At 36.3% G+C, this 131,958-nt stretch overlaps 6 protein-coding genes and 1 pseudogene across 11 annotated transcripts; all 7 read right to left on the reverse strand.

Moving 5' to 3' along the window:
- Nucleotides 1-5,120: 5,120 nt before the first annotated feature.
- On the reverse strand, nt 5,121-20,649 carry LOC132276986 (uncharacterized). The gene is made up of 13 exons (XM_059778665.1): nt 20,180-20,649; nt 18,432-18,574; nt 17,595-17,711; nt 16,318-16,432; nt 16,099-16,236; nt 14,612-14,707; nt 14,372-14,485; nt 13,946-14,014; nt 13,662-13,732; nt 13,426-13,519; nt 9,151-9,279; nt 8,919-9,008; nt 5,121-6,251 (listed from the first exon to the last, which is right to left on the reverse strand). Exons 1-13 carry the CDS (start codon nt 20,570-20,572, stop codon nt 6,159-6,161), a joined length of 1,662 nt encoding a protein of 553 aa, XP_059634648.1. The 5' UTR covers nt 20,573-20,649; the 3' UTR covers nt 5,121-6,158.
- A 1,753-nt stretch (nt 20,650-22,402) lies between these two features.
- LOC132276987 (uncharacterized) lies at nt 22,403-42,869 on the reverse strand. Of its 4 annotated transcripts, none has more exons than XM_059778669.1 (11): nt 42,551-42,861; nt 42,139-42,206; nt 41,861-41,957; nt 41,631-41,759; nt 40,667-40,775; nt 40,396-40,540; nt 35,101-35,143; nt 34,098-34,271; nt 23,013-23,133; nt 22,763-22,816; nt 22,403-22,606 (listed from the first exon to the last, which is right to left on the reverse strand). In XM_059778669.1, the coding sequence occupies exons 1-9, from the start codon at nt 42,770-42,772 to the stop codon at nt 23,026-23,028; spliced, it is 1,095 nt and encodes a 364-aa protein (XP_059634652.1). In that variant the 5' UTR covers nt 42,773-42,861; the 3' UTR covers nt 22,403-22,606; nt 22,763-22,816; nt 23,013-23,025. The 4 variants fall into 4 exon arrangements, with proteins under 4 accessions (XP_059634652.1, XP_059634650.1, XP_059634651.1 ...); XM_059778667.1 differs by having other exon boundaries at nt 22,895-23,133; nt 42,551-42,860; XM_059778668.1 differs by lacking the exon at nt 22,763-22,816 and having other exon boundaries at nt 22,895-23,133; nt 42,551-42,860.
- A 963-nt stretch (nt 42,870-43,832) lies between these two features.
- On the reverse strand, nt 43,833-51,023 carry LOC132276988 (ubiquitin-conjugating enzyme 15). Its single transcript, XM_059778671.1, has 6 exons — nt 50,865-51,023; nt 50,653-50,756; nt 50,437-50,539; nt 49,985-50,048; nt 44,308-44,396; nt 43,833-44,178 (listed from the first exon to the last, which is right to left on the reverse strand). Exons 1-6 carry the CDS (start codon nt 50,892-50,894, stop codon nt 44,083-44,085), a joined length of 486 nt encoding a protein of 161 aa, XP_059634654.1. The 5' UTR covers nt 50,895-51,023; the 3' UTR covers nt 43,833-44,082.
- Nucleotides 51,024-81,920: 30,897 nt separating this feature from the next.
- On the reverse strand, nt 81,921-82,872 carry LOC132277829 (probable ubiquitin-conjugating enzyme E2 18; annotated as a pseudogene).
- Nucleotides 82,873-101,077: 18,205 nt separating this feature from the next.
- On the reverse strand, nt 101,078-108,979 carry LOC132279168 (uncharacterized). 3 transcript variants are annotated; one of them, XM_059781102.1, is made up of 11 exons: nt 108,441-108,971; nt 108,039-108,106; nt 107,704-107,800; nt 107,474-107,602; nt 106,563-106,671; nt 106,292-106,436; nt 103,374-103,416; nt 102,398-102,571; nt 101,677-101,797; nt 101,427-101,480; nt 101,078-101,269 (listed from the first exon to the last, which is right to left on the reverse strand). In XM_059781102.1, exons 1-9 carry the CDS (start codon nt 108,660-108,662, stop codon nt 101,690-101,692), a joined length of 1,095 nt encoding a protein of 364 aa, XP_059637085.1. In that variant the 5' UTR covers nt 108,663-108,971; the 3' UTR covers nt 101,078-101,269; nt 101,427-101,480; nt 101,677-101,689. The 3 variants fall into 3 exon arrangements, with proteins under 3 accessions (XP_059637085.1, XP_059637084.1, XP_059637086.1); XM_059781101.1 differs by having other exon boundaries at nt 101,559-101,797; XM_059781103.1 differs by lacking the exons at nt 101,078-101,269; nt 101,427-101,480; nt 101,677-101,797 and having other exon boundaries at nt 102,437-102,589; nt 108,441-108,979.
- Nucleotides 108,980-109,472: 493 nt separating this feature from the next.
- LOC132279169 (ubiquitin-conjugating enzyme 15) lies at nt 109,473-115,968 on the reverse strand. The gene is made up of 6 exons (XM_059781104.1): nt 115,801-115,968; nt 115,585-115,688; nt 115,353-115,455; nt 114,902-114,965; nt 109,993-110,081; nt 109,473-109,860 (listed from the first exon to the last, which is right to left on the reverse strand). The coding sequence occupies exons 1-6, from the start codon at nt 115,828-115,830 to the stop codon at nt 109,765-109,767; spliced, it is 486 nt and encodes a 161-aa protein (XP_059637087.1). The 5' UTR covers nt 115,831-115,968; the 3' UTR covers nt 109,473-109,764.
- A 4,609-nt stretch (nt 115,969-120,577) lies between these two features.
- On the reverse strand, nt 120,578-130,214 carry LOC132279010 (probable ubiquitin-conjugating enzyme E2 18). Its single transcript, XM_059780927.1, has 6 exons — nt 130,185-130,214; nt 129,918-130,021; nt 129,704-129,806; nt 129,254-129,317; nt 120,810-120,898; nt 120,578-120,673 (listed from the first exon to the last, which is right to left on the reverse strand). Exons 1-6 carry the CDS (start codon nt 130,212-130,214, stop codon nt 120,578-120,580), a joined length of 486 nt encoding a protein of 161 aa, XP_059636910.1.
- Between the last annotated feature and the right edge of the window lie 1,744 nt (nt 130,215-131,958).

Raw genomic sequence — 131,958 nt, forward strand, 5'->3', positions numbered from 1 at the left:
CAGAGTTCGGAGCAAATTTGTTTTATTTAGTTTGCATTTTATTTTTATTTTTTATTTTCTATTTTTATCTTTACTTTTTTATATACTTTTATTTTTATTTTATATTTTTATCTTTACTTGTCCATTGTAGACGTCCTCCAATTGTGTTATTTTCGGTCATTTTATAAAATTATTTATTTTTATATATTTTATAAAATGGTTCAGTAAGGGTTATTTAATCAACTTAAGGTTTAAATTTGTTAGAGGAACCTATTTGCACCAAATTGAAACTTTAGGGAAGTTTTTTGCATGTGAGGGGCATCATCCAATAGTGTCATTTTCGGTTATTTTACAAAATTATTTATTTTTATATATTTTATAAAATAGTCTAGTAAAGTAGGGGTAATTTAGTCAACTTAGGATTTAAATTTGTCAGAGGGACCTACTTGCACCAAATTGAAACTTTAGGGGTATTTTTTGCACATAAGGAGTGTGATATGCTCTATAAACATACTTTAGGGGTGTTTTCTGTACTTGACCCCAAGTAAAACCTATTCACCACCCTTCTAATTTATTTTTAATATAAAATTCTACATCCTATTCTGCTGCTCACATGATATATATATATATATATATATATATATATATATATATATATATATATATTCCTCCAATGGTCTTTTCTAATCAATAGACAAATACCTTTTTTATTTTTTATTTTTTATTCCAGGATTTACCAAACACAACGTGATCCGAGGGCTAGCTTTTAGGGGTTAGCGCTATTATGAACAATAAAGAAGGATTTGGATCCCCTAATTTAAAAAATTTCTAAATTATATCACTACCAAATTGACACTGACATTTAAAATCTATTTATTGTTGGTGTTAAACTACCTCAATTAATTTAAAGAAAGTTTAAAAACCACCATTTTGAGATAAAGAAAATTTATCAGAGTTTAAAAATTGTACCCTTTTAAATTAAAAAAAATTCATCATACTCTAATGACGTTTAACGTCATTATCTCTCCCTCAACTTTTTCAAAAAAAATCTTCCATCTCTCTCCTCTTCTTCATTCCAATGGGGGAATATTTCGCGTAAAAAGTGAATGTTCTTTGCCATGGAATAGAATGGACGAAAGTGTGATTGCAAGCATGCAACTTTTATTGGCAACAGTTCTGATTGGAAAAGAGTATGTGTGTGTGTACATATATATATAAAAGCAATGAAGTTACGAAAATACAACCAAAAACCCTATACAAATATGAGAGAAAACATTAGTCAGGTTAAAAGAGAAATAGACACCATCTCGACTTGTTTAAGATATATATAAAGAGGAAAGTGATGATCTTTTGTTGGAAAAGATGTGGGAGAGATAACGAAGTTAAAACGTAGTTAGAGTATGGTGAATTTTTCTTAATTTAAAACGGTGTAAACCACCAGTAATAAATAGATTTTAAATATCACATGTTAATATGTATTAATTCAACTTAAAATAACTAGAGGATCCAATTTCAAGAAAGAAATGACATATTGCGTCATAAAAGGAAAGGGATCCATGGGAACAAAACAAAGGACAACAAATAGTTGTTAATGGATTAAAGGACTTATTGGAATACAATGGCAAAATCAAGAATTTCTCATAGTGGGGACGACATTGGATAATAATTTTAAAGCAAATTTTTTTTTGAGTTAAAATAATGAATACAAGAATATTTAATTAATAATATTTCTATTCATCAAGTTCAATTGTATCGATGAGAGGGTAAAAATAAAATTGTATCGATGAGTCATCATATTTGGGCAGTGATTCATTAATTTGTTAATCAAATATGACTCTTTCATGGTACTTTTTCTTGCGATAAAAACAAAAAGAAAAGATGGAAGAAACACAAGCAATCAGACCAAGGACATTTTTGCAATTTTGTGGGAGCATTTCTACAATCACCAAAGGATAGGCAAACAAAATTAAAAAATAGCCATGCAAAACTAAAATAACAAAAAAAATTCAATGGCAGTTGATGCTACTGCATAGTTTAGGGAGCAATGATATGAAAAATAGATTAATAAGGGTAATATTGAAGTATAGTTAGTAAAAGCTCTAAAGCTCATACACCATGAATTCATTCCATCACTCTTTTATTTTGATTTAATATTGGGATATGTTAATAACTATTTACGTGATTAAGAACAAGTTGGTATTTATGACTACGGTGAAAATTCGGCAAAAGATTTTATTATACGAAAAACAGTAGATTACAAGTTTCAATCCCCAAATCCTAGCTCGTGTCTCACTATCCCACTCTAAATCCTAAAAGTCCTAATACACCTGACTAAAAGAGAGTACTAACAAGAGTTCAGTAATTCACAACCTACAAGGGAAAAAAAAAAAAAAAAAAAAAAAGAAGAAGAAAGATACAATCTTGCTTTTGGGGTCAAATTTGGATCACAATGCGACCCAAGCCTAAACAAAATTCCGATCACAACATCACAGGATATGATTAAAAAAAGAAGTATAGATATGGTATTTTTTACAACTAGGTTTTTTATTTACATTTGTATTATACCCGGATACATGTAGATGTGTAAAACGTTCTTTTCTTTTATGATTTACATTTTTTATTTCAAAAAGCAAATCATACTATACCCGTATGTATCACCTACCTTATTTTCACGTTCCATATTTCACTATGCATTGGAATAGTTGACGATAAAGCACGATTACATTTAGAGGTGGAGCCAGGATTTGGGGGCAATATCAAACTTCCGTATCACAAATAAGATTTAAACCAAAATTTACAAAACTTTCAATTAAACAATTAGACTTTAATTTATAAATAAATACAAATTTGTTGTAATAATAATACAAATTAATAATCAAGCAAAAACTAAAATGCATAATGTCTATTACATATTAAACTATTCATTTCATTATTTTCAATTATTAAATAATAGTATAATTGTATAAAGAGAATAATTCAAAAATGATACATCTAATTCAGAGGTCATTTACACCAATTTTTGCCAAATATGAGTAAGACTCCGTTTGAACCAGTTTACCAGTTTTATACTTCCGGCTACATCAAAATAAGTATGAATTGCAACACTTAAAAACTAAATGTTGAAAATTAAAAAAAAAAAATACATATATTATATGTATAAAAAAATATATGATTATATACTTCATCCGTCCCAAAATAGTTTTCTGTTTGGGAATTGTGATTCACAGTCACAAAGCATACAACTATTTTAAGACAGATGAAGTAATTCTTATTGTATTTGAGAATTTGAACTATTCATTACTCACTTTTTATCTCAACTCAAACGTGTGAGAGAATTTTTTTTTTTTTTTTTTTTTTTTTTTCTTTTTTTCAAATTGGAAGCGAATCTCTGAATCAATTAATAAAGGAAAATAATACTTGCACTGAATAGTTATAGTGAATTGCTAGACCTAATTTTTTAATTGGTCAATTATGTAACAAATAAGAAAATAGAGTCCTCTATTTAGTTGTATTCGATATAAATAACTAATTAGAAATTAACTAATTCACTGCTCACAAGTGACAAGTGTTCGGTGTGAGTACACAAGAGTATCTGAAAGGGGGGTGAAAAACAAAACAGTTAGGCATCAGTTTGAAACAACTAGCCAATCAGACACCTACTTCTGCCAATAATCCGCATATACAATAACTATACAAAACTTGCGTATATTATATATACACAATCTTAGTATATCGCAAATGAATTTGGACCTAAATTTGTTAAAGGCCCGTTAGGAAAAAAATATTTTCAGGGGCAAGTATAGACCATCCCAAAAAGAAATTCAAAATTTTTGGGGAGAGGCCTACACATTCTCCCAACCAACAAATAAAAATTCATAGCATTCAATACTTTCTTTTTTCTTTTTCCTTGACAACTCCCACAATCCATTTTAAAAGGAGAAAAGATACTTCCGAGATTATGTTGGTAATCATTCTTCAATTTACCCACCCAATGTTTAATTTGTTTTTTCCTCTTATGCAAATAAATCGTGATTTGGTAATAAGGTATTTGGAAGTAAAAAAACATAACACAATCAACAATGGTCTCTCTTCAGTATGTCATGCCTTTTGGTCCAGTTAAATGATAAGAACTCAAAACAGCAACTACAGTGTTCCAATTGTCAAATTTTGAAATCAACAAATCACAAAGTACATATTCAAAATGCAGATAATCAAAGAACTTTTCTTGTTTAAGTAATAATTTTAGAGGAAATGATAGCCAAGAAATTAACTAGGAGTAAACAAAACTCAGAAGCAAAACAGAAAATGGACATCCAACAAGTTTTTTCTATGATCACAATTACCTCCCTCTTTCATCTGGAAATGAAGGTTGTCCCAGAGCCTTTTAGAATAATTATCTAAATAAGTAGTAATTAATTCTTAAAATCTTTTTCAGTAAACAGGGGGAAAAAATTGAAAAGCAACTCAAATTATAAATAAGCAATCTTATTATTAACAGATAAATTTTGTATTTAGTTTTTCACTTCTTACTTTTTTAGTATAAATATCTAAATTGGTAATTAATTTTGTTAATAAAATTTCAATCAATTTTTAGATTTTGTTAATAATATCTCAATCAATTTTTTGATTTTGATTGTGTAATTTTATTATTTCCATATTATTTGGTTAATCATTTTTTAATTAATGTATATTCTATATATGATGTGTAAAATCAATAATTTATAGAAAATCTAAGTTTTTTACAAAAAAATTAAGAAATTTACTTAATCATATAATAAATAACCCGCAAGTCGCAACACCTTTTTTTATTAAATTTTACCTATTTAAAATTCACGCACTCACTTTGTTCACCAAAGAAGATATGTATTCTGAATCTTTCACTTTAAAAAAATGTATATATATATCATTACACCATACGATACTCTTAAGTATCTAACCACTTTTTTTTTTTTTTTTTTTAATTCTCCTACTAAAGTTGGTGGGGGTGTATTTGGTTTTGCTTAACCTAGTGATAATATGTGTTTGTTGCATTTATCTGGTAACAAATAATTCCATCGTTATTTACAACATATAATTATATGGTAAAAGTGTATACCTGATTTCAAACAATAATATTATTTTTGTTTTAAAAGTGAAGTACATTTTTTTTTTTTTTTTTTTTTTAATCGAGTGAAGTGCAATTTGAAAAATCGAAATTGCAAACATTACCTCTGCAACCGTATTGAGCTCATGTGATCAAATTAACCACTCTGCCTACCAAATCCTCACAAGAAGACACCAACTATGGATACACAAGACTCTTTAAATCATCATCATATATATATATATATATATAGAGAGAGAGAGAGAGAGAGAGAGAGAGATTGGTTTTTGCTGATTCTTGAGAGTTTTGGTTTCAGTTTCACCTGCTCCAAGAACAAATGCAGAAGAGGGTTTGTCATCCACATGAATGCCTTGGTCAATTATTGACATATATTTGATTAGCACTTTGCTTCCGTAGCCCATATTTTCAGCTGAACACTGCACTTAAATAATATCTCCTGAATTACCAGCCTTAATTAAGCTAAAATTATGATTACTCACAAACTTCATTGCTCCCTCAATGCCAATGATACTCTTTTGACACGAAGCAATGCTGTATGAATCTCAAACTCATGACACCCCATTGCACTGTTTCGAACTCTCATTTCCAACCCCACCCCCCAAATTGCTGAATTCCAGCAATACCTTAATAATGATTTTTTTTCCCCATTATTTTGCTCTTCTAGTGAAAAGAGAAACCTCCACACAGGACTGTGACATCGATGCTATTTTTTATTTTTTATTTTGCAGGGAACCATATCTAAAAGGAAGAGAAATTGAGACGTTAGACATTTATCACAGTTTTTCAATATTACTTGTACCGAATGTACATGCTATGTACACAAGCCTTGGCCAGACTGATAATACAAGAATGCCATGAAATCTCTCTCTCTCATATTCATATGACATGATCAAAAGTTTTGACCTGTCAAATTAAACATTAATGCCGAGAACTGTAAGAAAGGGTTATTACCATACTGTTGTAGTATATTCCAGGCTTTTTTGCAAGAGACAGCTCTGGCTAGCGGCTACAATCATGTCCGGAAGGGTATCCCACACTTGCAACTTTGGATTGTTATCCAACTAAGTTTGGGAGTTCATGATACATACAGCTGCCTCATTGGTGTTAGAAGCCTCGCAAAACGGAGGGGTACATATGCCCTGACCAATGTTCCATTCTCAGTGTATTCCTATGAGGAGAAAAAAGGGGGGAAAACACACGAGAAAACTAGCTTCAGTAATTGTGCTAACCATTTATAAAATGATTACTATATAAGAAAGTTATGGAAAGGCAAAACCAACATTTCAAAGATTGAGCAACATCTGTTTTATTTTTCAACCACATAAGCCTTCTCGAACAGGGTGGTAGCACAATCTTGTTCCAAAATGTCAATTATTTAGAAACACTTAACCAAGTAAATAGCATGACAATTAACTCTCTTCACCGACCTGAACTTATCTTATTGAGTTCCTCTTGAAAGCAAACAGATTAATTAATAGGTTAATCTTTTCAATACAACCACCCCACCCCCACCCCCACCCCCACCAGGGCACGGCCACAAAAACCAGAAGCTGAACTCAATGAAACGAGGGGAAACCTCATGGAAGCACCAACTACAGCATATCTGGTGAACCAGTGAAAAGCATTGAGCATTCGGAAGTGGTCCTTTTTAACCATGTGAAAGCACAAACCAGCCAAACCCGTCAACGCGTTAATGGACTCAAATAACTTTAAGATAAAATTGAAAAAGTTGTTGAAAAATCGATGTAAAGTGCTATAAAGAGACCAATCCCGTCTGTAACAAAATAGAAATCCCTCTCAAGATCTAAATACTCAAGCCTTGCCTCAAGCCTACTGATTCATCAACAATGTCTTATCTCTTTTCCATGAACTCTCTCTCTCTCTCTCACACACACACACATTTGGGTTTATTTAAAATGATAACATAGCTGATTTTCTTTCTTCTCAAATGACAACGTATTTATTTCATTGGTGTTTAACTTCTGATCATTACTCAACTGAGGACAAGCAAGCCCTCCTTGCTTTTCTCTCACAGATCCCTCACGAGAATCGAGTCAATGGAACGCCTCCGACTCGGCTTGCAATTGGGTTGGTGTCGAATCCGACGCCAATTGCTCCTTTGTCTACTCTCTCTGGCTTCCGGGCATTGCCCTTGTGGTTCAGGTTCCGGAAAACATAATTGGAAAACTGACTCAGCTCTGTGTGTAAGTCTCTACTTTAACCATCTCTTCGGTCAGATTCCCTCTGATTTCTCCAATCTAACGCTTCTCTGTAGCCTCTACCTCCTGAACAACCAGTTATCCGGCGAGTTCCCACCCAGCATCACCGAGTTAACTTGGTTGGCCCGTCTAGATCTCTCCACCGACAACCTCACAGGAACAATACCATTTGCCGTCAACAATCTAACCCAGTTAACCGGATTGTTTATAGAGCAATTTCATGTTTCTACAGTTTTAATTTTTAAGTAACATTGTTCATCTATCTTCAAGAGAAGTAAAAAGAGAAGTCGTTTAAATAGGAGCTGGTGTCTCATTTAAGTTGATCACAGTAACTAGCTGAGATTTAAGAATATTAACTTTAAGATTTAAGAATATTAACTTTCTCCGATTTCTTTGGTCGACAAAAGTTGAGATCTGCGGTTTTGATCTACCTGGAGCAAGGATTCTAATAAATGTTTAATTGTTCAAGGTTCACTATAAATAGTGATTTTATTCATTAGTTTTCATGTGCAACACATTAGCCCACGTCTAATTTCTCACAGTTTCATCACCAAGCCTTCTTTTACCTTTATCATTCTCTAGTTTTAAGTAACATCGTTTATCTATCTCCAAGAGAAGTCATTTTAAATAGGAGCTGGTGCCTCCTTTAAGTTGATCACAATAACTAGGTGAGCTTTAAGAATATTAAATTTATTTTGACTTCTTTGGTCGACATACATTGAGATGTGAGGTTTTGATATACCTGGAGCAAGGATTTTAATAAATGTTTAGTTGTTCAAGGTTCACTATAAATAGTGATTTTATTTGTAGTTTTTGTGTGTAACATTTTAGCCCACGTCTAATAACTCATAGTTTCATCACCAAGCCTACTTTTACATTACTTTGATCATTCTCTTTCCAAAATGGGCACTGCTTACTGCAGTAGTAAAATCTATGGTTGCCAAACAATGCCGTTTCAAGTCTGAGAACAACCACCTTATGCAAATAACGCCAAAGAGTATGTCTGCACCCATTCTACATCTCCAATCACTCTTCATAAACGAAGGACCAAAAGTGAGACCAAAGGCGAGAAGTACATTTGAGAATTCATCCCAAGGGTCCCATGCATAATTATTACTCCCTCCGTCCCATTTTAAGTATCCCTTTTGGGAAACTCACTTTTTAAGATGTGGTTTTTAATATTTTTTTATCGTATTGGTAGTGAATGAATTACCAAATATATCCATGGTGGGTCCAAGTGACGTAATGGTTTTGTTTTTTGAAGTTCAATGCAAGAAGGGTAAATTGGGAATGCTGTAAAATATACATTGACTTTTGAATTGGGACAATTATTTTGGGACAGCTAAATATGGAAAGGTGGATACTTATTAAGGGACCGAGGGAGTATATGAATAACATACTATATTTAAAAAACAGTCATTTCAAACACAAAAATGTTTCGGTAACCACATACAAGGATTTCTGAAGACTAAAATTTGGAGGTTAGAAAAAAATATGCACTTCATTGTTATTTATAGAAGAATTATTAATTAGTGATGTAGACAAAAAAAAAAAATGGACAGATGAAAGGGAAAAGGTTATTAAATTAATTCAAGGGGCAAGAGAAAAATACTCACAGTTCTCTCAACCATTCCGACCTGATGTATGTTACTGAGGAGTTCTCCTTTGTCAAATGGAATCAAAGCTTCCACCCAAACCATGGAATCCTGTAAAAAAAAACAATAACTTTTTCAGCACAAAAATACAAGAATTTGGAAAATATAAATTGGAGGACATCTACTATTAAAATCAAGAATATAACAAAATAACTATGCTCTAATTCAGTGAAAATCATCATCAATTCAGGACCTTCAGTTTCTCCTGAACTGCATTGCAGAATTCCTCTAACCCGTCACCATTTAAAGCAGATATGCATACAATATCTTCTTTTTCCTCTGCTTCTAACTTGATTTTATGAGGATTGCTAGCTTTGTCAACCTGTCAAAAGTAATTGTAGAAGTCATGCTGTGATCAGATCAACCTAGAATGCATGTTCCCATTAGTGAAACTCGTATTTAAATCATAGAATGAGTGACAAACTACAGTAAGAAGATTCACATTTGTATTAAGAGAATTAAAAAAGAGAACTTATCATTTATCTTTTCTTTTTTTTTTGACAAGTAACTTATCATTTATCTAATTAACCAGCAGGATAACAACACCAGAACACCCTGCAATTCAGGGCTGGAAGGAAATGTGTAATCTACTCCAACAATGCTCATAAAATGGTTTGAGACCATGACCATTAATTTCATTATTCTTCTAATTAGTGACAAAAATATTTCTGAGCAAAAGATTATCAATTTGATGGCCATCAATATCCAAATAGATTACTAATTTTAAATATTGTTTTACAAATGGTCTGCTGACTCGATATTTCTTTCTTGCCAGAATCTTCAGAGGAAAAAAAAAAAGAAGAAGGGAAGGATAAGATGAACACTACCTAATCAATGGATCTTCTTGTGTCAAGGTCAACAACAAAATCTGACTCTACATAATATTCTGGAAACACAATACTAACAAAAGATCCACTCCTCAACATCCCAACACCCTCTCTAGGATTTTCCAGTATATACTTCGATACCAATTGTTGTGCACATGGATTGCGTTTTAAAAAATACTAAATAAGTTGCAATATGTGAAAGAATTGAAAAGCTAGCTTGTACCCAATATATCTGAATTAATTGGGTTAGACTCCTCTTCCTCAAAGCATATAGTGCTCAAAGTTACATTACGATAATGAAATTACAGACAAAGAATGAGAAACTAAAATCCTAATTTATGATGCAAAATCTAGAAAGTAATTAAATATTGGCCAACATGTTTTGATCCAAAGCCAATTTAACTCTAGAGTCACCATCTAGTTTTAGGACAATAGGAAACCAATAAATCACATTCCCTATTCAAAGCCATGATATTGTTACCAAAACTCAAGGATTAAAAAATTAAGTTATGATGCGAAAGCATCCAAAAGATTGCTTACACCCATATTGCCTGAACTAATTTGATATTTACTCATCACCCTTGGAGCTTGTTAATTTGTCAAAATTACACTAGGATAATCAAAATACAAAAAATAGAAATGAGAAACTATGATCTTAGCTTGCCAAATTACACTAAGACTCGACCCTTCATTCATCTTCTATGCCCATTGAATTAGAATAGAAGCAAGGTTTATAGAAAAATTATGAAAGAAACTGCCCTAAAAAGAAAAAGGGCAAAAAAAAAACACATATGAGTTAGAAGCCGAGGAGGAATTGTTTTAAGATAAATAAACTAAGCTCAAAGGGAGGGAGGGAGGGAGGGGGGTGGGGGTGGGGTGTAAGGGGATCAAGATTCAATAAATAAAAGGTTATGTTACCTTGAGCAAACTCACTGAACAACTCTCCCTTAATCAAAAGCTCAGTCTTAAGAATTTAGTACCTTAAAATCAATTACCTAACCCGCTTTCCTCAAGTTTTCAAGAGGATAACTCGGTCTGGCTCTGAAGCCTTCAGGATCTCCTTTGGATCACTTTTAACCATCAAATTGTGCCCCAAGACCTCTAGGAAGTGGGGCTATTAATAGTTGAGTATTAGGGTAGGTATGGTTTCCTAAAATCAGTGGCTGCAAAATGTTTAATTTATTTCAACAGCCAGAGAAAAAAACTCTTAACACGCTAGTGTTATGCTTGGGGAACAGGCAAGCCACAACCAAGACAAAAGGATCCACAAAAGTCTCCTCCTGATAAAAACACTGCATTTTCTATATTCAAGTCTCCTACACTGGATCAGGTGTACTGAATCACATACTGTGAAAGACATTTCGAGCGTAGATATCCTAAATCGAGTGTAAAGTCCTGATTTGGGTTCAGTGGCTGCCTATGCTTTCTTGAAATGTAACTCAAAACTCCATCATTTTTTGCCTAAAAAACTTTCATTGCCATGGGTATTTCGATACATTTATGAGGCCCGGAAAAAGATGTTCAAGTGTTAAACATAATCCAAAAAAAACCCCTCAAATTGAGGAACTAGGGTGAAGCATTTCATATTACATTACTACTTCTGTATTGTCATTGGATGCTCAAGGTTGCCTAGTGTAAAAATGGGATGCTTATAGACACACTCAAAGAATATCTTGGCCTCGAATGCTAAAATGGATCGAATCTTGTATCTCGTCCATTATGTTCTCTATGCTTGTGAACGGATCTCATGCTGGTTTTTTTGCGAGTTCGCGCGGTTTGAGACAAGGAGATCCCTTATCGTCTTTTTTATTCCTTATTGTTATGAAGGGATTGAGCAGATTAATGAAGAGAGCGGAGGATCTGGGTTATATCAGGGGGTTCACAATCGGTAGAGATGTTGCTTATCAGATTGAGATTTCCCATTTGTTGTTTGCGGACGATACCTTGGTTTTTTGTGATGTAAATGTCTCCCAACTCATATACTTGAGGTGCATTCTTGCTTGTTTCCAAGCGGTGTCCGGACTTAAAATCAATGTTGGAAAGAGTGTGCTCGTCCCAGTGGGGGATGTTCCAAATATTTCCTCCTTAGCTACAGTTCTTGGGTGTGGAGTGGGCGCTTTTCCACTTACTTATCTGGGATTGCCTTTGAGAGTTTCTTCCAGGAGAGTGGGGAGTTGGGATCCGGTGATTAACAGGTATGAAAAAAGATTGGTAGGATGGAAAAAACAGTATCTTTCGAAGGGGGGGAAGGTCACTCTTATTAAGAATACCCTCTCGTCCCTTCCCACCTATTTCTTATCTCTATTTCAAATCCCGTGCTCTGCTGCTGAACGGATCGAAAAAATTCAGAGAGACTTCCTTTGGGGTGGAAGAGGAGAGAAGTTCAAGTATCATCTTGTTAATTGGGAGCAGGTTTGCAAACCTTTGAAATTAGGAGGTTTAGGTATTCGGAAGCTGGTCCCTTTCAATAGAACTTTATTGGGAAAGTGGTTATGGAGGTTCGGTAAAGAGCGTCATCAACAGTGGAGAAGAGTTGTCTCGTGTCGTTTTGGGGAGGAGAGTGGGGGTTGGTCCTCTCATCTTGTTTCTGTCACGGGAGGCGTTGGCGTTTGGAAATTCATTCGGAAGGGTTGGGATGTGTTTTCCACCCATATTAGATTCAAGGTTCGTAATGGTAGGTATGCTCGATTTTGGGAAGACTTATGGTGTGGTGATCAGTTGTTGTCTCTTTCCTTTCCTCGTCTCTTTAGTATTGCCGAGAACAAGCATGCTTACATAGTTGATTGTTATCATCTTGATAACAGTGGGGTTACGTGGATGTGCGTTTCAGGCGTTCTTTTCAGGATTGAGAGATGGCAGAAGTATGCGCTTTTTTGGATTTGTTGTATAGACAGAAGGATGTTGGCAGAGGTTGTGATGATATTCTGTGGGTCCCTTCCACTCGTGGTAAATATGGAGTACGATCCATGTTCTTGTGTTTGTCTAATTTCACTGGCCAAGAATTCCCATGGAAGCCTATTTGGCGGCGCTCTAAAGCTCCTCCTCGAGTCGCATTCTTTGTTTGGACCACCACCTGGGGAAAGATTTTGACATTGGATAATTTGAGAAAGAGAGGTAATGCCATTGTTAACTACTGTTGCCTATGTAAAACAGACGGTGAGTCCATGGATCACATTCTTATGCATTGTCCTGTGGCGTATGATTGTTGGAATCTTATCTTCAGTATTTTTGGCGTTCAGTGGGTGATGCCTAAGCACTCTATTCAATTAATTAGTGCATGAAGAAGATGCCCAGTTAAAAGTCATGCTCGTGATTTTGGAGGATTGTCCCACATTGTGTTTAGTGGTGTATCTGGAGAGAGAGAAATAACAAAAATTTGAAGGGAAGGAATCGACTATAGCAAATTTAAAATCTCTTATTCTTCGTTCTCTTTTCTGTTATGTAAGAGGAACGCTTGCTCCTCGATTGCTGATTTATTTGACCTTTTGGACTCTATTGGTCCTTAGGGTTTTCATTTTTGTGTATTAGGGACGTGTTCTCCTTTTGAACGCTTTTCTAATATATTTTACTTATCAAAAAAAAAAATGTAGAAATGACATGTAACTAGCTTCATAATTGAATGAGCAAAAAAATCCCTGTACCTTGTTCCACACCGTTAACTTTGGAATTGATAACACATTCAATTGTGAAAGAACTTTGTTCACAGCGTCTATCTGTTGCTCTGCCAGTGGATGGCTGAATGTCATATAGATATATAGCAAGACAACGTTAAATATAAAAAGGTAATGTCAAATTATCGGAATTAACTATCGTTCATTGAATAACAAAGCCATACCTAAATTAATTAACTATTATTCATTGAATAGGCAGATTATACCTAATGTCCACCACATGCACCAGGAGTGATGACTCTGAGATTTCCTCTAATGTTGCCCTGAAGGCAGCAACCTACAGCAAGAAGCAATGATAGAAAGGAACAGACAATTATTTCTGGGGCTTCACACCAAAGAAAGGTTTAACATTTACCGGAACCTCTTCTTTGATAACTAGGTACAAAGGAAAAACAAAGAAAAATAATGCAAGTTGTAGAGAGAGAAAACATGAGCAGGTAGACGATGTAACATAATAACATATGCAACTTGAAGTTGCAACATAGCTCACCAGCGTAGTTGGTAGCTTTTGGATGAATCCAACAGTATCTGTAAGAAGAAACTCCTTCCCATTCTTCATCTGGAGACACAATCACCCAAAACAAAAAGAAAAGAAGAAGAGTAACCGCTAAGAAATGGAAGTGAGATTGTGGAAACTTAATCCAGTACAAATACTTTGGGAGTGGCGTAGAGCCAAAATGCTCAGCAAGAATTTAGTTTGACAGATAATTGAATGAACACTTAAAATCATCATGTAGACTTGTTTCCACGCATATGATGCTGTAACATAAAACCATTTAGAAACCCATTCCTACAATCTACCTCATGAAAGACACTAGTATCTTGAGCAACTACTTGTCTTCTTAAATAACAGTACAGAATGATATACCATAGAAAAAATTGTACCACGAGAATTTTAAGAGTATACTCTACTGACCTGCACCCTTCTTGTAGTAGGATCAAGTGTAGCAAATAATCGATCCTCAGCAAGAACATTAGCCCCTGTCAATCGATTTAAAAGTGTACTCTTTCCAGCATTTGTGTACCCAACCTAAAATCATAAAATCTATATCTGTGAGAGAATTTTATATATATACATGTGTGTGTGTGTGTGTAAGAATCTTAGCAACCAATATAAACAAACTTTCTGTGATTGCAAATCCACGTGTTCCCTTACCAAGGATACCACAGGAATAGGTACAGAAGTACGTCTGTTCCGGTACTGCTTTCGATGTTTTCGAACTGATTCTAGCTCTTTTTTAAGACCACCAATCTATGAATGCAAATGAAATTCCAAAGGCAAAGTCAAATTAGAAGATAAGCATAACCAAATCATAAACTTCAGAAGGACACGCATAATATATGCAACCACATGAACAAGGAAAAAGATACTGATCGTACGGATTGTGATTGCACTCAGATGATATTTCAACATCATGAATTTTTGTTGTTTGATATCTTCAATTTAATTTTTCAAGGAGGGGGTCTGTAGTTTTAGCTTCATCTTACATCTTAATCAAACTTAGCAAAAAATTAAGTCATAATTAAGGTGTTAATTTTATCCTCTCTGAGGAGAGGAATGACTCTGACAAAGAAATGAAGAATGAAGAAAGATGGAAGAAACAAACAACTGAATAAGGAGGCTTATTTAAATATATATATATATATGTATGAGAAGGCATACCCCTTATTAAAATGTTTTCTAAAACTTATCCTCACTGTTTATGATGTCCTAGCTGAACACTGGACCAATCAATGGCTGAGGTCGCCTAGTCAAATAGTTGCATGGCAATTAAAGATGTGAAAAGCCTATGTTTATACAAAAATAATAATAATTAAATAAAATAAAATTAACTGTTAACATTGTATACATTCATTATATGTACATATGCATGTCTTTTTATTTATATTTTTAATTCATGTGCATTATACAATTCTTACCATATACAAGTGGCTACGTCTACCTATCTTAACTTGTATCTAGTTCAAAAGTGTAAATATATAAGAGGTTAACATTTGAGTGCCAACTTCTCATGGTTGAGAATTTGGCATGCTGAGGAAACATCATGGATACTGGAGTTCTATAGTTCTCATATTCAATAAATGACTTCTTTAACATTTAATAACTATTCACCATCTGGCTTAGAAGAACATAAGGCTTAACATGGTTTGATTCCTTGTACGAACAATAGCAAATAAACTGGAGAGGCTTTGGAAGAACATTTTAGCAAGCAATAAAGCAAAAGAAAAGCTTCTAGTTTACATATGTTAATCCGAACACGAACGCAAATCTCTTCGCAAGGGACAAAAAAGAAAGAACCATATTGTTAATTACCATCTACTCTAAAAGCTCAAGCTATTAGAGAAGGTGTAACTCTAATACTTAAATCCTTCAACACGCCTCCTTGCGTGTGGCCTTCTTTTGGTCCAACACATGTTTTTCAACTTTTTAATTAGGCTGACAGTGAGGTTTGAACTCGAGACCTTTGGCTCTGATACCATGTTAACTACCATCTACTCTAAAAGCTTAAGCTATTAGAGAGGGTGTAACTTTAATATTTAAATCCTTCAGCACATGCATGAACACAATAACAGTTTTATGACTAGTACACACTGTACAAGAACCTACCCATAAACATAAATTGAACGAGAAAGGCTGCTTACTTGAGTACGTAAAATACGCTTGTCAACTTCAATTTGTTTCTCACCCATTCCCTTAACCTTCCCTCCGGCTTGACGCTCAAGGTGAGTCCACATTTTTGTAAGTCGTGGTAATTGGTATTCCATTTGTGCCAAGGCAACCTAAAATGATTTTTGGTCTTGTCAGTATAAGCATATGAACAAAAATCAGAATATTATTTCAAAGCATAACAGCAAATTTGCCTGCAAAGCTGCTTCATGCGTTGCTGCTCGCTGGTTAAAGATATCCAATATAAGGGCAGTGCGGTCACAAACTCTAACATCTCCGCCAAAAGCCTTTTCCAAATTACGCAATTGTCTGGAAATTTAGCATTGTAATAAAAATGAATAAAAAAATAACAAACATTCATAATTACAATCCTCATGCACCAAAACCAAAATTATGTAAAGATATAGTTGAAGGTAAACCATGAGGTATTCAATTAATCACCCCAGACCAGCAGGATATTTAGTCCTTTTCTTTTAAATGCCAGACAGAGAGCTATCAGTAGTAATGAAATATTAGATATACTTTCTACGTATAACCAGATGAACATGGTAACATAAAAATTATTTACAAAATTAGCTTGGAAAAGATTAATTCAAGCTATAATAGTTGCATAAATAAATCAAAAGCAGCGAAAAGCAACTGTTCAATTTCCTGGGTCAAGCCATGAAAAGCTTCAGTGTTTACAAAATAAACCTGTCAAATGGAATTAGCAATGAACACATGTTACACATCCATAAGAAGCATAAGGTAGCACCTACTAAAGATATATGTTAAATGGACTCTTTAAACATAGGTAAAGCACCCTGGTCAGACACACAATACTCAGACGTGTATGAGAAACGTGTCCGACCTTCTGGTGGGACTGGGGACATGCACCTAAAAACTATATCAAATAATTCAGTTTTATTGTGTAATTGTTTCAAAATGAGTGAAGTGCCTAAATTGAACACTATATTATATAAAGACATAATTTTACCATTGAAAATAAAATAAAAATATCAAATACTACGAATATTTATCAGCGTCCCTGACACGTCTGACATTTATATAAATACCCGCACTGACGCACGTATACAAGTCCATATAACATAGCTAAAGAGATATAAGTGAAAATTGCCTATGGTAATTAGGGCAGATGCAATTAATATTGATGACTGAATCAGTGAGGATGACAGATTTAATCCACATTTCAAACTAAGGAAATCAATAGCAAAGAGGAAGGCTGGAAACTTTGGGTCAAGGCAGTAAATATTGGCCCATTATTTACCACAGGGTATGGAACTCTAAAGCACTGTGACCAATTTTGTGGGCAACCCAAGTTAACAAGAATACAGTCACATGTGAAACTTGGTAGGCATAGTTTAAGTCATAATGCAAAATAGTTGTCCAATATAGCAGTAGCTGTGTATTTAAGAGTGTCATCTTCTGGAAGCAATCTCAACATGGAGCATAATATCATTAGAAAACTAACCCTGCTGAAAGCTCATCATCAAATATTACAGTCTCAACACCAAATGCATGGATTGCACTCTTGATTTCTGCAACCTTGCCAGCTCCAATGTATGTCCTTGAGTTTGGAGAAGCAAGTCTGAACCATAAGAAACGAGCTATCAATCTAAATGAATTAACATGTGTACCACACCACATGGAAAATTTATACAAGCAAATAGCACAATAAAAGTATCGATTTTTGGCACTGGAGTTCAATTCTTGTGCCTATTAAAAGGAATATAATAAATACAGTGTCATGGAGCTAATTAAAATTAGATGCACAATTTTTATTGTAGATATTCAACCATAGGATGCCAAATTGATATTAAATGAAAATTACTTAAGACTTTAGAGCTTTTTGACTTAAAAGCTACACCCACAACACACTATAGCTCCAAAAAGTATGCATTTGCGCTAATTTCTCATCTTCATGTTTTGAAGGTTGAGTCACACAACCTAGTGCCAACAAGAATGCTTGAGGACGTAAGCGGTTAATTTGCCCAACAAACATCTAGAAGACCAACAAGACCTCAATTTTGCTTAGTTGTCCCAATCCCACCGCACCCCATACACGCCCCAAAAAAAAAAAAAAAAAACTTACAACTCACTACACAGAGATCTTTAAAATGACAGTTACAACTAAAATTCCAACATGTTTTTATTACAAAGTCAACTTGAATAACTAGGAAAAATTCAATGCCTTATACATGGTACACAGTATCTTTACCAGAAATGCAAGCAAAATAATGTTCACTATGTTGAGCATCGCATTACCTATTACAAGCAATGAAATGGAATATGTAAGAGTAGCACTCACTTTTGATATGTAGAATCAACAACCATGAGTCCAGCGGTGTCTGCTAGTTGGGCCAATTCCTTGAGTGATTCCTCTATACTAAAGGTATCCTCTCTATCACCTTTGCGCTGAACACCTACGAGGTAAGCTTTCTCCTCAAAAACCTAAAAAAGAAAAAGAGAAGAAATCCAAAATCAATACTGGGAACTCTTTGGCAACAACAAAGTATTTAACGTACTTGGACCGTTATCCATGGTTCTGACGTATTGGAGTGCATGCGGTTGGTTAGACCTAGAGGCGGTGAATAAGTCCCACGTATATCAATTCACAATAAACTTTTTGAATCACTGTTAATCCTTGTTTAAAATTTAATTAATTAGTTTGATTCATGTCTCAATATCAATCACATAAATATTTATCCAAAAAAAAAAAAAAAAAAAAAAGCAATCATATAAATAGATAAAGCAATAGATAAAGGAAGAAACCATGGAACCTAATTCAGATGATCAAAATCCACTATGAGAAAGATCTTACCATACAGGAATCACCTAGTCACCTACTCAAACGTAAGCAAGATCTCAGTTATTGATCCATCAATCTGCCTGATAGTTTCAATTCAGCTCTTTATTTTAATTATCACAATCACATATAATATGGTAATATATGAAGAACCCTGGATTGATTCACAAAACTCTCTCTAAAAATATAAATTCTCTAAATAATATGTAAATAATTAGAAACCATTGTGTGAGATACCATAGACTGACTATAACCCCATATTTATAAGTAATATAGGAGACCCATATAGTATGTTAAATAAAATCTTATTAGAATTTGATTTGATAGTTTTCATAAAAGTTATTCTGCAGGTTCGATCGACCAATAAGTTGATCGAGCACCACACTGTCACTCTTGGATCAATCGAGCCTCCAATTGAAGCCCACTGAACTTTAACAAAAAAAAAGAATCTGCAACATACTGATCGATCGACCGTTTGATAGATGCTCATTGTCTTGGAAAAAAAAACTCAATTTAAAAAATCATTAAGTAAACTTAGGATAAAAACACTTTTTTGAAAATATGTTTAAAAAATACTTTTGAGCCAATATAAAGATCAAACCTAGGTCAGAGATGGTATCTATCGTCTCATTTACCTTTAACCTAGATATGTAATTAAGTCTTGCAAGATTTGTGCAGTGTTCTTCGCTGTTCTTTATCTGTGTCATATTCTGACACTGAGAAACACTATTTTGAGTTGAAAATTGTCTACACGTAACTCACAAATTTTGGATTGCTAAGACTACTCAACCAAGCAATCGGTGGTTCATCAGAGAGGCAGAAGCTAAATTTCATTCTCAAGTAGTAAACATTATAGATCAATGCTGTTACATGAGAAAAGCAGGGTCCATGGGCTCCCTCACTCCATTCACTTTCCATGTAGTTACCGAACTTGAAATGAAATATTTGAATCTTGCAACAGTTTGGTGGTTCAAATTGCAGCTGAAATTTTCTAAGTTTCATTTCACAAGACTAGAACTGAAAATCATATTATAATAAACCCATAAAACTCAAACAAATCCAATGTTTCTTATTTTACTTTTTTCAATAAATAATTGAATAAAAAACTGAAGAAGTTCAGAATGCACCATTGTATGCCAACTTCAATGGCTGAAGCTGTTTTTAATTTTTCAAAAAAATAAATAAATATATATATATATATATATTGAAATAAATATAAAGAAAATAGAAACATGAAAAGGATGACTAACCTCTCTTCCGTTTCGCAGCTTGAACCTATCGTCATAGCTCTCCTTTTCCTCATCTTCTTTCTTCTCAATTCTTTTCGAAGAAGCTTTTGTCGAATTTAGGTTATTCTCATCTACTACTACTTCAGCGTCCACAATTCCTCCATTAACCACTTCATCTTCAGTATCAATAGTCTCTGGCTTTGGCAAAGAAACGGCGTCGTCGGGAGAGAGGACGCTAGTTCCATCTTGAAGAACTCTGATGCATCTCCAAGGTGAATTGTTCTTTGTGTGGTGTCCTCGCAAAGTGAAATGAACTGGTCGATTAGGGTTTTGAATCCATCTGCAATTTGTATCGGGAAGGATGATAAGAGGCGATGATGGTCTTACTATTGACCAAAAGCATGCACTCACCATGGATGGATAAACAATTATACTTCTTTGTCAGCTTCGTTTTCACTGGTTAGTGTGGACCATTCAATTCGTTTACAGGTGAATTTATATATATATATATATATATATATATATATACATATACATACATGACCGTTTTTGTGGATACTAATAGTAATAGGGTGCACGTGGTCCGGTTTGGACTGAATTCGGAGTATTTTGGACCAAACCACTCATAACGGTTTCATTATTTTTAAAATCAGACCGAATCATAATGTTAATGAAACCAAATCAAACCGTAAAAAACCGGTTTAGTTCGGTTCGATTTATTGGTTTTAATTGATTCCCTTTAATTTAGTTTAATTTATAGCAGTAAAGTTAAACAAAAAAAAAAAAAAAAATTTGAGATATATTTTAAAGGAAAAAAATTTGAGATATATTTGAAAAGTGAAATTTAATTTTTTTTAAAAGAAATTTAAATAACAAAAGAAAGAAAGGGGGCACATGAGAACTTTACTTGACTTAGGTTTAGGATATGATATATATATATAAATATATATATGTGTATATATTATATAACATAGTAACGGTTCGATCCGGGTTGGTCCGGTCCAGTATGACCCTAAACCAGGAACGAACCAAAAAATTAAGGTTCCATAATTTTAGGCCCAGAATCGGACCAAACCGCTATACAACCAATCCAAACCACCCAATTCAGTACGATTCGGTCCGATTTTTCTGTTTATCGAATTTTTTGAACACCCCCGGATAGTATCGATTTACAATATGGGCTTTCATATAGGAGCAATATTTGTACGAGTGGTTGAAGAAAAGACAATGGCCCATTCAATCCTTTATGGACGACCCAATTGAATGTTTGAAGTGGGTGTGCAAAGGTTTCAATTAGATTAGTCCACGTGTATTTTGAAGTTAAATTGGTTATAAAAATTTCATAAAAATTTGAAACGAATTGACCATGAGATTAATAGAACGGAGAAATATATATATATTCAATTCGGTTAGGTTCTACAGAAATGAAATATTTTATTATATATTATATTATTTAAAAGGTAAATCTTAAAATTAGATGCGTCCGGCAAACCAGGCTCATCCGACGATTCGGAGAAATCCGATGCACAATGCGCTGGGCACACCCAATACCTTCTCTGTCGAAATATAAATTAAAGTTGACCTTAAAAATGTGAAAATATATACACACACAACTATATAGTTGGAAATTGACCGCTTCTACACAATGACAAGCAAAATCTACCCAATGTGGAACCCAAACAAGATTTACATACATTTATGTTGTTTTACATCTAATATCATTGCTCTCTTGAGATGGATTGTTCGTTAGTAACAAACATTTGTTTTAAAGCATATTATTGTTCTACTACTAGACAAGTTTTTTGTTTATCAAATGTTCAATTTTTAAAATACAGATTATAATTATCAAACAATCTTTTTTCTGTTTATTATTCTCTAAACAAGTCCAACATTTGAACCTTACCAAACAATGTTTCTATTTATTTTTATTTTTCTCTTATTTATTTCTTTTGGAAAGTTGAGCAATGTATATTAGCTTGTAAAACTTTACATTACTCCATGTATACACTTGGGGTTTACAAAACATGGAATGGAAACAAACTAAACTATTTCATCCCGAACGTGTAAGCCCAACCAAATAATATTCATCATAATGAATTCTAGTGGATAATAATGATATATATATATATATATAAATATATATAAATGTTATAGCTTATTAAAAATGCTTAATAATTATATATTTTTTACTAAATTAACAAGATTTGAGCATGAGATGATGAAGTTTATTTGACACATAACACGTGAAAAAAAAATTAAAGTAATTAGAAAATGATATAATAGAAGTCTAATGCGTTATTTTGTTTCTTAATCTGAAAACAGTGAAATTAAAACAACAACAATATATTCTAAAACAAATGTAGTGGGGAAGACGAGGCTGCTGTGACCGCTCTGGATTAGAATGGCATCGTTATAAAAAGTTTGAAATCTCTTCATCCACCGGATAACCTGCCAAAATATAAACTAGATTTAGCTGCAAGTGTCGAATGTTTCAGTGTCACATAAGTGAAATTTCATAAGCGAAAATGTTTCATAAGTGAATCTTTATCCACACAAGTGAAAATGGTTCGGTCATAAGTGACATTTCATTAACAGTTTTATAACCTGTAACAAATGAAGCAGCAAGAATTTTCCTCAAACCATGCTATTCCATTGACACTGAAACATGGTTACATGGATTCGGAGAGAGAATAAAAATAATAGTAATAACAAAAAAGGGGATAATAACTACCGTACCTGTTCAGCAACCCACAAACAGGTCAAGGGTCAGGGCAGAACATGTAAAGATATGAACTATAAAATCGCCAATTTTAACGAAACATCATAAAACCAGCGAGCATACAGAATCATTTACAATATGACGTGCATCAATTTGAATCTTCCTCCGTCTCAACTTGCTTCCCGAATTTCCTAAGTGCAAGTGAATATATTGTTTTCCTTCTCATGGATGTTCCTTCGGCCACCAACTTGACTGCCTACATGCACAGAGTAAGGCCATCATAGTCAACAATTAGAAGACTTCATGATCCTTTTAATAGATAGCAGACAAGATATAATTCCTTAACAAAAACTGAATACAGTCTAGTGGGAAAAAATTACAAATAATTTCACGAACAAAAATTAAACAGAACAATATAGTTTTTTCTATAGTATGTTTACACAGAACCTAAAATCAAAATCTGAAAGTACATTTCTTGATCAACATGGACAGGATACGAGCCAAAAAAATGAAATAAGAAACCAAAGATATTGATAAATGTCTGATGCATCAAATGGAACTCCATAAATATCAACAATCAAATTTCTCAAAATCTGATGAATTTCACCAAAGAATATCTTTCGATGATAAAACAAAAATCTAACAGAACATAAACTTTATAGGCAGCAAGCATAGGTGAGTTTACACATTAACTTGTTTGTTAGTTTATCTAAATGCGTGATTGAAAGTACAAAGAACTTCCCCCAATTGCAAAGAGAAATTTTACACTCCCAATGATTTCCAACCACTTTTCCCTCTCAATTTTCCTTATTTATAGACGGTTACAACCTCCTCTGACCTGGGCCTTACTTCTTCTCTTTTACCTGGACTCAATTTCTCTCATCTTAACACGGGTTTCCACAATGACTTCATGGATCTGGGCCCATCCAGCGTGGACTTGCTCCATCCTAGCTATCCATGCCCGACCCGTTCTTAACAGTATGGATCCTACCAAGCCCAGGTCACTTTGGTGTCCTCATCTGCCCCTAATAATCTCTCCCCTCATTAATGAGGGTGAGATTATTGAAAAGACACGATCTTGGTCTGACGGCTCGGAGCGATGACACGAGAAATCGAACGGCTAGCACAAAAACCCAAACTTCGAGATCTGCAGCGCCACTTTTTGCCTTGACCTTTTGAGTTCCATGTCGCCTTCACCTTTTCTCCTTATAAACCCCGATCTTTCAACTTTTGTCTTTCTTTTTCATACCCCGCTTTTACTCTCCGCTGCCTTCCTGTACATTCCGGCGATCCTTCTTCAACTTCTCCGGCGAGTTTTTCCTTTACAATTTTGGCTACTGTGCTGTGGCTGTGTTCATTACAAACTTCCAAGGTCAGTTTTTTTTTACCTCTCTCTTTGAGAAAGACACCTTTATTGCCTAGGATTCCTCCCCTTCTCTATGGCTCCCCCTAATCTGAACGCCATCCGATCCAAGAACAGCATTCCCAATGACGTTTCTCTCAGGGTCTATCCAATAAACTTAGACGGGAGATCTGGTGAGGGTCTCCTTCCTGAGGAAGTTTTATTCTCCGCCGTTCATTTAAACGTCATTAGGTTCCCTTTGCACCCATTCTTTTGTTATGCTTTCAACAAATTGGGGCTCTGCCCCCTGCAGGTTAACCCCAACTTCCTTAGGGTAATTTCAGTCCTCTTGCTCTTGAATCGTGATAGGGGTCTCAATCTTGACATCATCGACCTTCTCCTCTGCTACCGGATTAATAAAATTACACAAAATGATTTGTACCATCACTTCTTCCTTATTGACAAACAGTCGATCTGCACTAATAAGAACTCATTTGAAAAAGGTTGGAGACAAAACTTAATTGTGGTTAGTGGGAATTGGCGGACTTCGCTCGGCCAATCTTTCTCTATCCCATCTTCCTTTAGAGCATGCTCTGTCTCTGGCTACAAAAAACTGAAAACACATCCTACTGAATGCCATTGTGAAAGTTGCCTTCCCCGTTTTTGCACTTTTCTTTGTAGATGCCTTCAAATTCCCCATGATGAACTGGTTTATAGCGTCTGCAGGGCTAGGCTAGACATCTTGCAAGAGAGTGTGCTGAACAACGTCCCTTCAGCTACTGATTTGCTTACATCTGACAATCTCTCTGATATCTCTCTTTTAGGGTCCACAATGGAAAGCATTCAGATCCCATCTTTCAACAGGAGGAGGCGTTCTGCTCCCACCCCTTCTAACGCTCCTGCTACCACATCATCATCTACACCTGCTGTCTCTGCCCCAGAACAAGTTATGATTGCTCCAACTGTGACTCAAGTCACAAACCGTTCTGCTGTTGAGCCTTCTGAGCTCACTCATGCTGAGAACCCTATTGTGGATCACACTGCTGAGATCCGTCCTGCTGCTCCCATCATTATGCCTTCAAACATCTCGTCTGGTACTTCCTCAGAGAGCACTGAGGATGCTGGAAATTCTCAGGACAATGGAGGACCAGCTAGTGCTGGTCTGTCAAAAAAAAGTTTGGGAAAAAGGCCAATGCCTGAGGGCGGTCATGACCGGAGTGATGTCCCACTAGCCCGGAGGACCAGGATGGCTTCTTTCTGAGTTACTGAACCATTGCCCCCTGCCCGGTTCTTCATTCCAGAGGGCGAATCAGCTAGAACCTCTGGTCCAACTCCATCCGTTCTTCCATGACGACCTTTGCTCAGCCGTGAAGATGGCTCGACCATTGGCCCCACCGACTCTGTGTATAAGGACCCTCTCACCTCCTTTGCTTTCTACAAGGGTTTCTGGACCCCCAAGGACCTTGAGATTCAGAACAAGCTATCTGTTGGCAAGATTTTCCAGCGGTTCCCAGCTGCTGCCATGGAGGTAACTTCTCTTTTTATCGAAATATGTTTCCTTTCTACTATAACTCTCTATTAGCTAGTCTGATCTGAATTTCCCTTCCTTTACGCAGACTCTATTCGGGATGTTCACCTTCCAAAAGACCATTGATACTCTGAACAAAAAACTTAAATCCCTCTCTGTGGGCCTTAAAACGTCTGTTGAAGAAGAGAACCGCCTTGAGGCCAAAGTTGCTGAGCTTGAGTCTAAGTTAAGCGAGTTAGAGAAGGGGGTTGCTGACTTAAAGGCAGAGAAGGACGGTCTGGCAAATGAGAGGGACACCCTCAGAGCCGAACGGGATACCCTGAAGGCCGAACGGGATTCTCTTCAAGATGAGGTTGATGTCTTGAAGACTGAGAAGAGTGTTGCTCTAACAGAAAGGGACTCTCTCAAAGCTGAAAAGGGAGACCTTCAGCGCTCACTCATTGCTGATCGGTTATCTCATGCCAACTCACAGGAGAAGCTCTTAAGCGAACGCTCTTCCTTGCTGAACATAATTGGCAAAGTTGAAGGGGGTATGAAAGCTCTCCTTGCTCGCTTCACCAGAACCAGTGCCATCCGGTATGCTGAAGGGTACAGAGATGGTTTTATTGACCGTTCTCCCCCTAAAGGCGAATCAAGCTCTTGTGCTGGTCCAGATGAATTAGATATCCATCCCCCAAACAATTATCAAAACCCACCCTGCGACCCTGCTGAGAATATCTTCATCGAGTGCATAGAGGTTGCATCCTCAGGAATTGTTCCACCTTTCCATCCCCTGAATATTCCTCCCATTTCTACTATTGTGCCCTCTTCCTCAGTTGTTACTGACAGACTTATGCTAGCTGAGGGGGTGATTCACCTTGACTCCCCCCCTAAGGATGATAGGGCAACTGAGAATGGAGAAGACCTCAATGGTCCAGAGGGTAATGGTGGGGAGAACGACAGGTCACAGCCTAGAGTAGACCATGAGAACTGACATCCTGCAGCAGGTTTTTTTTTTTTTTTTGGTATATATATCTTCATGTATCCTCAGATCCTCAAGCTATACCTCAGGACCTTTTTGTAATGAATGACAATGCTTTTGTTCAGCATGACTTCCATTCTTCAAGTTTTCCATTTTCAACCTTACTGTGTATTTTCACAAGTGTTTGGTATTCGGCCTGGTTACCGTTCTGGCTTATTTTATTTTGAACAAATGTTTGGCGTGTGGCTCGTAGTGCCAGCTACCGCTAACTTTACTGAATGTCTGGCGCTCGGCTTGGACGCCACTTGCCACTTGGCTTTATTTTTATTTTTGAGCAAGTGTTTGGCGATCGGCTCGTAGTACCAGCTGCCACTAGCTTTGCTGAATGCCTGGCGCTCGGCTTGAACGCCACTTGCCACTTGGCTTTATTTTTATTTTTGAGCAAGTGTTTGGCGTTTAGCTCGTAGTGCCAGCTGCCACTAACTTTGCTAAATGTCTAGCGCTCGGCTTGAATGTCACTTGCCACTTGGCTTTATTTTTATTTTTGAGCAAGTGTTTGGCATTCGGCTCAAAGTCCCAGCTGCCACTAACTTTGTTGAATGTCTGGCGCTCGGCTTGAACGCCACTTGCCACTTGGCTTTATTTTTATTTTTGAGCAAGTGTTTGGCGTTCAGCTCGTAGTGCCAGCTGCCACTAACTTTGCTGAATGCCTGGCGCTCGGCTTGAACGCCACTTGCCACTTGGCTTTATTTTTATTTTTGAGCAAGTGTTTGGTGTTCAGCTCATAGTGCCAGCTGCCACTAACTATACTGGATGGGAAGGATGTCAACTGACTTTTTGAGCAAAGTAAACATTTTTTATAAAACTCGGGAATTTCGTACACTTGCAAGTATGCGATTTAAAGCGTGCATATTGTTTTGAAATTAAATTCTACTTCTACTGGTAGTACCTTTTTAGGGACGTAGCATTCTATGGCTTACTGACCACCCTTCCTGCCATAGTTTCCAAGACGTACGCCCCCTTCCCTATGACCTCTGCAATTCTGTATGGACCTTCCCATGGGGAGAACATCTTTTTGACTATCCCCACCTTCCTTTTTAGAACCAGGTCGCCAAGAGCGAAGTCTCTGTGCCTTACCTTCTTGTTATGGCCATTCACGAGCGTCTATTGATAAGAGGCAAGCCTTACTGCAGCCGCATCCCTTTTTTCCTCCAGCAAATCGAGATTAAACCTTAGCATTCTATCATTCTGCTCTTGATCCCACGCCAGGCTTCTTACAATTGGAACCAAGTGCTCGACTGGTATCACTACCTCAGTGCCGTATGCCATAGCGAATGGGCTCTCTCCGGTCGGCCGTCTTGGGGTTGTTCTGTAAGCCCACAAGACGTTTGGAAGCTCATCTAACAAATTTCCTTTTTCACTTTCCAGCTTTTTCTTAATGCAGGCAAATATTGTCCTGTTTGTGATTTCGGCTTGACCATTAGCCTGGGGATGACTGACTGCTGCTAACTTCTGGTTGATTCCATATTCTTCCAGCAGCTCTTTCACTTGCTTGCTATCGAGGTTGGTCCCATTGTCCATCACGATTGACCTTGGCACGCCAAAACGACAGAAAATATTATTCCAGATGAAGCGTCTTACTTGAGTTTGGGTGACACTAGGGTACGGCTCTATTTCTATCCATTTGGTGAAGTAATCAGTTGCTAGCAGAACGTACTTATTTTGCGATCTTGCAGTCGGCAAAGGGCCAACCACATCCATCCCCCATTGCGCGAAAAGCCATAGCGTGGCCATTACGTGTAGGTCTTCAGGTGGTTGGTGTATCAACAACCCGAACCTCTGGCATTTATCGCATCTTCTAGAGAATTCCTCTGCATCCCGTGCCATGTTTGGCCAAAAGTACCCTTGTGTCATTGCTTTGTGTGCCAAAGATCTTCCTCCTGAATGATTTCCGCATACTCCCTCATGAATGGTTCGCATAATCTGTCTAGCCTCTGTTGGGGTAGCACACTTCAAATATGGACCCGAGAAGGACCGCCTATATAACTGGTCACACACAATGGCATACTTTGCGGCGTTGGACCTGATTTTTCTTGCCTCGTCCTTCTGCTCGGGGTAGTACACCATTACGTATGAAAGCCATGATCGGATCAATCCAGCTCGGCTCATATGGTATAACATTAATGTGTTGAGCGCTCGGATCAGGCAGCTCGTCAAAAATGGTAGGCTGGACCAGCACGTCAACCGGGATAACCCTAGCCAAAGTCTCTCCAGAACTGGACGCACTACAGGCCAAGCGGTCGGCATCTTTGTTATACTCTCTCGGCAATTGGATGAACCTGATCTGATCAAAGCCTTTCGCCTCACGCAGAACCGCAGTTCGGTATGCTTCCATGGTCTTATCCTTGGTCCCATATTCCCCAGTGACTTGCCGAATGATTAATTGTGAATCACTATAAGCAATCAGATTTTTGATCTTCAGCTCTTTAGCTAACTTCAACCCAGCTATCAACGCCTCGCATTCTGCCTCATTGTTGGTTGCGTTGAACTCAAGTCTTATCGCTTAGCTCAGCATGGTGCCTTCTGGTGTTCGCAATTGGATTCCAATCCCTGCTCCCATTTGATTTGAAGAGCCATCCACAAAGAGCTTCCACAAGGAACAATTATAATCCTCCACCAAATCTTCAACATCACATTCAAGTAGGAAACCCGCCACCGCTTGACCTTTGATTGCTGTCCTGGGCTCGTACGCAATGTCAAATGAACTCAATTCAATGGCCCACTTTGTCATTCTCCCTGATAGGTCCAGTTTGTGCAAGATCATTCTTAAAGGGGAAGTTGTTAAGACGACGATCGGATGAGATTCGAAATAATGTCTAAGCTTCCTTTTTGCGTTGACCAGCGACAAGATCATCCGTTCGGCCCTTGAGTACCTTCTTTTCGGCTCAGACATTGTTTTGCTAACATAAAACACCGGGAATTGCTTTCCGTCTTTGCAACGGATCAGAACGGCACTAGTCGCTATGTTGGATACCCCAAGATACAGAAAGAGCTTCTCATTCGGCTCGGGAGCAGATAGAACCGGAGGGTTGCGCATGTATTCTTTCAGGCTGGTTAGCGCCTGTCGTTGTTCATCCCCCCAAGTTTGCCTTCCGTGCCCTGGAATTGTATCAAAGAAAGGTTTACAGCGGTCCGAAAGCTTGGAAATAAATCAGCTCAACGCAGCTATTCGACCTGTGAGTGCTTGCACCTCCTTAATTGTCTTTGGCTCTGCATTTCTGATTAGGGCTTCTGCCTGCGCTGGGCTGGCCTCAATTCCTCTATGATTGACCACATGTCCCAGAAATTGACCAGAGCTCACGCCGAATGAACATTTGGCCGGATTAAGTTTCATCCCATATTGGCGCAACACATCGAACACATCCTGCAGGTGCGCTAAGTGATCGTTCTTCTTCTTACTCTTGACCACCATATCATCAATATAAGCCTCGACAGTTCTTCCCATTTGGCTTTTAAAAATCTTGCTGATCAACCTCTGATAAGTAGCTTCAGTGTTTTTTAATCCGAACGGCATGACTTTGTAGCAATAAGTCCCTCTTTCAGTAATAAAAGAAGTTTTCTCTTCATCAACTGGATCCATGGGGATTTGATTATAACCGGAATAAGCATCCAGGAAGGTTAATCGCTCGTATCCTGTGGTGGCATCTACCATTTGATCAATCCTTGGCAATGGGAAACTATCCTTTAGGCAAGCTTTGTTCAGATTAGTGAAGTCGATACACACCCTCCATTTCCCATTCTTTTTCTGCACTACAACAACATTGGAGAGCTAGGCCGAGTACTGAACTTCTCTGATGAATCCTGCTTCGAGCAACCGATCAACCTCCTCAGCTATAATCTAATTTCGTTCTAGAGCAAATCTTCTCTGTTTCTGCTTCACTAGTTTTGTGTTCGGATCTACATTGAGGGAATGGCAGGATACAGAAGGATTTATCCCTGGCATATCTGAATGGCTCCAAGCGAATACATCTGCGTTCCGAGTCAAGAAATCAGTCAACTCTAGTTTTTCCTCTTCTGTAAGTCTGGATCCCACCCTTGTTGTTCGGTCCGGCATCTTATGGTCGATCTTCACTTCATGAAGAGGTTCTGTGGTCAGAACTGGTGGCTCCTCCTCCCCATCTTTGCCTGGAGGAGGTTCCTGTAATTGCTATCTTGGACTGGCAGAACGAATGGGATTTTTCCCTTTTCCAGCGGATTTCAAAGTCACTGAATAACATTCTTTAGCTGCGATCTGGTCCCCATGTATGTCAATCACCTTGGTCCCATCTGGACCCAAGCATCACATCACTTGATACAAGGTTAATGGAACACCCTGAACTCTGTGGATCCACCCTCTACCCATCAAGAGGTTGTAGGATGGATGAATTTCCACGACCACGAAGCTCTCAGTCAAAACTCACTCAGCAGCTTGTACTGTCAATTCCACCATACCAATGGGCTCCACTCGCTTCCCATCAAATCCGAGCAACGGATTTCCTGTGGGTTTAAGTTTTTCGGGTTCGATCTCAAGTCGGTCAAACGTCACCCTGGGCATGACATTCGCACTACTTCCTAGATCAATCAAAACTCTTCGAACCAGGCATTCTGCAACCGTCAGACTGACAACTAATGGATCTTCATGAGGAATCTGAACGCATAGCAGGTCTGCTCTGTCGAACTTTATCGGCGTGGATGCGTTCTGCTGGTGCAAAGCATGCACACTTCCAATCCTTCTTTTCAGCGGGGCCTGGCGTAACTGCGTTCTAAGCAACTCCTCTGATTCCGTCGTTTGTTCAGGTCGGCTATGAATTGCATTTATAATCCGAACAGGCTGAGAGTTGTGTTGGTTTGGCCTCTGATTCCGCTTGAACTGTTCAGCCGGTCGGTTCTGCTATTGCGCCGGACCTTGAACATAGCTTGCAAATTCCCCCTTTGCGATTAGCATCTCTACCTGCCTCCTTAGGTTCCTGCATTCGTTAGTCTGATGTCCAAAATCACTATGGAAAGCACAATGTTTAGTTTGATCCCTCTGTTCAAGAGGTTGTCTGATTGGCAAAGGAGGGCGAAACTTATCTTTGTTTTCTTGGTATAGCCTTGCTAAGGTGACTCTGAGTGGAGTTACTGATTCCTCCTCCCTGGGCCTTTTCTCCGCCTTCCATGAGGTATAACGTTGCGGCTGAGCTTGTTTTTGCCGGATCTTGGCTTTGGACTTCTCTTTCGTCGATATAATTGACGTCTTCCTTGAATTAGCTGCCTCTTCCTCCTCAAGACGAACAAAACCGTCGGCTCTCTCGTTCAGCTCGTCCATGGTCTTTGGCGTATTAACCACCAAGCTGGTGTGGAACGGCATCCCCCGGTTCATTGCGAGTTTAAATGCTTGGACCGCTGTGGACGGATGACACTCCATGACCATGCTTTTAACGAGGTTGAACCGGGTGAGAAAAGTTTGGAGCCGTTCATCCTCGTGCTGCTTCATTGTGAAAAGGCTTGATACATCCTTAGCCGAACGTTTATTCCCGTAGTACTGGCTTATGAACTTATCGCACAAGTCCTGGAAACTAGCGATTGAGCCCTGAGCCAGATTCTTGAACCAATTGAGAGCTGGTCCAGCCAAGCTCGTAGGGAAGCATTTGCACATCAAAGGATCGTTGTTAGTATTCAGAGCCATTTTCAACTGAATGTGGTAGATGTGATCGACCGGATCGGTTGTTCCATCAAACAGAATGAAAACCGGCATGGAGAACTTCTTCGGATTCGGCGCGTTCAGAATTTCATCAGTGAACGGAGATGCAACCGTCCTTGCTGATGAGCGCAATGCTTCGTTTTCCCTTGAAAATCGTGACAGAAGCCCCCGATCGGCAGATCTCCTTTCTGAATTGTGGTAATCAAATGTTGCTACTGAAGGTCGGTAAGGTGGATCGAACGACCTGTCCTCCGCAAACTCACTTCGCCACGATGACGCAACCCTATGTTCATACGCCGGTGCTTCCTCCCTCATGATCCTTTCGCAATGTGGTTCCAGATGAATAGATCCTTCTCGATCCTCTACTCGACGGACATTCGGAGGCAGATCGCCGATTATAACTTCATCACGACGTGGATCAACACGATTGACACCTTCTGGATCACCTTGACGATCAGCTTGGGACGGTAAGGCTCCCTCTCCTTCAGGAGGTGGCCTCGGAATTGCAGGAGCCTCACGACGCTCCATCCCAGCTCGTAGCTCTGCATTTTCTTTCCTCAAAGCGTCGATCATGTTCATCAGCTCATCGAGCTTTGTCTGCTGGCCGTTCTCCAAAGGATTTGAGTTCGCCTCTCCGATCATCATTCCAGATAAAAGCAAAGTCATCAACTGCAGATTTCTTGACCAGATCGGAGTTCCGCTAACGCATACGCACCAGATTTGAACTCACACTTGCTGAATTCTGTCCGCTACTGGCCGGATTCAGTAATCACAACAGATCACAATTGTGCAGTTCGCCGGATCAAGCACAGATCTGATCTGCGTGGATCGGACGCCAACTTCTCGAAATCAACCGGAGCCTGGACTCATCGAGACAGATCGTATTATCACCAATGTTGATTCAGCTTTCGCAGATTAATCGTCTTCCTCGCAGAGGGCTTTGAATCGAATCAATCTGGAACAACATCAATCAATCCTTCCTGTTCTTCCCACAGACGGCACCAATTGAAAGTACAAAGAATTTCCCCGAATTGCAGAGAGAGAAATTTTACACTCCCAATGATTTCCAACCACTTTTCCCTCTCAATTTTCCTTATTTATAGACGGTTACAACCTCCTCTGACCTGGGCCTTACTTCTTCTCTTTTACCTGGACTCAATTTCTCTCATCTTAACACAGGCTTCCGCAATGACTTCATGGATCTGGGCCCATCCAGCGTGGACTTGCTCCATCCGGGCTATCCATGCCCGACCCGTTCTTAACAATATGGATCCTACCAAGCCCGGGTCACTTTGGTGTCCTCGGTGATATAAAAGTTTAAAGGAGTAAGGGTAGAGCTAGACAGGAAGAAGTTATGTTACGATGATTTCAGCAAAAAATAAAAAATAAAAATCAGGTAGGAAACAACAAGGGAAGCAAGAAGAGTGCAACTAGTATCAAGCATTTGCAACATATACATGTGTACACAGACTAAATTTGATAGAATAAACTCTGTAAACAGAAAAAAATCACTTATCTGATACAATGATTTCAGCAAAAAATTAAAAATAAAAATCAGGTAGGAAACAAGAAGAGTGTAACTAGTATCAAGCATTTGGAACATATAAATGTGTACACAGACTAAATTTGATAGAATAAACTCTGTAAACAGAAAAAAAATTCAATACCATAGAAAGACTATGCCCATTGGAGATAAGCTCTCTTAGTTCATTCTCAAGCTGGGACTCAGAGGGAGTTTCAACCACACAATTTGTGTTTCCTTCAATCAGTAATGTAATTTCTCCCTTTGGTTGTTGAGCTGAAAATGCTTCTTTTGCTTCTTCGAGTGTCCCCCGCCAAAACTAATAAGGCATCACCATCTATATTAGTAAATCAATAATCATTTGAGAACAACCCATAGAGGTATTACCATGCTTCTTTTTTCTTCTCTTCTGTTTTTTATTTTATTTTTTTTATTTACCAAGGAAAAAAAAAAGCCACAGAGATACAGATGTGACTAGCAATCTTCATTTCTTTTCATTTGATACGTAAAGCATTCTTAAAAAATTTCATAGTGATAAACTAGTTTATCAGTCTAGTTGCATGTCCTTGAATTTGTACAAAAAGTGTGTACATATTATATATATATATCAGCACCATCATATAGCAAATGAAATAAAATGCAATACCGTGTAACGGTGTAAGAGCAGCAACTGGGAGTGGCCACTGATTTGAGAGTGATAGAGAGCTAATTTGGGATGGAAGGATAGATTGATATAGAGCTAACTTGATATATATATATATTATATATATGTATGTATGTATGTATATATATATATGTATGTATGTATGTATGTATATATATATAGAGAGAGAGAGAGAGAATCCAGTGGTAGTTGAGTTCTAATGTCCAAAACTAAAACATAACTCTTGTCATTGTGATCCAAAAAGGAAATAGACAGACAGAAACACACACTAGCAGTGTATTGAAAACTATGAGGACTTTATACAAGTCTCACATCCTCGACTCTATTTTGGAACATAGCCTTCATAATAATTATAGTGGTATAATAATGTGCCCCACTTTCATTCACTACTGTGTGAGAGATATAGCCAGGCACCATAATCAAAATTTATTTAAAAGCACTGAAGTACCACGATTAGAAATGTATCAGCAATATATAAACCTACCTCTTCATGTAGTTTTGTCATCTCCCGAGCTATGACACACCGTCTGCAACGCACCCAGATAAAGAACTGTAATCAATTCTTAGTAGCACATCTTATGCTCATAAGAAATGATATAATAATTGAAACTAAAAAATTTGTTGTGCAAATCAAACTAAATATCACTAATTAACAAATTTACTAAAGTAGGTTTAGTTCCCAACCCCACGCCCCACTGCATAAACTGAATTATGATTAAAACTTCATTACATTGAAACCTTATCATGGTTAAGATTATTTCCCGCCAATTTTTTCATGGTACCAAATGATTTCATTCAAGTTGAAAGCCACAAAGAGACAAGGGAAGGTTTAAAGAATTGAAGATCGAATTGTTGAGAAACAACATGGTGGCCTTCAATTAACATGGATGATATGGCCCTAGGTATATCTAAATGGTGAAAAAGGGTTCAGGCCACCCTAATAAGTTATCAAGCTTTGTTGAGTTAATCTATATCAAACTCTCTTAAGTAAACCTTCCTGACCATACCAATAGTTTCCCATATTAACTTCTAGCTGCATCCAGGAAATCAATCCTTGATGATTAAAAGATAACATAAACAAAAGCAATCATGTCTCATGAAAATTGTAAATAAATAAGGTGATCAACTCTCATCCACTAGAATAAATGATTTTGTAATATGTTCACAGAGTTTTGCTTTGAGGCTAGATCAAAAATATTCTTACAGCGGAAAACTATTGGAGTTTCTTGCTCTAGCTTTCTCTCTTTCTCTAAAACTCCAAAGAAGCTTGACAATGGGCGGCTCCAAAAACCAAAACTATGGCAGGCAAATAGCTGTTGGTTCCTCAGTGGATCTGAGCTTCTTGTCTGAGGCTTTATGACATGCTTCATGTGCCGTAATCCCTTCCTGCCAACAAACAGTTTGGCAAAGGAAGAAAGATACAACACCTGATCCACCCAAGATGCACCAGCGCAACACCAATCATTACTAGCAGAAGAAAGTTTCCCACAAGTTTGATCATTGCAGCCATGACTGCAAGGTATGGCTTAACAAATCCCGGATCTGTAAACAAAGCATGTACACCAACAATCTCCAACCAATTCGGTGGAGGAACATTGCGGAGGAGAGGTTGAAGAAGATAATGGGGAAGACGAGACCTACTGTAACTACTCCGGATCAGAATGGTGTTCTCAGTCCAGCGATTATATGAAAGCTACAAGGAAGAAGAGGCAGGTGAACAAAACGAGCTAGCCTGCCAGATTGCAGCTTCTTCCATGGCAAAAATGTGGATGGGAGATGTCTGCGCACCGGAAAAAGCACTTAAAATATAAACCCGACTTTAACCCAGCTGGTTGTTGGTTTGTCTATATATTGCCTCACCTTCTTAAGGTGAAACTACAGTTAAGTATCACTCCACATGTTGACTTCAACACGAAACGGATCAGAATTTGACCTGTTGTGAAGACACTGCTACACTGATGCTACTTGGTGCACTGAATTGCCTTCTTAAGTTTGAACTCGGTAAATCCTGCTGTCCTCATCTTTCATTTCAACATGAAAATGACACTCATGAGCCAACTCATATAAATCCTTTGAGGCTCCGAAAGAAGAAAATGATGACTGGATGGAGGTCCAAAGGAAGAAACCAAGCAATGATTTTTCCCATTTCACCTGAATACCACCAGAGTGAATAGACAACAAAGCAAAAGCATTCCAAGTAAAAGAAAGAGGAAATATTATCATGGCTAACAGTACAAGGGACGTGGTCAATTGGAACATAGATGAGATTCTTAACTTGCACTCAACCATTTCGGATAGTAGCTATCACTGTTCCCCTTCCTTTACACTGCCTCATCATCATCACAACATAATTGGATAATTCCTCCTAGACTTGATATGATGACTTAATGTTGGTTGATTGATGACCCTTTTGTATCATGTTCTGCTAGAGTTAGCTTCACTAGCCACTCACGATATGAGAGGATTGTTTCTCTGCCTAGCTTGTCCGCCTCTTAGGAAGTTACTTGACGTGTGTTCCATTTGGGTTTGTTCCCTCTAGTTTCTTTGCCCACTCCAATCAAATTGTGATTGGTTTGCTTTCTAGTGCCTGCGGGCGTGCCTGGTCTCTCGTTGCAAATCCTATTCTTTTCAGTCCTACAAAACTTGTCATAACCTACCGAAAAATTACCAGAAAATCAACGTTCGTGATTTCATTTGGCTTGATTAGATTATGCACATATGATATGAACATATCATATAAATGAGCACAAATGAAGGAACTTGAGCTTATATAAGAAATACCTAGATTCAAGAAAAAAAATTCAAACAAACAATTTTTCAAATCGAGCGGTTTAAAGATACACATAGTTTAAATCTCTCCATTTTAAATACCGCACATACATTTTATATGAATATATTATAGTTATCCAAGATATAAGTATCTTGAAACATATGGTAATTTTAATACAATTTTTATGTTTCATGATTGTTGAAGGATTTAAATATTAAAGTTACACCCTCTCTAACTGCTTAGCTTTTGGAGTAGATGGTTGTTAACATGGTCTCAGAGCCAAAGGTCTCAAATTCAAACGTGTAATACTCCTAAGTTCAAAAGGATAGTCTCGGTATTATTTTAATTGTTTTAATTGCATTTCAATTATTTATTTGATTTCTTGGCCAAGTGTTTACTTGTTTAATTGATTTAATTGTTTATGTGTTAATTGAATTATTTGTTTTAATTAAATTGTGTGTGATAATGTGTATATATATGTATTTCTATAATAGAGGATATAGATAGATTATATATATATACTATTTAATTAATTACTTTTTTATATTTTATTTAGATTAACTTTTATATATATATTTTTTCTTTTAATTAAAATTGGATTAGGAAAAGGATTAGGATTATTTTATTTGCCTATAAATATATAACTATAGAGTTGTAAAAAGGGCTAGAAAATAAATCACGTAATATATTTTGGAGATAGAACGAAGGAGGAGAAAGAGGAAGAAGGAGGCTAGGGCTTTTATCAAATCCGTTAAGGCAAATTTTAATTCTTCTCTTCTCCTTTGATTCATACCCTATGCGTACTAGATTAATTCTAAATTAATTGAATCTAATTACATGGATTTATTTGGAAATTTCGGTTCATGTGTTTTAATAATGGGTTTGTGATAATTTTCATATTTTGATAAATTAAATTTTCATGTGTTGTAATATATTATGTGTTTTAATCATGAGTTGTAATATATTATGGGTTTAGCATGAAGTAGTTTGTATAAATTAGATGAAATTAAATTTGGTTCATAGTGTGCGCGTCGAACGAGGGTATTATTTTTAGCTTGAAACAGTTTTATATATTAGATTGAATCAAATTTGTGTTTTTCTTCATGCGCGCGGAACGAGGAATGACTTTTAGCATTAGCATGAACCAAATTAGCATGAACCAATTATGTACATGTACGAAATCAGTGGGTGGTGGGTGTTTTCTTCAATACACGCCGAACTAGGTATTACTATAAACATGAATCAATTTACTGTGAGGGAAATCAGAATTGTGTATGTATATATGTAGGCACGCCGAACGAGGACAATGACAAGAATTAAGATTGTTATAAAATGGTATTGATATTTGTTTTTCTCATAAAATATGCGCGCCGAATTAATGGTTTTGTTTTAATTAATGGTTTTTGCATTAAATATTTCTAAATGTTGATCTGATTAAATGCTGGGATAGCAAACTAATATTGTGGTTTTTGGTTGGTGGATCGATATTAAATATTTATTTAATGAAAATAGATTCATTAAGAATTGGATTGCGTGGTTTAATGTAAATAGATTTATTAAATATTTAGATATTGCATATATGATTGATATCATGGTTGCACCATTATGGGATGGTGGCACTTTGTGAATAGATTAACGGAATAGTTGAGTCCAACCTATTTATATTTATAAGGGAACGGAATTAACTATATGGTTAAGTCCTACTTATTTTTCTGTTAGGTCAACGGAACAGTTGGATGACATATTATTAAAATAATATTTGGATAGTTTATTTTGATGGTTGGATATGACGGATTTTACATATATAATTGTACGCCACAATATGAGCTTGAGTCTCAGGATCAGTGGTTAGGGTGCGTATATTGCCTGGAATGTGTAGCTAGGTATAGTGTAGTTGTGTACCCTGGTAGGTCTAGGTACTCATGCCCACTATATGTGCGTTTTGCATGTTGCCTACTATTCAGGTTGAGACAACTCTATAATCTAGTGAGGTTCCTTTAGTGTGTGTATATCTATGTATGGACTATTTAGTTATTGTTAAATTAATTAGGATATGTACGTGTATCGGGTCTCTATTTGGGATGTAGTAGATTAGAACTTATTTATGGGCCTGACCCGCCATTATTTTTCAGGTGTTCGTCAGTTCCAGTCTTAGAGATTGTTCGTGCCGAGTAGAGACAGTCATTCACTCTTCCGACTCTACGTAGGACTCTTCTTCATGTTTTAGTTATTAGTTTTATTTTAGTTCAGTTATTTTAGTTAGGATATTATTAGGGGTCCACAGTATGGATTCCCGAGTTGTAGTTTAATTAATTACTGCTATTAGAGGATTGGAGGATTTTATTATAGGATTTTTAATTATTATTTATTTGAGGATTATTAAGTGAGGATTTATTATTTAGTTTCCTTCAGCTTATTATTTATTTATTTCTTTATTATTCTTTTTTGTATTCAAATACTTGTTTAAATATTAATTGTTTGATATTCCTTATAATCTGTGCTCGAACTTGATCACCCGTGACTCTAGAATCGAGGGGTATCACAAAACCTCACCATCACCCTAATTAAAATTTGAAAAACACGTGTTAGACCAAAAAAGAGGTCACACGTGAGAGGGCGTGTTGAAGGATTTAAATATTAAAGTTACATGGTTGTTAACAATGATCAATGACAAAGTGTTATAATTTGCATAGAATAAATTTTTTGATTCTTTAGCACTGAAAAATGAATCATATAACAGATGTTGTATGGTAATCTTTTAAAAGATAAAAATCTCCAATGCAAAAATCATAATGAAGTTTGGAAGATATAGGCAGCATGACCTGATATTTTTTCTTATGAAACACCTAGTGGATCGAGGATATCATGAGCCATCAGATGACTACTTATAACTGAACCATAGAAAAGAAATGACATTTCTTTAAGAACCCACTCACACTTGTGCACGCAAGCACAGACACAAACATACACGATAATATGGATAGACAATCGTCTTCAGTGAACATTTACCTGGAGTGGCCAAATAGCGAAGAAGCCTCTTCAATAAATTTATGAAGCTTATGAGGAGGAACAAAGAATATCTGTGTTGATGTTTCGTTTGCAGAAATAGTCAGCCTCTCTGTCCTTGATCCTGCGTGTGTAGAAAGAAACCCGACTGCAGCCAGCCAACAATATATATGACCTTAGGTACTACTATTAACCAACTTGTTGGCTCTGTAGTTCGAAAAAAAAATTTGTTTGCATTCCACAATACTAATAACAGATTCAATGAGCAACTCACCGAATGTGAACTCATCAGTGGGCAATCCAGAGGCAGAAAGTGCAGCTGCAAAAGCAGACGGACCAGGGACAGGAATAACAGGAATATTCTCATTCACACACAACTTTGCCTGCTCAAGATACCAAGTTAGATTGGTTATGTCCAAATCAAAAATGTGTTAGATCCAACCAAGGTGTGACTCTTGGCAGTTTTTAACCAGAAAATTCAAGAACTAGTAAGCAAATTTTGACATCCTGGAATCCAAAGGAAAGAGGTCGGCCTGTTAATTGTTCTCTTTTATTTAACTTGCAATGTTAAGGTCGCAATATCAGAAAATATTGTTTCACAATCTAGACAACATTATCGGTCATCTGTTCTGCCGACCACATGGTGAAGCGCATAAATATCACAAAGAATCATCATAGACTAACTTGTATAAGCATTAGAATGGCAATTGTGAACCACTTCAGATATCCAGTAACTTGAAAGTCTTGGTTTATAAAAAAGCAGCAATGTGCATTTTCCATTTATATGAGCTAGACTCACAGTGTACAAGTTGATAAACCGGTAGAATAGAACAAATATATATAGTAGTTTCTAACCTGGCTTTATATTTATAAATTAGTAGCACAACTAAATTTGAAAAACCAATTAAATAAAACACAAAATGGGCGGCATGTAAATACTAATTTTCACCTGACAGGCACATAAATGCAAGCAGAAACCGATACATAGCGCACGAACACACACTACACATACACAGACACAACCCCCTAGCTTCCCAAGCTTCTATAAACTAGGTGATGCAAACTAATATAAGCAAACACAATATTATAAGGAATAGGGTATCATTAGACATAGACAATGAGAAAGAACATCTCATGGGTAAAGAAGGTTGATGTGACTACTATACATCTGTTGTTATTCCCGTCATAAATACATTAAAAATCCAACACAGCGAAAGCGGAATGCATAAAATGCTCACCAATTCTGTACCAGGATCGCTGATGCCCGGTGTCCCTGCATCACTGACCAGTGCAACAATTTCACCTTCTCGCAATCTGCTCAACACTGCATGCTCTCTTTGAGACTCATTGAATTTGTGATAACTCAGCTGAAAACCTAAAGCATTTAATCAGAAACAACAGAAAAGCAAGTGCCTAGGGTGAAAATGGATGTACAGAAGCTACAATAATCTTCTACAAATTATCTTACAAGAGGAGTTTTAATACTGTAGTACTGAAGCAACTTCCCTGAATGCCTTGTATCTTCTGCAAGTATCACATCAGCTGATCTTAAAACACGCAAAGCTCTGCATTGTTGAATTGGCGAAAGATTTATAGTTTAATGCACTCAAGCTCAGTTTCAAAGCAAAATGGATATAAAAATAACCACATTGCATTTCATTTACTATGTCATCGAGAATTGAAGCAAAGAAAGAGTACATAAGCACCACATATAAAAATTCAATAATTTGTCATCTCAGATAATACCGTAATGTAATATCTTCAAGATTTCCAATTGGTGTCCCTACTAGATATAAGCCAGGTTTCAACACAGTCTGCAAAATTTAATTAAACATGTTTATTTATCAGTATTCTAAAAATCAAAGTGACAGAGAAAAAAGAAGTTGCATCTCCTAGTCTCCATCAAGCTCTGTATGACTAATTTGATGCGTCTGGGAATTTGTAGGCTAAAGAAAGACTCTTAAATTAGGGTTTAACTTACTCTGCATAAACCCTGAAAAATAAACCCTAAACCCTGAAAAAACCTCCGCTTGGTTCTCGGGAAAGATTGAAGAAATTGATTGAACTGTTGGTAATGATTTCGATTTCATTTGTTTCAATTTCTCCGAAGAAAAAAACAAATAGAGGAAAAAACACAAATGAGAAGTAAAAATCTTACATGTTTGGAGGGCTCTTGAGAGGGATATAAGTCGATAGATTGTGTGGAGTTGTGAGAGGTAGAAGAGAATCGGAGAGTGAGAGTTGAAGGGTAAAGAAGCGAAGAGAGAGATGGTAAAGAAGTGAGGGTTGTTGGTGTGCATATGAACTTTGGACGCCATGGAAGAGACGAAGAGAGAGCAGCTATTGCCATTGTCATTGAATTGAAGCGGCGTGTCAACATTGCTCTTAGGCTGGAGTGTCACACAGTCGCCCTGTCTATGCGACCGAGTGAAATGGATTTTAACTTGAAAACCGAAAAATACGAGTTTTCAGAAAGTAACTCCGTGTTTTCAAAAATTCCCAACGTTCAAAACGAAAACATAAAATTGTTTTCATATAGAAAGCCAAAGAATTTCAATGAGTTCCAATCATATATTTTTAAGTAAATTACACAAATCTCTTCTCAAATTTAAGCAAATTACACACGAATGTATGAAAAATTAAAAATTAAAAATTATTAGCTACCTAAAAGTGAAATAAGTAGTGTTCTTGTATTATAGTAATAATATTACTGTATGCATTTTTTACGAAAAACTGTTGAATAAAAACTGAACGCTAAAGCAGTGTCTAACTTATCTAAACTTCATAAAATGTTAGCTTAATTTACCAAGAAAATTTGGAAGCAAGGAAGTAAGAATTTGTTTATACTTCCATTAATATACCCTCATTAATTAAATTGACATGCATTGCTCAGGTCAAAAGAACTTATTCCTCATTGAACCGTTTATGTTCAAACTAACACGAACAATATGTGACGCTTGATCTAATAGTAATAGCTGATTGATTAATAATTTAATATTCGTCTCTATTTCCCTCAAAATAAAGTAGTATAATTACTAGATCAACTGATGTAAATTATCCTGGACCATCCAAATAACAGGAGGGGAAAAAAAATAATGACGAAAATCCATAAAATACGCTCCTCATTCCTGCTCAACCAAACAAATACAAAGGAAATAAAAAGGCCTTTTCTTTTCCCCATTCCTTCTAACATTCTTTCCTTCCAAATGTTTATGACCTATCATATTTTCATCCATCCTATCAAACTGAATATAAGCCTCGAGTTATAGCAACCATAGATGCACCCACATGCAGATCACTAACGATACTCTTGTAGGTACCATGAAATTCGGACAGCAATTCAATTACTTTAACTCTTCATATACACACTTTAAAAAAAAAAAAAAAAAAAAAAAAAAAAAAAACCACACACACACACACACCAATGATGAAAGGCAGGCTAACATAAATAACACAAAGCCTATATTGGTTCCATACTATTACTGCTTTACAAGTTATACCCAGCATTGCTGCCTTGCAGCAGCTCTTGGGAAGTTGTTTCATTCCCCAACTAATATATATATATAGTAGGTATTTGAAATGGAAAATATCATGTTTGTCCCATCTGTTTATGAAAATTTGAGAGAAGATACATCCTTTTATAATCCACACGCATATGAATGAGGTGGTGTTACAGTCCTCATGTAATCGTTACACTTTATCATCATGGAACCACCATCTTGTCTCCTTGGGAGATCGGCCATTCCTACAGTTCTTCACATAACGGTCGTTATCTGCAGGACGTTGCTGTGCAACAGATAAAAGGTGTGAGAATAATGCTACAGGAAATTGCTGCATAAAGGGATCTTTATCAAGAAAACACACATACGCACACACAGATTAAAGCTCTAAAATTTAGAAATTAAAAAATCAAACCTTCGCAGTGGAGCTTGATAACATGGAAAGAATGCTGATACAGATTGAACTAACAGTCATGGCTGGGGACCAAGAATCATACAGAATATCTGCACAAGTAAACCATAATATGCCACATAAGTCATTGAAGGGCAATAGACCACAAATATCCTGCTTGAAGAAGGAACGAAGAAAATTTTCCCTTCCCTACCAAGAAAAAATTTTGAAATCTTTTTCTTTAATCAATAAAAAAATATGGGTAATTTGCAGTGACACCCCCCAAGTTTGCCTCAAAGACAGGTAGATACAACTTGGGGAGAGTGTAATCCACTTGCCCCCTCAGGTTTGGAAACTTGAACAATGACACCCCATTTCATAAATAAGGAGCCAAACAAGGCCTTAACTGACATGAAATGTCTAATATGCCATGGTATGTATTTTCATCCTCACCTAAAATGACCAAACTACCCTCAGTAATATACATGTATACATTTTCAGCTTCACTCTCTCTCTAATCTTTCCTACGGCAAACAATCGACGACGACGAGGCCTTCACCCTCTTTCCGGGCGACGCCTACAACACACACATAAAACCCACCTGGTTCAACCTTGCTTCATACTCGCCGAAGGTTATAGAGCTGAAGCATGAAATTCACGGTCAATACCTCATTGGGTTGAACTTGAAAGCTCGACCCGTTTAGTTCCTCGATGGGTGTAAGTACCAGGACGAATTCAAAATCCAAACCCAACAGCTTTGCGAATTCCTGGAGCCGATTGCTCGTGGCGTACAATGCCGCCGCCGCTGGAGAAGTACCCAGTGCTGTGCTGGATCTGGGATGCAGGAGATCTAGATTTTAGTGGGTTTTCCGGCTGGTCGAGTCGCCAAAGTCCCTTGATCAGTCCCAAAATCGACGATGTGAATCGTCATTGCTCTCTTGGTGGCTTCGAGGATTGCTTGGTTTGCCGTCAAAGGGGATAATGAAACCATCTGTTCACGATCAAACCCAATTTGCCCTTCACTCAATCCAGTTGCCAGAATCGCGACTGATTCAGTCCTCATCGCCGGAATCGTGAACCAGCAACTCGAGAACGTTGTTATAAGTGCCGGCGGGATTTTGAGCTTCTCGATCTCTTCGCGGAGCTCGAGTTTGGAGTCGACGACTTCGATGGTGTTGTCGGCAGAAAGGGTGCATTGAGAACTTGTTAGATTTGTTTCCGAGGGTGTCACCATGGTTGTGGATGATGGGCCATCCGAGAAGTATGTTGATTGCTAAGAGTCCGGAGAAGAACGATGATGGCGACGGCTGGATTTCTTTAGACAATAAGGCACAATGAAGATGACGGCGACTCGAGTAAGGTTGAGTTGTCGTCAACTCGTTTGCGTTTGGGAAGGAGCAGATTTGCCACAGTGTGTTTGCCGACAACCGATTCACTTACAAAACCTATACTGATTCGACCTAGCCTTGTGTTCAAAATCCTTATTTTTTTGGTTCATTATTGAGTGATTAAAAATGGGTTTGGATGGAAGTTCATTTAAAGTATTGGGTCTTTGTTTGTTTTGGGGTTTCTTTTGTTGTGGTAATGGATGTGGTGGAGATGCCCGTACCAGCGGCAGTAACGGCGTTGACGCTTACAGTAGTGATCGGTGAGTGGAGTGAGAGAAGAAGTATGTGATGTGTATATTGAATTAGGCTATTTTGGTCATTTTATGTGGTCAAAGGGTAAATATGTATTTTCATCATGTTTGGGGGTGTGTTTGTTCAGTTTACCAAACCTCCCGGGGGGGGGGGGGAGAAAAGGAAACAAATTTACAAGATTGTATCAGTAAACTTATATCAATTAGGGATAAGAGAGATAAAAGCAGTGTTATCAAGCCAAGCCCAACCGCACAGGTTGGTCCTTTGGACCGTTTAAAGAAGCAGACGGAATCTGCCCACTTTGTGCAAGGAGGTTTTTGGAAACAAGCTCAACTCAGATTTGGTCATATCAACCCAGAAAGGTTGTAGGAAGCCTCTTGAACCCACAACCTCAACATGAGATGTCAAAACTCAAGCTAGTATTATTCCAGTAACCTCAGTACTGTACAGTAACTTTATATTTACTTTTCTTTTCCTTCATTTCCAAAATTCCGAGCAACCAAATAGAGGGTGTAAAATAAATGACCACATAAGAACAAGAAATAAATGAATGATGTATCCAAAAGCAGAGATAGGCTAGTGAAAGATAGGGAATAAGCAAGTTTCTCCTTGTTTTATTTTGATTATAGTGAGATCTTTGAAATTATTTCCTTTTTAAAAAGTTACATCTCAAATCTAGTGTTTCTAGCATAACTTAACAATCAGTCAGAATCTCCTCGAAGCAATCCTTGGATAATTTATCAATTGCAATCATTGTACCAGAACTTTTTACAACTGACATGGGATAGAAAAGGAGGGGACGGGGGTGCGTGTGCTAACCCGTTCACTGTTACCCTCTTTCTCTTTCTGAGAATTGTGGCAGGAAAATTGGGCCCTCGGATCTTAAACTTTGTCATGCATGAATACTCCAAAATTCAAGCCTTCAGGCCCACTGGTGCCAAAGACATTTGCCTTATCGTATCCTCAATAAAACGAGAGATTTAGAACATAATTTACGGCTGAAATTCCTCTTTCCCTATTATTGGTATTTCTTTGGAAGTTATATTTTTTTATGCATGTTCAGTTATAGTAGTTAAATGTGATTAGACTTCTAAGCCCAAGACCACATCTTTTACATTAATAATTATCTAGAAGGCGTTGAAGTTGGTGATGACGGATTCAACTGAAGAGTAAAATCTTAGATGACCCAACAAAATTAACTGCAAGGTCAAATCCAGGATTGTAAGAGCCCACTCCACCACATGGTATAATATTGTCCGCTTTGGGCCCAAGCCCGCACAGTTTTGTTCTTGGGTTTTATCCCAAAAGGCCTTCATACCATTTGGAGAAACCACTAGCACATATATACCACTTCCCCTTTTCACACCTAGACAATTTGGAATTGTGCACCTGTAGCCTGCAATTGTCTCACACCCACCCACAAGATCGCCACAATCCACCCCCCTAAGAGGCCCAATGTCTCAGTTGGACACTTTCGACTAGGTAGGCTTTAATGCCATTTGTAACAACCCACTCCACCACATGGTATGATATTGTCCGCTTTGCACCCGAGCCTACACGGTTTTGCTCTTGGGTTTTACCCCAAAAGGCCTCAATTAAGGAATGCTTGATATAACTAATTACTCACTAACATGATGGCCATCACATATATATATATATATATATATATATATTAAATTCATTTCCACATTAAAGTGTAATGAAAACAACAATTAAGCATGAGAAGTACATTAAATCAAATATATACACATGGGTTCATTATATCTATCAAAATATAGCATGCTTTATACACCCACATACTCATAAAACCCATAGAAAGTGTAAATTAAGGATCTAGCAACCCCCCTACCTCAAAATGGTGTAAGCCCATTTGTCCCACCGAAATGAAAATCACCCAAATGGAAATCCGATACCATGGTTGAGTAGAGTACGATGAGCCTGGCAAACTTTCCATCTTCGCCTTCATCGGATTCAGACTCTAAATAGCTCAAATGAGGAGAGAGAAAGTGGATCTCAAGCCACTTTGAGAGAGAGAGAACGAACGGAATAAACCCAAAACTCAAAAAGAAACCCGACCTGAGCCCACACACCCGTCATCCCGGGCCCACTTGCCCGACTAAGACAAGCAAACTCGTTGAAGCAAAACCATGAGTCCGGAAACTCCCAGAATGAAAGGAATAAACCAGAAAACGCAAAAACAAAATTCCCCACGTGGCATTTTAACGCCTAAAAGCACGTAGAAAAGGGGAAGGAAAACAAAAAAGAAAACCAATCCCTACAAGGGCCCACACACAATAAATTAATGCCATAAAGAAGGAACCATCTTTAAACTACCTTATAACATGAGTCCACCACCTACTTTGCTTCCAATGAGCATGAAACTTTTATCAGCTGAATATCATACCCAAGTCAATATCCATATAGAAGTTCTGGAAGGAAGTTGTGGACTAAAGATTACATTTTCCATTCAGACCTTCCTTCAAAGTAAAGATGACAAGGAACCTGATCCTTGAGAACTTTGAGATAGAATTGGTGGGTAGAACAAACATCAACTTCTTCGCCAAAGAATGGAAGACTATATCCAATTGAAAGAACACATATAAGCCTATTGTATTCTGACCTCACTCCCCCAATTCAACCTCTAAATGCAAAAAGACTAAGAAAATAATCAGAGTGTCCTCAATAAAATATCATCATTTTCTTAGTAATGACTTCATATCACTTCATAGTGGAAGTTGGCATGTGGATTGAAAGAATAGAAACACTAAAAATCCATCCATTGTCGATGATAAGTTAAGCTTTATTAGAAAATGACCTCAAAATTTTGGGTTGACAGGGAGGGTTTAAACATGTTATGCGAGGAGAAGATGGCTTATGTTATAAAGGAATTGAAGTGTTGGTTTATATGAAGGGGCAAGCTATACAAAACCATTAAATAAATGTCATAGTCAATCAAACAAACCAAAACAATGTGTAATGACCAAAGAAAACAAAATAAAGTGTTCCAATGTTCCTAGCGAAGATTCAATATATAGCATGCTGCACTGTTGAAATGAATTCAGTGCAACACATTAAAAAATTGAGGTACGGATGTTGAAATCAGCAGCTCGAACAAACATCTGAAAATTTAATGGTTACCAAAAAAATATAAATAATAAAATAAAATAAAATACATGCTTTAAAAAATAACTAATTGAATTTCTTGCATTTCTAGAATGATCACCAATCCTTGGATTTCTGACAAATTATCAATCAGGCGATGTCTACTATAAAGCATATTGTACATCTGATTTGCTGTTATGTTTGCAATTCCAAGTATTCAGATTGGTATTGTTCTCATCATCTGTAACAGATGTAATTTTGCACGAAACAGGTTTCCTCTCATACAGATGAACTAATAAATTTTTTTTTTCATCCTTTTAAACAAATTTCAGAAGAAGTTTAAACCCAACAGCCTATCATATTAAAGAGAGGAGCATTCACATGGCCAATATTTTTAAATCTACAACTAGCAAGACTTCACCTTCTAAATAAGCATTGCTGATGTTACTGACTAACGGATAGATTTTAATTATATTACTTTTAGGCCCTGGTGAGTGGATAGGCATAAAGGGCACAGTTGATTGTACCTTGTACCAAATCATGGCATGACACTGCAAGCCTAACGAAGGAGCAAGAAAGTAAGGATGTCAACACTTTGGCTTGGCTTGAAAGCATGGTTGCATCATGCCCTAAGGCACAGCAGCAAGCCAAGGTCATGGGACGTATGACATGCCATGGGCATTTTATTGTTACAGATAAAACGATTGGGATGGTAGGTTTAAGCTTTCCAAGCCAACAGGGTGCAGCTAATCGGGATTGAATTCTATTTTTACAAGTAAAATCGTAAATAAATGGTTCTTTTATCATATGGAGAATAATTAATCAAAACAGAAGTCGGTAATTCAAAAAAAATCATGATTTTCTAGAAACAAAGGCACAATGATTTACCCATGCTGGAACACTATATGCATGCGAGTCTATTTATCAAGAGGCATAATTCATAAGGTTATGAGACAAACCTAAACAGATATGGCCATTGCTATAAATATGAGCGTGAAGCGGAGCCGGAGAGAGAAAAACCACCTGTCCAAAACCAAAGTAAGAGAAACCAAAATTAAGACCCAACCAATGGGGATGGATTCCAAACAAAATACTTCATTAACACTCTATTTAAGTAGCCAAGACAACATCAGTACAGAAGAGGAACTAAATTTCGAATCATAAATTCTTTCCTATTAGTATAAAAACAAATAAATAATTCCACCCAACAATATTTACTACCATATGGCTTAGTGAAGATGAAATTGGGTTTTTTTTTTTTTTTTTTTCCAGCCTTTTCAACCATATCACAAGGAAACACAATATTTTTTTATTTATCTTATTTTCTTTTCTTCCTGGATTCTTCAATTTTTCTTTCAACCAAACATAGGGCAATAATTGTACAACGTCGGATCAGTTGTATTCAATTCACCTGTGGGGCCTCCATAGGGTAATGCTCGGGAAAATCAACTTGAAGCTGGTAAGTTTCATTGGCGTACAAAGTCCCCGGTGCGCCGTTGACTTCAATTACCCATCTGTAAGCCAAAAACCAAAACCCCAGCTACAACGTAACATGTCCCAATTCAAAAAAAAAACCTAGAAATGACAATCAATTCATTAAATCGAAGAAAGAGATGAAAGTGAGAACCTTTGAAGATTATCAGTGACTTTGTGTTTGAATCCAGCAGGTGGATTAACCTGCCATTCCACAAGCTCTTTCTGGAGCCGATTGCATGCGATCTTGCTCAAAGCCTGCAAATGATTGAATTCAATGAACGAAGAAGATTAGAAGCTTTACAATTATAGCCAAATTAGGGCCAAAAACATATAATTATATATATATTTGTATGCATGTTTAACCTTGCGAGAATGGGCGGAGGTGCTGGTCATGGCTGCTTCAACGATGCAGAGTAGTGCGAGAAAGGGAGAGGAGAGATAATTCGGAATGTTTGCTTCTAGAGGGCACCGTTTGGTTAGTCAGGACCTTGTGTGAGGCCCATTGGACTTTTACTGTGGAAATTTAATATTCGATTTGGAGCAAGTCTTTAGTGCAAACCGGTAAGTTTAGTCTAAACTAGGTTCAAAAGCTTTTTGATCCGCGTGATCACGGATATATTATGCTACGTGGCAAACTTTCTTAGTTTCTTGGTTGTTCACGTGAGAACCGCTCAGCACACGGTGGATTTGGGTCAAATAAAAATCCAACCGATTGTAAAATTTTAAAAAAATTAAAATCCAAATCGCTGAGACTTGAATCATAATTTTTTTTTCCAATTTTTTTCCTCTTTTAAAAAAACAAAAAATCAACAACGCACTACCAATCACATCAATTTGAATTATCAAAACAAATCCTAATTTATTCAATAAATATATAATAATAAACCTCCCAACCAATAAAGCATGTGAGCTATTATCCTATTTTGTAAAATAAATATGAAATTTAGAAGTAAAAATTCATTTGACAATAAAATTATCTTGGTGTGTAGGCACAACCTAGTGCAGTGGCAATCGACGCAATTGCCCCCCCTGATATATACTAATTCCTCCGTCCCACCTCACTCTCATGAAGTACCTCGCAGAGCCCATGCTTAAATGGCTTCCCCGGAACTGTCTGGAACTCGCCGAAGAAGAGGAGATGGATGAATCTCTCTGCTGCCGAAGCTGGTGAAAAACCTGTTGAAAAGGGGTTTCATCATTCTCAGTGTTGTGCTGACATTTATTCTACATTCTTTTTTGCTAATCCACAGTCGAAGGGAAGCACCAGATCTCCGTCTCAGGGCTCTCATCATCCTGGAGTTCGGTGGTCAAGAAAAGAAAAGCAGAAGTGGGTTCCTACTAACGGTTCAGGTATGTCTTTAAATCTTCGGAGCCCCTTTACTGTTCCACCCTCTTCTTCTACCCCTTCTTGTGAGGTAATGCAGGGTGATGCATATGTTATGGAGAAGATGGATGGGTTGCCACTTTTGAATTCTAAACATAATGTTGGTGAGACGGCCCAAGTTTTTCAACCCGGTGCATCAGTGATGACCCGAAAATTAACCAGATAACGGATTCGAAATGCGGAAGCGAAAGACCAACCAAGGTCTCTAGAGATATAAATCATCCCTAAGACATCAATGTGACCTTCCATGAAGTCACGGAACTTAAGGAGAGCAAAAGAGCTAACGAGAGTAAAAAATGGATAAAATCCGTCAATTAAGGACAAAAAGGTCAATTCATAAATAAAAAAAGAAAATTGACTCTAAAAAAGTCAAGAATGGTATCTTTCCCGGTTTAAGTAAAAACTGACACTATCTCACTAAAATATGAATAATTCCCACTGTGATTGGAATCTGAGAATGGCATAGTACCATTGGAAATCTGACTCAAAATCCTTGATTTTAGGCTCAAGAATCACCCTATTTGGATTAGAAATGAAGAAGTTATGACCTTTTGAAGTTGGAACTTCAGTGCTTAAACGTAACCTGGAAGGCTGATGAGTGAAGGCTATTTCGGTCGACCGAACTGGACAGAAATTTTGTTGAAATCATATTTTTAAGGGGAGGTTGCTTCGGTAGACGGAAATAGGCCATCGGTCGATCGAAATAGTCCTGAATAGTGAAAAAGGCTACTAGAAATGAGTTTTTACTATGCAATGAGTTTCCCAAAAGCCATCGGTCGATCAAAATGGAGTTTCAGACGATCGAATCACCTCGAAAAGCTACTGTAAGACCTACTATATGCCAAAAACATTAAGGCTTAACCCAAACCTCAAATCTTATGATGATTTAGTTCAAAAACAAAGGTTTAGAGTTGGTTTTCAAGGAGATAAGAGTATGTGAACATGCCAACAAACCTAATGTGGATATTTGAATGTAAATCAATGACTCATGGCCTTATACATATCAATTATAATAATTTCATATGCCAAACCTCCAAAGTTGGTTAAAATGCATTTTTGAAACAAGATTTGGTACTAAGTGACTACAAGTACTAAAGTGAACATGTTTGGCCTATGGCCTCATTACATACATGTTTCTAATGTCAAAAGTAAGTACTTAAGTATCATTACATATCACGGTAGCTACATTAACTTCCAAAATACCATACACCCATGGTATGCAAAATATAACATCAAAAGTAAGGCATGCTAAACACTTGCATGTCAATATACAAAAATGCTTCAAATTGCTTATAAGCCTCTAAAAATGATGAACATCCAAGTACATAGTCTCTTTACCTGTAAAACAACCCAAACCACTAGGGCGAGTAATCAAGTTACTCGTAGGAAGAAGTATATGCGTATACCCTAAAGTTTCAATATTATTGCAAGATCAATATAGACGAATATAAGGGATCATTCCACTTAACGTCTATGTTCAAGGTGTTCTAATGAATCATCTTAAACTAATGCAATAATACCAACATAACACAATAACAATATCAATATACTTAACAACATTAATTCGCCAATAACCAAAATCACAAGTTACAATTAAGCATTAGTTGTCAACTTGGAATTTAATGCGAAATCAATTAGTGGAATACTTGGACATCAAATATTGGATAAAGCCAAAAACTAAACAGTTATTCCGGGCATTAACCCGCTGGGAATCACACCCTAGTGTGCACTATATGTAATACCCCGTATTTTTAAAGAGTTTATTTAAATTAATTTTATATTAGGTTAATTATTTTATGTGTAGATTTATTCACCTTTTAATTGTGTATGCTAAATTATTAAATTAATATTCTTTATTTGTGCATGTAATATTATTTGTATGTTCTTTTTATTATAATGTTAATTTATATATTTTATTGGTTATGTTTTAGATTAATTAATATTAGTTAATTAAAGTATTACATTTGTATTGTAGTATAATAATAATAACCATAAAAATAACATTAAAACAATGTCATGATGTCAATTTAATCTTAGGATAGAATTTCATTTACTAGGGTAGAATTTTATGCCAATTATTTGACTTAGATTTAATTGCCTTGAATTAAATTAGGTGGGAGGTTTTGATAGTTAATGTAAATTTAGATATTTGTAATGTTTATTTTATATAAGTTAGTATATATTAGTTAGCTAGCTACAATTTGAAGCAAGTCATGTAAGTAGAAGAGAAAGAAAAAATAACAGTGAGCCATTTTAGAAGAGTAAAAGGAAAAGAGAGAAAAAGAAGCTTGGACCGGTGTAGGTGATTTTACCCGACTACGCGCAACCGGCGGAATAATCCGGTGTGATGCGGCGCACTGGGGTTAGTGTGAGCACGGATCAGCGGCCGTTAGATGGGTTGTTGATCACTAGATCAATTCGGTGTAGTACAGTACACCATATGATAGCGCGCGCGAATCAATGGCCGTAGGATTAAGTTAGGATCAGTAGATTAATCCAGTGCAGCACGCCCACGGAAACTTGATGCAACCAACGAACCAGAAAGCGCCACGTCAGCAGGACGTATCAACGGGCGCGTGGCAGCGCGTGCGCGCGCGTGGCTGATGCCAGACACGTTTGGGGACGCGTGTAAGCGCGTGCGCGTGTGAGGAAGGTGGCGGCGAGTGTGGGAAGCTCTGGGAGGCGCGTGAGGGCGCGTGTGGGACCCCTACAGCTACTGGAAAAGTCCAGAATACCCCTAGGGACTGTTTTGTAATTTCCAGAACCTTCAACTTGCATTTTTGGGCCTAGGGTTGGTAGTTACGGGTTTAATGGGACATTAAATTATTATTTTTATTACCCGTTAATTATTATTATGTCCGATTAATATTTCTAGACATTAATGGTATCGTTTACAGTACGGATCGCTATTAACGGATGTAATTAATTTAATGACATATTGAAATATTAATTGTGTTATTATTTTATATGGTATTAATCATTAATGTTAAATTAAATGATTGCATGATTTTCTTCATATAAATTGTCCATTACATTATGGGATTTTTTATGCTGTTAATGAAATATAAATCATTATTATTATGTTGTGTGCATTTCAGGTGGTAAATGGACTACTTAATAAATTATGTCGCATTTATATTGTATGGATGTGTTGCCATATAGAACCATATGAGTTGACTAATAAGTTGAGACTCGTTTATACCTTATGCATTCGTTGCCATAAACAGATGTGTGGCTGTCGGGGTATGTGGTTTAATATTATTGGCATGTGTTGCCTAAGTGATATGCTCAGTATCTTCATTAGTACCCTGAGATCTGTTACCACTGTGTAGGACTTATAGTTTGTGTTGTCAGTACCGTGCACCTTGTATTAATAGTTGATTTCCCAGGTAAGGAAATGAGACACTTAACCATCTCGTGTGAGTCTAAGTGATCACCGTCTATACTGGTTGAGGTCATATTATACATTGTGTAGTTTCATTAGGGTGTATACAGATATAGTATACCTCCGAAAAGTAATGAGTAATTTATTTGATTCTCTGATTTGGGTCATAGTAGAGAGGACTTGCTCGTGGGGTTGACCCACCATTGTTGTTATTTCAGGACACGGTCAGTACCCGTTTCAAGGTTGAGGCTTAGCAGTGTGGGACCACCATCCAAACTCATCTACTCTTACGATCTTGTTCAGGGTAGAGGTTTTATGTATCATTTTGATTCCAGTTTTATTTACTTCCGACATTGAACTTTTAAGTTTTATCTAGGGATCCTTGATAAAGGATTTCCAAGTTGTATAAAGGAGTGTTGTATTTAATAAAGGATGGATTGATGTTTTATCATTTAGTTTTCCTTTCCTGTCTAAAGTTCTTCTATTGTTATCATTTTGTATTCCATACTTGTATATTACCAATGGTTTTTGATACCTCTCATTTTTTGTGTATAAGCCTGATCAACTTATGCGTAGAAAATGTGGGGGTATTACACTATAAATAGGGAGAACTCATACCTCCTGCACTAGAGCCAAACTCTAGCCTTGTCACTTATAACAATGTCCCAAGAGAATCCAAAATATATCAAGTTCAAAACTTATACACAATATTAAGACATATATACAACCTTCCATGCACAAGTATTTTGAAACCACACAAATCATATCTTAGGGTTCCAAGTCTAGAATGGCATAATAAATGGCAAGTCTTTAACATGATATAATGTGCAATACAGTACCACCAACTTATCAATTTAAATCACGCCTCAGCAATAAACTTTATATACTAGATTACAACATTATAGTATTGAGTATCTAAAATAATTACAATTACCAATGGTAATTAAATAAAATGTAGAATTATCATAACAATAGTATAGTAATTCAAATCAATAAGAGTTCTATACAACATTAATAATCCTACACAAAATACATACTCAACATACATGCTTAAATCAATAAACTCTAAGTCAATCATAAGGATTTCCTATAATATGCAAGACTATCATATTAAAAGCATGTACACAATATATATTAAACCCCAAAGGATTATAAAACACTTAAATTATAAACATACTACCACTCTATCTCAATAGAGAATTGAATATCTATACTCCAAGCAACCAGGCTTAAAAATGGAAAACAAATCTAGGGTTTTGAAGAGAAGAGTGAGAGGAAACTCTTGTCTCCCAAAGTTTATGGTCTAAGGTGAGTGGAAGGAAGCCAAAATGAAGAAATAAGTTATTAACTAAGCTTTCCTTGGCTAGGTTAGGGTTTTTAAAAACAAGTGTAAATGATAAAGATGAAATGAAAATGGTGAGTGAAAGGTCTAAAAATCCTCCACTCACTATGTGTTCTTACATTACCTCACACACACACACAATGCAAGATTTATTGTGGTGCCTACACTTGTCACAAATCAATGGCTCCTTCCTAGGTTTAACCTTAAGCCTACACTTGTCAACCATCTAAGCCAACAAGTGCTTTAATCCTAGGCCAATAAGTGGGTGAATCTCCACCCTCCAAATGTCAATAGATTATGCTTCCAAGTCACTTCACCCCAATGCCAACAAGTGGCACCATAAGAATGTGACACTTGTCACATTTTTCAAAAATTGCAAAAAAAAATCCTTTTTTAAAATATCTTCCAAATTAAATTGTAAAAAGGTCCCTAAGACGAAAAATAATTATTTTACATAATTACACTAAAACCCTAAAATTTAAGAATGTTTACAAAAAAGTGTGCATCCATGCCCTTTACGAAAAAGTAAGCAACTCCAGTGTATTTTCTACAAAAGTAAAAATACAAATGTCATGGAAATCAAATATCATGGATGCATGCAAAATCGGAATTAAATCCGAGCACAAAAAGTGAGGTTATGTAAGGAAAAATGATCAACGGGAAAAAGATAAAATAGGAAAAAGACGAAAAAAGAAAATCACCGAAAAAGTAAAGGGAGAAAAATGACCGGGTCATTACAGTTGGGTTAAATGGTAAGGAAGTTTGTAAGCTTATTTATCCTGAACAGTTGGTTACCGTTGGCAGTGTGGTTAATGATCTGTCTGAAGAAGTAACGGTTTGTGTGGGAAGAGATTTGCAGTTTCAACTGTCCAATGATAAGGTTGTGGCTCTGTTTAAAGAGCTACGATTAAATGTTACGTTGAAAGATCTTAAATGTATGCCTTCTGCAACGAATGAGGAGAATGAGGTTGGTAGTATTGTCGGATTGGGAGATTATGTTACAGATTTAGATTTTGTTTATGAGTATGACAGAAAGACTGAAGAGGAGTTGGCTGATGACTTGGGGTTTATCCAACAGGTCTGCTCTAATGAGCTTCAACCTTGGCTGAAGGATAACTCTAACGTCTCAGTGGTGGAACCCCTGGCAGTGGTGAGACCTGATAATAAGGTTACTGATTTGGGAAGGGATTGGGTGGTTGATAATATTGGAGGGCTGTTGGGAGTATCTTTAGAAGGTAATAATGATCAGACTTTATCTCTTCTTCAAGCAATTGTGTCTGGAACTGAGATAGCAGTCACTAATGAAATCATAAACACGAAACCCATATCATCTTGGAAAGGGATTCACGAGATCAAGAATCTCATCTCTGACATCAATTACGACAAGAAGGAAAGCGTGGTGATGGAAATGGGCAGGACTAAGAGTAGTAGTTTGAAGAATGGGGGAGGGGAGTGAATCTTAACTGGTTTTTAATGAAGCTACGAATCATTATATGGAATGTTCATGGTCTCAATGACCCGAATAAAAGGAGGGCAGTGAAGATAGCTTTAAGGAAATGGGGGCCCAGGTTGTTTATTTGCAAGAAACCAAGATGGCATCCATTACTGATAGGGTGGTTAGAAGTTTTTGGGGAAGAAGGTTTGTGGAATGGGAGGCTTTGGATGTTACAGGTTCTTCGGGTGGTATTTTAGTTATGTGGGATAGCAGATGGTTATCCAGAATGAATGTGTGGAAGGGGAGATTTTCTGTTTCTTGTGAGTTTAAGATGGAATAGGATAATTTCATATGGGTCTTTTTTGGGGTCTATGGATCAGTTGTTGATATTGAGAGACTTATTGGAACTAAGCCATGTTCAAGGACTGTGCTCTTTACCATGGTGTTTGGGTGGGGACTTCAATTCAATTAGGTTCCCGTCAGAGAGGTCTACTGGGGGAAGAAGGTCTATAGACATGGATCAGTTTTTTGACTTCATTGATGAACACCTTCTCATTGATCTACCAATGGAAGGTGCAACCCATACTTGGTCTAATGGTAGAGACCCAATTACGCTCTCAAAATTGGACAGATTTTTTATCTCTAGGGAGTGGGAAAAAATATTCCCGGATGTTGTTCAGGCGGTATTAGAAAAGGTTACCTCTGATCATGTTTCTTTGGTTTTGGATTGTGGGGGTTTGTGTTCTCGAAGAACCCCATTCCATTTTAAGAATATATGGCTGAGATTGGAGGACTTCCAAGGGATAGTTCGTTCTTGGTGGGAGGGAGCAATCATTACAGGTGCGCCCAGCTTCATATTAACACAGAAATTAAAAGCTCTCAAACTCGCTCTTAAGTAGTGGAATAAGGATGTTTTTGGTAACTTTGAATGGAGGAAGAATAGAGTCTTTGCTGATTTTTCTGAGATTGATCGGCTAGAGGAAGTGGGTGGGAATATGGAGTCTCTTTGTATTAGGAGAGCTTCCTGTCAGGCAGTTCTTGCTGAGATTGCTTGTATGGAGAAGATTTCATGGTGACAAAAATCTCGGGCTCTTTAGTTGAAAGAGAGAGATCGTAATACAAATTTTTTTCCACATACTTGCTAATGTTAATAAAAGGAGTAATCACATAGGACGTATACGGGTAGAAGGCATGGAGTTGTGGAGGGAGGAAGAGGTGCATAGCGCGATCGTTTCTTTTTATCAGAAGCTTTACACAAAACCTTTAGGTTGGAGACCCAAGCTTGATGGACTCCCTTTTGAGGCTATTTCTGAGCTAGAGAGAGATGGGCTAGAGCTTCCTTTTACCGAATAAGTAGTTCTAGAGGCCTTATCCAGTTATAATGGGGATAAAGCCCCGGGGCCTGACGGGTTTACTATGTGTTTTTTGATGAAAAGTTGGGCGTTTGTGAGAAATGAAGTGATGAGTGCCTTTCAGGAGTTTCATTCTACTGGTGTATTTGAGAAATCGCTTAATGCATCATTTATAGCCTTCATCCCTAAGAAGGGAAACGCTTTAGATATTAAGGATTTTCGTCCTATTAGCTTAGTGGGTTGTATTTACAAACTCATAGCTAAGGTGCTTGCTTAAAGAATAAGAGAAGTTATGGATGAGATTATTTCAAATTCTCAGAATGCCTTTGTTGTAGGACGGCAAATTCTTGATTCAGTTCTTATTGCCGGTGAATGTGTGGATTCAAGGTTGCATAGTGGTGTTCCTGGAGTTCTATGCAAACTTGACATTGAGAAAGCTTATGATCATGTAAACTGGAATTTCCTTCCCTACTTGCTTCAAAGAATGGGGTTTGGAAGTAGATGGAGGACATGGATATATTAAGATATATCTTTCATCTGTCAAGTTCTCAATTCTTGTGAACGGTTCTCCAGCTGGTTTCCTCGGGTACTCTCGGGGTATAAGACAAGGTGATCCATTGTCATCTTTTCTTTTTCTTATTGTTATGGAGGGCTTAAGCAGACTTATGCACTGGGTAGAGATTTTGGACTCATTAAGGGATTCTGGGTGGGATGAGATATTGACCATCAGGTGGAGATTTCTCATCTGCTATTTGTAGGTGACACTCTTGTTTTCTGTGATGCAGATGTGTCTCAACTTAGATATCTGAGGTGCATTTTGGCTTTCTTTCAAGCAGTTTCCGGGTTAAAGGTAAATGTGGCCAAGAGTGTGCTTGTCCCGGTTGGAAATGTACATGACATCTCTTCTTTAGCTGCAGTTCTTGGGTGTAGGGTATGATACCCCACGGATCCGAGATACGGGTTGATCAGGCCCAGGCCCAAACCCGAGGGATATCGAACAATTAATATATTATAACGAACAAAGATTACAAATTGAATTAAGAAATGAAATTTAAGCTGATAGAAACTAAATATAAATCCTTTAAAAATTGAATACTGAAAATTTGATAATCCAAAACTCCATAAGTTTAACAACTTGGGAATCCAACTCTAGTGGACCCCTAATAAAAATCCATATTGAAATAGAACCACTGAAAGAACAAACTGATAAGCTATAGACAGAAATCTTACATCGTCAATAGAGTGAGCAGAAACCTTTGCTCAGCACGAACACGTCTAAGTCTGGAACTGTCGTGTACCTGAAAAATAGAAGTGGGTCAGGCCCACGCGCAAGTTCTATACTACTACAATCCAAACAGAGGCCCGATACGCATATACACTCTAAACAATTCAACAATAGCTAATAGTCCGTAAATATACATATAGTCACACTAAAGGACTCTCACTGGATTATAGGCCGGTCTCAACCTGAATAGAGGTAACATGCTAAAACGCACACGAAGTGAGCATATGTACCTAAACCTAAACAAGGTACACCTCTAACCATCGTATCCAGTTATGCATCCCAATACATATACGCTCCCTAACCGTCAATCCTGAGACTCAAGCTCATGTCGAGGTACCATAACAATATATTTCAAATCCATCTTGAATCCTAGTAGTGCCGCTCAACTAGTCATTGCCATGACACTACAACCAATATGATTTAACTTTTAGTTAATCCAATTCTTAATCCAGAGTAGGTAGGTTTTGGTATTTTGAAACCAAACCGTCCCTAGTATACCACCGTCCTATACCGGTGTATACTATCCAATTATCCAGCAGTTAATAATATCAACAATTATAGTAAACATTAACCAAATCCATATCTCCATCTCTGATACTAACAAGCATAGTGTAAGCATCAATAACAGAATCAGCTATATATATAAACATGTTCAGTTGTATATCCAACACTTACACTAACAGTCATAATGTAAGCATCAAGAAATATAGTCACCATATATATACAAACCTACTCAGTTTAGGTTGTTTCATTAAATATGATATAATGATAAAATTATTTCAAATTATCATTCAACTCTTAACCGTTGATATTACATACATTTAGAGTAAATATCAACAAAGTCCATTCCCCCAACAATTGATACTAGCAGTATTAATGCAAGCATCAAGACAGAATCACAGTATATATATATACATACTTAGTTTAGGTTGTTTTACAAAATCCCATTAGTTTTAAATTTAAAACTTACTTCCATTCAACACTAACACATCCCACCCATGTATAATTCAAATACATGATTATGGTACACAGTTAAACATGTTACAATTATATTATCTGTCTCAAAATATTACTAATGCAGATATTTAAATTTTACTAGTTTTCTGTAATACCCCTAGTTTTCAAAAAGATAAAATGGGAATGGGAATTTAATTTTTAATTTTGATTTGTATTTCATTTTTTTTTTATTTAATACTTGGACTTATTTGTTATTTGTTTAGCTTAATTGTTTTATTTGCTTAATTGGTAATTGTGTTTGTTTAAATTGATTGTAATTGTTTTAATTTACTTTTTGGTTAATTTAAATATTTGATTATTGTTTTAATTTAATTTTGGGTAACTTATAAAATTATGTGTGTTGTATTTATAGTTTAGGGTTAGGGTTTTATTTCATATAGTAACCGACCTATCATTAGGATGGATCTAGGATTAGGGCTTCATAGAAGGCTATATGTATATAAAGTTATAAGCAGACTTAGGATTGGGGACGGCAATATATATATATATATATATATATATATATATATATATATATATATATATTCTTTTATGTTTGCAACCCTATTCTTGTAATATATTGAAAAGGAAAAAAAACAGAGGCTCTGGAATGTGAAGAGAGATACACAGTGAGGGTCTTGAGAGGTGAATTAAAGGGATTGTGCGTGGGTTGAACCAAGACATAACAAAGGTAGAGAACAGTGATGAGAGGAGGGAACAGTCTTGGAGAATTTAGCAACGGCGTTGAAAGGTTTCGAACCGAGACCTAAAGGCAAGTTTCAGACTATCTCTTTCCCCATAAACTTGTGTTCTGTGCATCTTATATAGACTCCAGGAACTTAATTAAACTATTAAAAACGGATTTTATGCATTGCTAGATGATTTCTGAAATCTGTTCTGTGTTTTTAAAGTTTAAACCCGTTGTTGCTTAAACTATTCTGTTATGAGTTTAATTTTTGTTGTTTGATTTACACTGGAGTATGAGAGGTTCTAGGACTATAAGAACTTAAATAGTATCCAAAGAATGCTACAAAAGTTTGGGATATGACACTGGACTTCGCCGGAAGCGAAGAAGAACTGAATTGGTTGGTTGCATAAACTGTTTTTGTCTTCAAATTAGATTTTTGCCAAACTATTCTTAGGGAAATCAAAGGAGTTTCTAGGAGTATTAGGGCTTAAATTGAACTATTAAAATCCTTAAGAAACTTAGGATAGACAGTTGGAACTTCTGCCGGAAGCAAAGACGAAGCAGTGAAGCAGAGAGGGGCTCTCAGGGGTGAGAGCCGGCTCCTAAATGGTGGGAGCCGGCTCCCATGAAGAAAGAGCCGGCTCTCCCTCATGGAGAGCCGGCTCTAGAAGCCTAGGAGCCGGCTCCAATAAAGGGGAGCCGGCTCCCATGGAAAAAAAACCCCTACGGGTGTTTTCTGTAATTTTTCTGAAGTTCAGGGGCTTAAAGGTAATTACTGAAAAGTGATGGGGGGTTTTAAATGATTAAAATTAACTTGTTAAAGCCTTCAAATAGTTGGTTTATGCTAAGGTGCTAAACCTAAATGCATGTCATAAAACATAAGCTTATAACAGGCCTACTGTCAAGGAAGGAGGAATGCTTGTTTTGCTAAGTTGTTTTGACAACTTAATTTGGACTGACATTGTAATTACTGTTAGAATTTATATCAATGATATATTTAGCGTAGCTCAGTTCCAGGAATGTTGGTTATGACGTCATGTACCCTTATCTAATAAGCTGCATATTGTCGGGAGTAGTGGAAGATTAGTTGCTAGTTTTGTGTTAGCAAATTAAATAGAACTCATATAAAATACTTTTTGAAGTTTCATATGATGTACTTAAACTTTGGAGTGTCATTATATCCGACGTAGAATTTATAATGGGGAATTACATAGATGCCATGAGATTTAATTATAAATTTGCATGCCGTAAAGGATATGGGAGGATTTAAATGCTAGTCATCATTTTAACATCTTAAACGAACTAGTATGGATGTGTTATTTTGGAATTCTAGTATAATGTGCAGTTTAAAATTCTGATATTCATTATATTATGTTATGAAGGATAATTGATGAACTGTCTTAATTTTCTGTTCTGTCAATTACATGGAAATGGATGGTTTAAATTGTTTATTCTTATTTTAACAATTTAAAAGGAGGATCTATGAATATAATCATACACTGGATGCATGATAGGAGCTTATTTATATCTGATTTCTATTATGTTGGTTCTGGATATACTTGATGTTCATTTTGAGTGTGCATAATGTGTGGATCATATGCATTATATGTACCGGTATGGGACGGTGACATATCAGGGATGGATTAGATCAAAAAGCTAAGTCCTACCCCTTTCATACATACGGAATAGATTAACTAAAATAGTTAAATCCTACATGGATGCATGTCATGTCAACTAAAACAGTTGAACGACATAACGGATGTTTGTTTTATTTTTCTGCATTAGGAAAGAATTTATATATATTTTTATGGTACCGTGATACGAGCTTGAGTCTCCTGATCAGCGTGTTTTATATGTCACCTTCTACCCAGGCTGAACTATGTTATAGGCTAGTGAGCATCCTATAGTGTGTATTTATATATCTATGGACTATTGTAGATATTACCGAGCTATCTAGGATATATCTGCGTATCGGGTTTATGTACGGATTGTAGTAGGATGGAACTTACATGTGGGCCTGACCCACCTTTATTTTTCAGGTGTTCGTGAGTACCAGGCTTAGGGTTTGATCGTGGTGATGCAGATACAGTCACTCACTCTTCCGACTACATAGGATTTTCTTTCTTATTTTGGTTTTGGATTTTAATTCTGTAAATGTTTTACCAGTTGGAAATATTAGGGGTCCACTAGATGGATTCCCGAGTTGTACGGATTGGAAATTTTATTTATATTAAAACTTTTATTTTGGAGGTTTTACAATTAGAATTCTTTTCAGCGTATAATTATTTTATTCTTAATTCAGTTTTATTCCTGCTTGTTTATATATTGATTGTCTGGTATCCTTCGGATCTGTGCCCGGACTTGATCACCCGTGGTTCTAGAATCGAGGGGCATCACATTTTCCAAATCTAAACACAGTGCAATTATCTGATTAATTCCTCTACTATCCAAGCAATTCCAAATAATTAGATTAATTAACACTATATCTGGAGTCTTAATTAAACCATATGCTTCAATTAGACCTTCCACATCCAGTCCTAAACACATCTGAAAACTCCAAGAAATATCACCGCATGCAGAAACTAGCAGAAAACGAAAAAAAAAAAAAAACTGGAGCAAGAGCCTACTCCAAACAAATGTGGAGCCGGCTCTTTTGCCCTTAGAGCTGGCTCCCACACCCCTGGGAGCCGCCTCCCATCAAAGGGAGCCGACTCTCCCCTTCTCTGCCTCGTCTCTTCGCCTTCTGTCTCCGTTTTACACCTCTGCTACCTCACGCCATGACTTCCAGAGGCTGCAACCCAATCCCAGTACACTCCCAATCCATGCTTAAGTCCAGTTAACATTACATACATAGCTTTAAACAGGGATTTATGCAAGCAACCATTATGTTTTTAACAGTTTTACAAAGCATAAAACATACTGACAAGTTTTAGTTTAAGCACGAATAGAGAATGATTTTAATTGATTCAATTAATCCTAAAATTGTTTAAGAATGCAAAGAACACGAAGCCTAAGGGAGAGAGTAAGGATAGAACTTGCCTTTGACATCTTTGTTCAAAATCTCTACGCCGTTTTCTAAGATCTCCGGCGAACTCAAATATTGTAAAACTTCCTCTGTCTCTCTCTCTGCTATTTCCACAGACATGTTTTGGTTTTATTTGTTTTTAAAACCCTAAATAGATGTCCACTATATATTTATAGAGTTATACCTAACCCTAAATTAATTCAAGCCCCAACTGAAATCCTAACCGGCCCAAAGAAACTTAATTAAAAACCTAAGTTAGTTACAAATGTGACTTCTAAAACAAAACCCTAATTAAATACAATTAAATCACGACAATTAACAATTAAATTAAAACAATTAAACCATTATATTAAATTAAATTAATTCAATTAAAACAACTAAATTAAACCACTTACACAAAAATAAAGAATTAAATACAACAATAAAAAAAAAAAGTCATAATTCAAGTAATAAAACATTTAAACACATCATGCAACTTAACAACAATTTAAACAAGTAACAAACACACAATTTAAACAAGTAACAAATATGTCAAATAAACAATTAAATAGTTGAAAATTCTATTAAAAGAATAAATTAAATAACAGGACTATCCTTTTGAAATTAGGGGTATTACATTCTTCCCCCCTGACAAAAGGAATTCCGTCCTCGGAATTCGCTCTTACCTTCTTCCCATAATTCAGGAAATTGCGAGCGAATGACATCCTCCCATTCCCACGTGGACTCAGCCTCATTGTGATGACTCCATTGAACACGAACTAAAGGGATATCCTTGTTACGAAGGATTTGATCCCGACGGTCGACAATACGACACGGTGGCTCCAAATAAGTTACATCCAGCTGCAACTCAATCTCCCCAACATCAATATGCTGATACCGATCCTCATCTCGCAGAAATTTCCGCAACATGGAAACATGGAACACATTATGGACACGATCCAAATTATCCGCAAGTGCCAATCGATAAGCGACAACTCCAACTCGATCCAATCATGAATGGATCGACAAACCGCGGTGACAACTTCCCTTTCTTCCCAAAACGCATTACACCCTTTATAGGCGACACTTTGAGTAGAACCTGATCCCCAACCTGAAACTCCAAAGCACGAGTGCGACAATCAGCATAGCTCTTCTGCCTACTTTGAGTAGTACGCATGCGATCTCGAATAAAAGCAATCTTCTTAGAAGTATCCTTGATGAACTCAGGACCCAAGAATCTGCTCTCACCAACCTCCATCCAACAAACAGGCGATCGACACGGTTGGCCGTATAACGCCTCAAATGGTGCCATCCCAATAGTCTTCTGGAAGCTATTGTTATAAGCAAACTCCACAAGCGGTAGGTAATCCTTCCAGTGGCCCTTGAAATCAAGAACACACGACCGAAGCATATCCTCCATGATCTGATTCACCCGCTCAGTTTGTCCATCAGTCTGAGGATGATAAGCAGTGCTAAGATGCAACTCTGTACCCAAAGCCTGCTGAAAACTCTTCCAGAATCCTGACACAAAGCTCGAATCCCTCTCCGTATAATAGACAATGGAATACCGTGCAACTTCACAATCTCGGCAATGTAAAGTCTCGCTAACTGCTCCAAAGTGTAGTTAGTACGAATAGGCAAAAAGTGAGTTGATTTCATCAGTTTATCCACGACAACCCAAATAGAGTTGTGATCCTTGAAAGAGTTTGGCAATCCTTCCACAAAATCCATAGAAATGCTCTCCTATTTCCACTCCAGTATTGGTAATGGCTGTAGAGCTCCTGGCGGCCTCTGATGATCAATCTTGACCATCTGACAAGTACTACATCATGAAACAAAAAGAGCAATGTCCCTCTTCATACCTGCCCACCAAAACTGCCGCTTCATATCCTGATACATCTTATCGCCTCCTAGATGAACAGAGAACTCAGAGTGGTGAGTCTCAGTCATCACATCCTTCCTCAAATCATCAGCAGAAGGTACCACTAACCGTCCCTTGTACCTCAAACCTCCATCAGCCCCAACATAGTAGAATGGAACCTCTCCAAAAGCTATCTCCGTAATCTTGTCAATGCACTGCTGATCCGTGAGTTGTGCCTTCAAAACCTTGTGAATGATAGAAGGTGTAACTACCATACAAGCCATGAACGCATCCGATAATTCATCCACCTTCTTCAACGCATTCCACTCAGTAATGAATAGAACGGAAAGACTACCAACAGGTCGGCGACTGAGTGCATCCGCCACCACATTCGTTTTCCCTGGATGGTACTGTATAGAGAAGTGATAGTCTTTCACAAACTCCAACCATCTGCGTTGTCTCATATTCAGCTCCCGTTGAGTGAACAAGTACTGCAGACTCTTATGATCGCTAAATAACCTAAAGGACTCACCCAACAGATAATGCCTCCAAATACGTAAACAAAGACCACAGCTGCCAACTCCAAATCATGCGTTGGATAATTAAGCTCATGAGGCTTAAGCTTTCGAGATCCATACGAAATCGGTCGCTCCTTCTACATCAAAACACATCCAAGACCCCGCAACGAAGCATCCGTGTAGACCAGATACTCTATCCCGCTCTGTGGGGTAGACAAAACCGGCGCAGAAGTCAACTTAGTCTTCAGCTCATCAAAAGCTTTCTGACAATGTTCATCCCACACGAATCGTACACCCTTCTTAGTTAGATGAGTGAGTGGTCCTACTATTTTTGAGAACCCCTTGATGAACCTCCTGTAATATCCTGCCAGACCGAGGAAATTACGAATCTTAGTAGGTGATGTAGGCTGTCCCCACTCTACCACAGCTGAAACCTTGGCTGGATCAACCCCTATCCCCCTTTTTGACACCATGTGACCCAGAAACTTCACTTCCAGCTGCCAAAATTCACACTTCTCGAACTTGGCATATAACTGGTGCTCATAAAGCGTCTGCAAGACTATGCGAAGATGTCTAGCATGGTCGTCCTCAGACCTAGAATAGATCAAGATATCATCAATAAAGACAATAACAAACTGATCCAAATAAGCCCGAAAGACTCTGTTCATTAAATCCATGAACACTGCAGGTACATTAGTCGTCCCTAACGGCATGACATGAAACTCATGAGAACCATATCTCATGAGAAACGCTGTCTTAGGAACATCCTGCTCCCTAACCCTCAGTTGATGATACCCAGAACGCAGATCAATCTTGGAGAAATATGTGGCTCATCGTAACTGATCAAACAAATCATCGATCCTGGGTAGAGGGTACTTGTTACGAATAGTAACTTTGTTTAACTCCCTGTAATCTATACACAGACGAAGCGAACCATCCTTCTTTTTCACAAATAAAACCGGTGCTCCCCAAGGTGATGTACTCCTACGAATAAAACCCTGGCTGAGTAACTGCTGAATCTGATCCCTCAGCTCTCTCATTTCTACTGGTGCCATCCTATAGGGTGCCCTAGCAATAGGCGCAGTACCTAGAGCTAATTCTATCACAAAATCGATCTCGCGACTAGGTGGCAACCCTGGAATCTCCTGAAATACATCCGGGAAATCCTGTACAATCGGTATGTTATCCAATGATACAATATTCCCCTCCTCCGTTTCTTCCTCCACATGGAACAAATAGGTGCTACCGACCCCGCTAGAACGTGGCATAGCAACGACATACATGTCTTGACCAGGTATGGTAAACACAATAGACGTAGCAAAGTAATTAACTTGGGCATGGTAGTGAGACAACCAATCCATCCCAAGTATCACATCATAAGTGTGCATATCCAGGACCAATAGGTTGGCTAGAAATCTGAGTCTGCCAATCACTCTCATGTATAATAGCTGTATCGCCCAATGGTGTAGAAATACCCTAAGGTCTAGTGCTTGCCCTCGTCCTCATCCCAGATAAAACAACAAAAGTCCTAGTTACAAATGAGTGTGTAGTACCCGTATCAAATAAAACACGTCCATGAAAACCATGTATAGGAAACTTACCCTCAACAGCTTGAGGTGCCTGCATATCCTGCGGTTTAAGGTTGTACACCCTGCCATAATGTAACTGCTACGGTGCCTGTCCCTGAGGCTGCGGCGGTACCGGTAAAGCCGGATAAGTCTGTCCCTGAATCCGTGGAACCTGTGGAGCTGGTAAAGGCACTAGAGCCTTCTGCCCCTACTGCACATGTTGTCCCTATCCCTGTCCCTGTCCCTGTCTTGTTATAGGACACTGCTTAGAAGTGTGACCATACTCTCCACAAGTGTAACAACTACCCTGGAAAGTACCAAATGGTCTCCTCTGTCGGTTAGCCTGTGGCTGACCCTGTCCTGCCTGTGGTCCCCCATTCTGCTGTCGCTGAACAAGTGCCACATCCCTAGGAGCATCCGAACCACCATTGTACTTCTTCCACGGCTGCTATCCCTGGAATCTGCCCTTGTCATTATATCGGTGTCCGTTCCCATTCCCTTTCTCAGCTGACTGGTTAGTAGAGTCTTTGTCACCCCGCTTCTCACCCTTGGCCTGTCTGATGTCCACAGTCAACTGATACTGCTGTAGAGTGGCGTCTACCACCTGAGCATAGGTAGTATAGGCTGGACTACTTGTAATAGCTCTCTTGATAGACCACATCAGTCCCTTGACGAAACTGTTGTGCTTCTTCTCTTCTGTATCCATTTCCTCCGGTGCAAAGAGAGACAAGCGTGTGAACTGCTGCTCATACTCCGCCACTGTCATATTCCCCTGCTGCAGATTTAGAAACTCAGTCTTCATAGCTGCCTTGACTACATAAGGAAAGTACTTTTCATCAAAGCGTGCACTGAACCAATCGTAAGTCAATGCCATCCTCTCCTTTGCGGTGGTAACTGACTCCTACCACTGTAATGCATCCCCAACTAGCTTGAAAGTGGTAAGCATCTATTTTTGAACCTCCGTGCACTGAACTAAGTGAAGATGTCGCTCGATGTCCTGTTTCCACTGGTGAACGGCTCTCGCATCGGTGGAACCTATGAACTTAGGTGGACTCCCCTTTGTGAAATAACTTCTGGCCTTCTCCCAAGTATCAGTTTGAACAATCGGTGCTGGTAGCGGTGCCGGCTGTACTGGAGGCTGATTCCAAAGTGCAGCTGTTACCCTAGCTTCTATAGCCTGAGCAATGAGGTCGTTGATATGAGGAGGATACTCTGGATCTCCTCCCTGATCCTGAGTCTGTTGAACTGCCTCCTGAACCTCACCATCACCATCCTGAAACCCAAGCCTTTGCTGCTCTTCCTCCATTTGCTAACGCCGTAGGAGATATTATTACCTACGTGCCGCTCTCCTTTCCTTCCTAGTTCCTTGCATGTTCTATCTATTTCTAGCGTTAACCATCTGTTAACACGAAAAGACAGACATCAATACCATTTCTATACGAACCGTAAAGAATACAATGAATCATAACTTAAGCTCTAATCAAGAGAAAACGCTACGCAGAAGTCTTATACGATAGAATCCTAGAGACACTTGAACCTGGAGTGCTCTGATACCAACTGTGATACCCCTCGGATCCGAAACACGGGTTGATCAGGCCCAGGCCCAAACCCGAGGGATATTGAACAATTAATATATTATAACGAACACAGATTACAAATTGAATTAAGAAATGAAATTTAAGCTGAAAGAAACTAAATATAAATCCTTTTAAAATTGAATGCTGAAAATCTGACAATCCAAAACTCCATAAGTTTAACAACTCGGGAATCCAACTCTAGTGGACCCCTAATAAAAATCCATACTGAAATAGAACCACTGAAAGAACATCCTGATAAGCTATAGAAAGAAATCCTACATCGTCGGTAGAGTGAGTAGAAACCTCTGCTCAGCACGAACACGTCTAAGTCTGGAACTGTCGTGAACCTGAAAAATAGAAGTGGGTCAGGCCCACGCGCAAGTTCTATACTACTACAATCCAAACAGAGGCCCGATACGCATATACACTCTAAACAATTCAACAATAACTAATAGTCCATAAATATACATATAGTCACACTAAAGGACTCTCACTGGACTATAGGCCGGTCTTAACCTGAATAGAGGTAACATGCTAAAACGCACACGAAGTGGGCATGTGTACCTAAACTTAAACAGGGCACACCTTTAACCATCGTATCCAATTATGCATCCCAATGCATATACGCTCCCTAACTGTCGATCATGAGACTCAAGTTCATATCGAGGTACCATAACAATATATTTAAAATCCATCCTAAATCATAGTAGTGCCGCTCAACTAGTCATTGCCATGATACTACAACCAATAGGACTTAACTTTTAGTTAATCCAATTCTTAATCCAGAGTAGGTAGGTTTTGGTATTTTGAAACCAAACCGTCCCTAGTATATCACCGTCCCATATCGGTGTATACTATCCAATTATCCAGCAGTTGATAATATCAATAATTACAGTAAATATCAACCAAATCCATATCTCCATCTCTGATATTAACAAGCATAGTGTAAGCATCAATAACAGAATCAACTATATACATAAACATGTTCATTTGTATATCCAACATTGACACTAACAGTCATAATGTAAGCATCAAGAAATATAGTCACCATATATATACAAACCTACTCAGTTTAGGTTGTTTCATTAAATATGATATAATGATAAAATTATTTCAAATTATCATTCAACCCTTAACCATTGATATTACATACATTTAGAGTAAACATTAACAAAGTCCATTCCCCCAACAATTGATACTAACGGTATTAATGCAAGCATCAAGATAGAATCACAGTATGTATATATACATGCTTAGTTTAGGTTGTTTTACAAAATTCCATTAGTGTTAAATTTAAAATTTACTTCCATTCAACACTAACACATCCCACCCATGTATAATTCAAATACATGATCATGGTACACAGTTAAACATGTTACAATTATATTATCCGTCTCAAAAGATTACTAATGCAGATAGTTAAATTTTACTAGTTTTCCAAATCTAAACACAGTGCAATTATCTGATTAAATCCTCTACTGTCCAAGCAATTCCAGATAATTAGATTAATTAACACTACATCTAGAGTTTTAATTCAACCATATGCTTCAATTAGACCTTCCACATCCAGTCCTAAACACATCTGAAAACTCCAGAAAACATCCCCGCATGCAGAAACTAGCAGAAAACGAAAAAAAAAAAAAAAAAAACTGGAGCAAGAGCTTGCTCCAAACAAGTGTGGAAGTCCAGTTAACATTACATACATAGCTTTAAACAAGGATTTATGCAAGCAACCATTATGTTTTTAACAGTTTTACAAAGCATAAAACTTACTGACAAGTTTTAGTTTAAGCACGAATAGAGAATGATTTTAATTGATTCAATTAATCCTAAAATTGTTTAAGAATGCAAAGAACACGAAGCCTAAGGGAGAGAGTAAGGATAGAACTTACCTTTGAGATCTTTGTTCAAAATCTCTACGCCGTCTTCTAAGATCTTCGGCAAACTCAAATATTGTAAAACTTCCTCTGTCTCTCTCTCTGCTATTTCCACAGACGTGTTTTGGTTTTATTTGTTTTTAAAACCCTAAACAGACGTCTATTATATATTTATAGAGTTATACCAAACCCTAAATTAATTCAAGCCCCAACTGAAATCCTAACTGGCCCAAAGAAACTTAATTAAAAACCTACGTCGGCTACAAATGTGACTTCTAAAACAAAACCATAATTAAATACAATTAAATCACAACAATTAACAATTAAATTAAAACAATTAAACCATTATATTAAATTAAATCAATTCAATTAAAACAACTAAATTAAACCACTTACACAAAAATAAAGAATTAAATACAACAATAAAAAAACAAGTCATAATTCAAGTAATAAAACATTTAAACACATCATGCAACTTAACAACAATTTAAACAAGTAACAAACACACAATTTAAACAAGTAACAAATATGTCAAATAAACAATTAAATAGTTGAAAATTCTATTAAAAGAATAAATTAAATAGCAGGACTATTCTTTTGAAATTAGGGGTATTACATAGGGTGAGTTCCTTTCCTATCCCTTATTTGGGATTGCCCCTAGGGGCTTCTTCAAGGTTAGTAGGGAGTTGGAATTATGTGCTTGATAGGCATGCAAAGAGGTTGGTAGGTTGGAAGAAGCAATACTTGTCCAAGGAGGGTATAATAACTCTTATCAAGAGCACTTTATCAAGCCTTCCCACTTATTTTCTTTCTATGGTTTAAATTCTATGCTCCGTTGCTGATAGAATTGAAAAAATTCAAAGGAATTTCCTTTGGGGAGGAAAGGGAAAAGAGTTCAAGTATCACATTGTTAGATGGTATCAAGTATACAAGCCTATAAAACTGGGTGGTCTTGGTATTAGACGATTGATTCCTTTTAATCAAGCTCTTCTGGGCAAATGGTTGTGGAGATACGGGAAGGAAAGACACCACCCTTGGCGTATATTAGTATCTTGTGGTATGGGGAAGACGTTGGCGGATGGACTACACATCCGGTTTCTATTGCGGGAGGAGTTGGGCTTGGAAATCCATTCGGAAAGGATGGGATGCCTTTTCGTCTCATATCAGATTCAGAGTTTGTGATGGTAGTTGCGTTCGTTTTTGGGAAGATCTTTGGTATGGGAACCAGCCTTTATATCATACATTTCCCAGATTATACAGTATTATAGTTGATAAACATGCCATCGTAGCTAACTGTTATCAGCTTGATAATAGTGGGATTACGTGGAATGTTCATTTTTGGCGTTCATTTCAGGACTGGGAGTTGGAAGAGGTGAGCATTTTCTTGGATCAATTGTATCGGCAGGAAGGAATTGGCAAGGGTTATGATAATTTGATTTGGATTCCCTCTTCTCACGGTCGTTTTGAAGTAAGGTCTTAGGTCTTTGTTCTTATGTTTGTCTAATTTTGCATCCTCTGATTTCCCATGGAAGACCATATGGCGCTCTATGACTCTTACTAGGGTGACATTCTTTGTATGGACCGTCGTTTGGGGTAAGATTCTGACGATTGATAATTTGAGGAAAAGGGGAAATTTTCTTGTTAATCGGTGTTGTATATGTAAGTAGGATGGGGAGTCAGTTGATCATCTTCTAATGCATTGCTCTGTAGCACACGATTGCTGGAATCTTATTATTGGCCTGTTTGGCATGTGCTGGGTAATGCCACGTCTTACCAAGGAGTTGATTCATGCTTAGAGAGGTTATTATATGAGTAGGAATGTTCATGATTATTGGAGATCTGTCCTACATTGTATTTGGTGGGGCATCTGGAGGGAGAGAAATAGTAGAATGTTTGAAGGGAAGGAGTCGTCTGCAGCGACACTAAAACTTTTTATTATTCGTTCTCTCTTTAGTTATGTGAACAGGAGTTCTTGTTCTTCTTCTGATGATCTAATTTCTTTTTTTTGATTCTTTGGAGCCTTAGTCCCCGGTCTCTCTAATGTTCTTTGGGACGCGTTCCCCTGTTGAACGACTTTTTTAATTTATTATTACTTATTAAAAAAAAATAATAATAAGTGTCGTGTTTAGGGGATTAATAATTTTTAAGGGGACATGTGAGACATGCATTGTCTCTCTAAAAAGTTACTAAATTGCCGTTTTAAGTTTTGAATATTCAAATTTAAAATTTAAAACTCAGATATATATGGAAAGATGTGAAATATATTGTTTAAAAAAGAAAAGTGAACATTTATTTTGGGACAGATAAAAAAGAAAAATATGACATTTATTTTGGAACGAGGGGAGTAGCAATTTTTCCTTTTTCAAATTATTTTATAGAATAATTCACCGTGACATGAATAAAAAAATGCAGAATTGATAAAGCTGAAGTCAAAATATAAATATATAAAATAAAAAAATTGAAATAAAAGGAGCTCGACGAATCTCTAACAAAATATGTAATAAGTTAATAACATACTTGCATGTAGAAATTCATATTCTGGTGTTGAAACTATTAACATCGCATGATATGTTATTAAAAATGTTAGACAAATAATATGTTCCTTCGCCAAGAGCCTATATACATAATCCAAAAATAGTGAAGAAAATCCATTGTTTTTACTCAACCAAACAGTAAGCACATAAAAAAGCCTTTCCTTTTCCCCATTCCTCTCTTTACATCCTTTCCTTCCAAAATTTTATGACCTCTCAAAATTTCATGTATAGCAAGCTTGATGCATACACATGCAGCTCACTAATGATGCTCTCGTACTAGGTACCATGAAATTCGGACGAAAATTAAATTTACTTAAAAAAAAAAAAAAAAAACATACATATTTGTATACACATTTAGAGAGAAAAAGAAAACAGAAACACACACACACACAATGATGAAAGGAAGGCCAACACAAATAACAGAAAGCCTATCTTGGTTCAATACTATTACTACTTTACAAGTTACACCCAGCATTGCTGCCATGCAACAGCTATTGGGAAGTTCTTTCATGCCTAACTATATATATAATAGGGTATTTGAAATGGAAAATTTAATCTTTGTCCCATCTTTTTACAAAAAGTTAAGAAAGATACATCCTTTTTTAATCCACACGCATATGAATGAGGTGGTGTTTCAGTCCTCAGGTAATCGTTACACTTTATCATCATGGAACCACCATCTTATCTCCTTGGGAGATCTGCCATTCCTACAGTTCTTCACATAACGGTCGTTATCTGCAGGTCGTTGCTGTACAATAGATAAAAAGGCGTAAGAATATTACTACTAAGAAATTACCGCATAAAGAGATTTGTATCAAGCAAACACACAATACACACATTACGCGCACAGAAATTAAAGCTCTAAAATTTAGAAATTTAAAATCAAACCTTCGCGGTGGAGCTCGATAACATGGAAAGAATGCTGATACAGATGGAACTAATAGTCATGGCTGGGGACCAAGAATCATACATGATATCTGCACGCGTAAACCATAATACGCCACATAAATCATTGAAGGGCAATAGACCACAAATACCCTGCCCAAAGAAGGAACCAAGACGATTTTATCTTCCCTACCAAGAAAATTTATGAAACTCTCTCTTTAATCAATTAAAAAAATAAACACAAGAAAATGAAACAAATTTAAAAGCTTATAACAGTTGGGGATACAAGGGATAAAATCAGTGTTATCAAGCCTGGCCCAACCGGATAGTTGGTCCTTTGGACCGTTTAAAGAAGCAGACATAATCCATCTATTCATTCGACTCAGAAAGGTTTGTAGGAAGCCTCCTACCCCACAACCTCAACATGAGATGTCAAAACTCAAGCTAGTATTATTTCAGTAACCTCAGTACTATATAGCAACTTTGTATTTACTTTTCCTTTACTTCAATTTCAAGTAACAAAATAGAGGGTGTAAGGTTAGTCTTTTGTCAGTATGGGGAAGAGGTTGGCGGTTGAACTACTCGTCGAGTTGGGGCATGGAAATCCATTCAGAAGGGATGGGATGCCTTTTCCTCTCATATCAGATTTAAAGTTCGTGATGGTAGTTGCGTCCGTTTTTGGGAAGATCTTTGGTGTGGGATCAGCCATTATTTCGTACATTTCCCAGATTATTCAGTATTGCAGTTGATAAACATGCTTACGTAGCTGACTGTTATCGGCTTGATAATAGTGGGATTTCGTGAAATGTGCATTTTCGGCATTCATTTCAGGATTGGGAGTTAGACGAGGTGAGTATTTTTCTGGGCCAATTGTATCGGCAGGAAGGAATTGGCAGGGGTTATGACAATTTGACATGGATTCCCTCTTCTCACAGTCGCTTTAAAGTAAGATCTTTGTTCTTATGTCTTGTCTAATTTTGTATGTTCTGACTTCCTATGGAAGACCATTTGGCACTCTATGGCTCCTACTAGGGTGGCATTCTTTGTGTGAACCGCTGTTTGGGGTAAGATTCTAACAATTGATAATTTGAGGAATAGGGGAAATTGTTTTGTTAATTGGTGTTGCCTGTGCAAGCAAGATGGGGAGTTAGTTGATCATCTCCCAATGCATTGCCTTGTGGCGCATGATTATTGGAATCTTATTCTTGGTTTGTTTGGCACGCCTGGAAAGGAAATCGTTTGAGTAGGGGTGTACGTGATTATTGGAGATCTGTCCCACATTGCGTATGGTGGTGCATCTGGAAGGAGAGAAATAGTAAAATGTTTAAAGGAAAGGAGTCGACTACGGCGACACTGAAACTTGTTATTATTCGTTCTCTCTTTAGTTATGTGAAAAGGAGTTTTTGTTCCTCTTCTGATAATTTAATTTCTTTCTTTGATTCTTTGGGGCCTTAGACCCCAGTTCCTTTAATGTCTAAGGGATGCGTTCCTCTTTTGAATGCCTTTTTTAATTCATTATTACTTATCAAAAATTTATATATAAATGACCACATAAGAATAACAAATAAATGACTGATGTATCCAAAAGCAACTTTATATTTACTTTTCCTCTCCTTCAATTCCAAGCAACAAAATAGAGGGTGTAATATAAATGACCACATAAGAACAACAAATAAATGACTAATGTATCCAATAGCAGAGATAGACTCATAAAAGATGGGGAATAAGTCAGTTTCTCCTGATTATATTAAGATCTTTGAAATTGTTTCTTTTCTTTCTTTTCCTTTTTTTTTTAAAAAAATAAAGATATATCTCAAACCTAGTGCTGCTAGCATAACTTAACCATCAGTCAGATATTAGGGGTGGCAATTGGGCTGGTTTGGACGCCCTTTAGTGACCCGCTTGGAGTGGGTCATGTATGGGTTGGACATTAACAAGGCGAGTCAATCTGGCTCTAACCAGATGACCCGAATGTTTTTTAGATACCAATGATTTGGCTGGTGAGCAATTGGGCCAACTCATACCCAACACAATCGCCATAATTCGGGTTGGCCCGAACCTGTCTAGAGTTTGGGTCGACCCAAATCCAAAAGGAAAATTATGACCCAATATTAAAGCATAAAAACTTTCACTATGGCACTTGCTACCTATCAGACCTCCTTTGATCTTCCAAAGTACTTGCCAAAAAGAAAATTTAAGAGAACGAGCAAAAGAAATCTCGTGTAGATGGAACTAATATATCTGAATACAGCAGCTCAAGGGAGCATCTAGCTAAAAATCAAACCCCTTAAACCACTAAAAGAGTTGTCAAGTTTAAAACAAAAAAAAAGAAAGAGAGTGGTTGTGTGTTTGTGTATGTGCGTGTGTGAGAGAGAGAGAAGGGAAGGTGTGCTGAGCAAAGAAGGGTATGGGCCTATGGCACAGATATAGGTCTGCTACATGCCACCACGCGCAAAAATTATCTGTGATTTACTCGTGCATGCGATCACAGTTCTCGATCAAGCCCGGTAAGCTGCCCAATAAGAGACAAACACATACACCCCTCAATGACCATGAGATGAAGATGAACCGTAGCAGACAGATAGGCAGTAATGGCAGTCAACAATAGCAAAGCTAAAGACACACCCATAGTTGGAGAAAAAAGCCCGGCTTTTAATTTTCCAGAAAAATGTTTTCCGGAGAAAATTTCTAAAAGCGTACCTTGAAAGAGCTAAAATAATGGCAGAAAAGTGAAGACCCAGATGGTGTGTTGAGCAACAATGGTGGTGGGTGGGTTTAACAGAGCACCATTGTAGAGAGAGAGGAGAGTGAAATGGAATTACGTTCGCCAGTTGTTAGTATTACATTATTTCTCACTCTAATCTACATAGATTAGAGAGAGAAATAGAGAGAGATTTGGTATAGTTTAGAGAGAAAGGTATAGTTGACGGCAGCTTGATGCACACGGAGAGAGAGAGAGATTGGTAATTGGTGCAGTACGCGAAAAGAGCTAGGTTGGACGTTCAATTGGGCGGGTTATCAGTGGGTACCTGCACTCAACTTGCTAATTACCCACTAATTACATTGTATTTTGTGAAGTGACCCGTTAATAATCGCTCACTTAAATTACTCACCCAGTAACTCATTTTTAGCAGGCGGGTTCGGGTAAGTGCCACCCCTAGTCAGAATCTCTTTAAAAGCAATCCTTAGATAAATGATTTTGCAAATCACTGTACCAGAACTATGTACAACTTAAAAAGAAAATGAGGGGGTTGTTTTTTAAACCCGTTTACTGTCAACCCTCTCTCTCTCTCTCTTTGAGAATTGCAGCAGGGAAATTAGGGCCTCGGATAATAAGCTTTGTCATGCATGTATGCTCCACAATTCAAGCCTTCAGGCCCACTGGTGCCAAAGACATTCGGCTCATCGTATCCTCAACAAAAAGAGAGTTTTAGAACATAATTGAGGCTGAAATTCCTCTCACTATTATTGACCTTTCCGTGGAAGTTCTATTTTTAATGCATGATCAATTATAGTAGTTAAATGTGATTAGGCTTTTATGTCCAAGACAACATCTTTTACATCAATAATTATCAAGTAGGCATTGAAGTTGGTGATGATGGATTCTACTGAAGAGTAAAATCTTAGATGATAAGATAACCCAACAAAATTAAGCCCATGACCAAATCCGACGCCCACAACACAAAGACACATGTTAAAATTAGTGTCAAAAGTAATTCCACAAAGGACGAACCGTCTTTAAATTACCTCATAATATGAGTCCAGCATCTACGTTTGCTTCTGATAAGCATGAAACTTTTATTAGCTGAATATCATACCCATGTCAATATCCATAAAGAAGTCTTGAAGGAAGTGTGGAGTAAAGATTTACACTTACCCTTCAGATCTTCCTTCAAAATAAAGATGACAAGGAATTTGTTCCTTGAAGACTTTGAGATAGAATTGGTAGGTAGAACAAACTTCAACTTCTTAAACAAAGAATGGAACACACTGATAAACTCTCATATACTGACCTTACTCCCACATTCAACCTTTAAATGAAAGAAGATTTCGAAAATAATCAGAATGTCCTCCCTAAAATATCATCCTTTTCTTAGTAATGACTTTGTACCGCTTTAAGAAGTTGGCGAATGGATTGAAGGAATAGAAACACTAGGAATCCATTCACTGTCAGTGATAAATTAAGATTAATTAGAAAAATAGCCTTAAATTTTTGGGTTCACAAGGAGGGTTTAAAATATGTTATGTGAGGAGAAAATGGCTCAATTCATAATGAAAATTGAAGTGTTGGGATATATGAAGGGGCAGGCTATACAAACCAATTAATAAATGTCATAGCCAATCACACAAAATAAAACAATCTGTAATGAACAAAGAAAACAAAACAAAATGTTCCACTGTTCCTAGCCAAGATTAAATATATAACATGTTGCACTTAGTTGAAATGAAATAATGGTCATAATGGAAAACAAGAAAGGAAATCGACTCCACGTATTCAAAAAAATGAAGTACGGATGTTGAAATAAATATCTTGAACAACCGCCTGAAAATTTAATGACCCCCCCTCCCCCCCCAAAAAAAAAAATTGTAACCAAAAACGTACTTTAAAACATAACTAACTGAACTTCTCACATTTTCTAGTATGATCACTGATCTGAATGGTTTTATTTCAAGCATTTATGACATTATCAATCTGATAATGCCTACTACAAAGCATATTGTACATCTGATTGCAATTCCAAATATTCATGTTGGTATCATTTTCATTCTGTAACAGATGTAATTTTGCACAAAACAGGTTTCCTCTCATACAAATGAACTAATAAATCTTTTTTTCTTTCATTTAAATGAAATTTAGAAAGATATTGAACCTAACCAGCTTATCATATTAAAGAGATGAGCACTCATATAGCCAATATCTTTAAATCTACTACTAGCATATCTTTGCCTTCTAATAAGCATTGCTTATGTAATTGATGAATGGATTGTTTGTTGCAAAGAAAATTTGAAGGAGAATTTTTTTTTTTGGTTGTGAAGGAGAAGCGGGGAAGGTCTATACATTTTCATTTGTCAGGTATGAAGGAAACATAAGTGAAGAACTCCCTCTAGGCTATTTATAAAAGAAAAGGAAAAAACTTCGTCCAAGATTCACAAAAATCAATGTCCGATGTATTGAATATGCCATGATTCCTACAGAGAGAGAGGATGCAATAGTCCCTCAATTCCAGCCCCCGGGGCAGACGTGCGGATATAGGCGCACATTGAATGGTGTATCGCGTTGTGGCAAGACACCCAGGTGAGTGGATATGCATAAAGGGCACACTTGATTGCACCTTGTACCAAATTGTGGCATGGCACTGCCAGCACAATGAAGGAGTGAGAAAGTAAGGATGGCAGAACTTTGGCTTAGCTTGATAACATGGTGGCATCATGCCACAAGGAACGGCAGCAAGCCAAGGTCATGGGAAGCATGACATGCCAAGGGCACTTTTTGGTCACAAATGAAACGCTTGGGGATAGTAGGTTGAAGCTTTTCAAGGCCAGCAGGGGGCAGCAAATTGGGATCGTATTCCATTTTTACAAGTAAAATTTTGAATAAACGGTTGTTTTATTCTATGGAGATAATTAATCAAAAGAGAAGCAGTAATTCAACAAAAATCAAGGTTTTTTAGAAACGAAGGCACAAGGATGTACACATGCTGAAACACTATATGTATGCATGTCTAATTTACCAAGAGGCATAATTCATAAAGTTCTGAGACAAACCTAAACATATATGGCCATTGCTGTAAATATGAGCGTGAAGCGGAGCCGAAGGGAACAACCTGTCCAAAACCAAAAACAAGAGAACCCAAAATTAAACCCAAACAATGGGGATGGATTCCAAACAAAGTACTTCATTAACACTCCATTTCAGTTGCTAAAACAACATCACTGATTCAGTACAGAAGATGAACTAAATTTTGAATCATAAATTATTTCCTATCAGTAACTATAACAAAGCAAAAATAAATAATTCCACCGAACATATGGCTTAGTGAAGGTGAAAATGATATTTTTTTCAGCCTTTTCAACCATATCACACGAAACACAATATTTTTGAAATATCTCATGTTCTTTCCTCAATTCTTCGAAATTTTCTTTCAACCAAACATAAGATAATAATTGTAAAACGTCGGATCAATTGTATTCAATTCACCTGTGGAGCTTCCATAGGGTAATGCTCAGGAAAATCAACTTGAAGCTGGTAAGTTTCATTGGCGTATAGAGTCCCCGGTGCCCCGTTGACTTCAATTACCCATCTGCATACCAAAAACCAAACAATTCAAAACCTAACTACAATGTAACATTTTCCAATTCAAACAAACCTAAAATGACAATCAATTGATCAAATCGAAGAAATAGGTGAAAGTGATAACTTTTGAAGATTATCAGTGACTTTGTGTTTGAATCCAGCAGGTGGATTAACCTGCCATTCCACAAGCTCTTTCTAGAGCCGATTGCATGCGATCTTGCTTAAAGCCTACAAATGATTGAATTCAATGAACGAAGATGATTAAAGTTTTACAATTACAACCAAATTAGGGCCAAATATATATAATCATCTATACGCCTACATATATATATATATATATATACATACATATAACCTTGCAAGACTGGGCGGAGGTGCTGGTCATGGTTGCTTCAACGATGCAGAGTAAAGAGGGAGGGAAGATAGAGAATTCGGAAGGTTTGTTTTTAGTGAGCACCGTTAGGCTTGTCAGTCATTTGTGTGCCGCCCATTGGACTTTTAATGTGGATAGTTGTTACAAGGGGATATTTGTCCCACATTGGATTCGGATGAAAAAGTGAATGGGTATAAATGGGTGGGCATGCAGTACTATTCAACAGTTTTAGTTTTTGGATAAATGAGCAGATGCTCACCTGTTACAGTTGGTATCTGTAATACCTCTGATTTTAAAAGGATACTCTCGGTATTTTTTTTTTTACAATTATTTTAATTGCAGTTAATTATTTAGTTGATTTCTTGACTAATTGTTTACTTGTTTAATTGATTTAATTATTTGTTTAAATGTGTTAATTGATTTATTTATTTAAATGAAATTGTGTATGATGATGTGTATTTTTTTAGGAATTTAATTATTTTATTTTTATTTTTATTTTTTTTATTTTTAAGGAATTGGATATGGATTGTAGTAACGGACCAACCAATTGGGCTCCATGGACTACTTGGATAAGGGATTTGATGGGTATGGATAATTATCCACAGACAGTTGGATATGTATATATATTAAATAAATAAATAAATATATATAATATATAAGGAAAGTTCTGTACTAATAAATCTGATGTGTATATTTATATCTTATATATAAAATGGATTACACATAGATTGTACGAAAAATATATTTTAATTACCTTTTTAGTATTTAAAATTTATTTTATTTTATTATTAGTTTGACTTGAATTGAAAAAAGGATTAGGTTATTTTATTTAACCTATAAATACATAGATATGGGTTAGGAAAAGAGGTCAGAAAATAATCACGTAATATATTTTAGAGAGATAAAGAAGGAAGATGAAGGAAGAGGAAAAGGAAGAAGAAGGTTAGGGTTTTTATCAAATCCCTAAAGACAAGTTTTAATTCTTCTCTTCTCCTTTGATTCATCCCCTATGCATGCTAAATTAATTTTAGGTTCTTCAAATAAATTAATTGAATCTAATTACATGGATTTATTAGGAAATTTCAGTTCATGTGTTTTAATATTGGGTTTGGGATAATTTTCATATTTTGATAAATTAAACTTTCATGTGTTGTAATATATTTTGTGTTTTAATCATGTGTTGTAATATATTATGCGTTTTAGCATGAAATAGTTTGATTAGATGAAATCAGATTTATTTTTCCTTCATGCACGCAGAACGAGGAATTTCTTTTAGCATTAGCATGAATCAAATTAGCATGCACCAATTATATATATATACGAAATCTGTGTGGTTCCTTGTATACACGCCGAACGAGGTCAACTATATATATTTCCATTAATCAGTTTATGAATGAAGTATATAAGAATTCACAAATAAATTTTCTTTGTAAATTCGGCACGCCGAACGAGGAAGTAACCATCAGTTTTGGTCACTTTTGCATTCTAAAATTCTACGCATTAATTGTAAGCAACAATCTGTTTGTAGCAAGATATGACTTTAACATAAACTAGTTTATAATATAATTATAATTGAAATTTGTTTTATTCATAAAGTGTACATGCGGAACAAAATTTGTATAAAGTATAAGTCAGTTTGATACTAACAGTATTGGTTTTGCATTAAATAAATTGTATTTGAATCTGATTAATGCAAGAATATTAAATTAATATTAGTATTGTTGATTGATGGATCTGAATTAAATATTCATTTAATTTAATTAGATTCATTAAGAATTAGAATGTATGATTTAAGTTTACATGCTAAGTATGGAATGTAATTAATTTTAAAAGGATAAATTAATTAGATATTGTTGGATTATATTATTTTAATCAATTGTTTAGATTTAAATTAATTTAATTCGAACATGGAGATGTACAATTTAGCTGAGATTCATTTTAATGTTCTATGATGTAAATTAAATGCATGCCATTTAGAATTTATATTTTCGCTCAAGTAAATACAAAGGATGTGTATATGATTTGTATCATATTTATTTGGATTATTATATGAAAACATTACTGACATTATCCCTGGATTCGAAACTTTTATTTGATTATGATATGGATTAATGCACCATTATGGGATGGGGGCATATTAGGGACGGATTAACTTAAGAGTTAAGTCCTACCTATTTTTAATAAGGGAACAGATTAACCATAGTGTTAAGTCCTACTTATTCGTGTCAGGTCAACAGAATAGTTGAATGACATATTATTAAAATAATAATTAGATATTTTATTTTTGATGGTTCGATAGGACGGATTTTAAATATATAATTATGCGCCATGATATGAGCTTGAGTCTCAGGATCAGTGGTTAGGGTGCGTATATTGCCAGGAATGTGTAGCTAGATATAGGCTAGTTATGTACCCTGGTAGGTCTAGGTACTCATGCCCATTATATGTGCGTTTTGCATGTTGCCTACTATTCAGGTTGAGACAACTCTATAGTCTAGTGAGATTCCTTTAGTGTGTATATATATATATATATATATATATATATATATGGATTATTTAGTTATTGTTGAATTAATTAGGATGCGTACGTGTATCGGGTCTCTATTTGGGATGTAGTAGATTAGAACTTGTATGTGGGCTTGACCTACCATTATTTTTCAGGTGTTCGTCAGTTCCAGTCTTAGAGATTGTTCGTGCCGAGCAGAGACAGCCATTCACTTTTCCGACTCTACGTAGGACTCGTCTTCATTAGTTACTTATTATTTTTATTTCAGTTCAGTTATTTCAGTTAGGATATTATTAGAGGTCCACAGTATGGATTCCCGAGTTGTAGTTTAATTAATTACTAGTATCCGAGGATTGGATGATTTTATTATTGAATTTTTAATTATTATTTATTTGAGGATTTTAAAATAGGGATTTATTATTTAGTTTCCTTCAGCTTATTATTTATTTATTTCTTTATTATTCTTTTTGTATTCAAATGCTTGTTTAAATATTAATTGTTTGATATCCCTCGGATCTGTGCTCGGACTTGATCACTCGTGGCTCTAGAATCGAGGGGTATCACAGTTGGTATCAGAGCACTTCAGGTTCAAGTGTCTCTAGGATTCTATTGTATAAGACTTTCGCGTAGCGTTCTCTATTGTTTAGAGCTTAAGTATTAGGATTTATTGTATTCTTTACGGTTCGGTTAAATCATACTGATGTCTGTCTTTCTATGTTAACAGAATGGTTAACGCTAGAAGAAGACGGAACAATCAGAGAAACAGGCAACGAAAGGAAACGGCTCGTAGGCAGCGTTAGGAGGATGAGGGTCAGTTCCATGAGGAGCATGAGGAAGTTCAGCATACTCGGGATCTAGGAGGAGTTCCAGAGTTTCCTCTTCACCTCAATGACCTTATTGCTTGGGCTATAGAAGCAGGGGTAACCGCTGCACTTCGGAATTAGCCTCAGGTACAGCCGGCACCGTTACCAGCACCAGTTGTTCAGACTGATACTTGGGAGAAGGCTAGGAGTTCTTTCACAAAGGGGAGCCCACCTGAGTTCACAGGCTCCACCGATGCGAGAGTAGCTCACCAGTGGAAACAGGACATCGAGCGAGATCTTCGATTGGTTCAGTGCACGGAGGTTCAGAAGCAGATGTTTGCTACCTTCAAGCTAGTTGGGGATGCACTATAGTGGTGGGAGTCGGTTACCACCATAGAGGAGAGGATGTCTTTGACTTATGATGAGTTCAGTGCACGCTTTAAAGAGAAGTACTTCCCTTATGCAGTCGGGGCAGCCATGAAGACTGAGTTTCTTAATCTGCAGCAAGGGAACATGACAGTGGCAGAGTATGAGCAGCATTTCACACGCTTGTCTCTCTTTGCACCGGAGGAGGTAGATACAGAGGAGAAGAAGCGCAACAGTTTCGTCAAGGGACTGATGTAGTCTATCAAGAGAGCTATTACGGGTAGTCCAGCCTATACTACCTATGCTTAGGTGGTAGACGCCGCTCTACAACAGTATCAGTTAACCGTGGATTTCAGACAGGCTAGGGGTGAGAAGCGGGGTGAGAGAGACTCTGCTAATCAGTCAGCTGAGAAAGGAAATGAAAACGGACATCGACAGAATGACAAGGGTAAGTTCCAGGGACAGCAGCCTTGGAAGAAACACAAGGGTGGATCAAATGCTCCCAGGGATGTGGCACCTGTTCAGCGACAGCAGAATGGGGGACCACAGGCAGGACAGGGTCAGCCACAGGCTAACCGACAGAGGAGGTCATTTGGTACTTTCCAGGGTAGTTGCTATACTTGTGGAAAATATGGTCACACTTCCAGGCAGTGTCCTACAGTAAGACAGAGACAAGGACAACATGTGCAGCAGGGGCAGAGGGCACCAGTGCCTTTACCAGCTCCATAGGTTCCACGGATTCAGGGATAGACATATTCGGCTTTACCAGCGCCGTCGCAGCCTTAGGGACAGGCACCACAGCAGTTACATTATGGCAGGGTGTATAACCCCATACTATAGGATATGCAGGCACCTCAGGCTGTTGAGGGTAAGTTTCCTATTCATGGTTTACTTGGACGTGTTTTATTTGATACGGGTGCTACACACTCATTTGTAGCTAGGTTATTTGTTGTTTTGTCTGGGATGATGACTCGGGCATGCAGTAGACCACATGAAATTTCTACACCGTTAGGCAATACAGCCATTCTTCATGAGAGTGATGGGCCTGTGACACTAGATATTGGTAGACTCAGATTTCTAGCCAATCTTTTGGTCCTGGACATGCACACTTATGATGTGATACTTGGGATGGATTGGTTATCGCATTACCATGCCCAAGTTGATTATTATGATAGGTCAGTTGTTTTCACCATACCTGGTCAGGACATGTACGTTGTCGCTATGCCGTGTTCTAAGGGGGTCACTAGCACCTATTTGTTTCATATGGAGGATGAAACGGAGGAGGGGACTACTGTATTATTGGATAACATACCAATTGTACAGGATTACCTGGATGTATTTCAGGAGATTCCAGGGTTGCCGCCTAGTCGCGAGATCGACTTTGTGATAGACTTAGCTCTAGGCACTACGCCTATTGCTAGGGCACCGTATAGGATGGCACCAGTGGAGATGCGCGAGCTAAGGGATCAGATTCAGCAGCTACTCAACCAGGGTTTCATTCGCAGGAGTACTTCATGTAATACTCCCGGATTTCCAGATGTGGGTTGGCCAGGCCCAAGCCCGATTACCCGAAGATATTAAACCAATTAGCAATAATCGAACACAGAATACAATTAAAACAAATGAGATAAATAAAATTTGCTGAAATGAAAACTAAAAATGATAATCCAATAATTGAAACCTCAGAATAAATAATTCCATTGATAAATAAACTATTCTGTTACAACTGATCCTCCACGAATACAAATCATTCTCCAAATTATACAACTCGGGAATCCATCTAGTGGACCCCTAAATATCCCACTGAACTCAAATGACTGGAAATAAAACCAAAGCCTAAAACATGAAACAAAGTCCTACAGCATCGGTGGAGTGAATGACTGTATCTGCTCAGCACGATCCAGCTCTAAGACTGGAACTAATGAACACCTGTAAAAATAAGAGTGGGTCAGGCACACATGCAAATTCTTCTCTAACTGCAATCCAAACAGTGTCCCGATACGCAGATACACCCTAGATATCTCAACAATATCTATATAGTCCGTAATAGATAAATATATATCCACACTACAGGACTCTCACTAAACTATGCTGAGGTTCTCAACCTGAATAGAAGGCAACATGCAATACGCACCTGAGTGGGTATGACTACCTAAGCCGAACAGGGTATACCTCAACCAACATAGCTAGCTACGCATCCTACTGCATATACGCTCCCTAACCGTCGACTATGAGACTCAAGCTCATGTCACGGTACCATAATAATATATATAAAATCCGTTCACATTCATATCCATAAGAAATCCAGTAAGTTGTTCGGCGTATTCAACTGCACCGACTCATATATATAAGGAGGATTTTATTTAACAACCCGTACCCTTATTCCAAAATAGGTAGGACTGAGTATTTTGAATCAGTCTGTCCCTAGTATGCCACAATCCCATACCGGTGCATATAATCCACAAAATCCATATAATTGATTGAACAGGTAAAACTGTTCACCAACTAAAATCCATAAGGTAGGAATTAGCATTTTGAGTTAAACCATACCTAATATGTTACCGTCCCATACCGATACATACAATCCTCCATATCCATGTAAATTACAGAATATATATTTATTCAGCAATTAAAATCCAAAGCCATGTAAAAATTATAGATTATGATTAATAGTACATCAATTTAATATCCAAAACCAAAAGCCAGGTAATTGCATAATAGTTTATACAATACTACAGCAATTACAGTTCAAAACCATAATCCAATTAATTGTAGAATAATATATATGATTCCACAATTAACAGCCAAAACTATGTAAACTACAACATATAACTAACAGTTTAGCAGTTTACAATCCAAAACCATTCCAAATAATTGCAGAAGAATATTTATTATTTCAGCAATTTAAATCCCTGTATTAATCCATGTAATTGCATCAAAGAATTTAATATTCTAACAATTAACATCCAAAGCATGCATAGTTCAAATTTAATAAGTAAATGACCTTTTCATGCATTCAACATTAAGTTTTATAAATATACTCAACCCCATTAAATTGCTAAAATCTAATTAAGCAATTAATCTGTCTTCCATCCGTTAGCAACATATGAAGTTCTTTAATTCTATAATGTTCCAACTACTCACATCCAGAGTATGCATAAATCAACTTCTAAACATCAATGACCCTATAATGCATTTAGAACAATTTTATAAACATATTAGATCCCACTGGAATACCCAAAAATAAACTTAAGCAATTAAATCTTCATCCATCCATTAACCGTATACAATGTGCATAAGATTTATACGGTTTGTTCCGTTAATTTAGAATTAAACTTTAATCAATTTAGGGTCTTAATAACACCCAAAAACCATTCCCTAGTCCCTCTGTAAAGTCCCATATCCATTCAAACAGTGTCCATGCTCCAACAGTGTCAAACAAGTCGTAGAAAAACATAACAGTATGTATATAATGAGGAGAGCCTGCTCTAATTTTTGAGAGCAGGCTCTTTTGAGCCTAGAGCCGCCTCTTCTTCAAGAAGAGGCTGCTCTTTTTTCTCTAGAGGTGGCTTTATTCATGGGGGAGCCGCCTCTTCCCTCCATGGAGCCGTCTCTCGCATCTTCTGCAAGCTTCAGTCCATTCCTGCTTCACTTCAGTCCTACCACTCTGTTGGTTTCTAAACCCCATCTTAAGAGTTTAATTAACACCCAGTAACATCCCATTAATTCATTTACAATAATTGGAATTAATTACTGGAATTAAATTTGAATTAAATTTGCTACTGAACGGAATATGTTTTTAAAACCAAACTGAAATTGATTTACCACAACAGTTCCATTCTAACCCCTCTGTTCTTCCTCTAATTTAAATTTAAAGGTCTTAAATTTACATCAAGTATTAATTCAAAACTTGATTTATCAGTAAGACGCAATACCAGATTAAAACAATGCCGACTTTTTATACTAAAATAGAGACAATGAAACCATACATAATAGAATTTTTTTCAGTTAAATTTACAGATATCAGACAATCAAATTTAGCATATAATAAGCATGCATGGTTCAATTAATATCCAATTTATTTCCTAGAGATTATCTAGGTGCACGGAACACGAGCCAAAGGGAAGGAGGAAGAAAAGAACTTGCCTCCATGATTTTTTAACAAAAACCCTTGTCGCCATCTTTCTGGGTTTTCCGACGACGTCCGACTCATTGACAATCTCCCATTGCTCAATTGTCCCTCCTCCTAGATCCATCCTTCAATCCGTAGTTGAAATCCTAATGGCAAATCCCTTTGTTTTGCCTCACCACCTCTCTCTGTTTCTCTCTCAATAGTACCGTACGTGCTTAGGGTTTTCCAAACCCTTTTGAAGACGTAACAATATATATATAGGCACCCATAAAACCCTAAGCCCAATTCTAATCAACGATGAAAAACCTAATTAATTCCTAGTCTAGTCGGCGTTAGATATAAAATACTAGAACCCTATTTTACCATAACAATTAGAGATACTACATTAATTCAATTAATTCCATTTAAATAGACTAATAAAAGAAATTTAAAACTAATAATTCAATTACAAGAAATAAAAGACAATTAAAAGAAACTATTAAACAAACCAAAAATTCAATTTAAAATGAAAGAAGTAAAAACAAGAATCAATTAATTAAAGTAAACTTTCAAATTAAACAATTCGACACATGAACACATAGTCACCAAAAATAAATTTAAAAATCCAGATAAAATAAAATTTAAATTCCAATTCTATCTCTTTTAAAATTTGGGGTATTACACTTCACCCTGGGGAGTACCGGTTTTATTTGTGAAGAAGAAGGATGGTTCGCTCCGCTTGTGTATAGATTATAGGGAGTTGAACAAAGTTACTATTCGTAACAAATATCCTTTGCCCAGGATTGATGACTTGTTTGATCAGTTGAAGGGAGCTACTTATTTATCTAAGATTGATCTGCGGTCTGGATATTATCAACTTCGGGTTCGGGAGCAGGATGTTCTGAGGACAGCGTTTCTCACTAGATATGGATCTTATGAGTTTCGGGTGATACCGTTCGGGTTGACTAATGCACCAGCGGTTTTCATGGATTTAATGAACAGAGTCTTCAGGGCTTACTTGGATCAATTTGTCATTGTCTTCATAGATGACATTTTGATTTACTCGAGGTCAGAGGACGATCATGTTAAACATCTTCGGATAGTCTTACAGACGCTTCGTGAGCACCAGTTGTATGCCAAGTTTGAGAAATGTGAATTTTGGCAGCGGGAAGTGAAATTTCTGGGTCACGTGGTGTCAGAAAAGGGAATAGCGGTGGATCCAGCCAAGGTTTCGGCGGTGGTTGAGTGGGGACAGCCTACATCACCTACCAAAATTCGGAGTTTGCTCGGTTTGACAGGATATTACAGGAGGCTCATCCAGGGATTTTCAAAGATAGCGGGACCACTCACTCATTTGACTAAGAAGGGTGTACAGTTCGTGTAGGATGAACATTATCAGAAATCTTTTGATGAGCTGAAGACTAAGTTGATTTCTGCACCAGTTTTGTTTACCCCACAGAGCGGGATAGAGTATCTTGTGTACACAGATGCTTCGTTGCAGGGTCTTGGATGTGTTTTGATGCAGGAGGAACGACCGATTTCGTATGGATCTTGGAAGCTTAAGCCTCACGAGCTTAATTATCCAACGCATGATTTGGAGTTTGCTGTTGTGGTCTTTGCTTCACGTATTTGGAGGCATTATCTGTTAGGTGAGTCCTTCAGATTATTCAGCGATCACAAGAGTCTGCAGTATTTGTTCACTCAACGGGAGCTGAATATGAGACAGCGCAGGTGGTTGGAGTTTGTGAAAGACTATCATTTTTCTATACAGTATCATCCAGGGAAAGCGAATGTGGTGGCGGATGCACTCAGTCGTCGACTTGTTGGTAGTCTTTCCGCTCTATTCACTACTGAGTGGAATGCGTTGAAGAGGGTGGATAAATTGTCGGATGCTTTCCTAGCTTGCATGGTAGTTACACCTTCTATCATTCACAAAGTTTTGAAGGCACAACTCACGGATCAGCAGTGCATTGATAAAGTTACAGAGATAGCTTCCGGAGAGGTTCCATTCTACTATGTTGGGGCTGATGGAGGTTTAAGGTACAAGGGACGGTTAGTGGTACCTTCTGCTGATGAGTTAAGGAAGAATGTGATGATTGAGACTCACCACTCTGAGTTTTCGGTTCATCCAGGAGGTGACAAAATGTATCAGGATATGAAGCGGCAGTTTTGGTGGGCAGGTATGAAGAGGGACATTGTTCTATTTGTCTCATGATGTAGGACTTGTCAGATGGTCAAGATTGATCATCAGAGGCCGCTAGGAGCTCTACAGCCACTGCCGATACTGGAGTGGAAATGGGAGAGCATTTCTATGGATTTTGTGAAGGGATTGCCTAATTCGTTCAAGAATCACAATTCCATTTGGGTCATCGTTGATAGGTTAACTAAATCAGCTCATTTCTTGCCTATTCGCACTTCGGAACAGTTGGCGAGACTTTACATTACAGAGATTGTGAAGTTGCTTGGCGTTCCGTTATCTATTATATCAGATAAAGATTCGACCTTTGTATTAGGGTTTTGGAAGAGCTTTCAGCAGGCTTTGGGTACAGAGTTGCATCTTAGCACTGCTTATCATCCCCAGACTGATGGACAGACCGAGAGGGTTAATCAGATAATGGAGGATATGCTTCGTTCTTGTGTCCTTGACTTTAAGGGCCATTGGGAGGAGTATTTACCACTTGTGGAGTTCGCATATAACAATAGCTTTCAGAAGACTATTGGTATGGCACCGTTTGAGGCATTATATGGCCGACCATGTAGATCTCCTGTTTGTTGGATGGAGGTTGGCGAGAGCAAATTTTTGGGTCCTGAGTTCATTAAGGATACTTCTGAGAAGATTGCTCTTATTAGGGATCACATGCGCACTGCCCAGAGTAGGCAGAAGAGTTATGCGGATCATCGTACACGTGCATTGGAGTTTCAGGTTGGGGATCAGGTTTTACTCAAAGTGTCTCCTATAAAAAGTGTAATGTGCTTTGGGAAGAAAGGGAAGTTATCACCACGGTTTGTGAATCCATTCATGATTACCGATCGCGTTGGAGCTGTAGCTTATCGGTTGGCACTTCCAGATCATTTGGATCGAGTGCACAATGTGTTTCATGTTTCCATGTTGCGGAAATTTCTGCGAGATGAAGATCGGTATCAGCATATCAATGTTGAAGAGATTGAGTTGCAGCCGGATACAACATATGTGGAGCCACCATGTCGCATTATAGACCGTAAGGATCATGTTCTTCGCAATAAAGTCATATCGTTAGTACGTGTCCAGTGGAGTCACCATAATGAGGCTGAGTCTACTTGGGAACAAGAAGATGTCATTCGCTCACAGTTTCCAGATATAATGGAAGAAAGTTAGGGCGAATTCCGAGGACAGAATTCCTTTTATTAGGGGGGAAGAATGTAATACCCCTGATTTTAAAAGGATAGTCTCGGTATTTTTTTTTTTACAATTATTTTAATTGCAGTTAATTATTTAGTTGATTTCTTGGCTAATTGTTTACTTGTTTAATTGATTTAATTATTTGTTTAAATGTGTTAATTGATTTATTTGTTTAAATGAAATTGTGTGTGATGATGTGTATTTGTTTAGGAATTTAATTATTTTATTTTTATTTTTTTTTTATTTTTAAGGAATTGGATATGGATTGTAGTAACGGACCAACCAATTGGGCTCCATGGACTACTTGGATAAGGGATTTGATGGGTATGGATAATTATCCATGGACGGTTGGATATGTATATATAATAAATAAATATATATATATATATATATATATATATATATATATATATATATATATATAAGGAAAGTTCTGTAGTAATAAATCTGATATGTATATTTATATGTTATATATAAAACGGATTACATATAGATTGTACGTAAAATATATTTTAATTACCTTTTTAGTATTTAAAATTTATTTTATTTTATTATTAGTTTGACTTGGATTGGAAAAATGATTAGGTTATTTTATTTAGCCTATAAATACATAGCTATGGGTTAGGAAAAGAGGTTAGAAAACAATCACGTAATATATTTTAGAGAGATAAAGAAGGAAGAGGAAAAGGAAGAAGGAGGTTAAGGTTTTTATCAAATCTCTAAATGCATGTTTTAATTCTTCTCTTCTCCTTTGATTCATACCCTATGCATGCTAGATTAATTTTAGGTTCTTCAAATAAATTAATTGAATCTAATTACATGGATTTATTTGAAAATTTCAGTTCATGTGTTTTAATATTGGGTTTGGGATAATTTTCATATTTTGATAAATTAAACTTTCATATGTTATAATATATTTTGTGTTTTAATAATGTGTTATAATATATTACGAGTTTTAGCATGAAACAGTTTGATTAGATGAAATCAGATTTATTTTTCTTTCATGCACGCAGAACGAGGAATTTCTTTTAACATTAGCATGAATCAAATTGGCATGCACCAGTTATATATATATACGAAATCTGTGTGGTTCCTTATATACACGCCGAACGAGGTCAACTATTTATGTTTCCATTAATCAGTTTATAAATGAAGTATATAAGAATTCACAACTAAATTTTCTTTGTAAATTTGGCGCGCCGAACGAGGAAGTAACCATCAGTTTTGGTCACTTTTGCATTCTAGAATTCTACGCATTAATTGTAAGCAACAATCTGTTTGTAGCAAGATATGACTTTAACATAAACTAGTTTATAACATAATTATAATTGAAATTTGTTTTATTCATAAAGTGTACATGCAGAACGAAATTTGTATAAAGTATAAGTCAGTTTGATACAACAGTATTGGTTTTGCATTAAATAAATTGTATGTGAATCTGATTAATGCAAGAATATTAAATTAATATTAGTATTGTTGATTGATGGATCTGAATTAAATATTTATTTAATTTAATTAGATTCATTAAGAATTAGAATGCATGATTTAAGTTTACATGCTAAGTATGGAATGTAATTAATTTTAAAAGGATATATTAATTAGATATTGTTGGATTATATTATTTTAATCAATTGTTTAGATTTAAATTAATTTAATTCGAACATGGAGATGTACAATTTAGCTGAGATGCATTTTAATGTTCTATGATGTAAATTAAATGCATGCCATTTAGAATTTATATTTTTGTTCAAGTAAATACAAAGGATGTGTATATGATTTGTATCATATTTATTTGGCTTATTATATGTAAACATTACTGACATTATCCTTGGATTTGAAACTTTTATTTGATTATGATATGGATTAATGAACCATTATGGAATGGGGGCATATTAGGGACGGATTAACTTAAGAGTTAAGTCCTACCTATTTTTAATAAGGGAACGGATTAACCATAGTGTTAAGTCCTACTCATTCGTGTCAGATCAACGGAATAGTTGGATGACATATTATTAAAATAATAATTGAATAGTTTATTTTTGATGGTTGGATATGACGGATTTTAAATATATAATTATACGCCATGATATGAGCTTGAGTCTCAGGATCAGTAGTTAGGGTGCGTATATTGCCAAGGATGTGTAGCTAGATATAGGGTAGTTGTGTACCCTGATAGGTCTAGGTACTCATGCCCACTATATGTGCGTTTTGCATGTTGCCTACTATTCAGGTTGAGACAACTCTATAATTTAGTGAGGTTCCTTTAGTGTGTATATATATATATATGGATTATTTAGTTATTGTTGAATTAATTAGGATGCGTACGTGTATCGGGCCTCTGTTTGGGATGTAGTAGATTAGAACTTGTATGTGGGCCTGACCCACCATTATTTTTCAAGTGTTCGTCAGTTCCAGTCTTAAAGATTGTTCGTGCCGAGCAGAGACAACCATTCACTCTTCCGACTCTTCGTAGGACTCGTCTTCATTAGTTACTTATTATTTTTATTTCGGTTCAGTTATTTCAGTTAGGATATTATTAGAGATCCACTGTATGGATTCCCGAGTTGTAGTTTAATTAATTATTAGTATCCGAGGATTGGAGGATTTTATTATTGGATTTTTAATTATTATTTATTTGAGGATTTTAAAATAGGGATTTATTATTTAGTTTCCTTCAGCTTATTGTTTATTTATTTCATTATTATTCTTTTTGTATTCAAATGCTTGTTTAAATATTAATTGTTTGATATCCCTCGGATCTGTGTTCGGACTTGATCGCCCATGGCTCTAGAATCGAGGGGTATCACAGTATCAGAGCCAGATTCAGTCCTTGATCTGATGCCATGTCAATCACCTGAGCCGAAAGGTATTCAGGTGACTCATCCAAGTAAGCAGGGTGGTCCAACCGTAACGATAGCGTTGAGATATGAAGCACTACTCAACAGTTGGAGTTTTTGGATTAATAGGCAAGCGCTCGCTCGTTACAATAGTCAATATTAGATTTGGTGTGGTTGCTCAATGCAAACAGGTATGTTTAGTGCAAATAGGATCAAACAATCCCTTTTTACTATTTTTTTCTTTCTTATTTTGATTCTTTTTTCACTATATTCACCAATTTAACATAAATAAGAGATCCATGCAAAATTGCTCAAGCTCGGGTCAAAATATAAAAATATGAAATAAAAACATTAAAATAAAAGGAGATCAAGTTTTTGTCGTCTACTGTAAATTTAATTTGGATAAAACCCTAGCAAAATAATGTAATACCACACCTGCGTGATACCAAGTAACAAATCATATTCTCTCGTATTTTTTCAAATTACATATATTCAAATGTATATAAATAAGTGTAACGGATTTTAAATAATTTACCCTCTCATGATCTGTTATTTTTTAATTTTAATTTTTATTTTTCCAAATGATCTGTTATTAAAAACAATAGACAAATTATGTCAACGTGTAATTAATAAAACCATCAACTTTCATTATATTTTTACAAATATTACAATTGTGTAATTTTTTATATATAGAAATTGATGATTTTATTTTAGAAAGAATTCTCTCAAATAAATAAATAAAAACAAACAAATTGGAGTATTGGGTTATGTGTCCAAGCTGTTCAGTATGCTATCAAATAAACAGGCCTATTAATCTATAGATTGGGCCACTATCTGTACATTTGCTAACACTGAAGGGTACCATGGCCCATGGAATCATAAGTTATGGTTGACCCAAAGAGTGGAACCTCCCCATTTCAAATTATATTTGCTTTATGGCCGAACAAAATTTACTACGATATCAATTTTTTTTTTCCCAGGCAAATTAAGGGAGAGGGAACTTTAACGCGAGCACGCCCGCTCTAAGGGTTGGGCTCTCAACCAGGTAGGCTGTTGTGTAATGACCACTAAGAGCATCTCTAGTGTCCTCTCAAACTCAAGATATAGGAGGTTTTGTTTTTTGATACGCTCCAATGGTATACTATACAATCTCTCAAAATATGAGATTCTCAAAACTTTTCTTATATATAGCAGGTTGTTGCTATAAGTTAAGAACTTGAAATGGTAAGCCTTTTTTTGAATTTTTGTGCAAATATGGGCTAGAAAGTCGCATGGAATAGCAAGAATAATGCATTGATTAAAATAAGGAAAGTAATGATCTAAGTGTAAGCACAATTGCCAAAATATATAGAGTTTTGGATGAAATATACCATTGGAGCATAATGGTTAAAATAAAATATTTTGGCACTTTACCTCCTCTTAAAATATAACTTTACCATAAAAAAATAACATTTTACATTTGAGATGCTCTAAGACATCAATTACTTGCTTCATTAAGGGGGAATTAAAGATAATTTGTTTCATTCTTCATAATTGTGCCAAAAAATTAACACACTCGAAAAGGATAATGTAATATCTTCTTTTCCCATCAAGACAAATTTGAATTTGTACTATAATAGCACTCTTATCTTGACGTCATTATATTTAATAACATTTATTCTCTACTCACATAAAAAATAAAAAATAAAATCGGATTTGATCATGTGTGATGCATCTGACTCTCGAACTACTTATCATGAAATTTTGTAAACTTTTGGACCAAACGAAATGCCCACATTGGACCGTGAAGGAAGGTTCTTTAAGCGAATATGGGCTGTCATAATTGGGTCCCCAACACGAATTAATAAAGTGGATCAATCTCATTAGCCATTTCAAATTATTCGATCCATATGTTTGTTTTCGATACAAGGGTGGGACCATAAGTCCATTTCGCTACCTTTTTGGGAGATACACAATAAAATCCAAGCCTATCAAAATGTATATATATACTTTTGTATTGTATGTTCATAAAGGTACATCAAACATGTATTCATAGATCCATATAATTGACATCCTGGTTTCTGTGGTTGAACAAAACCTCATGTGCTATCAATTTTTCTATTTTTTATTTAAAATCAAGATAATACATTAATAGGCAAGTTAAATAAACTGTGCCTTCACAACCTCCATCAAAACAGGAGGAAATTAACATAAAAATTCAGTTTTGGGCTTCACATCATTCATCAGATATCTTCGGTTTTTACCATTTTGTTCATGAAACAAGTACTGAAAGAGCAAAATGTTCGGGCAGGGAAAATCAGTTGCATAAACTTATACGGCAAGGAAAGTAAATGGGATTATGAAATGTACATAAAATTTATATAAGATATTGACCATTTTGCCCATTAAGTGAAATTAATCTTAAGAAATTTAAAGTTAAAACTTTACATAGGACATAAATTTTTTATATTATTTTTAAGATAAGAATGTTATATTAGAAATCAAGACTTGATTGGAACTTCTAAAAACAACATAGAACAACCTAATCATAAGTTACGACGAACGGAATTTCAAAAATTTAGGCTAATAGGGTAAATAGCTAATAAGTGAGGGATGGAACAATAGAAGCCGGACCGGGGACACAAATGGAAGGTAACAGGTCGGGCGGTCGGGACCACGGTGGCTGCAACTGACACAGGCATGTGGCAGTGCACAATGGATACCAAAAAGGCGAAAATGGACCCTACTATCCTCTCCACTACACCGTTGATGTTAATTACCTTCGACAACTACTACTCAAGTGCAGCAAATTATATCAAAATTCAGTTTTTTCTTTTATTTTTAGGTAATTTTTTTTTTTCAAAAAAAAATTATTTATTGGTGTCAAACATTCAAGTAAATTTTAACATATATTTAAATTTTTGCTTACATGCATTTGATTTGAATTAGATATATTACAATTATTGTATGGAGTGTATTTATCTAAGAAGTTCATACATTCCAAATTGGTATACTTTATTGACCCTTTGCATAGGTGTTGACTAAAACTTGATAATTCTATTCAAAATTTAACTTTTTTATTTTAAATATTTCATGAACACATCTGGAACAGTAAGTCAATACATTCTTGAAACTTGATCAACAGATCGTACACTCAGTCTTATAAAAAAAACAAATACATTGTATGAAGACAATATTATGAGATCAAAATGTCAAACCCCTTTTTTCTTTAAAATTTTGATATTAAAGAAATATGTAGCAATGATTACAATTAGATTAGTCCATGTGTATTTTGAAATTAAATTGGTTATAAAAATTTCATAAAAATTTGAAACGAATTGACCACGAGACTAATAGAACTGAATAGTGAGAAAAATATATATATATATATATATTCAATTCGGTTAGGTTGTACGAAAATGAAATATTTTATTATATATTATATTATTTAAAAGGAAAATCTTAAAATTAGATGCGTCCGGCAAACCAGGCTCATTTGACTATTTGGATGAATTCGATGCACAATGCGCTAGGAACACCCAATACCTTCTCCGTCGAAATATAAACTAAAGTTGACCTTAAAAATGTAAATATATATATATATACAACTATATAGTTGGAAATTTACTGCTTCTACACAATTACGAGCAAAATCTACCCAATGTGGAACCCAAACAAGATTTACATACATTTATGTTGTTTTACATCTAATATCATTGCTCTCTTGAGATGGATTGTTCGTTAGTAACTAACATTTGTTGTAAAGCATATTATTGTTCTACCACCAGACAAGTTTTTTGTTTATCAAATGTTCAATATTTGAAAAACAGATTATAATTATCAAACAATCTTTTTTCCGTTTACTATTCTCTAAACAAGTCCAATATTTGAACCTTACCAAACAATGTTTCTATTTATTTTTATTTTTCTCTTATTTATTTCTTTTGGAAAGTTGAGCAATGTACATTAGCTTGTAAAACTGTACATTACTCCATGTATACACTTGGGGTTTACAAAATATGGAATGGAAACAAACTAAACTATTTCATCCCGAACGTGTAAGCCCAACCAAATAATATTCATCATAATGAATTCTAGTGGATAATAATGATATATATATATAAATGTTATAGCTTATTAAAAATGCTTAATAATTATATATTTTTTACTAAATTAACAAGATTTGAGCATGAGATGATGAAGTTTATTTGACACATAACACGTGAAAAAAAAAAATAAAGTAATTAGAAAATGATATAATAGAAGTCTAATGCGTTATTTTGTTTATTAATCTGAAAACAGTGAAATTAAAACAATAACAATATATTCTAAAACAAATGTAGTGGGGAAGACGAGGCTGCTGTGACCGCTCTGGATTAGAATGGCATTGTTATAAAAAGTTTGAAATCTCTTCATCCACCGGATAACCTGCCAAAATATAAACTAGATTTAGCTGCAAGTGTCGAATGTTTCAGTGTCACATAAGTGAAATTTCATAAGCGAAAATGTTTCATAAGTGAATCTTTATCCACACAAGTGAAAATGGTTCGGTCATAAGTGACATTTCATTTAGGAGTTTTATAACCTGTAACAAATGAAGCAGCAAGAATTTTCCTCAAACCATGCTATTCCATTGACCCTGAAACATGGTTACATGGATTTAGAGAGAGAACAAAAATAATACTGATAACAAAAAAGGGGATAATAACTTCCGTACCTGTTCAGCAACCCACAAACAGGTCAAGGGTCAGAGCAGAACATGTAAAGATATGAACTATAAAATCGCCAATTCTAACGAAACATCATAAAACCAGTGAGTATACAGAATCATTTACAATATGACGTGCATCAATTTGAATCTTCCTGTGTCTCAACTTGCTTCCCGAATTTCCTAAGTGCAAGTGAATATATTGTTTTCCTTCTCATGGATGTTCCTTCGGCCACCAACTTGACTGCCTACATGCACAGAGTAAGGCCATCATAGTCAACAATTAGAAGGGCCCCAACACTTCATGATCCTTTTAATAGATAGCAGAAAAGATATAATTACAAAAACTGAATACAGTCTAGTGGGAAAAAATTACAAATAATTTCACGAACAAAAATTAAACAGAACAATATAGTTTTTTCTATAGTACGTTTACACAGAATCTAAAATCAAAATCTGAAAGTACATTTCTTGATCAAGACAGGATACGAGCCAAAAAAATGAAATAAGAAACCAAAGATATTGATAAATGTCTCATGCATCGAATGGAACTCCATAAATATCAACAATCAAATTTCTCAAAATCTGATGAATTTCACCAAAGAATATCTTTTGAAGATAAACAAAAATCTAACAGAACAATAAAATTTATAGGCAGCGAGCATAGGTGAGTTTACACATTAACTTGTTTGTTAGTTTATCTAAATGCATGATATAAAAAGTTTAAAGGAGTAAGGGTAGAGCTAGACAGAAAGAGTGTAACTAGTATCAAGCATTTGCAACATATACATGTGTACAAAGACTAAATTTGATTGAAAAAACTCTGTAAACAGAAAAAAATTCATTACCATAGAAAGACTATGCCCGTTGGAGATAAGCTCTCTTAGTTCATTCTCAAGCTGGGACTCGGAAGGAGTTTCAACCACACAATTTGTGTTTCCTTCAATCAGTAATGTAATTTCTCCCTTTGGTTGTTGAGTTGAAAATGCTTCGTTTGCTTCTTCCAGTGTCCCCCGCCAAAACTAATAAGGCATCACCATCTATATTAGTAAAAAAATAATCATTTGAGAACAACCCATAGAGGTATCACCATGCTTCTTTTTTCTTTTCTTTTCTTTTCTTTTTTTTATTTTTTTATTTACCAGGGAAAAAAAAAAGCCACAGAGATACAGATGTGACTAGCAATCTTAATTTCTTTTCATTTGATACGTAAAGCATTCTTAAAAAATTTCATAGTGATAAACTAGTTTATCAGTCTAGTTGCATGTCCTTGAATTTGTACAAAAAGTGTGTACATATTATATATATATATATATATATATATATATATATATCAGCACAATCATATAGCAAATGAAATATAATGCAATACCGTGTAAGAGCAGCAACTGGGAGTGGCCACTGATTTGAGAGTGATAGAGACCTAATTTGGGCTGGAAGGATAGATTGATATAGAGCTAACTTGATATATATATATATACATGTATGTATGTATGTATATATATAGAGAGAGAGAGAGAATCCAGTGGTTGTTGAGTTCTAATGTCCAAAACTAAAACATAACTCGTCATTGTGATCCAAAAAGGAAATAGACAGACAGAAACACACACTAGCAGTGTATTGAAAACTATGAGGACTTTATAAAAGTCTCACGTCATCGACTCTATTTTGGAACACAGCCTTCATAACAATTATAGTGGTATAATAATGTGCCCCACTTTCATTCACTACTGTGTGAGAGATATAGCCAGCACCACAATCAAAATTTATTTAAAAGCAATGAAGTACCACGATTAGAAATGTATCAGCAACATATAAACCTACCTCTTCATGTAGTTTTGTCATCTCCCGAGCTATGACACACCGTCTGCAACACACCCAGATAAAGAACTGTAATCAATTCTTAGTAGCACATCTTATGCTCATAAGAAATGATATAATAATTGAAACTAAAAAATTTGTTGTGCAAATCAAACTAAATATCACTAATTAACAAATTAACTAAAGTAGGTTTAGTTCCCAACCCCACGCCCCACTGCATAAACTGAATTATGATTAAAACTTCATTACATTGAAACCTTATCATGGTTAAGATTATTTCCCGCCAATTTTTTCATGGTACCAAATGATTTCATTCAAGTTGAAAGCCACAAAGAGACAAGGGAAGGTTTAAAGAATTGAAGATCGAATTGTTGAGAAACAACATGGTGGCCTTCAATTAACATGGATGATATGGCCCTAGGTATATCTAAATGGTGAAAAAGGGTTCAGGCCACCCTAATAAGTTATCAAGCTTTGTTGAGTTAATCTATATCAAACTCTCTTAAGTAAACCTTCCTGACCATACCAATAGTTTCCCATATTAACTTCTAGCTGCATCCAGGAAATCAATCCTTGATGATTAAAAGATAACATAAACAAAAGCAATCATGTCTCATGAAAATTGTAAATAAATAAGGTGATCAACTCTCATCCACTATAATAAATGATTTTGTAATATGTTCACAGAGTTTTGCTTTGAGGCTAGATCAAAAATATTCTTACAGCGGAAAACTATTGGAGTTTCTTGCTCTAGCTTTCTCTCTTTCTCTAAAACTCCAAAGAAGCTTGACAATGGGCGGCTCCAAAAACCAAAACTATGGCAGGCAAATAGCTGTTGGTTCCTCAGTGGATCTGAGCTTCTTGTTTGAGACTTTATGACATGCTTCATGTGCCGTAATCCCTTCCTGCCAACAAACAGTTTGGCAAAGGAAGAAAGATACAACACCTGTTCCACCCAAGATGCACCAGCGCAACACCAATCATTACTAGCAGAAGAAAGTTTCCCACAAGTTTGATCATTGCAGCCATGACTGCAAGGTATTGCTTAACAAATCCCGGGTCTGTAAACAAAGCATGTACACCAACAATCTCCAGCCAATTCGGTGGAGGAACATTGCGGAGGAGAGGTTGAAGAAGATAATGGGGAAGACGAGACCTACTGTAACTACTCCGGATCAGAATGCTGTTCTCAGTCCAGCGATTATATGAAAGCTACAAGGAAGAAGAGGCAGGTGAACAAAACGAGCTAGCCTGCCAGATTGCAGCTTCTTCCAAGGCAGAAACATGGATAGGAGATGCCTGCACACCGGAAAAAAGACTGATACACTGATACACTGATACAACTGGGTGCTACTGAATTGCCTTCTTAAGTTTGAACTCGGTAAATCCTGCTGTCCTACTCTTTCATTTCAACATGAAAATGACACCCATGAGCCTACTCATACAAATCCTTCGAGGCTTCGAAAGAAGAAACTGATGACTGGATGGAGGTCCAAAGGAAGAAACCAAGCAATGATTTTTCCCAATTCTCCTGAATACCACCAGAGTGAATAGACAACAAAGCAAGCACATTCCAAGTAAAAGACAGAGGAAATATTATCATGGCTAACTGTACTAGGGACGTGGTCAATTGCAACATAGATGAGATTCTTAACTTGCACTCAACTATTTCGGATAGTAGCTATCACTGCTCCCCTTCCTTCATACTGCCTCGTCATCATCAAAGCATAATTGGAGAATTCCTCCTAGACTTGATATGATGACTCAATGTTGGTTGATTGATGACCTTTTTGTATCGTGTTCTGCTAGAGTTTGCTTCACTGGCCACTCACCATATGAGAGGATTGTTTATTTCCCTAGCTTGTCCACCTCTTAGGAAGTTACTTGACGTGTGTTCCATTTGGGTTTGTTCTCTCTAGTTTCTTTGCCCACTCCAATCAAATTGTGATTGGTTTGCTTTCTAGTGCCTGCAAGCTTTACCTGCAGGCATGCCTGGTCTCTCACTGCATATCCTATTCTTTTCAGATCTACAAAACTTGTCATAACCTACCGAAAAGTTACCAGAAAATCAACGTTCGTGATTTCATTTGGCTTGATTAGATTATGCACAGATGATATGAACATATCCTATAAATGAGCAAAAATGAAGGAAATTCAGCTGACATAAGAAATACCTAGATTCAAGAAAAAAAATTCAAACAAACAATTTTTCAAATCGAGGGGTTTAGAGATACACATAGTTTAAATCTCTTCATTTTAAATACCAAACGCACATTTTATATGAATATATTATAGTCATCCAAGATAGAAGTATCTTGAAACATATGGTAATTTGAATACAATTTTTATGTTTCATGATTGTTAAAGGATTTAAATATTAAAGTTACACGCTCTCTAACAGCTTAGCTTTTGGAGTAGATGGTTGTTTACATGGTCGCAGAGCCAAAGGTAGTTCAAACCTCACCGTCACCCTAATTAAAATTTGAAAAACACTTGTTGGACCAAAAAGGAGGTCACACGTGAGGGGGCGTGTTGAAGGATTTAAAAATTAAAGTTACATGGTTGTTAACAATGATCAATGACAAAGTGTTATAATTTGTATCAAATAATTTTTTTGATTCTTTAGCACTGAAAAATGAATCATATAACAGATGTTGCATAGTAATCTTTTAAAAGATAAAAATCTCCAATGCAAAAATCATAATGAACTTTGGAAGATATAGGCAGCATGACCTGATATTTTTTCTTATAAAACACCTAGTGGATCGAGGATATCATGAACCATCAGATGAATACTTATAAACTGAACTATAGAAAAGCAATGACATTTCTTTAAGAACCCACTCACACTTGTGCATGCAAGCACAGAGACAAACATACATGATAACACGGATAGACAATTGTCTTCAATGAACATTTACCTGGAGTGGCCAAATAGCGAAGAAGCCTCTTCAATAAATTTATGAAGCTTATGAGGAGGAACAAAGAATATTTGTGTTGATGTTTCGTTCGCAGAAATAGTCAGCCTCTCTTTCCTTGATCCTGCATGTGTAGAAAGAAACCCGACTGCAGCCAGCCAATAATAAATATGACCTTAGGTACTACTATTAACCAACTTGTTGGCTCTGTAGTTCGAAAAAAAAAATTGATTGCATTCCACAATACTAATAACAGATTCTATGAGCAACTCACCGAATGTGAACTCATCAGTGGGCAATCCAGAGGCAGAAAGTGCAGCTGCAAAAGCAGACGGACCAGGGACAGGAATAACAGGAATATTCTCATTCACACACAACTTTGCCTGCTCAAGATACCAAGTTAGATTGGTTATGTCCAAATAAAAAATGTGTTAGATCCAACCAAGGTGTGACTCTTGGCAGTTTCTAACCAGAAAATTCAAGAACTAGTAAGCAAATTTTGACATCGTGGAATCCAAAGGAAAGAGGTCGGCCTGGTTATTGTTCTCTTTTATTTAACTTGCAATGTTAAGGTCACAATATCAGTAAATATTGTTTCACAATATAGACAATATTATCGGTCATCTGTTCTGCCGACCACATGGTGAAGCCCATAAATATCACAAAGAATCATCATAGACTAACTTGTATAAGCATTAGAATGGCAATTGTGAATCACTTCAGAGATCCAGTAACTTGAAAGTCTTGGTTTATAAAAAAGCAGCAATGTGCAGTTTCCATTTATATGAGCTTGACTCAGTGTACAAGTTGATAAACCGGCAGAAAAGAACAAATATATATAGAAGTAGCAGCCTTCTAACCTGGCTTTATATTTATAAATTAGTAGCACAACCAAACTGGGTGACATGCAAATACTAATTTTCACCTGACAGGCACATAAATGCAAGCAGAAACCGATACATAGCACAACCCCCTAGCTTCCCAAGCTTCTATAAACTAGGTGATGCAAACTAATATAAGCAAACACAATATTATAAGGAATAGGGTATCATCAGACATAGCCAATGAGAAAGTACATCTCATAGATACAGAAGGTTGATGTGACTACTATACATCTGTTGTTATTCCTGTCATAAATACATTAGAACTCCAACACAGCGAAAGCGGAATGCATAAAATGCTCACCAATTCTGTACCAGGATCGCTGATGCCCGGTGTCCCTGCATCGCTGATCAGTGCAACAATTTCACCTTCTCGCAATCTGCTCAACACTGCATGCTCTCTTTGAGACTCATTGAATTTGTGATAACTCAGCTGAAAACCTAAAGCATTTAATCAGAAACAACAGAAAAGCAAGTGCCTAGGGTGAAAATGGATGTGCAGAAGCTACAACAATCTTCTACAAATAATCTTACAAGAGGAGTTTTAATACTGTAGTACTGAAGTAACTTCCCTGAATGCCTTGTATCTTCTGCAAGTATCACATCAGCTGATCTTAAAACACGCAAAGCTCTGCATTGTTGAATTGGCGAAAGATTTATAGTTTGATGAGCTCAAGCTCAATTTCAAAGTATTGTTGAATTGGCGAAAGATTTATAGTTTGATGAGGTCAAGATCAATTTCAAAGTAAGATGGATATAAAAATAACCACATTGCATTTCATTTACTATGTCATCGAGAATTGAAGCAAAGAAAGAGTACATAAGCACCACATATAAAAATTCAATTATTTGTCATCTTAGATACATACCGTAACGTGATATCTTCAAGATTCCCAATTGGTGTTCCTACTAGATATAAGCCAGGTTTTATAACAGTCTGCAAAATTTAATAGAACATGTTTATTTATCAGTATTCTAAAAATCAAAGTGGCATAGAAGAAAGAAGTTGCATCTCTAGTCTCAAATCAAGCTCTCTATAACTAATTTGATGCGTCTGGGAATTTGTAGGCTAAAGAAAGACTAGTAAATTAGGGTTTTAACTTACTATGCGTAAACCCTAAACCCTAAAAAAAAACTCTGCTTGGTTCTCGGGAAAGATTGAAGAAATTGATTAAACTCTTGGTAATGATTTCGATTTCATTTGTTTCAATTTCTCTTAAGAAAAAAACAAATAGAGGAAAAAACAGATAAATGAGAAGTAAAAAACTTACATGTTTGGAGGGTTCTTGAGAGGGATATAAGTCGATAGATTGTGTGGAGTTGTGAGAGGTAGAAGAGAATCGGAGGGTGAGAGTTGAAGGGTAAAGAAGCGAAGAGAGAGAGGGTAAAGAAGTGAGGGTTGTTGGCGTGCATATGAACTTTGGACGCCATTGAAGAGACGAAGAGAGAGAAGATACTGCCATTGTCATTGAATTGAAGCGGCGTGTCAACATCGCTCTCAGGCTTGAGTCTCACACAGACTGTGTGTGTGAGAAATTGATAACAGTTAACACTACCTTTATTTTATTTTACTTGTTTTCTTATTCTGCTTTTGCTTTGAAGTTTGAACACCTTCGCTGTGACCGAGTGGAATGGATTTTAACTTGAAAGCCGAAAAATAGAAAGAAAGAATTTAAATGAGTTCCGACCGAGCATAGATTTTTTTGGTAAATTATACAAATATCCTCTGAAGTTTAAGTAAATTATACAAAAATTCTCAATTATCAAAAAATGAAATCGATAATATCATAATATTATAATAATATTCTTCTTATAAAATTTAGTTAACAGATCTATTTGAAAAACATGGAAATTAAAAATTAAAGTAATAAAAACTGAATGACATGCCCGTGTCAGTAAAATCCAAAATAATTTATCTTGATCTAATATTTAATTTATTAATAATTAAAATGTCTTTTTTTTTTTTTTTTTCTTTCTCTCAAAATAAAGTAGAAAAATTACTAGATCAACTTATTTAAATTATCCATGACCATCTAAATAACAGGAGGGCTGCTTAAAAAAAATAATGACGAAAATCCATGAAATACTCTCCTCATTCCTGCTCAACCAAAGACAAAGGAGATAAAAAGGCCTTTTCCCCATTCCTCCATTCTTTCCTTCCAAATTTTCATGACCTCTCAAATTTTCATCCATCCTATCAAACTGAATATAAGGCTCCAGTTACGGCAACCTTAGTGCAGCCACATGCAGCTCACTAATGATGCTCTTGTACCAGGTACCGTGAAATTTGGACAGAAATTAAATTACTTAAAAAAACATACATCTTCATATACTCAAAGAAACACACACACACAAATAACTCAAAGCCTATATTGGTTCCATACTATTACTGCTTTACAGGTTATACCCAGCATTGCTGCCTTGCAGCAGCTCTTGGGCAGTTGTTTCATTTCCCAACTAATATATATATAGTAGGGTTTTTGAAATGGAAAATATCATGTTTGTCCCATCTTTTTATGAAAATTTGAGAAAGATACATCCTTTCTAAATCCACATGCATATGAATGAGGTGGTGTTACAGTCCTTGGGTAATCGTTACACTTTATCATCATGGAACCACCATCTTGTCTCCTTGGGAGATCTGCCATTCCTACAGTTCTTCACATAACGGTCGTTATCTGCAGGACGTTGCTGTGCAACAGATAAAAGGTGTGAGAATAATGCTACAGGAAATTGCTGCATAAAGAGATCTTTATCAAGAAAACACACATACATACGCACACACGGATTAAAGCTCTAAAATTTAGAAATTTAAAATCAAACCTTCGCGGTGGAGCTTGATAACATGGAAAGAATGCTGATACAGATAGAACTAACAGTCATGGCTGGGGACCAAGAATCATAGAGAATATCTGCACACGTAAACCATAATATGCCACATAAATCATTGAAGGGCAATAGACCACAAATATCCTGCCTGAAGAAGGAACCAAGAAAATTTTCCCTTCCCAACCAAGAAAAAAATTTGAAATCTTTTTCTTTAATCAATAAAAAAATAAGCACGAGAAAAGGAAACAAATTTACAAGCTTGTGTCTGTAAACTCGTATCAGTTAGGGATAAGAGAGATTAAAGCAGTGTTATCAAGCCTGGCCCAACCGCACAGGTTGGTCCTTTGAACCGTTTAAAGAAGCAGACGGAATCTGCCCACTTTGTGCAAGGAGGTTTTCGGAAACCAGCTCGACCCAGAAAGGTGGTAGGAAGCCTCTTGAACCCACAACCTCAACATGAGATGTCAAAACTAAAGCTAGCATTATTCCCATAACCTCAGTACTGTGCGGTAACTTTATATTTACTTTTTTTTTCCTTCATTTCCAAAATTCCAAGCAACCAAATAGAGGGTGTATTGGTGTAAAATAAATGACCACATAAGAACAACAAATAAACAAATGATGTATCCAAAACCAGAGATAGGCTCATGAAAGACAGGGAATAAGCAAGTTTCTCCTTGTTTTATTTTGATTATATTGAGATCTTTGAAATTATTTCCTTTTTAAAAAGTTATATCTCAAATCTAGTGTTTCTAGCATAACTTAACAATCAGTCAGAATCTCCTCGAAGCAATCCTTGGATAATTTATCAATTGCAATCACTGTACCAGAACTTTTTACAACTTAACATGTCAGAGAAAAGGAGGGGATGGGGGTGCGTGTGCTAACCCGTTCACTGTTACCCTCTTTCTCTCTCTGAGAACTGTGGCAGGAAAATTGGGCCCTCAGATCTTAAACTTTGTCATGCATGAATACACCAAAATTCAAGCCTTCAGGCCCACTGGTGCCAAAGACATTCGCCTTATCGCATCCTCAATAAAACGAGAGATTTAGAACACAATTTACGGCTGAAATTCCTCTTTCCCTATTATTAGTCTTTCTTTGGAAGTTATGGGCTTACTTGGTTTGTAATTCTAAAAACAGTTCTAAAAACTTTAGAAAACAGAAAAAAGTTTTTAAAGAACAATAAAAGATTGTTCTCTGAAAACAGACTTTTTTATAACTGAGTTTTCAGAAAACTGAACCTAACAGAGTTTTTTTGTACAGTTTTCTATTTTCAATTTTCAAAGAAGAGAAAATTGTTCTTAGAGTTACAAACTAAGTAAGGCCTATATTTTTTATGCATGATCACTTATAGTAGTTAAATGTGATTAGGCTTCTAAGCCCAAGACCACATCTTTTACATTAATAATTATCTAGAAGGCATTGAAGTTGGTGGTGATGAATTCAACTGAAGAGTAAAATCTTAGATGACCCAACAAAATTAACCACAAGGTCAAATCCAAGGCTGTAAGAGCCCACTCCACCACATGGTATAATATTGTTCGCTTTGGACCTGAGCTCACACGGTTTTGTTCTTGGGTTTTATCCCAAAAGGCATCATACCATTTGAAGATACCACTAGCACATATATACCATTTCCCCTTTCCACACCCAGGCAATGTGGAATTGTGCACCCGGAGCCTGCAAGTGTCTCGCACCGTCTATGTGCACCCACACACAAGGTCGCCACAATCCACCCCCCTAAGAGGCCTAATGTCCCCATCGGCACACTTTCAACTGGGCAGGCTTTGATACCATTTATAACAACCCACTTCACCACATGGTATGATATTGTCCGCTTTGAGTCCGAGCCTGCACGGTTTTGCTCTTAAGTTTTACTCCAAAAGGCCTCAATTAAGGCACGCTTGCAATAACTAATTACTCACTAACATGATGGCCATCACACACACACACATATATATGTATACGTATATATATATCAAATCCAAATCCATTTCAACATTAAAGTGTAATGAAAACTACACTTAAGCATGTGAAGTACATTGAATCAAATATATACACATGGGTTCATTATATCTATCAAAATATAGCATGCTTTATACACCCACATACTCGAGAAAACCCATAGAAAGTGTAAATTAAGGATCTAGCAACCCCCTACCTCAAAATGGTGTAAGCCCATTTGTCCCACCGAAATGAAAATCACCCAAATGGAAATCCGATACCATGGTTGAGTAGAGCACGATGAGCCTAGCAAACTTTCCATCTTCACCTTCATCGGCTTCAGACTCTAAATGGCTCAAATGAGGAGAGAGCAAGTGGATCTCAAGCCACTTTGAGAGAGAGAGAACGAAGGGAATAAACCCAAAAACTCAAAAACGAACCCGACCTGGGCCCACACACCCGTCATCCCGGGCCCACTTGCCCGACTAAGACAAGCAAACTCGTTGAAGCAAAACCATGAATCTGGAAACTCCCAGAACGAAGGGAATAAACCCGAAAACTCAAAACGAAATTCCCCATGTGGCATTTTAACACCTAAAAGCACGTAGAAAAGGGGAAGGAAAAAAAAAAAAATAGAAAACCAATCTCTACAAGGGCCCACACACAGTAAATTAATGCCATAAAGGAGGAACCATCTTTAAACTACCTTATAATATGAGTTCAGCATCTACTTTGCTTCCAATAAGCATGAAACTTCTATCAGCTGAATATCATACCCATGTCAATATCCATATAGAAGTTCTGGAAGGAAGTTGTTGTGGACTAAAGATTACATTTTCCCTTCAGATCTTCCTTCAAAGTAAAGATGACAAGGAACCTGATCCTTGAGAACTTTGAGACAGAATTGGTGGGTAGAACAAACATCAACTTCTTCGCCAAAGAATGGAAGACTATATCCAATTGAAAGAACACATATAAGCCTCTTGTATTCTGACCTCAATCCCCCAATTCAACCTCTAAATGCAAGAAGATTAAGAAAATAATCAGAATGTCCTCCTAAAATATCATCATTTTCTTAGTAATGACTTCATATCACTTTAAAGTGGAAGTTGGCATGTGGATTGAAAGAATAGAAACACTAGAAATCCATCCATTGTCGGTGATAAATTAAGCTTTATTAGAAAAATGACCTCAAAATTTTGGGTTCACAGGGAGGGTTTAAACATGTTATGCGAGGAGAAGATGGCTTATGTTATAAAGGAATTGAAGTGTTGGGATATATAAAGGGGCAGGGTATACAAAACCATTAAATAAATGTCATAGTCAATCAAACAAACCAAAACAATATGTAATGACCAAAGAAAACAAAACAAAGTGTTCCAATGTTCCTAGCGAAGATTCAATATATAGCATGCTGCACTGTTGAAATGAATTCAGTGCAACAAATTAAAAAAATGAGGTACAGATGCTGAAATTAGCAGCTCGAACAAACATCGGAAAATTTAATGGTTACCAAAAATAAATAAATAATAAAATTAAATACATCCTTTAAAAAATAACTAATTGAATTTCTTGCATTTCTAGAATGATCACCAATCCTTGGATTTCTGACAAATTTTCAATCGGACGATATCTACTATAAAGCATATTGTACATCTGATTTGCTGTTATGTTTGCAATTCCAAGTATTAAGATTGGTATTGTTTTCATCATCTGTAACAAATGTAATTTTGCACGAAACAGGTTTCCTCTCATACAGATGAACTAATAAATTTTTTTTTTTCCATCCTTCTAAACAAAATTTAGAAAAAGTTTAAACCCAAACAGCCTATCATATTAAAGAGAGGAGGTCACATGGCCAATATCTTTAAATCTACAACTAGCAAGACTTCACCTTCTAAATAAGCATTGTTGATGTTACTGAGTAACGGATAGATAATAATTATATTACTTTTACGCCCTGGTAAAAGTAAAAAATGAGGTACGGATGCTGAAATTAGCAGCTCGAACAAACATCGGAAAATTTAATGGTTACCAAAATTAAATAAATAATAAAATAAAATACATCCTTTAAAAAATAACTAATTGAATTTCTTGCATTTCTAGAATGATCACCAATCCTTGGATTTCTGACAAATTATCAATCGGACGATATCTACTATAAAGCATATTGTACATCTGATTTACTGTTATGTTTGCAATTCCAAGTATTAAGATTGGTATTGTTTTCATCATCTGTAACAAATGTAATTTTGCATGAAACAGGTTTCCTCTCATACAGATGAACTAATAAATTTTTTTTTTTCCATCCTTTTAAACAAAATTTAGAAAAAGTTTAGACCCAAACAGCCTATCATATTAAAGAGAGGAGCATTCACATGGCCAATATCTTAAAATCTACTACTAGCAAGACTTCACCTTCTAAATAAGCATTGTTAATGTTACTGACTAACGGATAGATTATAATTATATTACTTTTACGCCCTGGTGAGTGGATAGGCGTAAAGGGCACAGTTGATTGCACCTTGTACCAAATCATGGCATGACACTGCAAGCCTAATGAAGGAGCGAGAAAGTAAGGATGTCAACACTATGGCTTGGCTTGACAGCATGGTTGCATCATGCCCTAAGGCACGGCAGCAAGCCAAGGTCATGGGATGTATGACATGCCATGGGCATTTTATTGTTACAGATAAAATGCTAGGGATGGTAGGTTTAAGCTTTCCAAAGCCAGCAGGGTGCAGCTAATTGGGATTGTATTCTATTTTTACAAGTAAAATCGTAAATAAATGGTTATTTTATTCTAAGGAGATAATTAATCAAAAGAGAAGTCAGTAATTCAAAAAAATTCATGATTTTCTAGAAACAAAGGCACAACGATTTACCCATGCTGGAACACTATATGCATGCGAGTCTATTTATCAAGAGGCATGATTCACAAGGTTATGAGACAAACCTAAACAGATATGGCCATTGCTATAAATATGAGCGTGAAGTGGAGCCGGAGAGAGAAAAACCACCTGTCCAAAACCAAAACAAGAGTAACCAAAATTAAGACCCAACCAATGGGGATGGATTCCAAACAAAATACTTCATTAACACTCTATTTAAGTTGCCAAGCCAACATCAGTACAGAAGAGGAACTAAACTTTGAATCATAAATTCTTTCCTATCAGTAACTATAACAAAAAATAAATAAATAATTCCACCCAAAAATATTTACTACCATATGCCTTAGTGAAGATGAAATTGGTATTTTTTTTTTTTCCAGCCTTTTCAACCATATCACAGGACACAATATTTTTTAAATATCTTATTTTCTTTTCTTCCTGGATTCTTCTATTTTTTCTTTCAACCAAACATAGGGCAATAATTTTACAACGTCGGATCAGATGTATTCAATTCACCTGTGGGGCTTCCATAGGGTAATGCTCGGGAAAATCAACTTGAAGCTGGTAAGTTTCATTGGCGTACAAAGTCCCCGGTGCGCCGTTGACTTCAATTACCCATCTATAAGCCAAAAACCAAACAATTCAAACCCCAGCTACAACGTAACATGTCCCAATTCGAAAAAAAAAAAAAAAAACCTAGAAATGACAATCAATTCATTCAATCGAAGAAAGAGATGAAAGTGAGAACCTTTGAAGATTATCAGTGACTTTGTGTTTGAATCCAGCAGGTGGATTAACCTGCCATTCCACAAGCTCTTTCTGGAGCCGATTGCATGCGATCTTGCTCAAAGCCTACAAATGATTGAATTCAATGAACGAAGAAGATTAGAAGCTTTACAATTATAGCCAAATTAGGGCCAAATACATATAATTATATACATATATATATGTATGCATGTATAACCTTGCGAGAATGGGCGGAGGTGCTGGTCATGGCTGCTTCAACGATGCAGAGTAGAGCGAGAAAGAGAGAGAGGAGAGAATGTTGGCTTCTAGAGGGCACCGTTTGGTTAGTCAGGACTTTGTGTGAGAACCATTGGACTTTTACTGTGGATATTTAATATTCGATTTGGAGCAAGTCTTTAGTGCACTGCAAACCGGTAAGTTTAGTCTAAACCAGGTTCAAAGCTTTTTGATCCGCGTGATCACGGATGTATTATGCTACGTGGCAAACTTTCTTGGTTGTTTACGTGAGAACCGCTCAGTAGGGTGGCACACAGTGGATTTGGGTCAAATAAAAATCGAACCGATTGTAACAATATTTAAAAAATTAAAATCCAAATTACTGAGACTTGAAACTGAATTGTAAACAAGTGGTTGATTTTGGTTCTGAAACATAATTTTGTTTTTTTTTTTTTTGGGTGAAGTACGGGAGAAATTATTGCATGGACCAAGTCCATACACCTCACTTGTTGAGTTGGTGAACTACACCAATTAATTCTAGCCACATGTAATAAAAAATTATTTTTATATTAAATTGGCCACATCAGCTTTGCAACATCTCTCTACTCTTTCAACCTTCCCATTTGGCTCCATCTATCTCTGTTCTCCTTCTCAACTCTGAACTTGCCCTCTCTCTCTGTGCAACTACAAACTACAAAAGCTACAAGAATCAGAAGTTCAAAACCCATATATTTCACTCTCCCTCTCATACATCTCAGTCGGAGAACAAGATTTGGGACTCTCTTCGATTCGTACACCTACTCTTCTTATGTTCATCTTTGTAATCATTTTATTCCAGTATTATAATGATTTTTGAATATTCATCAATCTTTTTTTTCTTTACCTAGAGCGACTATGTCTCACCAGATCTAATTGTCATTGCAAATCAATATTCTTGTCCCATTTTTTTGCTACCGTTGAAGAATTTGATCTAATTTTCGTTCTTGGATATTGGGATTGTGGGTTTTTGTGCCTTTATTCAGCTTTATCTACTATATTCTTATCCGGGTTTCTTTCAACTTGATATAAAAACTGATTGAAAATCCCAATTTCTTTCTGTTATTTTTGGTGTTTGATTTGGGGAGTCTGTCTGAAATATGGTTACAGTGAATGTTGGGATGCTCCATTATGTGTTGGATCATGTAGATGGTGCATTTGTTCACAGAACAAAGCCCTTATCTTCTTCTTCTGCTTCTCCTTTTCCTTTTTCTTCTTTATCTTTGTTGACCTTGCCCTCTCTCTCTCTCTGTAACTACAAACTACGAAAGCTACAAGAATCAGAAGTTCAAAACCCACATATTTCACTCTCCCTCTCTCTGCAACTGCAAACTACAAAATCTACAAGAATCAGAAGTTCAAAACCCAATAGTCTCTTTCCTCTTTCTCTCTAAAACGATGGTGAGTTACAAGGGTCTGATTCCCCGGTTGTGGCCACGAACCAAAGTACGAGTCCACCAAGGACATCCATTGCCGGACGATGCTGAAGAAGAAGCACGTGGCCGCGAGTGAGGTATACTCACAGGAGCATGTGGGTGCGTATCGCTCCCGCGATTCTTAAGTTAGCAGTTGCAGAGAGAGAGAGAGAGGGGGGCAACCTTGAGAGTTGAGAGACAACGGCTGAAGATTGCGAACGGCGAACCCGAACTGGAATAGCGGGCGATGGAAACTGAAAGATATGGGTTTTGATTTTTTGAACAATGATATGCCCATATGGGTTTTGAACTTCTGATTCTTGCAGACGGATAGATAAACTGAAATATATGGGTTTTGAACTTCTGATTCTTGTAGCTTTTGTATTTTGTAGTTGGAGAGAGAGAGAGAGAGGGGGGGGGGGGGGGGGGGAATTCGGAGTTGAGAAGGAGAATAGAGATAGATAGAGCCGATTGAGAAGGCTGAAAGAGGAGACAGATGTTGCAAAGCTGATGTGACAAATTGAAGATAAAAATAATTTTTTATTACATGTGTCTAGAATTAATTGGTGTAGTCCACCAACTCAGCAAGTGAGGCGTATGGACTTGGTCCATACAATAATTTCTCGAAGTACGAACACTCCCTGAAGTTTGGCAAAATGACACTAAAAGAAAATTTATCTGTTTTTTGAACATAGACCCCTGAAGGTTCAAAAATGAATGAAGACACCCCTTTACATGAAAAATTGACCAAATTACCCTTTAACCATTTAGGAGACTTTTTTAACTTTACAATTTAATAAATTAGACCAATATACCCTCATGAATAATTTATGCATAAAAAAAGTAAAAAAAAAAAAAAAAAAACTTAGTAGGGTGGCACACGGTGGATTTGGGTCAAATAAAAATCGAACCGATTGTAACAATTTTTAAAAAATTAAAATCCAAATTGCTGAGACTTGAAATTGAATTGTAAACAAGTGGTTGATTTTGGTTCTGAATCATAATTTTTTTTTTTTGGGTGAAATACAAACACTCCCTGAGGTTTGGCAAAAGGACACTAAGAGAAAACTTATCTGTTTTTTGGACATAGACACCCCTGAAGGTTCAAAAATGAACAAAGACACCCCTTTACATGAAAAATTGACCAAATTATTATAATTTAATAAATTGGACCAATCTACTCTCATGAATAATTTATGCATAAAAAAAGTTAAAAAAAAAAACTTTATATTGTTCACTTTTTTTTCTTTTTTTTTTTTTTTCTTTTTTTTTTTTTGCTATTTACTTTATAAATGTCCCAACTTCTTAAAAATGTAGACGTCTAAAATGATTTTTTGATTCAATACATATATTTTAAATAAATTATATTTTGTTATTACTTATTTTCTTTTTCTTTTTTATTTTTAAATTAAGAAGCTTAATTCTTTCATCTAAAAAAATTAAATCAATCTATTTTCCTTAAAAATAAAAAATATAGTACCAGTATAACTTTATGCATCTTAAATTATATATCTAATATTATGCATTTCCCAATATAAAAGAAAATAGGTACTAGTATAACTTTATGCACCTTAACTTTATGCATGCCTTTTTTTTTTTTTTTTTTCCCCTTTGTTTTATTATTTTTTTTCCCTTTGTTTTATTATTATGTTTTTTTTTCCCTTTCATGTTGGAAAATGCATAATATTTGATATATAATTTAAGATGCATAAAGTTATACTGGTACCATATTTTTTATTTTTAAGGAAAAGATATTGGTTTAATTTTTAAGATGAAAGAATTAAGCATCTTAATTTAAAAATAAAAAATAAAAAGAAAAGAAGTAATAACAAAATATAATTTATTTGAAATATATGTATTGGATCAAAAAATCATTTTAGATGTCTACATTTTTAAGAAGTTGGAACATTTATAAAGTAAATAACAAAAAAAAAAAAAAAGTGAACAATATATATATATATATATATATATATATATTTTGTTACTTTTTTTATGCATAAATTGTTCATGAGGGTAGATTAGTCCAATTTATTAAATTATAAAGTTAAAAAAATTTCCTAAATGGTTAAAGGGTAATTTGGTCAATTTTTCATGTAAAGGGGTGTCTTTGTCCTTTTTTGAACCTTCAGGGGGTGTCTTTATCTGAAAAATAGGTAAATTTCATTTGAGCGTACTTTTGCCAAACCTCAAGGAGTGTGGTTGTACTTTACCCTTTTTTTTTTAATCTTTAAAAAAAAAATCTCAATAACACACTACCAATCACATGAATTTGAATTATCAAAACAAATACAAATTTATTCAATAAATAGATAATAATAAACCTCCCAACCAATAGAGCATGTGAGCTATTATCCTATTTTGTAAAATAAATATGAAATTTAGAAGTAAAAATTCATTTGACAATAGAATTATCTTGGTGTGCAGGCATGACCTAATGCAATGGTAGTTGATGCAATTGCCCCCACCAATATATACTAAGTAATTTTTTCTTTTTATTTTATAGAACAATTTACCTTGACATGAATAAGAAAATGCAGAATTGATCAAGCTAAAGTCAAAATATAAATATATAAAATAAAAAAAAATAAAAATTGAAATTGAAATAAAAGGAGCTCGACAAATTTCTAACAAAATAGGAGTACGTAATAAGTTAATAACATACTTGCATGTAGAAATTCATATTCTGGTGTTGAAACTATTAACATCACATGAATCTGCTATTAAAAACGTTAGACAAATAATATATTCCTTCGCCAAGAGCCTAGAATCCATGATCCAAAAATAGTGAAGAAAATCTATCGTTCCTACTCAACCAAACAGCAAGGACATAAAAAGGCCTTTCCTTTTTCCTTTTCCCCATTCCTCTCCTTACATCCTTTCCTCCCAAAATTTTATGACCTCTCAAAATTTCATCCATAGCAACCTTGATGCATACACATGCAGCTCACTAATGATACTTTCGTACTAGTACCATGAAATTTGGACAAAAATTAAATTACTTCAAAATACCTATTCATATACCCATTTATAGAGAAAAGGAAAACAGAAAACACACACACACACACACAATGATGAAAAGAAGGCTAACACAAATAACAGAAGCATATGTTGGTTCAATACTATTACTGCTTTACAAGTTACACCCAGCATTGCTGCCATGCAGCAACTATTGGGAAGTTCTTTCATGCCCAACTATATATATAGTAATGTATTTGAAATGGAAAATTTAATATTTGTCCCATCTTTTTACGAAAAGTTAAGAAAGATACATCCTCATATAATCCACACGCATATGAATGAGGTGGTGTTACAGTCCTCAAGAAATTATTACACTTTATCATCATGGAACCACCATCTTGTCTCCTTGGGAGATCTGCCATTCCTACGGTTCTTCACATAACGGTCGTTATCTGCAGGTCGTTGCTATGCAACAGATAAAAGGTGTGAGAATAATGCTACAGAATTACCGCATAAAGAGATCTTTATCAAGCAAACACACAATGCACACATTACGCGCCCAGAGATTAAAGCTCTAAAATTTAGAAATTTAAAATCAAACCTTCGCGGTGGAACTCGATAACATAGAAAGAATGTTGATACAGATGGTACTAACAGTCATGGCTGGGGACCAAAAATCATACAGAATATCTGCACACATAAACCATAATACGCCACATAAGTCATTGAAGGGCAATAGACCACAAATACCCTGCCCAAAGAAAGAACCAAGAAGATTTTCTCTTCCCTACGAAGAAAATTTATGAAATCTCTTTCTTTAATCGATTAAAAAAATAAACACAGGAAAATGAAACAAATTTAAAAGCTTATATCAGTCGGGGATAAACGGATAAAATCAGTGTTATCAAGCCTGGCCCAACCGGATAGTTGGTCCTTTGGACCGCTTAAAGAAGTAGACAGAATTCATCTATTCATTCGACTCAGAAAGGTTTGTAGGTAGCCTCCTGCCCCACAACCTCAACATGAGATGTCAAAACTCGAGCTAGTATTATTCAGTAACCTCAGTACTATATAGCAACTTTATATTAACTTTTCCTTTCCTTCAATTCCAAGCAACAAAATAGAGGGTGTAAGGTTAGTCTTTTGTCGGTATGGGGAAGAGGTTGGCGGTTGAACCACTCGTCCGGTTTCTATTGCGGGAGGAGTTGGGGCATGGAAATCCATTCGGAAGGGATGGGATTCCTTTTCCTCTCATATCAGATTCAAAGTTCATGATGGTAGTTGCGTCCGTTTTTGGGAAGATATTTGGTGTGGGGATCAGCCATTATTCCGTACATTTACCAGATTATTCAGTATTGCAGTTGATAAACATGCCTACGTAGCTGACTGTTATCGGCTTGATAATAGTAGGATTACGTGGAATGTGCATTTTCGGCGTTCATTTCAGGATTGAGAGTTGGATGAGGTGAGTATTTTTCTAGACCAATTGTATCGGCAGGAAGGAATTGGCAGGGGTTATGACAATTTGACATGGATTCCCTCTTCTCACAGTCGCTTTGAAATAAGATCTTTGTTCTTATGTCTTGTCTAAGTTTGTATGTTTTGACTTCCCATGGAAGACCATTTGGCCCTCTATGGTTCCTACTAGGGTGGCATTCTTTGTGTGAACCGTTGTTTGGGGTAAGATTCTGACAATTGATAATTTGAGGAAGAGGGGAAATTGTTTTGTTAATTGGTTTTGCCTATGCAAGCAAGATGGGGAGTCAGTTGATCATCTCCCAATGCATTGCCTTGTGGCGCACGATTGTTGGAATCTTATTCTTGGTTTGTTTGGCATGTGTTGGGTAATGCCACGTTCTACTAAGGATTTGATTCATGCCTGGAGAGGATGTCGTGTGAGTAGGGGTGTACGTGATTATTGGAGATCTGTCCCACATTGCGTATGGTGGTGTATCTAGAATGAGAGAAATAGTAGAATGTTTGAAGAGAAGGAGTCTACGGCGACACTGAAACTTGTTATTATTCGTTCTCTCTTTAGTTATGTGAAGTGAGTTCTTGTTCCTCTTCTGATGATTTAATTTCTTTCTTTGATTCTTTGGGGCCTTAGACCCCGATTCCTCTAATGTCTAAAGGATACGTTCCCCTTTTGAACGCCTTTTTTAATTCATTATTACGTATAAAAATATATATATATAAATGACCACATAAGAACAATAAATAAATGACTGATGTATCCAAAAGCAACTTTATATTTACTTTTTCTTTCCTTTAATTCCAAGTAACAAAATAGAGGGTGTAATATAAATGACCACATAAGAACAACAAATAAATGACTGATGTATCCAATAGCAGAGATAGGCTCATAAAAGATGAGGAATAAGCCAGTTTCTCCTAATTATATTAAGATATTTGAAATTGTTAAGCCAGTTTCTCCTAATTATATTAAGATATTTGGAATAAGCCAGTTTCTCCTAATTATATTAAGATATTTGAAATTGTTTCATTTTTTTCTTTTCCTTTTTTTTTTTTATAAAAAAAATAAAGATATATCTCAAACCTAGTGCTGCTAGCATAATTTAACCATCAGTCAGACATTAGGGGTGGCAATTGGGCGGGTTTGGGCGCCCTTTAGTGACCCGTTTGGAGTGGGTCATACATGGGTTGGACATTAACTAGGCGAGTCAATCCGCTTCTAACCAGATGACCCGAATGTTTTTTAGATACCAATGATTTGGCTGGTGAGCAATTGGGCTAACTCATACCCAACACAATGGCCATAATTCGGGTTGGCCCGAACCTGTCTAGAGTTTGGGTCGACCCAAATCCAAAAGGAAAATTATGACCCAATATTAAAGCATAAAAACTTTCACTATGGCACTTGCTACCTATCAGACCTCATTTGATCTTCCAAAGTACCTACCAAAAAGAAAATTTAAGAGAACGAGCAAAAGAAATCTCGTGTAGATGGAACTAATATATCTAAATACAGCAGCTCAAAGGAGCATCTAGCTAAAAATCAAACCCCTTAAACCACTAAAAGAGTTGCCAGGTTTAAAACAAAAAAAGAAAAGAAAAAGAGTGGTTGTGTATCTGTGTGCGCGCGTGTGTGTGAGAGAGAGGAGGGAATGTGTGCTGAGCAAAGAAGGGTATGGCACATATACAGGTCTGCTACATGCCACCACACGCGAAAATTATATGTGATTCATTCGTGCATGCGATCATAGTTCTCGATCAAGCCCGGTAAGCTGCCCAATAAGAGACAGACACGTACATCACTCAATGACCATGAGATGAAGATGAACCATAGCAGATAGATAGACAGTAATGGCAGTCAACAATAGCAAAGCTAGAGACACACCCATAGTTGGAGAGAAAAGCCCGGCTTTTAATTTTCCAGAAAAATGTTTTCCTGAGAAAATTTCTAAAAGCGTACCTTGAAAGAGCTAAAATAATGGCAGAAAAGTGAAGATCCAGATGGTGTGTTGAGCAACAATGGTGGTGGGTGGGTTTAAAAGAGCACCATTTTAGAGAGAGAGGAGAGTGAAATGGAATTACGTTCGCCAGTTGTTAGTATTGAATTATTTCTCACTCTAATCTACATAGATTAAAGAAAGAAATAGAGAGAGATTTGGTATAGTTTAGAGAGAGAGGTATAGTTGACGGCAGCTTGATGCACACGGGGAGTGAGAGTGAGAGAGAGAGAGAGAGATTGGTAATTGGTGCGGTACGCGAAAAGAGCTAGGTTGGAAGTTCAATTGGGCGAGTTATCAGTGGGTACCTGCACTCAACTCACTAATTACCCACTAATTACATTGTATTTTGTGAAGTGACCCCTTAATAATCCGCTCACTTAAATCACTCACCCAATAACTCATTTTTAGCAGGTGGGTTCGGGTAAGTGCCACCCCTAGTCAGAATCTCCTTAAATGCAATCCTTAGATACCAGAACTATGTACAACTTAAAGAGAAAAGGAAGGGGTTGTTTTTTAAACCCGTTTACTGTCAACCCTCTCTCTCTGAGAATTGCAGCAGGGAAATTAGGGCCTCGGATAATAAACTTTGTCATGCATGTATGCTCCACAATTCAAGCCTTCAGGCCCACTGGTGCCAAAGACATTCGGCTCATCGTATCCTCAACAAAAAGAGAGTTTTAGAACATAATTGAGGCTGAAATTCCACTCACTATTATTATTTTCACTATTACTCACTAAGATTTGTAATGCATGATCAATTATAGTAGTTAAATGTGATTAGGCTTTTATGTCCAAGACAACATCTTTTACATCAATAATTATCAAGTAGGCATTGAAGTTGATGATGATGGATTCTATTGAAGAGTAAAATCTTAGATGACAAGACAATCCAACAAAATTAAGCCCATGATGAACTCCTACGCCCACAACACAGCGACACATGTCAAAATTAGTGTCAAAAGTACTGCCACAAAGGACGAATCGTCTTTAAATTACCTCATAATATGAGTCCAGCATCTACGTTTGCTTCTGATAAGCATGAAACTTTTATCAGCTGAATATCATACCCATGTCAATATCCATAAAAAAGTCTTGAAGGAAGTGTGGAGTAAAGATTTACACTTACCCTCCAGATCTTCCTTCAAAATAAAGATGACAAGGAATCTGGTCCTTGAAGACTTTGAGATAGAATTGGTGGGTAGAACAAACTTCAACTTCTTAAACAATGAATGGAACACTAAATCCAATTAAAAGAACACTGATAAGCTTTCATAAACTGACATTACTCCCCCATTTAACCTTTAAATGAAAGAAGATTTCGAAAATAATCAGAATGTCCTCCCTAAAATATCATCATTTTCTTAGTAATGACTTCATATCGCTTTAAGAAGTTGGCGTATGGATTGAAAGAACAAAAACCCTAGGAATCCATTCATTATCGGTGATAAATTAAGATTAATTAGAAAAATAGCCTCAAATTTTTGGGTTCACAAGGAGGGTTTAAAATATATCATGTGAGGAGAAAATGACTCAAGTCATAATGAAAATTGAAGTGTTGGGATAAATGAAGGGGCAGGCTATACAAACGAATTAATAAATGTCATAGCCAATCAAACAAAACAAAACAATCTGCAATGAACAAAGAAAACAAAATAAAGTGTTCCACTGTTCCTAGCCAAGATTAAATATATAGCATGTTGCACTTAGTTGAAATGAAATAATGGTCATGATGGGAAACAAGAAAGGAAATCAACTCCACGTATTTAAAAAAATGATGTACAAATGTTGAAATATACTTTAAAACAAAAATATACTTTAAAACATAACTAACTGAACTTCTCACATTTTCTAGCATGATCACTGATCTGAGTGGTTTTATTTCAAGCATTTATGACATTATCAATCTGATAATGCTTACTATAAAGCATATTGTACATCTGATTACAATTCCAAATATTCATGTTGGTATCATTTTCATTCTGTAACAGATGTAATTTTGCACAAAACAGGTTTCCTCTCATACAGATGAACTAATAAATCTTTTTTTCTTTCATTTAAATGAAATTTAGAAAGATATTGAACCTAACCAGCTTATCATATTAACGAGATGAGCACTCATATGACCAATATATTTAAATCTACTACTAGAATGACTTTGCCTTCTAATAAGCATTGCTAATGTTATTGATGAATGGATTGTTTGTCTGTTGCGAAGAAAATTTGAAAGAGATTTTTTTTTTTTGGTTGTGAAGGAGAAGGGGGGAAGGTTTATACATTTTCATTTGTCAAGTATGAAGGAAACAGAAGTGAAGAACTCCCTCTAGGCTATTTATCAAAGAAAAAGAAAAAACTTCCTCCTAGATTCACAAAAATAAATGTCCGATGTATTGAATATGCCATGATTCCTAGAGAAAGAGAGGATGGAACAGTCCCCCAATTCCAGCCCCCGGGGTGGACGTGCGGATATAGGCGCACATTGAATGGTGTATCGCGTTGTGGCAGGATACCAATGTGACAACCTTAAATTTTTAATTAAGTCTTCCTATGTTTAGGGCCAGAATTACATGATTTTTTATTTAATTTCTTTATACCTATTTCATGTGTTGCATTTTCAATATTAGTACATCCCTAATTGCTTAGAATTTATTTAAATGAATCGGAAGTCATTAACTTGATTTCTACCTATTTTACACGGTTCGTTGGCAATTTATAATTCCTTAATTGTCTAGTATATAATTTTTTTTTCGATCTAGTATTTAATTTATAGTCATGAGTTTCATTTAATTTTTCTATTTTACTCATGGGATGAATTTAGTTGTTAACAAAAAATAATAATAATAAAGAAATAAAGAAATAAAGAAAATGGGTAGGGCCATTGAGTGATTACTTTTGGAAATGAGGGAGTATTGAGATATTAATAGAAGGTGGTTTAGTGGGTTTGCATGTGGCAGCATATAGGGGATCCAGAACTAAGTGTCATTCATTTGCAAAAACTTGGAGACACGTTTAATTATTTAGCACTACACTTGTAACTAGTTCCCTCATAGTTGTTGCATGCCAAACCAAAAAGAAAATTCCAAGCCGTGGGTTGTTTGACAGAGAGAAAGAAGAACAGAAAGTGAAGAAGAAGAAGAAGGGTTTGGACTAAGGCTGAAAATGTAGGCATTTTACCCTTACACCATCTAATCTCACCACCTCCAGTTGTTACCTTAAATTGGGTAGGGATTCTTTCTAACTCTTGCAGCCTTGAGAGTTTTTTTTAAAAGTTTTGTTTCCCAATTTAATGTTCCATGAAATTATAGTTTTTTTTTCTTGCTGCAAGTACATGATTTTCTTATAGTCAAATGCTTGATTTTAGCTAAGATATTATACATATGCTTGGCATGATTTGAGCTTTGGTTACAACAAGTATTGCTTGTAATTTTATTTCAGAACTCTACATGAGGAAATGTTTTCCAATCAGAACTTAGCATGTTGATAGACTGATGTATATTGTTAATTCTACGCCAAAATAATTCTGCTTAGATTCTGGAATGTTGTAATTGAGTTGTCTTCAATTGTTTGGGTTGAATTATTCTAGTGCTTAACTTTGGGCCTAGGAAGGTGATGTCCCGGGTGAAAGGGGTGAGCAATTGGGTATAAGCTACCCGTTGGTGAAAGATCATAAACCCGCAGCGGTAGACCCTAGATGGGTATTTAGAGTTGAATCCCTACTAGTCGAAGGGGGAGAGATAGTTGGGATCACTCTAATTGAAGTAAAGTTGTTTGACAAAAGGCCAAATGAAGATTAGCTCTTTACTAACTCACTTTAACTCTTAAATGGTTTTAGAACTGGGATTTTCTTTTAGCTATTTTTTTTATTTATTAAATTCCATCATGTTATAATTGGTCTTGGTAGAAACTTGGCCAACGATTCTTGTGTAAATCAGACCATGTAACTAAAACCCCATGGAGGCATTTGTTAAAGGCTTTCCAACTAGGCATTGTCTCACCATTTTTATTTTTCAGGTCTTGGTGCTCAGGACGGCGATGCTAGGCCTGAGCTTGAGTTCCTATAGATGTGATCCTTTTGTGGAGCATCTTATGCTTGGTGTTTTTGTGTAAAATATTAGCCTTAAGTACTATTTTGTTCATGTTTGATGCCTTATGAAACCATGTTAAGGTCGTGGTTGCTGTGCTAGAGTGAAGATGACAACATGCTCTCTGCTATGTGTTCTTTAGGACTGGGAATTGAATCTAGATGTTTTGTGTATAGCCTGTTAATGGTAGCATATTTACTTAGTGACTCTTTATTTTGGGTGTACAAATTTGAACTGAAATTATCTTTCTATGGATGACTTTATGCAATGTATATATTCTTAGCATCTTTAGAACTTTGTTATACATATCTATTATATAATTAAGTTGTTCATGGGGTAAGTTCTGAATTTCTGTTAGAGGGTTTTTTTTAAAGAAGAAACAAAAAAATCCGTTTTAAAATTTCCTCTAGTTCTTGCCTGGAAATGAATTTTAATCAGAGGTTGTAGTACTTCAAATGCTGTGAAATTTTACCATATGTTTCCCCTTTATGTATAAAGTCTCTCACAAAATTTTATAATTTTTCGATTGGTGGATATTTTTAAAAAAATCTTATATCATCTGCTGTTTAGTTTCTGGTCACAGTTTGGAAACTGAATTTGAGAAAAGAATTTGACGGCTTTCCTGAGATCAATAAATTATGAAAATTTCTAATTTTATTATTTCAAGTGTCTAGTTTCTAAAGGTTAAGGCCCCAAATTTTTATTGGCTCTCTTAAAGACTAAGCAAGCCAAAGTTTTGCATTTGGTTCCAATTCAGCATAAGTTGTGAGAGCCTTCTTCCTTCCAAAAACTGTTTTCCTCGGTGTTTTTCTAGCATCCGGGAGTGACTTGGTCACATTGTCATCTGAGTCTAGTTTCTAAAAAAAATTTAGTTTGCTTCATTTCGATAATAATTGAATTTTCAATGATTTTTTTGAGTAACCGCTGCGCAGAATTTTCTTAAGTTGGAACTGTTTTTTTTTTTTTTTCTTCCCGTTTTAACCTCTTTTATCACGCTCTATGGTTTTGGGGCGTGACAATCCAGGTGAGTGGATATGCATAAGGGGCACACTTGATTGCACCTTGTACCAAATTGTGGCATGACACTGACAACACAATGAAGGAGTGAGAAAGTAAGGATGGCAGAACTTTGGCTTAGCTTGACAACATGGTGGCATCATGCCACAAGGAACGACAGCAAGCCAAGGTCATGGGAAGCATGACATGCCATGGGCACTTTTTGGTCACAAATGAAACGCTTGGGGATAGTAGGTTTGAGCTTTTCAAGGCCAGCAGGGGGCAGCAAATTGGGATTGTATTATATTTTTACAGTAAAATTTTGAATAAATGGCTATTTTATTCTATGAAGATAATTAATCAAAAGAGAAGCACTAATTCAAAAAAACTCAAGGTTTTTTAGAAACAAAGGCACAATGATGTACTAATGCTGAAACACTATATACATGCATGTCTAATTTACCAAGAACCATAATTCATAAAGTTCTGAGACAAACCTAAACAGATATGGCTATTGCTGTAAATATGAGCCTGAAGCGGAGCCGGAGGGATAAAAACAACCTGTCCAAAACCAAAACAAGATAAACCAAAATTAAACCCAAACAATGGGGAAGGATTCCAAACAAAGTACTTCATTAACACTCCATTTAAGTTGCTAAAACAACATGATTGATTCGGTACAGAAGATGAACTAAATTTCGAATCATAAATTATTTCCTATAAGTAACTATAACAAACAAAAAATAAATAATTCCACCCAACAATATTTATTACCATATGGCTTAGTGAAGGTGAAAATGATCTTTTTTTCAGCCTTTTCAACCATATCACAAGAAACACAATATTTTTGAAATATCACATTTTCTTTCCTCAATTCTTCGAATTTTTCTTTCAACCAAACATAAGATAATAATTATAAAACGTCGGATCAATTGTATTCAATTCACCTGTGGAGCTTCCATAGGGTAATGCTCAGGAAAATCAACTTGAAGCTGGTAAGTTTCATTGGCGAACAGAGTCCCCGGTGCCCCATTGACTTCAATTACCCATCTGCATACCAATAACCAAATTATTCAAAACCTAACTACAACGTCACATTTTCCAATTCAAACAAACCTAAAATGAATTGATCAAATCGAAGAAAGAGGTGAAAGTGATAACCTTTGAAGATTATCAGTGACTTTGTGTTTGAATCCAGCAGGTGGATTAACCTGCCATTCCACAAGCTCTTTCTGGAGCCGATTGCATGCGATCTTGCTCAGAGCCTGCAAATGATTGAATTCAATGAACGAAGATGATTAAAGTTTTACAATTATAGCCAAATTAGGGCCAAATAAATATAATCATATATACGCCTAACTATATATATATATATGTGTGTGTGTGTGTGTGTGTGTATATATATATCTATATATATGTTTATATAACCTTGCGAGAAGGGGCGGAGGTGCTGGTCATTGCTGTTTCAACAGTGCAGAGTATAGAGGGAGGGAGGAGAGAGAAATAAATAGAGAATTTGGAAGGTTTGTTTTTAGTGAGCACTATTGGGCTTGTCAGGCATTTGTGTGAGGCCCATTGGACTTTTAATGTGGATAGTTGTTACAAGGTATATTTGTCCCACATCGGATTCGGATGAAAAAGTGATTGGGTATAAATGGGTAGGTATGCAGTACTATTCAACACTTTGAGCTTTTGGATAAATGAGCAGACGCCCACCTGTTACAGTTGGTATCGGAGTCAGATCTAGTCCTTAGTCCGATACCACGTTAAGCATCCGGCCCGAAAGGTATTTGGGTGACTCATCCGGGTAAGCAGGGTGGTCCGACCGCAACTAGAGTGTTGAGATATGGAGCACTACCCAACAGTTGAAGTTTTTGAATAAATAGGCAAGCGCTCACTCGTTACAATAGTCAATATTGGATTTGGAGCAGTTGTTAAGTGCAAACCGGTATATTTAGTGCAAATAGGATCAAATCCCACAGTCTGTGGCTTTTGATTCGAGTGATCACGGATATAGCCACGTGGCAAACAATCCCTTTCTACTATTTTTTTTCTTCTTATTTTGATTTGTTTTTTCACTATATTCACCAATTTAACATAAATAAGAGATCCATGCAAAATTGCTCAAGCTCGGATCAAAATATAAAAATATGAAATAAAAACATTAAAATAAAAGGAGTTTAAGTTTTTGTCGTCTACTGTAAATTTAATTTGGACAAAACACTAGCAAAATAATGTAATACCACACCTGCGTGATACCAAGTAACAAATCATATTCTCTCGTATTTTTTCAAATTACATATATTCAAATGTATATAAATAAGTGTAACGGATTTTAAATAATTTACCCTCTCATGATCTGTTATTAAAAACATTAGACAAATTATGTCAATGTGTAATGATAAAACCCATCAACTTTCATTATATTTTTACAAATATTACAATTGTGTAATTTTTTATATATAGAATTGATGGTTTTATTTTAGAAAGAATTCTCTCAAATAAATAAATAAAAACAAACAAATTGGAGTATTGGGTTATGTGTCCAAGTTGTTCAGTATGCTATCAAATAAACAGGCCTATTAATCTATAGATTGGGCCACTGTCTGTACATTTGCTAAAAAGACTAACACCGAAGGGTACCATGGCCCATGGAATCATAAGTCATGGTTGACCCAAAGAGTGGAACCTCCCCATCTCAAATTATATTTGCTTTATGGCCGAACAAAATTTACTACGATATCAAAATTTTTTTTTCTTCCCTGCAAATTAAGGGGGAGGGGACTTTAACACAAGCACGCCCGCTCTAAGGGTTGGGCGCTCAACCAGGTAGGCCGTTGTGTAATGACTTAAGAGCATTTCCAATGTCCTCTCAAGCTCAAGATATAAGAGGTTTTGTTTTCTGATATGCTCCAATGGTGTGCTATACAGCCTCTCAAAATATGAGATTCTCAAAACTTTTCTTATATATAGCAAGTTGCTATAAGTTAAGAACTTGAAATGGTAAGCCTTTTTTTGAATTTTTGTGCAAATATGGGCTATAAAGTCGCATGGAATAGCAAGAATAATGCATTGATTAAAATAAGGAAAGTAATGATCTAAGTGTAAGCACAATTGCCAAAATATATAGAGTTTTGGATGAAATGTATCATTGGACTTTACCTCCTCTTAAAATATAACTTTACCATAAAAAAAATAACAT

This window comes from Cornus florida, unplaced genomic scaffold (assembly GCF_030987335.1).
Source record: "Cornus florida cultivar Cherokee Brave unplaced genomic scaffold, ASM3098733v1 CherokeeBrave_3.0.0_Hap2_Chr10, whole genome shotgun sequence".
In the NCBI taxonomy this organism is placed as follows: Eukaryota; Viridiplantae; Streptophyta; class Magnoliopsida; order Cornales; family Cornaceae; genus Cornus; species Cornus florida.

Excerpts from the sequence above, each read along its gene's own strand:
- LOC132276988 (XM_059778671.1), bottom strand. The coding sequence starts at position 50,894 with ATGACCAGCACCTCCGCCCATTCTCGCAAG. Across the intron at positions 50,540-50,652 it reads GTCACTGATAATCTTCAAAG|ATGGGTAATTGAAGTCAACG; the intron begins GTTCTCACTTTC and ends TTTGGCTTACAG. Across the intron at positions 44,179-44,307 it reads TATCAAGCTCCACTGCGAAG|CAACGTCCTGCAGATAACGA; the intron begins GTTTGATTTTTT and ends TCTGTTGCACAG.
- LOC132276987 (XM_059778669.1), bottom strand. The coding sequence starts at position 42,772 with ATGTTGACACGCCGCTTCAATTCAATGACAATGGCAATAGCTGCTCTC. Across the intron at positions 41,958-42,138 it reads CTTGAAGATATTACATTACG|AGCTTTGCGTGTTTTAAGAT; the intron begins GTATTATCTGAG and ends TCAACAATGCAG. Across the intron at positions 35,144-40,395 it reads TCGCTATTTGGCCACTCCAG|ACGGTGTGTCATAGCTCGGG; the intron begins GTAAATGTTCAC and ends GGTGCGTTGCAG.
- LOC132279168 (XM_059781102.1), bottom strand. The coding sequence starts at position 108,662 with ATGTTGACACGCCGCTTCAATTCAATGACAATGGCAGTATCTTCTCTC. Across the intron at positions 106,437-106,562 it reads CACTGATGAGTTCACATTCG|TCGGGTTTCTTTCTACACAT; the intron begins GTGAGTTGCTCA and ends GGCTGGCTGCAG. Across the intron at positions 102,572-103,373 it reads TGACAAAACTACATGAAGAG|TTTTGGCGGGGGACACTGGA; the intron begins GTAGGTTTATAT and ends ATGCCTTATTAG.
- LOC132279010 (XM_059780927.1), bottom strand. The coding sequence starts at position 130,214 with ATGACCAGCACCTCCGCCCCTTCTCGCAAG. Across the intron at positions 130,022-130,184 it reads CCTCCGCCCCTTCTCGCAAG|GCTCTGAGCAAGATCGCATG; the intron begins GTTATATAAACA and ends AATCATTTGCAG. Across the intron at positions 129,318-129,703 it reads ACCCTATGGAAGCTCCACAG|GTTGTTTTTATCCCTCCGGC; the intron begins GTGAATTGAATA and ends GGTTTTGGACAG.
- LOC132279169 (XM_059781104.1), bottom strand. The coding sequence starts at position 115,830 with ATGACCAGCACCTCCGCCCATTCTCGCAAG. Across the intron at positions 114,966-115,352 it reads ACCCTATGGAAGCCCCACAG|GTGGTTTTTCTCTCTCCGGC; the intron begins GTGAATTGAATA and ends GGTTTTGGACAG. Across the intron at positions 110,082-114,901 it reads CAATGGCCATATCTGTTTAG|ATATTCTCTATGATTCTTGG; the intron begins GTTTGTCTCATA and ends TTACGTGTGCAG.
- LOC132276986 (XM_059778665.1), bottom strand. The coding sequence starts at position 20,572 with ATGGTGAGTGCATGCTTTTGGTCAATAGTAAGACCATCATCGCCTCTT. Across the intron at positions 17,712-18,431 it reads GTTGATTCTACATATCAAAA|ACTTGCTTCTCCAAACTCAA; the intron begins GTGAGTGCTACT and ends CTTATGGTTCAG. Across the intron at positions 14,015-14,371 it reads CTACTACAAGAAGGGTGCAG|ATGAAGAATGGGAAGGAGTT; the intron begins GTCAGTAGAGTA and ends TTGTGTCTCCAG.